The 144,179-nt window shown below is 42.6% G+C and overlaps 2 protein-coding genes and 3 pseudogenes across 4 annotated transcripts; 2 read left to right on the top strand and 3 right to left on the bottom strand.

Annotated features, from left to right (window-relative positions):
* Positions 1–18,984: 18,984 nt before the first annotated feature.
* LOC147460751 (uncharacterized) lies at positions 18,985–65,129 on the bottom strand. Of its 3 annotated transcripts, XM_086508449.1 has the most exons (6): positions 64,907–65,129; positions 64,769–64,834; positions 64,649–64,682; positions 19,742–21,441; positions 19,562–19,656; positions 18,985–19,459 (listed from the first exon to the last, which is right to left on the bottom strand). In XM_086508449.1, the coding sequence occupies exons 1-5, from the start codon at positions 65,008–65,010 to the stop codon at positions 19,584–19,586; spliced, it is 1,977 nt and encodes a 658-aa protein (XP_086364575.1). In that variant the 5' UTR covers positions 65,011–65,129; the 3' UTR covers positions 18,985–19,459; positions 19,562–19,583. The 3 variants fall into 3 exon arrangements, with proteins under 3 accessions (XP_086364575.1, XP_086364574.1, XP_086364576.1); XM_086508448.1 differs by having other exon boundaries at positions 18,985–19,656; positions 64,907–65,128; XM_086508450.1 differs by having other exon boundaries at positions 18,985–19,656; positions 64,546–64,682; positions 64,907–64,955.
* Positions 65,130–65,532: 403 nt separating this feature from the next.
* Positions 65,533–66,548, top strand: LOC147460752 (uncharacterized). Its single transcript, XM_086499406.1, has 2 exons — positions 65,533–66,406; positions 66,490–66,548. The coding sequence occupies exons 1-2, from the start codon at positions 65,533–65,535 to the stop codon at positions 66,546–66,548; spliced, it is 933 nt and encodes a 310-aa protein (XP_086355532.1).
* A 3,666-nt stretch (positions 66,549–70,214) lies between these two features.
* On the bottom strand, positions 70,215–72,195 carry LOC147460753 (uncharacterized; annotated as a pseudogene).
* Positions 72,196–81,845: 9,650 nt separating this feature from the next.
* Positions 81,846–83,737, top strand: LOC147460754 (uncharacterized; annotated as a pseudogene).
* Positions 83,738–87,357: 3,620 nt separating this feature from the next.
* LOC147460755 (uncharacterized) lies at positions 87,358–87,847 on the bottom strand (annotated as a pseudogene).
* Between the last annotated feature and the right edge of the window lie 56,332 nt (positions 87,848–144,179).

Consider the following 144,179-nt stretch of genomic DNA (forward strand, 5'->3'; position numbering starts at 1 on the left):
ATCATCAATAGGTCTCAAGCTAGATTCGGTTACAATATGATAGCCAACATTATGGCTTCCATTCAAACAAAGGCTTAAATCCCGTATCTTAGGTCTATCTAAGGGTTTGGGAGATTTTCTACTAGCAAGATGTTTGTTTACATTGCGCAAAAATTCACGCTTGAGAACCTCGGTGGGCTCTGGAATACATGCAAGCAAGTGCCTAAGAATATACGAGAGACTATGTATATCAGATGCCTTGGTGAATGGAGGAGGATTGGTGCTGATATTTTCAGGGGCAGTCCATGGATAATCTCGCTCAAATTGAGCTCTACATTGAGGGGTGAGATTTGGCAGCTTGGGAAATGTTTCCAAAGTGTTTGATGGTGTACTTTGTCCCCAGTCTGCAATGCGAGCATACACTCCTCGCTCGTCAAAATGGAGTAGAATATTTCTAGTGTGTAGATCATTGTGAATAAATTCGTGACTATGCACGAGTTTAATCGTCTACAAAAGAGCATTGCAGATTGGCAAAATGTTGTCTGTGAACTGTTGTACAGTTCCAGACGTGTGTTGGAACTCGTTGGTTGCAGGCTTGCTTCCATCATGATGACATGCCTGAATCCACCCTGCTCAAGATGACCTCCATTCCAAAGCTTGAAGATCAACATAGGTATGTTGCTATACCGAACAAGAGCACGGGACAATATCACACCACAATGTTGAACAGTTGTAGTAGTTGCCTCCTCTAGCACGATCTGCAATGTCGGCTTGCTTCCTATTTGGTCTTTGTATATCTTCGCCGCATAGACAGGATCTTTGAAGAGAGGATGAGCCATTGATAATTGTTTCGCATTTGCAGAACGTCCCTCACCTAATTGGGGTCCTTGCAAGTGAAAGATGGAATGCTCCCCAAGTAAGTGTAGGACAGGAGGACACATCGTATCATCCAGGTTTACAGCGGAGGACTGAGCACCTGATGGAGGAGGTACATCCTCTTCTGTCCTAGGACATTTTGAAGAGCCTTCGATCTTATCTTTGCTCTTCAATTCTGAATGTAGTTGTGCTATAAGCTTCATTCACTCTTTGATTCCAGGTTTGGTTTTGATTTCTGGATGAACCATACTTTCAAAACTTCTAGTGACCTGGCCTAATAATTGCTTTATTGTACGTCACTCCATTAGTGCGCAGAGCTAGGTCAAACGAAACTGGGAATGCACTGCACAGCTTCAGCCAACATCAATTGCGATTAATAACAACAACCATTTATAGCTAGCTTGAGGACGTCCTTTCTTGAGCAAGAAAAGATAAAACTTGTGCTCTAATACCAATGTAACATTTAATGGCCTAGTAACTTGTGTGTAACGGAAAATAGCATAGACATAGTGAGCATTTCATTAGAATAGATTCCTAATGAGCATAGCAAGAGTGCTTGGGTGGAGAGAGCAACAAAGAGCATAACACCTAGTTAGATAGGCATAACCAATGCTTCAAAAGAGAGAGAAATTAAGCTATTGACAAAATTTGAGGACCGGATTTATATGGATCTAGTCCCCACCTCCAAAAGGCTTTGTATTATAGGTTTCCCCCATAAAGAGAGACATTTTACAATACAATTCTTTGTGTTCCTTCAATAACTAGCTAGTGCAATGAAGATGGAAGCTTCAAGCACTAAGCAAAATAATTATAAAACACAACATCAATATCCTCATGGTCTCAGACCCAAGACCTCACACACCTTCGAAGATGATGAGAACTAGCGGGGTATGAGAGTAGATAGAGAGGAAGAAGGAGTATTCTTATGAGAAAGATGTACATCTCCTCACATAATCACTCATATTAGCATAGCATAGCTTAGTAATTAGCATGGTAGAGGAGATGAGCATGCATTGAAGCTTGGCTCTTGGTTGGATTTGCATCATAAAGCCAAGAGTTGTTGGTGTAGGCCTCCCTTCTCACAAGCTTGGAGTAGGTGATAATCTTTCCATTAAAGCTGTAGAAGGAGAGAGAGAGAGAGAGAGAGAGAGATTCTTCTTGCTTCACACATGAGCTAGTGTGAGTGTGTGTGCAATTATGACTTGAGAAATTCAACCCCCTCTCTCTCTTGGTCGACCCATCTTGCTAATTACTCTTGCTAGCACCTCATTGGACCTATCCCAGCTTAGCCAATGAAAGTTAAGTAGCATAAGTGATAGCCTTCTAACATGCTTCCCCCTTTCCCCTTTTGTGAGAGCTTTAGGTAATTAATTAATGCAACTGAACTCTTATTGGACCCCTTTTTCTCTTGGCCAATAGGAATCAGGCAAGCCAATGGGCTGCAATAGTCTTCTAGAGAGCTTAATTCTTATTGGTTCTTTTATCAAGTGTTTTTAAATTAATTAAAATATATTTTCTCTAGCCTAATTCTCATTGGTCCACCTCTATGGTCATCCAATAGGATTTGAGTACACCTTGGGGGGCAACTGGGCTAGGGAGCTGACATGTGTCCACTATGCCCTTTGTGTAAAGGGGCTTGCATGAGTGAGTGTGTGTGTGTGTGTGTGTGTGTGTGTGTGTGTGTGTGTGTGTGTGTGTGTGTGTGTGTGTGTGTGTGTGTGTGTGTACGTGTGTGTTTCTCTCTCATCCCATGTCAAAAGGCTCGCCCCCTCCTATGTAGGATCTTGCATTGACTTTCACACGAAGCATCCAATTTAAATAAGCTTGACCATTGGACACAACCTTTGATTTTTGGAACCTTAGCATTTCGGAAGTCTTAATGGGCTGAACCTTAGGGTCTTTGAAGTTGCACATTCCTCTTTTGCAGATGGCCCCCCCTTTGGATCCCTATTTTTCCTCCTTTGGATCCCTACTGTGGCCGGTCTGCCAGCTTAACCAATATTCTAGCTTTTTCTCCCCTGGAACTTCCCCATATTAAATGATCATTTTAACATGAGAAAATCATTTAGGAGAATTATATATTAGTTATTATGAAAAATTACATATTTCCTTCAAAGTTTGATGAAGAAAATATGGTTGATAATGTTCTCATAGAAGAGTTGCTCCCATACTTGTTGCAACTTGACGAGAGCAAAGACATGCTTGAGTTCATTGACTCTAATCATTATGGACAAGCCCCAATTTCCAATGACAATGAATACAAAGGTCTCATGGACTATTGGAAAGATTGAAACTCAAGATGGTCGCAAAAAGGAGATAACCACAAATAAGCTACCAATGTTTGAGAAGCTAGGAGACCTTTTTTGCAAGCAGGAAGAGTCAACTAATCCAAGCAGGGAAAAGTAGATTAGAAGGAACGAAATACTAGAAAAGAAAAAACCAATATTGATATGATGAAGGGAGCACAATTAATATCCTTAGCAAGGAAGCTGGGTTGTGCCACACCATCATTGAAGACTGTAACAGCTAAGGCTTTTGTGAAGAAGCTATTAAATGAGCACAATCTTTTCAAACACTAAGGTACTAATCACTAGAAATCCTGTTGAATTTTCAATAAATACTTTTGCAAATGATATTTGTATTTTGATTCAAACCACTCACTTCGTCATGGTTTCTTTCAGATTTCATGCAAATTATTCTTTGAAGGAGTGTTTCATAGGGAATTTGGACCATTTCTTTCATACGAAAGAAGAAACCTCTAAGAACATCCATAAGTTACTTTGCAAAATTTTGTGTCTTTGCAACAAAAAAAATTCACACAAAGATTATTCTCCGTGTTTGAGTTTTTTTTGATATTGAACCATTGGTTTGTAGACCAATTGTCACCTAATTGTACTTCACCATTGTTTTTTAGACCAATTGTATCAATTGACTTGGAGAACTTTAAAGTTTACTTATGTATTGACAAATTTCTTTGCTTTTATAATTACATGGTTTTTTAGCATTGTGATACCAATTTAAGATTCTTTTGGATGTCTATATTGATCAAATGTTGAATGCTAAAACCATCAATTTTGTTTTAAGGTTTAAAAATGAATATCACCTAAATTTTTCGTGTTTCTTTTTAGAGCCAAAAGAAAGAAATATGTTGTTTTTAGAGTGAAATAATTGATTTGAAAGAGAAAATTCTTCTATTCAACCTTTTATGAGACCTCATTGAAGCCATCAACCAGCCCCTACTCAGTTACTACTTACCTTGAAGCAACAACGGAGGGTTCTTATCTTAGATATAGAGGGTTTACTACTTCATTCAATTGAAATGCGGCACAGTGATAGTGTACCATCATGGGCCGAGCACATGAGAATTGTCAATGACAACGATGAAGTTTATCATGTGGTGCATTTTCTTAGACATTTTGTTTTGATTATTTTGAACCTTGGATATGGAGTTGCTATAACCTAACCAAAGCTCAACATATACTTGAGATGTGCTTTCTTAGGCATTGTTCAAAGTTCAAGATGCTTATGAGCAATAAGAGTTGTCAAAATCCAAATATTATGATTGGATATAAAAGGATTTATCATAAGAATTTGACTTCGATTTGGGGGATGTTTGAGGTTCTACATGCTAGCAACACATTAATTTTTTATGATACTCCATATAGAGTGATGTGGAATATGCCAGGAACTTATCTCATATTTCCAAAATTTTGGAGACAAACACGTGAACAACTTCAATGTTTCTTAGAAGGCACAATAGTTTCATGGTTAGTGGGATGGTTGTGTGCAAGAAACAAGAGGAATTATACTTCCAATACAATTGTGAACAAGGTAGAGGATCTTGAGACAACTTTATGTCATGAATTTCTACTTGTCAAGAAGACAATGTTGAGAGTCACATGTTGAAGTTGTGTGGTGAGAATGTAGTGACAGAGATATCAATTGTACACAAAACCATACATCAATTAAAACTGGTTCATTGTAAATTTTTATTTAAGATGAATATAAATCGTACATTTATCTTTCATTGAACCATTTATCACTTTATTTTTTGCTACTTGAAGTGTACCCTATTATAAGGGGACTTCTGTTCAATCTAATGTGTTTTACATAGAGTGTACCTTAACATTTTGGGGACTCTTTATTAATGAAGTGCATCCTCCTTATGGGTTCTCTTTTTCTTGTTGCTTTGAGTAGAGAATTGTCTATATTGTGCTCATATCTTGTATAAAATGGATCCACTATAATATTTAGGCCTCGTTGTAACTTGGATTTTTCCACAAAGTTCACCCTAGTGAAAGAGGACTTCTTTATTAATGGAGGGAATTCTAATTTAAGGATACAAATTTTTCTTTTTAGTTTTAATTTGAAATGTGATCACTATTTTTGTTTACAATGTATAAATGGATTTAGTCAAGAGAATGCTTTTTGCTTCAAGACACAAGTACGACATGAACAACATCCTTTTTTCTTCAAAACATGAGTACGAATTCTTATGTTGGATCAATGGGTGGTATATATTATTTTGTATCAATAGAAGCCCTCTTTTTTTATACTCATTCAATTAAAAAAATATTCATTGAGCAATGTTGTTGTCATATGAGCACGGAGACTCATACAAGAATATGCCATGTTGTGATATTGGCGTGGGAATTCATATGCATGTATTCATGCACAAATAAATAATTTCTTATCTAAATCATACAATTTTGAAAAATATGCAGCTATAACCCATTCATTTAGAACATAATGTCAAAATCTCAACTCTTTATCATAAAATCCATTATTGACATTAGTTTAATTCTTCTTCCTTAAGACTTGTGTTTTCCAAATATGTTTAATAATAAGAACATTGTAATAAACACAAGAGCTTGAAATTGCAAATAGATTGAAATATGTTTAATACAATTGCAAATAGATTGAAATTTTCTTTATAACAACTGCTTTTTTCTCGTAAATACACATAGAATAGCATTGACACAAGTAACATGAAATTGATTGAATAGTTTAGAATGGTGAAGTGGTGGATTTAAAAACCCCTTTGTTATAATAAGATGACTTAACATAAGGGTAGCTAAATACCTAAATGTCTTATCCTCATGAACATGTTCAAAAGAATACATCTATGTGCATAAAGTGGCGTATCACATGGTATTCTAGAATGTAATATATGTGATCTTGACAATTCTTGATGTAGCTCAAAAAATATCTAAAACAGCAAAGTTTAAGCGATATCTTAAATAAAATTCAATTTTTTTGTTTGTTAATGGTAAAATCGGCTATATTCATAAAAATTGAAAGTGATCATTAGTCTTGGGAATGGGGTTTTTCTCACTGGAAACCTTATTTATTTCAATAGAGAACAACTTAGAAATATATATAGGTACTCATTTTTAACATATCGCTTTGAGTGTAGCTTGGACAAGAAGTTGACTTTGTATTCCTCCATAGGTTAAAGGAACCTAGCATAGACAAGTGGTGGGATTTATAATCCTCCAAGGGAGCCTAGCTTAGATAAGTGCACCATGAAACCAAATGATGCAACTAATCATATGATACATGTTTTATGTATGCTTCATGTCTCAAATGAAGAAATCCTAGATTAGCAGTGGACTTTTCTCGGATGAGTTTGAATATCATAGAAAGTGGGTTGTTTTCCTCAATTTTGGTCCTAGCTTGGACAAGTGGTGGACCTTGAATAAGTTTAGGTACTCATTTTGAACTTAGCTTGGATAAGTGGTGGGCCTTGAAACTTCACCTTGAGATAAATCATAGGTAGGACAATATGGCATACACAATGATAATAACTGGAATTCACTAGTATCTTAATCGTTCAGTTGACTAAAACCATGAAATTTCATGTCCAATTTTGTTCTCAATGTGTAATCTACGTGCATAGATTGGAAGGAGACCTTAAGCAACTTGACGTCTTTGACAAAAATCTCATTACTTTATACATGATATGTTGAAAGTTGTCCAACCTAGGAATTGGGATTTTCCCACTTTACCTGATATAATCTTTCATCTTTGGTAAGGTTGAAGATCATCTAGTTTCCCCATTGCATGAATGGCAATGCCAAGAGGTATCGCCTTCAATGTTCCACAATTCCTTTGTTCACATCCAAACAACATCCCACATGGTACAATGAGGTTAGCCACAATCACCTCTCTTACATAATGAACATTGCATCAAAAATGCAATCCTCACTTTCAAGACTAAGGCGGGTCAAATCAAACTCCTGGAGCTATTGAGGCTTCTCAAGGACACCAAATTTTGGCTTGCAAAATATCTAACACCCGCCTAACTCAAATAGAAGAAGGAAGAACTCCAAAAGATGTGAGAAGTGCACACAATAGGGAAATGGTCAATTTATCGAGAAGGTAAAGCCATTATCCAGGAGTTTTGAACTCCCAAAATGGCTCCCCCCTCACCTACCCCTTCTTAGGTTTTTTTCATTTAATCTTATCTTCCCTTTATCACACCTCACTAGGTCCTTACTCCTTAATTGAGATATATACAACAACCCCTTTATTTAGAAGGAACTTTGTAATGTTTTTTTTCGGTCCCATAGGTCATATTTGACCTTCGTGGATGATTATAATTCAATCTATTTGTCTATATATATCTACCTATCATACATGTCATAATGAGCAGAATGCATAATCATTGAGAATGCCGAACGGATGCCAGCACGCACAGAGAAAATATCCTAGCGAGGTAGAGAAGTAGGTCCCATATGTGATCCACCAAAGGGAAGATCCAAAAAGATTTAGTACACAACAACAAATAGAGCATTAGAAAAAATATGAACCCCAAAAGGGCCTTGTAAGGATCCTTAATTTTAAGGGATTAAGGCTGAAAATATGTGTGATTTAGGAGACAAGGACATTGAATGAGGGTATTCTCATAGGCTTTTTTTAAGGGATTAAGGCTGAAAATATGTGTGATTTAGGAGACAAGGACATTGAATGAGGTATCCTCATAGGATTTTTTTAAGGTTGTCGTAGGCTTTTTGTAGGTTGAAATAAAGGCTAGGGAGTTAGGATGGGTATAGTCTCTCTCTATCCAAAAGAGTGGTGGTCCTTATGACAATAACTACCCTCCCCCTATCTTTTGTCGCATCATCAAGGGTGTCCATAGCCTCAACCCAAACAATCACTTTTTCCACAAAAAAAAACAAAAAAACCTCACTTTTACTCAAAACTTCTCCCCAACCTAAATGTATACCCCAAAAAAAAAATCTCTCTCAAAATCTCACTGCTAGACCTGCAAAATATCAAACTTTTTGCCTTTTTTTATTTTCCTCCAAAATCACTCCCCTCTCTCTCACTCTTCTCCCTCTCTCTTCTCTCTCCTATTTTTCAGCACACACTCTTCCTCCTTCCTTCTCTCACTCCTCTCCCTCTCTCTTATCTCTCCTACTTTTCAGAACACACTCTTCCTCTTTCCGTCTCCTTGTTGCAATTCCACTCCATAGTCTTGTTGCAAATCCCCCCCCACTCCATAGCTTTGTTGCAACTCCCCCCCCCCCCACTCCATAGCCCTCCTCTCCACTCCGTAGCTCTCTTGCAGCTCTCTATCCCATAGCTCTCCACTCCATAGCTCTCCTTTCCACTCCGTAGCTTGTGTAGGTCACACCAATGTGGACCTTTGGGTGCATGGTTGCCTCTACCCTAATGATCCAACCATCAATGTGTATCCAACTTACAATATGTAGGTAGAGGGGAGCAAGATCGTCTTGGATACTGCAAGCAATTGTCAACTATTGGAGCTAATAGCACACAATGGTCTTTGCATCAATGTCAAATTATTTTCCATACCACTAGTGGATTGCACCAAAGGATCGTTCATGCAAAGGAGGAAGTGGAAACTCTTAAGCTACAGGTGGAAGAGAAGGATGCTAAGGTTGCGAAGCTTGAAGATAAGATCGTGCATCTTAAATAGACGCCCTTAGGTGAAAGGGAAAGTAAGAAGAGATTCAATTCCGTAGAGACTTTAGCCCTCAAAGGTGGCGCTCAAAAAAAGAAGGGTTACAGCTACAAGGTGCATTTTGCTACGCTCCAATCTATGGTTAAAGTTACTTCTGTGGTAATGTTTTTGTCCATTCTTGTAATAATTTTATCCAAGAGTTGTGTGGTGGCCACAACCAGGAGGATCGCATCCATTTGTTAAGTTTGTGCCTCAAGAAATCGGATGTCGTAGCCCTTTTACAAGCAACAAATGCAGAACATTTAAACAATGCTGTCACAAAGGAGGTGATGCAAAAGTTTTCAAATCTTGTGAGTGATGTTGATGTACGGAAGGCTTGTGATGAAGTGGGAATTAGTACTAAGGGCTACATTGCCTTACATGGTCTCCTTAAGAATGCTTTAAGGAAAAGAGGAATTACTGAGAATTCTTTTCCACCAATTAAGGTCAATCTTGCTAAGAAGGCCTCGAACAAAGATGTGTACTTTTGAATAGGAGGCTATTTGCACATAGAGGAGATAATGCCTTCATCCATCTATACCAAGCAGTCAAAAGGTACCAATGCAAGTATAGGTGCAGACAGGGTGGACAAGGGATCTCCTTACTCAATGTCAAATAATATTTGTGTTGATTTGAGAAGGCTTCAAATGGCAATGATACATTTGTATGGTGTACCACCTAATGGTGAGGCTACAATAATGCATATTCTTTTTTTTTTCAAATTATGGTTTTCCTTATGTTATTTTTGACATTTTGTAGTGCTAGATTCAAAGTTCATGTTTGTGCTCAAGCTAAACGAGTGTCAAATTGTGAAGAAACAAAGACTAGAAAGGATGAGTATTACTCTCATGAACGAGGCGTTATTTTATGCAAAACGTACAGCTATGAACGAGGATTGTGCACCATCTTTTAGTGTGCAGTTGGAAAAAAAAAATTTGGTGGCTTGGTGCTATTGAGGTTCCCAAGGAGACCCATGGAGTTCTTGCTTGGATTTTTGAAGGCATTCCTTGGATAACAAATGTCATTAAGGCACAATTAGCTGGGGAAAAACTCAAAGTAGATGGCATAGGGGAGTTTGAAATTTATTGGCTATTAGGTGGCGATTTGAAAACAATCAAGTGCATTCCATTCTGCATTAAGGGCTATAAGGAGAATGCACGCAAAATCGCAATAGTCGACGAAACAAAGGAAGATGACAATTCATAAATTACACATTTGTGGGAGAATTCGGTGCTACAATGTCCTATGCTCAAGGAGCCCAATCGTTACACAAAAGACAGTGAATGGATTAACTTCCCTCTCAAAAATGTGCATTTTTGCACACTTCATGCTTTTTTGTGCATCTTTGATCATTTATTAAAGCTTCATAATGATTATACCTTTACAATGAAGCCTGCAGAGAGGTTGCTTGACGCTATCTCAAAAGTGGAAGGGCTCTTAAATTCAATAGGTTGTCATGGGACCAACACCTCCATTGTTGCACAGAAGAACAATGCAAGCGCTCAGGAAGTGGCCCACTAAAGGCAAGGAACTTTTTGAAGAGGGTTTGGTCCAAGGAAAGTAGTGCTACTGTCGGAACATCAACATCTGAAGGTGGATGGGAGTTGTGGAAGGATCTTTGCAAGTATACAACGGACAATGATAGCAATGCAAATGTTGTGCTTAGCCGACAACATGTTTGGGTGGTATTGGACAAGATGATGAAGATACTACGGCCTGCAAGCACAATCAGTGAGCAACGACAAGAATTCCAAAATTATGTGGTGGAGATCACAAAGGCGGTCGTCACTGCATGGGGTGGAACAAACATTATACACTATATGGTGAGTGGTTTCTATTCCGACTTGGTGTGTACTATGTTTTAGTTTTGATCATCGATGTGTTGTGGCTTTATGGGAAACACATCCTCTATGCCATGGTGCATACTTGATGAACATGTAAGGTTCATTGGGTATTTGGAGCACGTAAGGTATGGAAAAGTCATACTATCATGCCAAGGGTGTCTACTTCAAGAATACAAGACATGGAGGGGGTTTAGTGTGATCATGATATCTTCAAAAAATGTTCGACTGGTTTTACCGTACCACCTTTGAACATAAAGAGTCGATTGAACATGCAAGGTCATCGCGGCTGACAAAAGAAGTCCGTCGACTGGCCCATGTTTGTTCCTCATAGCACTGGAGATCTTCACAAGGTCCAGTACGGCATGCAGCAGTGTGGCAAGCATCAAGGACTAGGGTGGGAAAAGTCTGGGTCAAGGAGACAGTAGATGTACTTAGAATCTCATGATAATGGAAAATCCATTGCACTTGGATGCACATGTTATCCCCGTAATCTGAGCATTACATCATATTTTTTGTGTCACAACTCTCTCTTTTTTCGGATTGAGTGTTTTTATTGTTTGATTGTTTATGCAATTTTACAAATAGACGTTTCACTTTGTGTGTTTAAATAGTTCTTTACTTTCGTGTGGTTTTGTAATTCAAAAGATTATTTTCTCGTGCTTTTAGCGGCTCTTTTCCACCATGTGAACCCACCCTTATATGGCCACCCTATATAAAGAGGGGAAAACCCCCCATCACGAACACAAAACACTCCCTCCCTCATCGAATACCACAAGCTCTAAGAATCCCCCCAAACCCATTTTTTAGATGGCAAGGACAAAACAAACTACAAAGAAGAATCCAAAGACCAATGAGGTGCACAGAAGACAGAAGATGCATGCAAATGGGCAACCAGAAGAGCTAGCTGACCCCGAACGTACAAAGATAGACATGTTCGATGAGCATCCCGTTGTGGGAAGGGGAGGACATCTCAGTGAATCATAGGGTGGGCGGAAAGACGTTGCCAGGGCGGATAGGCGTGATGCCATCCGGTCCAGGTCGCCAAAATGTGGCCGACAAGTCACTGCCCAGGGGAATGGGTGTCATGCCTTTTGATCAACTCAACAATGATGAGCGAAGCACTGATGATAAAGATTATGTTCCGGATGAAGATGCCCCGAGCCACCTCCCATGTGCCGTCGCAAGTCAAAAATCTACAAGAAGCCACAAAGAGCACGGCCACAAGGAGCTCAGAGGCCCCCACAATGCCGGCCTCAAAGAGCACAACGCTTTTGTAAAGCGTTTACTAAAACCTGGCATTACCAGAAGACAGCAGACCTGCTTATCCAGAAAGCACCAGTAGCACAGACATGTAAGGAGGTTCTACAAAGCTACAGCACAAAGCTTCATGTCTACAATTTCCCTCGAATCAATTCAAGAGGCCGCAGAGGCTTATTTGGTCGGTCTCTTTGAGGAACGTTCTTATGTGATGTCCATGCCAAGCGTGTAACAATCATGGCCAAGGACATGCAAGTAGCACGTCGCCTAAGGCATGAGTGATACTTTCTGGCATCATAACCTTTTTTTGTAACTAATTGTTGTATTGGAAACAAGTTTGCTTTGGAACCCTTGTACTGGATTTAAGTTTTCTTGGGAACTCAATCTATTTACACTTTGTGATAAATACAATCACGTCTCTTTTTGTCGCTCTATGTAAACTTAATGTCTCCATTTGCCTACATTTCTTTTGTTAAATGATTGAAGGCGAGATGATAATCAACTGTACAAAGGTCCTCCAAATGGCCTGCATATCTTAGATGATGGCAACTAAGGCTAAAAAAATTTCTTGACTAGCTTGAAATTGTCCATTAGGTACAAATGTTGCCCTGCATTTGCCAGAATATGGCTATTTGGGTGAAATTGGATGTGTCCACAAGGCAGCGAGGATTGGCCAAATAGAAGATCATGGAATTTGAAAAAGATCATGGACAAGAGAGATAAATTTCATTTAAAAAACGTATACATCGGCTTAACTATCTTTTGATAGAAGGTGCGTTGCGATCTCTCTACGACGTTCTACAGCATTGGGTAGGATGGATGTAAGCACAGAGGCAGCTATAGCTTGGGAATTGTCAACCCCTAGGGCTTGACTAAGTGCTATGCGTGTCATGACCTTGCCTCGAAAATCAATGCCAAAAGTGAAAATTGCAAGTGATTTTTTCACCAAAATAATTACATGGGCTGTTTGAGGAATGGTGGCTGGTGGCTAAGCATAGGAGTTTACTTGCGGCCTTAAACACCCACCAAACAAAATGGCCATTGGGAGAGAAATCCTTGTGTATAATTAACACATCTTGCATTGGTAGTTTGCCAATGTAGTGTGCAAGGGCTGCGTGAGTCCCAAACACCATGTGCTCCCTGCCCTTCTGGCTAGCAAACAGGTCCATGTCCACAACATCCTACAAAAATGGAATTAATCAAAAGCAAAGAAGAAAGGTAGAATTATCAACGTACAAGATGCTTAGTATTACCTCTTTTTGCTTATCCTCATCATCCATAGTTGGTGTGGCTTCAAGGTTGATAGAAGATTTGCTCTCATTAACTTTGCGGAGGCTCTGTGTCATAATAATCAATATCTAATTCTCCTAAATGATTTTCTCATATTAAACTGATCATTTAATGTGGGGAAGTGCCAAGGGAGAAAAAGCTAGAATATTGGTTAAGTTAGCAGACCGGCCACAGTAGGGATCCAAAGGAGGGAAAATAGGGATCCAAAGGGGGGGCCATCTGCAAAAGAGCCATGTGAAACAACGGGCTAAAAAGACCCTAAGGTTCAGCCCATTAAGACTTCCAAAATGCTAAGGTTCCAAAATTCAAAGGTTGTGTCCAAAGGTCAACCTTAGGGAAAATTGGATGCTTAGTGTGTGCCCAAAAAGTCTTTCTACATCCCTACATGGGAGGGGGCGAGCCCCAAAGCTAGGGGATGAGAGAGAAATCCACACACACACACACAGGCTCCCTTTACACAAAGGGAATGAGGGACACATGTCAGCTCCCTAGGCCAGATGCCCACAAGGTATGCCCAATTCCTATTGGAAGACCCTTGAAGTGGACCAATGAGAATTAGGCTAGAGTAAATCTAGTTTAATTAATTTAAAAACATTTAATAAAAGAAACCAATAAGAATTAAGTGTCCTAGAAGACTATTGGGCAGTCTCCCAAGGGGTCCAATGAGCATTCAGGAGCCCCATGGCTTGCCTGATTCCTATTGGCCAGGAGGCAAAGGGGTCCAATGAGAGTTTAGTTTAATTATTTAATTATCTAAAGCTCTCACAAAAGGGGAAAGGGGGACACATGTCAGAAGGCTATCACTTATGCTGCTTAATCCCTATTGGCTTGACCTGGGGAGGTCCAATGAGGCAAAAGCCAGACTAACTTAGCAGCTAGGGCTCGCCCAAGAGAGAGAGGGGGCTGATTTTTGCTTGGCATTGACACACACACTCTCCCACTTGACCATGTGTAAAGGGAAAATACTCTATCTCCACCCAAGCACTCTTGTAATTCTCATTAGGAATCAACTCTAATGAAATGCTCACTATGTTCATGCTAATTTCCGCTACACATAAGATTTTAGGCCATTAAATGTTACACTCTGCAAACCACACGAGTCGGGACAGATAGAAGTTTGGTTGGCAACAACCTTAGCCTGTGTTGCAACAAACTCCTCGTCCATGACTTGACTCTACTCTGTAGCAAGAATATCACCTACCACTAGTGCAATTGTGTCAGCAATAGAGTCCCCCAATGGAAGCAGCTTGTCATATGTAGCTTCTTGTCTAGGATGAAGCGGAAACTCCATCTTGGTGCATATGAGGCTGACACTCATCTCGCCGGACACCAAAAGCCTTCTCCAAATCGTGAAAGAATAACTTCATCTTCTATAATTATGTTGTTGAGGCGGCCAATCTCCACTTCGGGAATTAGCAGCGGGGTCACAGCTCTCGGGGTCGGGCACCTCGAAGGTGCCAGCAATCTTCTCTCTCACTGCAATTGCCCCTTCTAAACCGTGGGGATGTTCGGCAGCTTGCAGTCTTAGCTCACTCTGGACATCTATAGGGACAGGCTTTGGATCTTTACGATCTAGTAGCACTCACCCGCTGCCAGATGCAGCATCTCCAGATGCGAGATCTCCTCCAAGGAGGGCTCCTCATTGACAAGGAAGAAGAGAGTGGCAATGTTGGACAGGAAAGATTGCCCAATTTTGCGCTTCTTGAAGGATTCTACAACTTCCTTTGTCACTTGGAGAAAGTGGTTCGCCTCTTTTGCAATCGCCTCAAAGCGGGCTAGTCTCTTTGAGAATGCAGTGTCGCCCTTGTGGATGTAGCAAAGCAGATCACATGGTAACCACAGCATGGCGTTGTCTTCAAAGTTCACAGCACACTTGAGTATATGCATACGCATATACTCTATAATATCGTGAAAATTGTCATTGCGGAGTTGCATGATTTTTTGTAAATCCACTGTGCGGGTGAAGAACTTTGAAGATCATTGCGTCCAGTATATTCGGTGTCCTCTAGGAGAAGAAGGAACCGCAAAAGGAGGGTGTATGGCTCTTCCAATGTTGTTGCTGCGTGGGCGGAGGATACGCTAGCATGTGCTGCCATGGCGATCGCTCTCTCTCTCTCTCTCTCTCTCTCTCTCTCTCTCTCTCTCTCTATGTGTGTGTGTTTTTTTCTCTGTCTCACTCTCAAGCGTTGATAGGAAGTCCCCCTCCACTTTATACCCCCCCCTCCCCTTCCCCCCTCCTGTATACCCCCCCCTCCCCTTCCCCCCTCCTGGTCCGCTGCAGAAAAAGATACCATCCCAAAGCTCTTTGAAATACATACAAACAGACATGGGTGCGCACACAAACACCCAAACAAAATCTAAAAAACTTAATCAATGACGGTGATACTATAATGACAAAGAACTTTTGAATTCCATTAAACAGAATGCTTTACAAGGTGGCACTAAAGCTGGTTACATTGATTTATTAGATCAACTTAAAGACAGTACTCCATTAACCCTCCACTCCTCTTGCACTTTCATGGCTGCCTCCATCCCGCCTACCTATCTGAAACAACAAAAAAGCTTTTAATAAGACTAACATTTGGTACATGTAAACAACATAAAAATTGAACTGACCTTTTGTCGATTGAGACAAAAGTAAGCATCTTTGATATCGTCGTAGTCCAAGATAATCAAGTATCTCGTATGTTGGTGAGATTCCACTGTTCTCTGGCTTGCACAGTCTCAGAAACACCATTTGACAAAGTAATGGGCATGTCAAATGTCACAAAATCACCTACACTGGATTGTAGGGGTATCCACTTTCCACTCTTACACATCCAACGCTCATAGTGGAAGCGTAGGTACAAAGTAGTGCTCACTTTCAGATATCGTATCCTGATACCTGAAGCCCCCTTGCAGTTGTATTTATCTCCTTGGTGCACTCCCTGAACCATTCCCCAATTATCTTCAAATACGAGTTTTAATGCTTCATACATAACATTCTTGCTACAAAACATAGTAGGTGTGACATTGAATGGCAATGTTTTGAACAAGTGTACAACAACACGCATGGGACAGCACCAACTGAGCCCTGCTAGAATGAAAGCCTTCCTTTAATGAAGAGCAAATATCGAAAAACATCTTCTCCTTTACAAAGAGGAGTGACCAAGCATCGAGTTGTGGCCATTCCAGGCTCAGTAATGAAGGTTTGTCAATAGCAACAATGATCTTATCATATCCATCCTTCGAAGCAGACACTACATACATATGTGAGTAGAAGAAGATTCTGCGTTGCAGCATCATCGAAGGTGGCTAGTTGGGAAGCATCATAGCTTCAATGTTGACATGAAGAGCATTGAAGGTTCTTATGAGGCTCTTGATTGGTTGTTCTTCAACAAATCCGTAACCAACAATGTTTTTCGATTTACAATTTATTGGGAAATCTCTTGAGCTTCCATTCCTCAAGCACATGGAACGCCAAAAGTACACGTGTTGAACAATGGCCACTGTGCTATTGACTCTATGGTTCTTGAAACCAAGAAGTCTCCCCTTCCAATGTTCGTCGAAGTTGCCATGGTTTCGAACTCGATGAGGCCCGATAGTTGCAGGTTGCATGAAGACTCAAGATCCTTTAGAAAACACTTACGACACGCATTCCCCATAAAAATCCCTAGTGTTATGCAAGAAAACCACCTCTATCTCATCCTTAGGCTTCCTTGAAGTGGAGAGGGTTGACATGGTAGCACCAAAAGAAGAGTTGTGGTTTAGAGAGAGAAGCATATTGCTTCAAAAATGAAGTGAGGAGGAGAAGTGGTTGAATGGAGAACAAGAGAAGAAGAAGTAGTTCAAATTGATAGTCTGGATAGAAGGGGGAGGCAGGTGGTGCAGCTAGGAAAGCTTTCATTTGTGTTGCAGCTATGGAGAGCTTGGAGGGAGGGGGAGAAGTAGTGGTTCAAAGGGATGGGGTAGATAAAAGGGGGAGACAGGTGGTGCAACTATGGAAATCTTCCATATGTGTTGTAGCTATGGAAAGCTTGGAGGGAAGGGGAGAAGGGAAGAGAGAGGAGAGAAGAGGTAGAATAAAAGGTACTGCCGAGAAATGAAGATGTTGGTCAAAGAAAATAGTTTTTTGACCATGTATTTGGTTAGGAGAGCTATTGGTGAGTGGAAATAAGATTTAAAGATTTGCAAAAAAATTGAAATTTTAGGGTTACTTTATAGACACCCATGAAAATGGAGATCCAGGTAGATCCAAGCGCCCACGACCACAATGGGCCCCACACCATCGACGGAGATGGCAACAGAGGATCCGCACCATCCTAGCTCGACATGCAAGACAACCAATCAGAGAGTTGACCATGGTAGATATTGATGAGATTCGACGACAACCGATGAGGGATCTCATATCATGATTTGTATCTCATTTGATCCATCTTTGTTTCAGCTTTGTATCAACTAACCCATTTTATTGGCCCTCACCCCATCACGCCTCCCCACCTACCTCGTTTCAGTTTCAGTTTCAGTCTCAAATCTTTCAATTTTTTGTACTTTTTGTACTCATACACTATCAGATTCACCAAGTGTAACTTTTGGCCTCTTGAAGACATTAATATAGCATTTCATTTCTCTCTAGTCTGGCTCCAAAGTGGAATGCCATAGCTGCATGAAGCAACAAGAAAACCAAGAAGTTGCCCACCACCTCCACCAATGTAAAGTACACAAGAAAGAGACCCAAACTGAGCATGTCCAGCATAGGTAATTGTGATAGGCAATACAAAAGCAAGCGAGCTCCTAGCCGCCCGCCCGCAACCCCCCCCCCCCCCCCCCCCCCCCCCCCGAAAAAAGATCACCAGGTCCTATGACGCGTGCAATCCATGACAACCATAGATCGCATTGGCACTTACCATCTGCAGCTGCCATGGATGCAATTTTAAACATTAGCACGAGACTTTGTGAACAGGTCGGAAACACAAGCAGGCCAAATAAGCACCAATATCTTTCCATTGTATATGTTATAGATTAAAGATATAAACATATCCATGTAATTTCATACAAAAGCTAACTGCATTTCCTCTCCGAAAGAATATCACTATATGATAAAACATTTCCCTTCGGTGCCTTTAAATTCTTGTCTATTCCGTCTTCACTTTCTACTCTTATGTCTAGATCAAAAACATTAAAAAAGTTGCATCAAACATACAAGATTGTTTGGTCATCTGCCTTTGGAATCAAAAGATTTGCATCATGTTCACATACCTTGCCTTTTATCATATTTATTTCAATACCTATAATGCAACAAATAATGCTCAAATACTCATTTAAACTTTGACAGTATTCTCTCGTGCATTTTCCTTCTACATACCATCTTGCCTATTATGCGAACTGGAGTCAAATCTATCAACATACAATACAGCAGTAGACTTTCACGCATCAATTCAGCTACTTGGTACTCTCTTCTCTTGCCAATACTTCAATAATAGACTAATCTTGTTGTGCTTCGAAAACCGGAACATCCCTTGTTTTATGGAATCATTTTATCCTATTCATTTTTTTCTCTCACAAAGAGTACCTACAGTACCCTACCTATTGACATCAACATTACAGTGGGTCGCCTCTTTTTACCGACGTAGTGGATTTTTAACAACTAGTCCAGATTGTAACGGACTATGGACATCTAACCAAATAGTTGTCAGTCCCAAAGTTGAAACTTATGCTCCGAAGTCGACCATCAATACAACGTGATAAACAAAAATTTAATCAAACAATCTGATTGGTGAGCCTTGGATATTGAGCTTCTCAAAACACACACAAGTGAAAAAACCTTTGAATTGTTTGAAAAGTAAATCTTTTCAATAAGCTTGAGAGTTTAATGGTAACACTCAGAATTTAATGGTAACACCATGCAAGCCACATCCTGTACTTTGATTCATAATCCACAGGTGTAGTCTACCTGTAGCATGGTCTGTCTTCTCAGATCTCTTTTAGAAAGGAAGCAATCCACATGAATGTAAGGCCCTCAGGTAACATGTGTTTAGCTTGCCAGGACAGAAGTATTGGGGGGCCTAAACCACTCTTACTCCCTTTAAGGGTTTCCTTCAATGCTCTAGCTTGATGGAACTACGAACACCTTCACAACCACAGCAGAAGTATTGACCTCGCTCCCGTCTTCCAAACATCACGCAATTGTCATTTTAATCGGCGACAAACGCCTTAGGAATGACGATGGAAGCACCTCCAAATTTGACTCAAAATAGCCACAGGCCTTCAGCACCAGAGAAAGAACAAGAATCCCATTGATATTCATTTGCTGCACGATAGACTTATGATTATGATGCAGATCTACTCATCAATCTCTTCTACTTACAAAGCAAAGCTTTACATGGCTGTTAAAGCCTCACTGGAAGCACCATTCCCTCAATGTGGCCCTTCCCCATCTGTCGTTCTACTTCCAAAATCACTCTGTATGCACATGATCGAGATTCAGAAAAGGGTCAAAAAAACTCAAAATCTTCTTTGTTTTCACAAGGCATTGTCTAAAATATACCTTTCGGGTATTGCTTTCAGCTGCTTAGCTATACATAGCACCAGCTCGTCTGCATTGAGGTTATCCGAACATCCAGGACGAAACTTGCCACCTAGTAAGTTGCTTGCAAGAGCAGTGGAATGCTGTAGTTTGTCGAGCCCTATTTGTAAATAACCTACCTTTGTCTGGCCCATGAAACATGAGCGTTGGATTGCAGTCTCCTTTAATAGACACCCTACTATGACATAGATAATCAATGCAGCTTCATCAGAGAACCTCTCTACATCTCGGCTCTCTACATCTTGGGCATACTCAATATCTTGTTGGAGCTTACTAGGAGCTGTGAACTCAGCAGCAGCCCCATCAGGTCCATCCTCTAGTATCTCCATCTCTACCTTTACTGCATGCTGATTACATGCACTTGGTCTATCGACTTCTGGGGTCAAAGTTGGCAGAAGTGGGTTCGCTTTGGCTTCTGCTGAATAAATCTTCATACTAGAAGGCTCTGTCTCATTGCTTGCTTGTACAAATGTCTGCTCTCCTGCCATTTCCAGTCTATGCCCAGAGGAGGAATCATAGAGTTCCCAGACAACACTTTGCAAAGCAGCACTCACATTCAAGGCACCATCAATCTCTGCATTTACTCTCTCAGCTCTCTTGCCTTTCTTGCTTAAGTTATGAATCTCACTTGCCTCCTGCATTTTGATGCTGCTGATTTGACACTTTATTTTTGCTTTGTCAGTTGTACTATTGATCATTTGAATTGCCTCCTTCACATGCCCTGGGAAATTGTCAAAAACATAGATGCAGTGCATTGAGTCGATTAAAAGTCGTTTAAGCTCATCAATGCGATGCTGCTTCCTGAAGGATGGCAATGCAGCTCCTTTACCTAGGAGAGTGCATACCTTTAATAAGTCCGCAACATCCAGTTTCTCTATCTGAATGTATGCTGCTGAGAATTCTCTCTCAAGAGCCAATTTCTCTGCAGGCAGAGATTTGAGTAGTTGAGCAAGACCACCATCATTTCCAAGCAAAAGTCTGGCTGACAAACTGATAACATGCAAGGCTCCTTCAAGAGATGTAGGTAAAGGATCATCTTCCCTTAACTGACTCATAAGTTTCTCGAACTCCTTCTCGATGGCATCCACTGTCTTTGAATGTGTTTTATATCTAAAAGATAAAGGAGGAATTTCATTGCTTTCCATTATCAACAGCTTGCCCACCTCCACAACAATACAAGTGGGAAAATTCCTGACACAAGCAAAAGCTTTATGAGCAGCTGCCATAGCACATGAAGGCATTGTCGGAATAAAGGTGACATTAGGGTTAGCAGATCCAAGAGTATGACGATATGAACTCGGACTTCGAACAACTGATGCCATCTTTGACAGCACTTCTGGTAGCCCTCCAGAAGAAGAAGGTAACTCGATCTTTGTGAAAGCTTTCTTGATTTCACGTTCAAGAATGTACCTATGCTTGGTTGTTAATTGCCTTTCATTTAATGCGAAGAACAAAGTCTTAAGGGCATGCTTACTCAGACTAGGCAAGATATCAGGGACATGCTTTATGGCTTCTAGGTCAGGCATTCCCTGTACCCTGCTTAAGGGAGGTTCATGCGATCGATCAACAATACCAGAATTCAGGTGACAGTCATTCCTTGAACTATGCGCGTATAATGTCGCAATTGAAGTCTCAATAAGCAAACTAATAGCAGAAAATTCCTGAAAAATGTTGAATAAAATAAACATCAAGATATTGTGTGCCACAGTAGAATCCCAGAAAAACCCAGACAGCTTACATCTGTCTTTTATAACCTCAAATAGTTTCCAGTGAATACAAGCCGAAACCAGCAACAATTGCAGAACCCAAAAAAGAACGCTTTTTTGATGAGTAAAACAGCTAATAAATCAACTTTAGTACTGACCACTTTGCCCACCTTGGACAGACAACTAAAGGCTATTGTGTGAGCACATTCAAGACTGAAAAAAAACAAAAAACACTGTCCATGAGAGAAGTCTGTCCAATTTGCAGTAGTGAAAAAAAATAAAACCATGATGATTGCCAGAAAAATGACAGATTGCTATCTGCTTTTTGGACTGCAATCCTTCACAATCTGGGGCTATTGTGGGAACTGCACTTCTTCAGCTGCATAGAGTCTGCCAAAGTTTCTGTCAAAAGTGGGCAGGGGATTTGGCAGAAAACTAACACTAAATCAGGAGACTGTCGGCAAAACGCTGAGTGAAGAGCAGAGAGAGAGATCGTGCATGGAACTGCTGGCTGTCACTGCTCTCTACAAGAGGGGCTGGGGCCCAGGAGTGTGTATAAATGTGTGCAGCCCCATAGGGCTACTTATCCCTACAAGAGGGGCTGGGGCCAGGGGGGGTATATAAATGTGTGCAGCCCCATAGGGCTACTTACCCCTACAAGAGGGGCTGGGTCCCGGGGGGGTATATAAATGTGTGCAGCCCCAAAGGGCTGCTTACCCCTAGAATCCCATGGCCCAATTAAATCTGACAACCCTCAAACTCTATATCAGTCATGCCCAGAAAAATAAGCCGGCATAACAGCCGGCATCAATACGACTCCAAGCATGACCTCAAATGGGATGAACCACCTCACACAAGGTCCATTGCAGCCTGAATGGGTCTACATTCTGAAAGGGACGAGCATTGGATTGTTTCCAAATGCTAAACCCTACTGCGCTCAATGACTAGGACCCTAACCAAACGCTCTATAGAGGCAAACAGATATGGGAGATGTGCTAAAGGCGAATTAACTCTTAACACTCCCTCTCAGCTCCTGAATGGAGAAATAAGCCCAGGGAGCTATAGTGAGGCACAAGTAAAACTTAGGAAGAGGCTTTGTAAAAAGCGAATAGAATTGGCTCTATGGCTGGGAGGTGAGCCTGATGTCCACTACGTGTGTCTAGATGTGAGTTTGTTGGCTTGTGTCATGTCATGTGTGCACGATGGATGCGGCGAGGGACTAACATTGGTATCAGAGCCTGGTTCCTGCTCATATGCACGACATGGCGACATGCACGAAACCACTAGAGCTCATGGGGCCGTGATGGCCCAACCTGACAGGCTTTCCCAACTCTTGTATAGGGTGGTATGGGACGCTACTAGCGAGAGAGGATGGCAAGGAGGGCAGTGCGTTTTTTTTTTCCACGGATTCTCGTGTGTGGAATGTTGATTGCCAGTCGTAGTCACATGGATGCTTGGTATGTTCTTGTCTTGCCTCTCTGTTGCCAATGATTGCATGAGGGTGTCCCCGAGAGTTGCCACTCTGAGGACATGGCAGCCCCTCCGTATGCAATCTGTGAGAGGTCTTCTCGTACATGGGGCATGTCTTATTGATACTCATGGCAGAGAGGAGATTTCTTTGGAATACAGTGTTGGGAGCAATCCCACTCGTTTGGATGGTATCCGTGGTGGCCATGGTAGGTGAGGCACTCAGCATACAATTTAAATCGTGTGAATTTTGAGAACCCTGCGACACACCATGACTGCCATGAGGGCATCCTGTAGGCTGCCGCATACGCAGGGGGGGGCGCCCCGTCAGCTGGGCGCTTGCCCTATGGTGAGGGCAGGCCGGCCAAAACGCCAGCATGAGACTGTGCGCAGGGTGGTGGGCTAAGGCGATCTGTAGCGGCGGTTAGCTAGGGCGGTGGCCGGAGGACCACACTACATAGGGTAGCAGACAGCGAGTGAGGTTGGCACCCACAGAGGCGGCATAGCCAAGAGGCGCTCGAAACAATCCGTAATGGCCAATGCTCAAAATTTTCTTCGCATTATTGTGGTCTATTTCGGATCACAAAGAAGATAAGTGGGGTTTATTATAAGTTACACCTGCCTCCGAGCATTGCTGTTCATCCCATGTTCCACGTGAGCCGTTTGAAAGAACGGTTGGGGTAGGATGACTTCGTAATCCTCCTAAGTAAGTCCCGAACTTAGAAGACACCACCCGTTATATTCCACTTGAACCTAAATCAGTTCTCGATCAAAGGGTCCGCAAGTCTTGCAAGTCCTCGTACCCCGAATATTTGATCAAGTGGAAGCATCATCCCGAGTCCCAAGCCACTTGGGAGTCAGTTAGATCCCTAAGGAATCGTTTCCCCGGTTTTATAACCGAGGATATTGCCGAGGACAACAAATAAAAATAAGGGGGGAAGTGTTACGTCCCCAGGACGCCTGCAGTTTTGTTCGGCCAGTGAGAGGTATGAAGTCCCATTTGTGAGACATCTTGTGTGATCACCACACTTGGACTCTTGGCCCTTGGCAGCTCTGCCCGCACACCCATATTGGTGTGGGTTTGGTGGTATGGGACACTGGCCCTTGTGGCAGAGGCTAGCCCACTTGACTGCAGGCTCCAAGGATAGGGGGTGAGCCCGTATTGGCTCTATGGTTGGGAGGTGAGCCTGATGTCCGCTCACTACGTGTTGTCTAGGTGTGAGTTTGGCTTGTGTCATGTCAAGTGCGTTGGATGGATGCGCAAGGGACTAGCAGGTGTGGAAGCACTTGCTGCTTCGGATTCCAGAAAGAAGACTGAGAGACGTTATAACTTATTACAATTGTGGAAGCGTGGTCATTTGTCTAGAGATTGCAGATCCAAAGGCAAAGACGAAGGCTCTACAAAGGACAAAGGCAAAGGCAAGCATAATGAGGAAAGATGTGATAGTGACTTAGGGAAGGAAAGTAAGGAATCTGCTGTTGTGATGGAGACTACACTCGCAAGGACCCCCGCCTTCTAGTCAAGTAGAGACCGTTGCCACCAGAAATGAAATGAAATGAAATGTTATATTAACGTCTTCAAAAGGCCAAAATGACCTATGAGACCAATCAGTTACAAAATAGTGAATCTAATACCATGTCTGGGTACAAAAGAACTAGAAAAGAACTAGAAGTGGAACAAAATACTACTACTACTACTACAATCTAAAACTACGTGGGTGTAGCAGCTGATACAATAGGTACCCGGTAAACTGGATGTAACAGTGTGTGAAACAAAGATGGAAGAAATGGTGAGGATCCATCCTCATCTGCACTCTGGATGTCGAGAGAGTATGGCTCGAATCTTCTGTTGTAGTCTCCGTCGATGCTGTGTAGCTCCTCTCCTCAGTCGCGGTCGTCTGTATCTCTGTAGCTCCAATGCTCGGTCGATGAGAGTGCCAGTAGTGGTCGAATGAGTGTGGGACGAGCTCTGCAGTGGTGGCTGCTCCTCTGGCTGTCCCATATCTAGTGAAAAGAAATCTGTAATGTGTCTCTGGGACTGCCTCTCTCTAGCTCTCCCCAGTAAAATGTCTCTATACCTGTGTAACTCAAGTAGATATAGTCCAAGACATCTCTGATCCTCATAACTCATGACCCTAGATAGAGGACCAAAACCCTCTCTGAATAAGCAGTGGAAACGCCCCCGTATCTCATAGAACATTGTGCAATGACATATGTAGTGCAACTCTGTCTCTGGCTCTCTCTGGCATAATCGGCATATCCTGCTGTCTGCTGGTATCCCTCTGAATCTACCGGTCTCAATCTCGAGCTGATGTGAGGATGTGCGTATCTGACCAATGGCACAACGCAAACCATGAGACATATGTGTGTCCATGTAGCTGGGTCGAATCACAAACCCATCTCCTGTGAGGTGGAGAAGATGCTCTCTATAGAAAGCCATCTTTGTGCTCAACTCCTGAGGCGGCTCTATCCATGTCCTCCTGGTGTCGAGCTGGATCAGGTCCTGACGAATGAGTCTAGTGATCTCCACCCGTGTAAGAGACAGCGAGGGTGCCTGAAGAGAATACTGGAAAGGGGGCAACCTGTCCATGGTGAAGCCATGCGTCTGAAACCATGAAGTCATCTGTGCATACCAGCATGAAGTGTCCCCCTGTAGAGCTAACTGTCTGGAAGACTCAAGGGCCAATCTAGCATATCTGTCTCTAGTAGTATCCCATAGGCTGTGCACAAAGGACACTGATATGGTAAGCGCCTCAATCTCCATGGGGGGGGCAGCTAGCTCTGCTCGAATGATCGCGTGAGGTACGGAGGCCTTGGCTCTAATCAATCGGGAGATCATAGATACCAAGGGCCTCTCCATACCTCTCCAACCATCCTGGCCTACAGAAGGTCCCCATACCTGTACCCCATACATCATAGCTGAGGCTACTAAAGTATCAAAGAGCCATAACTTTGTCCGAGGTTCCTGGAACTGAACCTGCGAACACATCCTCTCCAAGCCTCCCAAGGCCGCATAAGCTCTGGTCAGTCTAGTCTTTGCTGCTCTCCCCAAAGAAAACCTCGGCCCAGTGAAGACTATCCCAAGGTAAGTGTATGCATCTGTATACTCCACAATCTCTTGACCATACGTGAAGGTCGGTGCCGATCTCCTGATCCACTGCGGTGTGGTGTTAAACACCATGACCTTGGTTTTACCAAGGTTTACAGACAATCCACTATCCTCTGCAAAACTGTGTAATGCATCCAATTGTCGCTGCATACCCTCTGGTGAGTCAGAGATCAAGACAATATCATCAGCATATAACAACAATGGGATCCACGTCCCTGCCAGCTGGGCACCTCTATCACCCTCTCTGTCAATGTAATCAGACACCTCATCAACATACATACCAAATAGAGTAGGAGACAATGGGCAACCCTGTTTCACCCCGATAGTGGAGTGAACTAAGTCAGATATCCCCTCTGGGGTGCGTACATGTCCCATCACTGATCTGTATAAAGCCATAATCCCCCAAATCAACACTGTGGGCACCCCCATCTCCTGCAGTCTGCGCATCAGTCGAGCTCTCGGTACCATGTCAAATGCTTTGCGGAAATCCACAAAGCTACAATAAATCCGTCTCCCATGTGACCTGCCCTCCTCAATGATAGCTCTGAGTGTCAGAATATGGTCAAGAGTGGAGAAACCCCTCCTGAAACCTGCCTGTCCCTTTGCCCGTACACCCTCACCCTCTGCCCAGTTACTCAACTGCTGCTCAATAATGGATGCATACAATCGTGCCAGTGTGTGTCCAACCATAATAGTGCGGTAATTTCCAGGCTCTGTAGGATCACCTGCCTTGAATATAGGCACAATAGTAGACAACCTCCAAGTCTCAGGTAATCCCTCACACATGGCACGATTGAACAACACTGCAAGAACCTCCATCAGCATATCCCTAGCATGTATAAAGTGCTCCGCTACTAGACCGTCATGATCGTAAGCCCTCCTGGTCCTCATCCTGTCAATGGCTCTCTTTACCATCTCAGTGGTAAAGAAGGTGCTCGTAGGTGGACATGGCTCTGTAGGATCTGGAAGGGGATCCTGCCCAGGAACCGTATATAACGATGTCGCATACTGGCCCCACACATCAGGAGAAGTAATCACTGGGGGAGGGGAGTGCTCATGGAAGAGTCGCCATGCCTCGCCTGAGTCTCTACTCAAGAACAACTGATACAAGTCTCGCTCCATCTGGGCCAGGTAAGCTCGTTTCTTCTTTCGCACAAGGCGCCGGAAAGCAATCCGCGACTGTCTGTAGGTGATGACTCCTAAATGAAGATCCCTCTGAAGCTGGGCTCTCATCTCTCTGCACTCCTCATCATACCAACTATTCTGGGGCATGCTCCCAGAATGTCGCCTCCGATCCGGTTGAGTGTGTGGGTATGCCTCTGATGCAGAGAGGGGCAAGCAGTGCTCCCTATAAATAATTTGGACCCTTGTGTTGGAATTCAAGTTACCGGTGTTTGAATCCGTGGGTCGGAGTTCAAGGCACTTGCATCTAGCAGGGAACCAATCAGACGCATCTAAATTTTAAAACACTATGGATGAGTGCACCAATCCATTGTTGTTGGCCGGATTATGGACAAGATGTCACGATTGTGACTATGTTAACAATATTACATCTATTAAATCTTGATCATGAGTTTAAGTAATTAATGAAGGATTAGCAACTAGAATCCTTACAGTGGTATCATAGCAAATTTTTTTCCCCGGACCCAAAGGTTGTGAGCCTCTCACCCTCGCCGCTACCCTCGCCGCTACCCTCTCCCCCCCCTCTCCCGGAGTTGCATGGAAGCAGAAGAAAGATGGTACATACGACCATATGAGGCAGCTTGAATTTTATCACTCCAATTCTATATAGAAGACAAAAGAGAGATGTGTATGTGTGCGGCGTACCCGGAGAACCCTGCGTATCCCTTCATCGGATTGCACTCCTTCGCACCCGTGTGCTCGCACCCTTTCCTGCGAGCAGCCATGCCTCTTCTTCCGTGAGCACCCCTTCCCAGGCACCCCTTCCTCTTGGTGGTACCCCTTGGTCACAGCCTCGCCGCCTCGCGTGCCCTTCATGTGAACGGACACCATCCCTTGCTCCTGGCTGCACTCAATCGCTGGCACCCTTTCGCCCCAAGGGTCGCATCCTTCTGGCCCTTCATGCGCAATCTCCCAAGCGGCAACGTTCAGAAAACCCTTTACGCTGGCTGAATTGCATGCTGGCTGGCTGAATTTCCACGTGCTGGCTGCTGCCCCTTTCTAAAAACCTGTTTTGACGTTTCAGCCTGTTTTGACATTTCAGCCCATCAGCGCTAACTTATTGAAACATTAAAAAAAAAACAGCCCAAAGTTTGTATGCTTAAGTGGCCGCCCAAATTGGCTGGCCTACCCCAAAATTTACCCAATTTTTTAAAAGCCCATGTGAACTCACTCACTTGATCATATAAACCCCCAAATAAACTAACTTTAAAGAAACCCACCCGATCAAAATGAACTCCAGCATTCGTTTACAGCCGGCGTCACCCTCTCTTCCACTCTCCCGCGCTGGCCTTGTGTGCACTTTGCGCACGCGAGCCTTTTTTCATAGCCGGTGACAAATTCCAAGCACTATTCTCTTGTCAAAAAAAAACACTTTCCACCCGAAGTGGTAGTTCATTCGAGATTATTACCCGACCCCAGAGCCGTAAGCCATTTGGAATAGAGTTTTCGCTCGGAGCACCCGTCCCAAAACCTATTCCTGAACCAGAACCTACATCTATTCAAGAGTTCCCTTTGAGACGTAACCATGCCGAATTCTCAAGACGGAGGTGGTCAATCTGACGATGCCCTTACTCTTATCAAGGAGCAGATGACCACCCTTTCCACAAGCCTCACATCACTACACACTCGCTTGGATCAGATGCAGACGCAAAACACTTCTCGAAGTCGTCCTGTTGCTTCTCGGACTACATATGCAGCATCTTCCACACCTTCTTCCGAAGCTTCAGTGGACGAGCCAAACGAACCAAATCCATCTAAAGAGGTAGACAATCGCAAACTTCGATTGCTTTATAAAATATTTAATGTTGCACAAAAGAAGCGTTATGTTAAACTGCCCAAGCCTTATAATGGTAGCCGCCACAAGCGTGTGCTGGACCGATGGCTATTCAAAATGAAGGTCTACTTGTCCAACACGGACTTAGTCGAGAGTAAAAAAGTTGCACTTGCTAGTTCTCTGCTCAAGGATACAGCATTTCTTTGGTGGCAACGACGGGTTGCTGATGGTAAACACACACCTTGGGATAAATTCCGACATGCTATTTGCAAGGCGTTCGAACCTGCCAATGCGGATTTTCATGCCCGGTCCTCTCTTCGCCGCACAAGTTCCTACATCACAGAGTTCCAAAGGCTAACTCTGGAGATAGAAATCCTTGGTCCGTCTACTCAAACCCAACCTGAAGGACGATGTGCACAAATACAACCCTACCACCTTGGATGCTGCAATTACCTATGTGGAGTGTTTTCACGCTAATCTACGCCCTACACGGAATTTTCTCTCTAGTGACAGATCTTCAAATAGCGCTCGCTTTTCACAGCGCGATCGCAGAGAAATCTTTAGCCAAAGTCAACAGCATCAATCTCAGTTCAGACAGCAAGTCACACCACCTTATTCAACTTCAAGGTTCTACTTTCAAGATCGACAGTCTCAAAGCACATCTTCCTCAATGTTCCTCCACTGGATCGTGGTAAAGGACGTGATTTTTCTCATGATCGGCATTCCAATACTCAACAAGGCTCTTCATCAAATGCACCTTTGACTTCAAAGAAGGAAGGATTATGTACAATTTGCAGTGGTGACCATAGATGGTATCAATGTCCAAAGAGACCAAATCTGTCTAATTTGAAAAGAAATTCCAACGCGGAAACATCATCGAATTCTGGACAACCATATTCTACCAAGGATAAAGGAAAATTAGTGGTCAATCCGATTCGTGTCTCAGAAGATACGACTATTCTAATGAAGCATGCTCACTGCAATTCTTCAGTTTTGGAGCCTCTCTCGAAGCAAGTTTTGAGTCTTCTTGGAACTCTCAATGGTCGTTCATCAACATTTTGGTGGACACCGGATGCTCTAATAATTTCGTCAACACTCAGATAGTTCAATAGCTTGGTTTGCTAACTCAGAAGACATCTCACTTATATGATGTGGAATTAGCAGATGGATCAATTTTGACTTGTGATGAGACAGTTCGACAGTCAGTTTGAGATTCAAAATTATGCAAATCAACTAGATTTCGAGGTCATGCCTTAAGGTGGACAGTGGCATTCAGTCATAACCTTTTCCCTCAACGGCTGTGTAACGCACAACATGGTTTTTCTCATCAAGTAGCCTTCCCGAATAGAGTATCCTGCTACTGTCTCCCAATCCCGTATCCGTGTGAAAATATCTGTAAAATCTGTATATGTGGCATATTGGTCGACCATATCCTCGAAGCTCCTATGATGTATCGCGGAAATAGCCAGAACCAACGGCTTCCGAGACAAAGCATCCACCACCACATTCTTTTGTCCCTGTACATGGACAATCTGGAAGTGGAACTGTGACAAGATGTTCGCCCACCTCATCTGCTTTTCCGAAAGCTGCTTCTGTGACAAGAAGTAGCGCAAACTCTGATGGTCTGTAAAGACAGTAAAATCCGCTCCGAGTAGATAATGCCGCCACTGAGTAAGAGCATGGATAACCGCCAAAAGCTCTTTCTCATATATCTGTGATGTCATCTCCGGCCTAGAGAACAATCGGCTCTCGCAAGCAATGACATGGCCTTCTTGCATCAAGACCACACCCAGACTACGACCACAAGCATCACAATATACTTCAAATGACTTCTCCAAATCCGGCAAAGTCAAAACTAGTCCCGTAGTCAATTTCTCTTTCAATGTCTGAAAGGCATTCACCTCTGTGGATCCCCACGAGAAAGGGACTCCTTTTTATATCAAGATATGCAAAGGGGAAGCAACCTCTGCAAACTTTCGAATGAACCGTCTGTAGTACGAACACGGTCCCAAGAAGCTTCCAACTTCATGGACATTCTTCAAATCGGGCCAATCACGGATAGTGTCTATCTTGGCCGGATCCAGTTGCACTCCTGCTGCTGAGACAAAGTATCCCAAAAAAGTGTATCTCTAAAGCAGATGATCTCTGAGTTCTGCCTCATTCTTGGAGAAAACAATGATATCATCAAAGAAAGTGCCAACAAATAGCCTGTACTCTCGAAAAATCATGTCCATCATCCGGTTAAATGTCACAGGAGCATTGGTTAAGCCAAAAGGCATCACCAAAAACTCAAATAACCCAAAGGTCGTCCAAAAGACTATCTTGTAGACGTCTCCCAGCGCGATTAGGATCTGATGATATCCACTCTTCAAGTCAATCGTGCTGAAGCACAAGGATCCCTGTAACTTGTCGAGTATATCATCGATCCTAGGAATCGAAAATATGTTCTTGATGGTGACTTTGTTGAGAGCTCTATAATCGATGCACATTCTCCAAGATCCATCTTTCTTCAAATCCAACAATAGTGGAGAGCAATACGGTGAAGTACTAGGCTGGACAGGACCCTTTTCCAAGAGATCTTTCACTGAGTTCATAATCTTTTCATTCTGTACTTGGCTCACACGGTAAGGTGGCCGGTTCGGTGACGTGCTTCCAGGTATTAGGTCAATGGTCTGATCTTCAGGCCCTCTAAAAAGCAATCGGCATGAGTGTGGAGAAAAATCTTGGCGTTCTTTTGTTCAGGTCAAAACATATTCAACCTTTATCCATCGTTCAGTTCTCTCCCAAAACAATGAGTAAAGAAACTGGAGTTCATCAAGTACAATCTCTGAGCCCTTCATGTAACATATAACCGGCCTATACAACATAGAGGGCGGTACTATTTCAATTACCTGTTAACTTTACACAGAGCACTGAGAAGGGAAGAGAACACAGTTACGTCCACGGCTAGAATGTCACTGCGCACACGAGACCGACACCTTGTAGGCCCCAAAGACTGGCGCCCCTTTCGGTATTTCTTTATTCAAATTAAGGTAGACAATCCGACCACTTAGCACAAGCTTTCACAAAGCTGTCCAAACCTAGCAAGGGCTGAAAACGCAGGTTTTCGACCTGATTTTGGCAACATAACGGTGAAAAACCCTTGTAGGTCAAAAGCACCTGTCTAGGACGGATTCCCTCGCTATCTGGAAGCTTTCTGGTGAGCTGTCACAGAAATTCAGCGGGCTGTAATTCCCTGTTTTTCACTGCCAAGTGCCCAAAAGCCTGTACACGCATCCCAAGGCTCTCATGATGCTCCCCCGGGGTTCCCTTGTAGTTTAGGTGCGAAACCCTAAACCTGCAGAAAAAACACAGCAGGCTGTAATTCGCTGTTTCGGATTGTTTTTAGCGGAGCGAACACGCCTACGCGTGTCCCAAGGGCTCCCGCACACAATGGGACAATTCCCCTCTGAATTGGACGAGTTTTCACACGAGAAAACTCTCCGAAGTCGCAATCTTTCGCGATGGAACTGTGCATACCTGTGGGGGATTAGCAATTAGCTAATCCGGTTCCTGTTCAGAAGGCTCTTGCCTTGGCAAACGCGCATAAACCCCCAGAATTGTACATGTTCATCTAAGTAGCCCAACTAATGGGGCATTACCATATGTGCCAAAGGGGGGAGAGAGATGCACGAGAGCAAATCATCGCGCTACATGAGACAGAGAAGGCGGCAAGCTTTCCATTAAAGCTGTAGACCTGCACCCACTACTCACACACACACTGTAGGTCACTTATTGAGCAAAAAACAGCCCCCAGCCTCAAATGGGCGCCTCCTCTTGCTGAGGTGTCCTGCAGGCTGCTCTCCTCCTGCCAAGTGTCCAGTTTGCCCCTTTGAGTTAATTCCCTAGTTCCCACTGACTTATAAAGTTGTAAGTGACTTTCCGAGTGGCCCAGACTTCATTTGGCGCACACAGGCTTCCATACTCATCAGAATTCAGTGCTAATTGGCCCGACCAGTCCCAGACTGACCGACTCAAACTCCAGATGTGAGAAACCTATTCGGCCAAAGCCGTTTCAAACTGGCCATGCAATGTCCACTTGCACCTTTTCAAGGGTTCCGGGGAAAACAAGTAGAAATAAAAATAAATAAAAATGTCTAGTACTTATTTACGAAAGGCAACAGGAAAAATACACCTCCTGGTGACATAAGAAAGTAGCTTTCTCGGTCCGGTAGTTAACCACGGCGTAGTTCTTGTGGTACCAAGGGATTCCAAGTAGAGCGTCACTCGCGTGCCCTGAACACCCCTGTCATTGCAAATGAAGTTTGCCAATGCTCGATGTAATGGCAACATCCTGTCCCGGTGCCAGTCGAACTACCTCTGCCTGTGGCGTCAGTCTGTCGGGCGTAATTCCAAATCGAGCCGCCAATTCCAAGTGAAAAGAAGTTGGCCTTGGCTCCTTCAAAAGAGCTTCCCGATCCTTCACTTTGCCCCAAAAGCGGCAAAGTTTGTGCTTTCATTTATTAGATTCGGTGCAGGTCCCACGCCATGTGGTACTAGTTCTGCTTTTCTATCTTCCTTTTCTGCCACGTTCCTCAGCTGCTCTCGAACTCTCAGGCCTACCGTCGTCTTTATCATTCTGTTCTTTCTGTGCCTTTTTAGGGCACTTCGCGAAGATATGTCCATGTTCCCCGCATCCAAAGCACCTCCCCTCTTTGATGAAACGAGCTCTCTCCTCGGGAGTAAGATTGGGTCGTGCATCCTTTTTCTCTGGATTGCCCTTTTTCTTTCTACTTTCATTCCCAAAAGTCTGTTCAGCTCGTGTCATGGCCTCATCTGTGGGGTAGGTTAGACTGCTAGAGTGAATGGCAAAGCCCCGCTTCGCATGACTCATCAACTCCTAAATAGAAGCCGACTTCTGTTCCAAGCAGTAATCTCGGATCTCTGTAGGTAGACCCAAGGTGAACCGCTCGATCTGTTCTCTGAACGAGATCTTCTTGAATGAAGAGGCGGGTAGAAAAGAGCTCCAGAATCTTTCATAGTAAGCAATGATTGTATCTTTCTTGGTCATCCGAAGATGGTTCCAAGCAGCTCGTACATCTCGTTCATATTATTGCATCAACCAAGAAGAAATAAAAAGCTTCTTAAATTTAAACCATTTAACTAGCGCAGTCTTGTTTAAAAGAAGCGTAGTCCACCAAGTACAAGCATTCCCCTTAAAATAAGAGGTAGCTCTCCGAATCTTCGAGTGCTCTCAATAGCGTCCTCCCATGAAAGCGATGTCAAACTGCTGTATGAAAGACAAAGCCTTCGAAGCATCTGAGTATCCTGAAAAAGTATCAAACTTGATCGAGTGGCCACCTTCCTTAAACTCCGGACTTTGTTGCTTTTATCTTCGAGAAAGTCATACTGGTTGGCTTTGTAAAAATTCTTCTTGTTCGCATAAAAGTTTCCGTCATCGGAATCTGAGCTGTCTGTAGACGAGTCCTCAGTAGAACTGTCACTCTCTGGGCGAGATTTAGCCTTCTTTGCCTTCTTCTTGCCCTTTCCGAAGCTTTGTTTCTTGCTTCGCTTTTTACCTTTTCTGTCTTCTTCGCTCGAATCTGAAGAGCTAGAAGAACTGTCAGAAGAAGAAGAAGAAGAGGAACTGGGTACTCCTTCAAATCGAACACGCTTCTTCTGTTTCTTTGCCTTGTCAAAAGTCGACTGACGACCCAAATATCCCGGGAAGTCAATGCTTTTCTTCTGCTTTTTGCCGTGCTTTTTGGCTTTCTTTTGCGCGTCAAAAAGCTGAGAAATCCGTGCATCAACCCCTCTTGTAATTCCTTCTCTGAATACTGTTTGTGATCAGAAGGTTTCTTGAGAGCGGGTTTCAGGGGTAGTGTAGTGGTTTTCTGCCACTGCGCATGCACTTCCTGAAAAGAAGTCTCGCTCATATATTTTGCCAATTTCGAATCCTTCGCAAAAACTGAGCATCATCTTTGTTGCATCGCCGATCAATTGACAACGCTTCATCTCTCTTTGCTCCGCCTGAGTAGGCAGAGGCAGGCCATACTCTGCCGGAATCTTCGTTGTGATCCCTGCCCGCATCTCCAGATGCAGAGGGAGTCGACTGATCCTTGCGTGAAGCCATAGGTGCCGCGGAAAAAAATTTGGGGATCGGATTTCTCGTAGAAGAGAAATCGGTCGTGCTCTGATACCACTGTAACAGACTTGGACAATCCAAGTCAAGAATCAATCACCACAGCACCAAATAACCACTTCAAAACAATTCACAGATCACAATAGATTTGCACTGGCCTGGCGGAGTTTCGTGCCTAGAGATATTGGCACCAAAGACTGGCGCCCCTTTCGGTATTTCTTTATGTATTAAATCAATGTCAAAGTACAAAGAGCAGTTAGGGTTTCACTCTCAGACTCTGCGTCCAAATGCCCTGCAGAGTGAGCCCTAAACCACGTATATAAAAGATTACAAGGGATGCCCAAAAAGCAGAGCCCCAAAAGCTTTCAGTTCAAAAGCAGTTTCTCTCTCTCAATGAGAGAAAAATAAAGCAATTATGCCTTTCTCTCTCTCTATCTTCCAAATCGTAGCCAAAAGCTGGGATTTGCGTCACTCATAAAAAAAAATTCCACCTCCGTGATTTCCAAAAATATCCGTACACTGCTGCCACGTGGCATGGCCGCCTGCTTTTAGGGTTTCCAGCCATTTTAGGGTTTCAGCCAGCAGTTAGGATTAGGGTTTCCAGCAATTAGGGTTTTTGCAAAATTAGGGTTTCTGGCAAAAATTAGGGCTTGCAAGAATTTTAGGGCTTCTGGCAGAAATTAGGGTTTCTGTTGTCGGTAGCCACATCATCACTTTGTGACAGGAGTGATGCCCTGCACGCTACACACTGCTCTCTCTTCCCTACGTGCAGTTATGTGATGCCCCACAAGAGGGCTTTTCATTTGACTGATGTACAGTTGTGTGGGTTCATGCGCGATTGCCGAGGCAATAGCCTCTTGCACAGGTATTGGGTTAGCTAGTGGCTAATCCCCCGCCGGTACAGGTGAATTCGAAGAGGTTTCACGTGAGAAATCTCGTCCGATTCGAAGGGCAAGTAACCCTACAGGTGCGGGAGCTCGAGGACTTGCACCAGATGCGATCGGCAAGCAAAACGGAGCCCAAAACAGGGAATTACAGCCTGCTGTGTATTTTTGCAGGTTTAGGGTTTCGGACCTAAACGGACCCTAATACCCCTAGGAGGTTCGGGGACGCGAGGGGACCGCTGTAGAGGTGATCTGGCGCATTTTCGGGGCAGAAAACAGAGAATTCAGCGTGCTGCAGATTCTCACCAGGTCTTGCAAAGTGTCCGTATGCGTCGAGAAAGTCATCTATTGCGTGGGGATACTGACTGTGAAGCGTCCTAGTATAGTTATGCTGCCGAAATCGGGCCAGAACAGGTGTTTCTCAGCCTGAATTGTGCGGGGCAGCTCGTAGGAGATCACAGGTTTTATTCCCTCTGTTAAAGAATAAAGAAATACCGAAAGGGGCGCAAATTTTGGGGCCTACAGGTTGTCGGCGTCTACTCGGAGCATTCTAGCTTCCGAGCCGTGTGTGCGCTTAAGTGTTAATTCCCGTCACAGGTTTCCTTTGCACGTTCTCTCTATGTGTGTCTAAAGTAAAGAATTTCGGGCGAAAGCCAACGCCTACCGCCCCACACGGGCCGGTTTCAGTTTGACAACATTCTAGTGTCGTATTCTTCTGTCTCTATCTCTCAGTCTCAGCACCTTCATTCACAGTGTTCACCACTTTGTTTGTGTCCATTGCACTCTCTCACTAAAAGAACGGAAGGCTCTCCCTTCCGTAAGTAAAAGGAACCCTTGAGCACAGTTCGGAGCACTCATCTTGAGCAAAGTTCAACATTCACTTTCGCTGCACCTTACATTGGTATCAGAGTTTTGGTAGTGTTCTGTATCACTCAAGGAAAGAACCACAAGAACCACATAATTTTTTTTGCTTGTTGCGATCACACGTAATCCAAGTCTTCTTGGGCGTGTCGATTCCTAATCGTGTTTTTGAAGAGTGACAGGAAACCCACAAAAGAAGGGCTTGTCCAGCCTCCCCTTGGCCTCTTCTCAACATAGAAAATCAAAACTGAATTTGGATATCATGAAAGCCACCAAAAAAATCATAGAAGAGCTAAAACTGGCTAAAAAACAAGATTTGACAATTTTTGTAATTTGGTCATAACTTACAACTTTAACATTTATTTCTCCCTAGAAGCATCAGGACATGTTGAGGACTACTAAAGATAGTTCTCTAGCATTATAGACCTCACAAACATGAATTCTAGAGTGGTATAGTTGCAAAAAGTTGAAAAAAAACCAAAAACAGGACCCGTTTTTTCACACAGTTTAGGTTGTGAAATGTTGTGCAAGGACAAGGTTAAAGATGGAATTGATATTCCAAAAAAATGTCGAGTTTTTTTCAGCTCATGAGAAAACTTTCTAGACAGATAGCACCTCAAAATCCATTTTGAAACTCTTGACATAATTCAAGTAAAATGGTCCGGACCGTGCACTTAGCGGCCGGCCAATCAACGTGAGGTGGGAAAAAGCAACCTTGGTGTGAGCACAAGGCTGCCAAGGGGTGCGACCGCAGAGAAAGAGTATAGCTCCGGTAAGAGAAGATCCTTCTCTAACACAGATTGCAAGCTAAAGAAGACCCTCACGAACCTCAAGAACCAAGACCCACAAGCACCCAAGTTCCTCGCGAACTTAAGAACCCAAGACCCACACGAACCCACAAGAACCCAAGACTTCAGTGGATGGTCATCAACTGAACCGGAATGGATACTTCGCATGAAGGTGGTGAGCATGGGAGTGGCGAAGAAGAGTTTTCCCCACCAGGAGGTTTTTCTGACCCTCCACCTTCCTCATCTACGTCAAGGATTGCACTAACTCCTATGGAGGCTTTCGACAAGATGATGATGGACATGAAGTTAGAACGCGGAGCAAGAAAAGCAAAAAGAATGGCCGAATTGGATCGTGAACACAAAGAACGAAGAGCCGAATTGGAACGTGAGCGCGAGCAAGCGCGCTTGGCGGCCGAACATCGAGTCCAATAGATGCAAGAGTTGTTCCGACTCTTTTCTAGTGTGCAGGCACAGATTGCAAAGGATCAGGAGAAGAAGACTCTCTCAGTCCCTTCTTTTCCAAAGCGTGACACACATGATTTGCATAATAATGACAAGCATAATGATAAGCATGATCAAGATGTGATTTCTCACAAGCATGATGATTTGCAGGAAGATGATGTGATTGTTCACAAGGATGATGGTTTAGTTGATGCTTTTTCTAGCGAAGCTAACCTCGTTGTAGATTCGATCAATCACGACGAACCGATCTTTGCTTTCGAGTCGAATTCCATAGCACCCTCACAGGCAGATTCGATCGATCACGAAGAACCAATCTTGGCTCTCGAGTCAACATCCAAAGAACCCCCACAGGAAGTATTGTGTGTTTGAGTGATTAGTCAGCACGCATTGTTGGAGTGTTTCATTCGTGATGCTTTCTTGTATTTTAGTCAGCGTCCTTATGTGATCCCTTTTCAAAGGCATGCCATATTGTACGTTGAGCACGATTCACTCATGAATGAGCACGGATGTATACGAACGATTCATGAAAAGATGAAATGTTTGCATTCAAGGAATTCACATTCCATGTCTCTTCCTTGGCATGACACAGTCGTAGAAAGAGCACAAGAAAGATTGAGCACCAAGCATAGGCATTCTCATTGTGATTTGCCACAGTTGATAGATTTAGATCAGAAAGACAAGTTTGAATTTCATGTTTTGCATGTGTTTGATGAACGGTTTGGCACTCCATCACTATGTTCATCTACATTGCATGCACAGTCTTTAACGAAGACTAGAATTTTCTAGTCACTTTACATGGAATGGGTATATTCATGTTTTTGTGTTGGAAGTGGTTTCAGGAATTTTCATCCTCGGAAATTCTTGAAGAAGGTAGACGCATGACTAAAGACGAAATTGAAGCATTGAAGCAGCCGCACATGACTTAGTGTCGCTTTCGGTGCAGCCCAAAGAAGAAGACTTTGCAGACCTTTATGAAGTTCAAGTATCGCATGACCCACGCATCGAAGTGGGCGATATCCCTCGACGCCATACAGTTCGGTACCAATACCTCACTTTGAAAAAGAGGGGATGTCACGTGACACATCTAACCCTATGTGCACGTGGACAAGCTACAGCATGACTAAGGTTCAGTTCAATCAAGTCAGTCTAGAATATGAAGTGATCTGGCACTTTTGTGAGTCTGTTCGCAGACCCTGCATGTCCAGACACTTAGATTAGATGCATATCCTCTGGTTGCACACAGCATGACCATCAGATTTCAGTCAGAACCCATCAGGAGCATTTTTACAATGCATAGACCTATTTTCCCTATTTTTGACATTTTTCACTTATTATTTTAAAGTGACTTTTGTTGGGAACTGGGTAGGGCAATTTGACTAAGTGAGTATATAAGCAAACCTAGCACTAGCATTCCACAGCAGAAGAGGCAGCAGGGACTTCGGTTCAACAAGCACCTTCTCCACAAGACCCCAGCAGGCCTAGCGTTTTTGCAACACAGCAGCAAGGACCTAGCGTTTTGCAACCACAGATCAGCCTTGGCATTTTTGCATGGCAGATCAGCCTCGGCGACCACAAGACACAGCAAATCAGCCCTAGCGATAGCAGATTCCCCAGCGACAGCCGATCAGCCCTAGCGTTAGCAGTTTCCTCAACAAAGACAAATTTCAGCCCTCAACGTTTTTGGTTTGCAGATCAACCTCAGCATTTTTGCAGGTCTTCGCGACGGAATCAGCCCTGGACTCGGCGTTTTCAGTTTTCAACAGTCAGTTTTCGTAGTAGAACCCCCAAACCTTGCAAATCTCACCTTCCTGCAGAGCAAATCCTCGCTGCACGGTCAGATCGAGCGTAGTTTGCAGATTCAGCCCAAAAAACGCAGATTTCAGCATCTACGTTTTCAGCGCGTCGTCGTTGCATCGTCGTCATCGCCGTCGTCACCAACATAGAGTCATAATTCAGCAGATAAAGATTTGCAGATTTCAGCCCTTAGCATTATCAGATTTCAGCCCGTCTCGTCGTCGTCCTCATCGTCGTCGACATCGTCGGCAAGTCCAAGCATTGTAGAGATTTGTGCAATCATAAGTAGACCGCTCTCGCCATAGAGAGTAGGGCCTTTGGAGGAGGGTTTGACAACATTCTGGTGTCGTATTCTTCTCTCTTATCTCTCAGTCTCAGCACCTTTATTCACAGTGTTCACCACTTTTTTTGTGTCCATTACACTCTCTCACTAAAGGAACGGAAGGCTCTCCCTTCCGTAAGTAAAAGGAACCCTTGAGCATAGTTCGGAGCACTCATCTTGAGCAAAGTTCAACATTCACTTCCGCTGCACCTTACAAGCGACCAGGCGTGGACTTTGACGAGACCTTTGCTCCCACCGCTCGCATGACTACCATACGCACAGTGTTTGCTCTCGTAGCCAACTTTGGTTGGTCTATCTTCTAGACGGATGTCAAAAGTGAGCTGAATGGAGATTTGGATAAAGAAGTTTACCTCCTGGGTTTTGTATACCAGGCAAGGAGGATTGGATTTATCAATTGTGGAAAGCATTGTATGGACTGAAGCAAGCTGGACGACAGTGGTACCTCACACTTGACCAATTTCTCGTGAAGCTGAGGTTACAGCATACCTCATCAGACTCCAGTTGTTATGTTGTTTCTGATGGCTCTTTGGTTGCGATAGTGATTGTCTATGTGGACGATCTCATTTTCACAGGCTCTTGGACCAACAGGATCAAGTTGATCATGAAAGCTATAGAGACACGTTTCGAGACGACTAATCTTGGGCTTCTTCACTATTTTCTTGGATTCCAGATTTTTCAGACACCAAATGGCATCTTCTTTTCTCAGCGGAAGTATGCAAATGCTATCCTAGAGAAATTCCAGATGACAGGCTGCAGACCGATTGGCACTTCTCTTGAGCCCCGAGGGAACGTATCGCTTCATGATCCTTCCCCACGGATTGACTCGAAGCAGTACAGGAATGTTGTTGGCTACCTCGTATGGCTTACTTATTCCCAACCAGACATCTGCTACACAGTTTCAGTCCTCAGTTCCTTCAATACCCGACCTCGTCAGCAACATTGACAGTGTACCCAACGTATTTTGCGGTACATCAACGGCACCTTGGACCATGGTGTGTTCTATGGTCGCTCCAAGGGTTGCACCTTACTTGGCTGGTGCGATTCAGATTGGGCAAGAGATCCAGATACTCGACGTTGTAAGGTGCAGCGGAAGTGAATGTTTAACTTTGCTCCAAGATGAGTGCTCCAAACTGTGCTCAAGGTTCCTTTTACTTATGGAAGGGAGAGCCTTCCGTTCCTTTAGTGAGAGAGTGCAAATGATCACAAACAAAGTGGTAAAACACTGTGAATGAAAGTGCCGAGACTGAGAGATAGAGAGAGAAGAATACAACACCAGAATGTTGTCAAACCCTCCTCTGAAGGCCCCACTCTCTATGGCGAGAACGGTCTACTATTGATTGCACAAATCTCTACAATGCTTTGGTCTTGCCGACGATGTCGACGATGATGAGGACGATGACGAGACGGGCTGAAATCTGCTGAATTCTGACTCTATGTCGGTGACAACAGCGATGACAACGATGCAACGACGACGCGCTGAAAACGCAGATGCTGAAATCTGTGTTTTCCGGGCTGAAAGTAGCCTAAAACTGCAAACTTTGGTGGATCTGACTGTGCGGCGAGGATCGACTGCGGGAAGGTGAGATCTGCGAGGTTTAGGGTCTCTACTGCGATGTCTGTGTGCTGAAGACTGAAAACGCTGAGGTTATGGCTGAATCTGACGTGGATCTGCAAAACACAGTGGCTGATCTGCAAACCAAAAACGCTGGGCTGAACTGAAGCTTGATGCAAAAATGCTAGGCTAGTTCTGCTGTTCTGCTAGGCTAGTTCTGCTAACACTAGGGCTGACTGTGATCTACTGTCGCCATGGCTGAATCTTGATGAAAACGCTAGGATGCTGCAGCAGAAAACGCTAGGTATCTGCTCTAAAATTGCTAGGTGGTCATTGTTGGGGAGTCTTGCTGAGAAGGTGCATGTTGAACACTCGGTTCCTGCTGCCTTTTCTGCCAGAAAGTGCTAGCGCTAGGGTTTCTTATATACTTGGCTTGCTAAATTGCCCTACCCAGTTTCCCAACAAAAGTCACTTAAAAATAATAAGTGAAAATTGGCTAAAATAGGAAAAATAGGTCTATGCATTGTAAAAATGCTCTTGATGGGTTCTGATGGAAATCTGATGATCATGTTGTGTGCAACCAGAGGATCTACATCTACTAAGTGTCTGGACGTGCACAGTGTGCGAACAGACTCACAAAAGTGCCAGAACACTTCCTAGGCTAACTGAATTGAACTGAACTGAACTGAACCCAACCCATGTCATGAAGTAGCTTGTCAACGTACACATAGGGTTAAATGTGCACGTGACATCCCCTCCTTTTCAAAGTGAGGTATTGGTACCGAACTGTATGGCGTCGAGGGAGATCACCAACAACGTCTGGAATCTTGGAAAGGACTCTTCGCCGGCCCACTCTGATGTGTGGGTCGTGCAATACTTGAACTTCATAAAGGTATGCAACGCTTGCTTCTTTGGGCCGTGCCGAAAGCGACAGTCATTTGTGGCTCCTTCAATGCTTCAACTTCGTCTATAGTCATGCGTCTACCTTCTTCAAGAATCTCCGAGGATGAAAATACTTGAAACTAAAAAATTGTGCATGCAATGTAGATAAACATGTAGACGGAGTGTCAAACCGTTCATCAAACACACGCAAACAATGGGGTCGAATCTTGACTTTCTGATCTAAATCAATCAACTGTGGCAAATCACAATGGAAATGCCGATGCTTGATGCTCAATCCTTCTTGTGCTCTTTTTGAGACTGTGTCATGCCAAGGAAGAGACAAAGAATGTGAATTCCTTGGGTGCAAACATTTTATCTTTTCATGAGTAATCCGCATACATGCGTGCTCATTCATAAGTGAAACGTGTTCATCGTGCAATATGGCATGCCTGTGAAAAGGGATCACATAGGGACGGTGACTAATTTAGGAAAGTATCACGAATGAAACACTCGAACAATGCGTGTTGACTAATCATTCAAACACCGAATACTTCCTGTGGGGGTTCTTGGGACCTCGACTCGAGATCCAAGATCGGTTATTCGTGATCGATCGAATCTGCAATGAGGTTAGCTTCACTAGACAAAGTATCAACTAAACCATCATCCTTGTGAACAATCACATCATTATCATGCAAATCATCATGCTCGTGAATAATCACATCTTGATCATGCAAATCATCACGCTCGTGAATAATCACTTCTTGATCATGCAAATCATCATGCTTATCAAATTGCTTATCATTATCATGCAAATCATGTGTGTCGTGCTTTGGAAAAGAAGAGACTGAGAGAGTCTCCTTCTCCTGATTCTTTTCAATCTTTGCCTGTACATTAGAAATGAGAGATGAAGAGTGAAAACTTGCTCTCCACGAATGACAATGGGAGTCACTTTTGGCGTTGAAAGTGAACGTATTTTCCTCCCAATCAATGAGAGGGTTATGCTCACAAAACCATCGAATGCCCAAAAGCATATCACATCCTGAAAGAGGAGAGACTACAAATTTTCTACGGAAGGACGCTTGTTGAACAGTGAACAAAACATCAAGACACTCTTGCATGATGAGAGAGTCCATACCGGGAGAGAAACCTGACACCTCGAAAGGAGATGTCTTGCTAACCTCCAAGCGGGCTCTTTCGACAAGAGAGTCACTAATCAAATCATGCATATTCCTTGGGTCAAACAATATGACAAAACGCTGACCCTTCACATGACCATAACATTTAGTGAGAGACTCATCAATGGGAGGATTATGAGAAACTTGGGTCACACTTGTGTTCTCATTTATTGCATTGACAGAGGAAGTGGGTTCTATGGGTTCTTTCGATTCACTAGATTCAAGCTTGGGACATGTTCTTTTTATGTGACCCTTGATGTGACAATGATAACAACGACCTTCCTTAGAATAAATGCTTTGTTCTTCCGACGCGATGTATCCTCCTAAAATTCCTTTTTCTGCCTTTTCATCTGGAGTGAGCTTAGGTTTAGCAATTGTGTTTGCTTTACCCTTAGGTTCATTTTGAGTGTTCTTTTCCAAAAGACTATTGGAAGATTGGTTAGAAGAATTATCGTTCTTACCGTTCTGAGGATTCTGAGTGGTACTTGGAGAAGTCTTGTTTTCCTTGGGCTTTCCCTTGTTGTGCTTCATCTCTTGGGAGAGAGCAATCGCTACCGCCTTGTTGAGATCTGTGGGGTCGAAGACTTCTACATCAAACTTGATATATTTGTCCAACCCAAAAAGGAAAGCCTCTTTGCGCTCATCATCCGATATGTGCAATTGGGTACCGAGCTGCATAACACGGTTAGAAAAATACATGACTGGCATACCATTCTGCTTGAGGTTGAGCCAATCCTCTTTCAACCGCGCTAGGTATTGTGGTGGCATAAACCGCGCCTTGAGCTTGTCTTGGAAGTTGGCCCAATTGAAAGAAAGGGACGCGCCTTCCTCGACTCCCACTAGGTGCGTGGTCAACTGTGCCTCTTGTCATGCGTGGTACCAATTAATGGCATCACCGGCAAGGTACATAGCTACCGTCAAAACCTTGCTATTTCTTGTCTTCTTAGTTGTCGCAAAATAAGCATTAAATTGATGCAATTAAGAATGAATAACACTAGCATCCATCTTACCGTCATACTTACTGAAAGTCAACTTCTCGGTGACGGGGTTGTTGGAGTCCGACTCTCGGCTTGCGCCGCCACTTGATGAACCACCAACTTCTTTGGCCGGCTCGGGTTTCGAGGTGAGAACCTGGCGGACCAACTCTTGCATGCGTAGGTCTCTCTGCGCCTCACGCTCTGCCTCCAAGGCCGCTCAGCTTTCTTCAGCCGCCTCCTTTCTTTCTTCGGCCGCCAAGCGCGCTTACTCACGCTCACGCTCACGATCAATAATTGCCTTTCTTTCTGCTTTTCTTTGTTTTTGTTCCTTGGCCGCCAACGCGCTTCGCGATCCAAGGATGCTTGTCTGTCTTGGCGTTCACGCTCCACGGCAACGTGATTCGCTTCTTGTTGTGCCATCATGTCCATCATCGACTTGTGGTTCTTTCCTTGAGTGATACAGAACGTTGCCAAAGCTCTGATACCAATGTAAGGTGCAGTGGAATTGAATGTTGAACTTTGCTCAAGATGAGTGTCCCGAACTTTGCTCAAGGTTCCTTTTACTTACGGAAGGGAGAGCCTTCCGTTCCTTTAGTAAGAGAGTGCAAATGATCACTAACAAAGTGGTAAAACACTGTGAATGAAAGTGCTGAGACTAAGAGATAGAGAGAGAAGAATACGACACCAGAATGTTGTCAAACCCTCCTCCGAAGGCCCCACTCTCTATGGGGAGACTGGTCTACTATTGATTGCACAAATCTCTACAATGTTTGGTCTTGCCGATGATGTCGACGACGATGAGGACGACGACGCGACGGGCTGAAATCTGAAAACGCTAATGGCTGAAATCTGCAAATCTTTATCTGCTGAATTCAGACTCTATGTCGGTGATGACGGCGATGACGACAATGCGCTGAAAACGCACATGTTGAAATCTGCGTTTTCCGGGCTGAAACTGCAAACTTCGGTGGATCTAACCGTGCGGCGAGGATCTGCTGCGGGAAGGTGAGATCTGCGAGGTTTAGGGTCTCTACTACGATGTCTGTGTGCTCAAAACTGAAAACGCTGAGGTTATGGTTGAATATGACGCCATGGATTTGCAAACGCCGAGGCTGATCTGCAAACCAAAAACGCTGGGCTGAACTGAAGCTTGATGCAAAAACGCTAGTCTAGTTTTGTTGTTCTGCTACGCTAGGGCTGATCTGTGATCTACTGTCGCCATGGCTGAATCTTGATGAAAACGCTAGGATGCTGCAGCAGAAAACGCTAGGTATCTGCTCTAAAATTGCTAGGTGGTCATTGTTGGGGAGTCTTGCTGAGAAGGTGCCTGTTGAACACTCGGTTCCTGCTGCCTTTTCTGCAAGAAAGTGCTAGCGCTAGGGTTTCTTATATACTTGGCTTGCTAAATTGCCCTACCCAGTTTCCCAACAAAAGTCACTTAAAAATAATAAGTGAAAATTGACTAAAATAGGGAAATAGGTCTATACATTGTAAAAATGCTCCTAATGGGTTCTGATGGAAATCTGATGATCATGATGTGTGTGCAACCAGAGGATATACATCTACTCTAAGTGTCTGGACATGCATGGTCTGCGAACAGACTCACAAAAGTGCCAGAACACTTCCTAGGCTAGCTGAACTGAACTGAACCGAACCCATGTCATGAAGTAGCTTGTCCAAGTACACATAGGGTTAGATGTGCACGTGAGAGGTGCTCTACTACAAGAGTAGTTTTCACACTCGGCTAGGGACCCATTTCATGGAGCAGCAAGCGGCAACCCACCGTTGCGCTATCTTCTACAGAGGCGGAGTACAGAGCAGCTTGCTATGCTGCTTGTAAGGCCATATGGCTACGGAGATTACTCGGACAGTTGTGTTTTCCCCAAACTGCTACTACTCGTCTGGTTGTCGCAGAGTTGCATTGCTATTGCCAAGAACCCTATCTTTCACGCTCGGACAAAGCACATTGAGGTGCAGTACCACTATGTTCGGGAGCGGGTTTTGGCTGGAGACCTTCATTTAGAGTATGTTCCTATAGCGGACAATGCAGCAGACATCTTCACGAAGGTTGTACCTCAACGGACTTTGGCTTCTCACCTTCGACTCCTCTGTGTTGTCTCAGCATCCGATGTTGAGAGGGGGTGTTAGGGTAAAGGGGCCAACTTTAGGCCACCTAAGCGAGCAAGCAATTTGCGAACAACACCATGGACAGAATCGCATGTGCAAGGGTGCAAAATGAAGCCCGTGCTAAACCCTACCAGCATCGAAAATCTTAGCGCGAGCAGCGAAACAGGGCTCATGATCCATGCCGCAACATTTTCTTTGTGTATCGAAAAACGGCATGAATAGGGATCCAATGCAGCGGGTAAAGTCAACCATCACGCCAGCAAGGATCGAACCTTTGATCCAACGGACTACAGTCGCTTTCAGATGCGTTGTCCAACTCGACACTCAAGAGTTGGTGCCCCACATCCAGTTCAAGGGTGTGTTATAGTGGGGGGGACACCAGTCCTCCTTTCGGGGGCCGGCTTTTTATTGGCCTCTTTACCCTAGAGTTACACCACCGTTGCTTCGCCATTTTGTACGACTAGTGATTGTCCCGGGTTGGCCACCCATCGCACATGATGTAGATTTCACGGGCGGACACTTTTAGCACGTATCCGGCCGGTCATTTTTTTAGCCTCCCTTGGTACACACATTTTTAGCCATTTTTGGGCTTTTATGTTTTTTGCACCAGTTACACATTTTTGCCTTACCTCAACCTAAGATTCTATAAATAGAATGCTTAGGGTCTTGTAGTCATTTAGGTTGTGTATTGAGAGCATCATTTGCAGAGCACTTGTGTTTTCTTTCTCTCTCTCTCTCCCTCCAACGTTTTCCGCGCGTGGATCACACTCTTTCCGCTGCTCACTCTCACAGCACTTTCTCGCAAAAGAGGCAGAAGAAGTTCTGGCAACTTGCAGTGCAAGACCAGCAAGAGGCCCTAGAGTTTCCAGCCTACAGAAGCAGATAGCGTTTTTGCTGCAGATCAGCCTAGCGTTTTCATCAATAGCAGATTCAGCCTCGCGTTTTCAGTTTGCAGCACTTAGCCTAGCGTTTGCAGATTCCGGCGTCAGATCAGCCCAAGCACTTTAGTGTTTTCAGTTTTCACAACTCAGACACCACAGATTCAGCCCTTAGCCTCGCAGATCTCACCTACCTGCAGCGGATCCTCGCCGTACCGTCGAGCAAGCCAGCGTTTTCCGATTCTCCGCAGATTTCAGCATCTGGGTTTTCAGCGCATCGTCGTTGTGTCTTCGCCATCGCCGTCCTCGCCGACACAGTGTCAGAGATCAGCAGAAAGTTAGCGTTTTGCAGATTTCAGCAGTTCAGCCCTAGCGTTTTCAGATTTCAGCTCGTCCTCGTCGTTGTCATCATTGTCATCGACATCGTCGGCAAGTCCATTGCATCTAGACCATTGTACCAGATTTGTGCAATCAATAGCATAGACCTCTCTCGCCATAGAGAAGGGGGGCCCTTGGAGGAGGGTTTGAGAACCGTCTGGTGTTGTATTCTTCTCTCTCTCTCTCTGAACAGAGATTGATGCACAGGCTACTGAAGTTGGGAGTACCCACAGAGATCATATGGGGGATCATGGCTTTATACGGCTCAGTGACTGGCCAGGTACGCACTCCTGAGGGGATTTCTAACATTGTTCATTCCACTATTGTAGATGAGGTCTCTGACTACATTGACAGAGAGGGTGAGAGAGGCGCTCAGCTGGCAGGGACATGGATCCCTTTATTATTATATGCTGATGATATTGTGTTAATGTTAGAGTCGCAAGAGGGCATGCAAAGACATTTGGATGCATTGCACAACTTTGCAGAGGATAGTGGACTGTCTGTGAACCTTGGTAAAACCAAGGTTATGGTGTTTTAACACCACACCACAATGGGTCAAGAGATCGGCACCTACACTCGTATATGGCCAGGACACTGTGGAGTACACAGATGAATATACATATCGGTATTCACGGGACCGAGGTTTACCCTGAGGAGAGCAGCAAAGACTAGACTATCCAGAGCCTATGCGGCATTAGGAGGGCTAGAGAGGATGTGTTCGCAGGTTCAGTTTCAAGAACCACGAACAAAACTATGGCTCTTTGATACTTTGGTTGCTTCAGCTATGCTTTATGGGGTCCAAGTTTGGGGACCATCTGTGAATCATGACAGTTGGAGGAACATGGAGAGACCCTTGGTATTTATGATATCCCGGATGATTAGAGCCAAGGTCTCGGTACCACATGCGATTATTCAAGCGGAGGTAGCCGCCCCTCCTATAGAGATTGAAGCTCTTACCAGATCAGTGTCCTTTATGCACAGTCTATGGGATACACATAGAGGCAGATATACTAGACTGGCTCTTGAGTCCTCTAGACAGTTAGCAATGCAGGGAGATGCATCATGTTGGTATGCACAGATGACCTCATAGTTTCAGAGGCATGGTCTCAGCATGGATAGATTGCCTCCCTTTCAGTATTCCCTGGATGCACCCTCCCTGCCAGTCACACGGACGGAGATCACTAGACTCATTCGTCAGGATCTTATACAATTGGACACCAGGAGGACATGGGTAGAGCCGATACAGGAGTTGGGCACGAAGATGGCTTTCTACAAAGAGCACCTTCTCCAACTTTCAGGGGATGGGTTTGTGACTCGTCCGAACTACATGGACACTCATTTATCTCATGGTCTGTGATGTGCTATTGGTCAGATTCGCACATCCTCACACCAGCTGGAGATTGAGACGGGTAGATTCAAAGGGATACCACCAGAGGCTAGGATATGTCAACTATGCGGTAGAGAGCCAGAGATAGAGCTACACTACATATGCCACTGCACTGTGTATTATGAGATACGAGGGCGCTTCCATTGCTTATTCAGGGAGGGTTTTGGACCCCTAGATAGAGTCATGAGGTATCAGGACCAGAGATGCCTTGGCTTATATCTACTTGAGCTACACCGACATAGAGACAGTCTGTTGGGGAGACATGGAGTACGACAGTCGCAGAGACAGATCACAGATTTCTTTGGATCGAGGGAGCCAAGAGACCAACCACCAGCACAGGGTTGTACCCACATTCATACCAGAGGCACCCTCATTGACAAGGCGATTGAGCTCGGGAGATCGAGACGACCACGACCGAGACACAGGAGCACACTACATCGACGGAGACTCCAGCAGAGGATCAGAGGCATTCTAGCACGACACCCAGATTGTCATTGAGGGCCTATTCTACATTTTCACATCTCACATTTCACACTTCATTTCAGTTTTCATTTTTACTTTCAGTACTTTTTGTACTTGTACTTCAGACATTGTATTAGATTCACCACTTTGTATCTGATAGTCTCATAGGTCATTTTGGCCTTTTGAAGACGTTAATATATCATCTCTCTCTCTCTCTCTCTCTCTCTCTCTCTCTCTCTCTCTCTCTCTCTCTCTCTCTCTCTCTCTCTCTCTCTCTCTCTCTCTCTCTCTCAGTTTTTAGTTGTGTTTGAAGTGCTAAAGTTGTTGTAGTTATGTCCTTTTCAAACAGGCAAGGGGTTCATGTCGATGGCATTTCTTGATTCAACGGGTACTAATAGTTCCTCCTCGATGAACTTCATGACATCCTATCAAAGCAACTTGGACAAAATGACAAAATGTACCTATATTACAGCGCTTCCCAACATTTCTTGATTTACATGTTGCTACCACTGATGCCTCAGGGTTTCCCTCCTCCGATGCCAGACAATGCAAAGCTTCTTCTCGACGGTCCACATAAGCTTCTATTCCTCTTGGGGGAGTTTCTCACAGATGGTTGCAACACCTTATTTTGCGCCACCTGTGCCACCGGTTCCCCCATTGCCTCATGTATTTCACAATTGGAACCCATATGCCTATCCCTATTATCCACAGTGTCTGAGCCTAAAGACTTCAAGGATGATGGATCCACTAACAAAGTTTCACACTTTTTCAAGAGAGAAAGATCAAAAGAAAGCATTGCAGTTCCTTCGACAGTTCGACAATATATATTCACTCAAGAACTAAGCAGAAAAATCCAAAAGTTCTCGAGCAATAGCTTTCCTCAAAGACAATGCTGTACAGTGGTGGAGCTCGCTAGCCACAAAGCCTCATGCTCCGAGGACTTGGCAAACTTTCAAGAATATCTTTGCTTGAAGTTACCTGACCTTCTTATTTGTAAGGTGAAGCGGAATGAATGTTGTATTTTCTCAAGATTAGTGATCTTTATTACTCAAGGTTCCTTTTTGTTCTCAGGGAAAGAGAGAGCTTTCCGTCTTATGGAGAGTTGTGATCACGAACAAAGTGAGTGGATATTGTGTGTGCAAGTGAATGAGACTGAGAGAAGGAGAGAGAAGAGATACGACACCGAGAGGTTGTAAAACCCTCTTCCGAAGGCCCCACTCTCGTTGGCGAGAGTGGTCTACTTTGATTGCACAAAGGTGTACAATGCGAATGCAATGGACAGATGCAAGTTGGCTATGCCGATGACGACGACGGTGATGACGACGACGACTTGATGGCTGAAATCTGGGATCTTCTAATCGCTGAATTTCGGGACTATGTCGGTGGCTGAAAATGACTGTTTTGGCTGCATTTTCTTGGCTAAACTTGGGGGAACTGCTGCAACCAACTTGGGGGCTGATTTGCTATTGTGTATCTGCTGAAAACTGTGTGTATCTAACTGCTGAATTCTGTGTTTTTGCTGCTGCTGAGTTGCGTTTTTACCTGGCTGAAAAACGCTGGTTGTTGTAGGTCTATTCCATGCTGAAAATGGCTAATCTGATGCAGGTGCCTAGCGTTAGTAAAAACGCTGCATTGGCCAGGCTGTTGGTGAGCAAAATCGCTACAAGGCTGATGGGGCTGGCAATGATGCAACAATCTGCTAACGCTAGGGTATTGAGGTTGATGGCGATGACTGCAAGAGAGGAAACGCCAATGATGGGGACTGGCCCGGCGAGGATGGAATCCAAGAACGCTGGGGGTGCTGGTGGGTACTGCTGAGAAGTTGCCTATTGAGCGGGAAGCTCCTGCTGCCTCTTCTGCCAGAAAGTGCTAACTTAGGTTTGCTTATATATTAACTTAGCAAAATTGCCCTACCTACTTTTGTTGTAAAGTCACTTAAAAATAATAAGTGAAAATAACCAATAAATAGGAAAATAGGCTAAATGCACTGGAAAATTCCCCTAACTGATGCTAATGGATTCTGATGGGAATTCCCATGATCATGCTGTGTGCAACCGGAGGATACGCATCTATGCTAAGTGACTGGGCATGCACGGTCTACGAATAGACTCACAAAAGTGCCAGATCACTGCTAATCTAAACTGACTGGACTGACTGAACCCTGATATGGTGTAGCTTGTCCACGGACACATAGGGTTGGGATGTGTCAAGTGACATCCCCTCCTTTTCAAAGTGAAGTACTGGTACCGAATTGTATGGCGTCGAGGGAGATCGCCAACAGAATCCGGAATCCTGGAAGAGACTCTTCGCCGGCCCACTCTGATGTGTGGGTCGAGCAGTACTTGAACTTCATAAAGGTCTGCAACGCTTGCTTCTTTGGGCCGCGCTGAAAGCAACTCAAAGTCTTTCGTGGCTCCTTTGATGCTTCAACTTCGTCTAGAGTCCTGCTTCTTTCTTCTTCAAGAATCTCCATGGCTGAAAATTCTTGAAACCATCTCCAACACAAAACCATGAACATACCCATTCCATGTAAAGTGAAGGAAAAAAATCTTGTCTTTGCTAAAGACTGTGTATGCAATGTAGATGAACATAGACATGGAGAGACAATCCGTTCATCAAACACATGCAAACAATAAGATCGCATCTTTTCTGTCTGATCGAAATCAATCAACTGTGGCAAATCACAATGGAAATGCCCATGCTTGGTGCTCTGTGCTCTCTCGGAAACTGTGTCATGCCAAGGAAGAGACATAGAATGTGACTTCCTGACGTAGAAACTTTTCAGCTTTTCATGAACAATCCGCATACATTCGTGCTCATCCATGAGAGAAACGTGCTCAACATGCAATATGTCATGCCTAAGAAAAGGGATCGCATAACGATGTTAACTAAAATACAGGAAACCGTCACGAATGAAACACTAGAACAATGCATGCGTATCAATCATGCGAACACATAATACTTCCTGTGATGGCTCTTTGGACCAAGGCTCGAGAGCCAAGATCGCTTCTTCGGGATCTATCGGATCTTCTTGTGGGGGATCTGTGGACCTCGACTCGAAAGCCAAGATCGATTCTTGGTGATTGATCGAATCTACAACGAGGTTAACTTCGCTAGAAAAAGCATCAACTAACACATCATCCTTGTGAACAATCACATCATCTTCATGCAATTCATCATGCTTGTCTTTTTCATCCAAATCATCATGCTTAGCAATATCATTCAAATCATCATGCGTATCTTTGTTATCCAAATCATCATGCTTGTCATACAAATCATCCTGCTTATCATCATCATTCAAATCATTGTCAATCAAATCATCATCATGCTTCACACAATCATGCAAATCCTGTGTATCATGCGTTGGAGAAGAAGAGACTGAGAGAATCTCCTTTTCCCGAATCTCTTGCATCGGTGCCTGAACTTGAGAAAAGAGTCGCAACATCTCTTGCATTCGTGCTTTGTTCTCGCGATAAAATTTTGTTTGTCTTGCTTGGTTCTCTGCTTGTCTGCGTTCCATTTCTGCTTTCCTTTCTTTGAATTCACGATCCAATGTGGCTTGTCGTTCTTTGAATTCACGATCCAATGTGGCTTGTCGTTCTTTGGCTTCTAAGCGTGCTTGCTCACGCTCACGCGCTATGGCTGCTATTCTTGCGGCATTTCTTGCTTTGCGTTGTAAATTCTGTTCCATAAACAACAGTTCCAACTCCTCCATTGGAGTTAGTGCAATCAGTGTCGTAGATGGGGAAGGGTCAAAAAAACCTCCTGGTGGGGAAAATTCTTCTTCGCCTCTCTCATTCTCATCACCTCCAAGCGAAGTATCCATTCCGCTTTGAGTGATGATCATTTTGAAGTCGTGGGTTCTTGTGGGTTCTTAAGTTCACGAGGAACTTGGGTTCTTGGGTTCTTGAGGTTCTTGAGGTCCTTGATTCGTGAGAATCTAGGGTTCATGAGGTTCTTGAGGTTCTTGAGTCTTGAGGGTCTTGGGTTCTTGGGGTTCTTGAGGTTTTCTTTCGCTTGCAAATCGCGTTGGAGAAGGATCTTCTCTTCACCCGAGTTCTACTCCTTTCTGCGGGCGCACCCCTTGGTGGCCTTGCGTTCACACCAAGGTTGATTTTTCCCACCTCACGTCGATTGGCCGGCCGCTAAGTGCACGGTCCGCTCTCAATGAGTGAAAAGAGACACAAGGGCAGGTTGGACAAGCCCTTCTTTCTTGGGATTCCTATCACTCTTCAACAAAACACGATTAGGAATCGACACGCCCAAGCGAACTTGGGTTCGTGCGACCACAACAAGCAAAAAATATTCTTGTGGTTCTTGTGGTTCTTTCCTTGAGTAATGCAGAACACTTCCAAAGCTCTGATACCAATGTAAGGTGCAGCGGAATGAATGTTGTATTTTCTCAAGATTACTGATCTTTATTGCTCAAGGTTCCTTTTTGTTATTAGGGAAAGAGAGAGCTTTCCGTCTTATGGAGTGCTGTGATCACGAACAAAGTGAGTGGATATTGTGCGTGCAAGTGAATGAGACTGAGAGAAGGAGAGAGAAGAGATACGACACCGAGAGGTTGTAAAACCCTCCTCCGAAGGCCCCACTCTCGTCGGCGAGAGTGGTCTACTTTGATTGCACAAAGGTGTACAATACGAATGCCAAGGACAGATGCACGTTGGACTATGCCGATGACGACCACGACTTGATGGCTGAAATCTGGGATCTTCTAATCGCTGAATTTTGGGACTGTTTCGGTGGCTGAAAATGACTGTTTTGGCTGCGTTTTCTTGGCTAAACTTGGGGGAGCTGCTGCAACCAACTTGGGGGCTGATTTGCTACTGTGTATCTGCTGAAAACTGTGTGTATCTAACTGCTGAATTCTGCGTTTTTGCTGCTGCTGAGTTGCGTTTTTACCTAGCTGAAAAACGCTGGTTGTTGTAGGTCTATTCCATGCTGAAAATGGCTAATCTGATGCAAGTGCCTAGCGTTAGTAAAAACGCTGCATTGGCCAGGCTGTTGGTGAGTAAAATCGCTACAAGGCTTATGGGGCCGGCAATGATGCAACAATCTGCTAACGCTAGGGTATTGAGGTTGATGGCGATGACTGCAAGAGAGGAAACGCCAATGATGGGGATTGGCCCGGCGAGGATGGAATCCAAGAACGCTGGGGGTGCTCGGGGGTACTGCTGAGAAGTTACCAGTTGAGCAAGAAGCTCCTGCTGCCTCTTCTGCCAGAAAGTGCTAACTTGGGTTTGCTTATATATTAACTTAGCAAAATTGCCCTACCTACTTTTGTTGGAAAGTGTTGCGAAATTGGCTTTATATGACAGAAAAATAATTCTAAATGAATTATTGGATTTATAAGTGAGAGGGTTTTCTCGCTTGGAACACCAAGGAAAACTAATTCTAAATGAATTATTGGAATTTTAAGTGAGAGGGTTTTTCTCACTGGAGACATCCGAGTACAGAATATTCCTAGTGCGTCATTCAGAGTAATGACGGGAGCACTGTGAAAGGGAATATCTGTAAGGCCACCAGGAACGGGTACTTCTGATGTGTCACATCGGATGGGTGACAGGGAGCATCGGGAAGAAGTATCCGACCATTCGGGAACGGACATCTCTGATGCGTCATAGGATGGGTGACATAGAGCATCGTGAAGGAGATTGTACCGTAAGTTCCGTAGGAAAGGACTAGGTGATGGGTATTCCTGATGAGTCACAAGGTGGGTGACGGGTGCATCTAAAAGGGAATATCTATAGTCGGGAGGAAATTCCGAACTGTGTTGGAATTGTGCACAAGGAAAAGCAAGCACTTGAATGAAGATGGGTTCAGAGGAAACTTTGAGGAAAAACAGATGCTTTCTGAGAAAGCGGGATTGCTTTTCGGGAAAGCAGATGCTTTCCCGCGAGGAAGTCTATGTCTGCATTGCAACTGTGCATGTGATTGTATCCAGGGACGCCTGGGAAGTACTGTGAAAGCATTGTTTTTAACTTATAAGGTTTTATTGAGTTTTTGGGCAGGTTCATACTATTTTTAAAATACGCCGGCCGCCCACTTAATAAGTGGGCAGCCATCTGATAAATAAGGCAACAGATCAACCAGCGTTTTCTCTCTCTCTTTTTCTGGCAAAACAGCGGGGAAAAAAAAAAAAAAAAACGGCCGCGATCTCTACGCGAGCAGCTATTCGTGCCCGTGGCTAGGAGCTATAAAAGCATCACATGCCCTCACTCAGAGGGGAAGACCAATCTTTGCAAGGAGGAGATGCTGCTGCAGATTTCAACCGTAAAGAAGACGTTGCCGGTGATGCCCATGGCTGCCCCAAGTGTACCAGATGTCGCCAAGACACAGTGCGCGAGTTCCCTCGCAAAGAAGTGCCTACGGAGCATGTTTCCATCGCGAGAAGTTGCTGTTTTTCTCTGTTTTCAGCCCATAAACGTCATAGACGAGGCTGATTTACGAGAAGGAACCCGAGAACACACCTCTCACGTGTGTAAGATTGGAAGAGAGGATTTTCTATGTAGAGATCTCTTCCGGGGAATTGTTTTTCGAGAACCGAGTTGCATTTCGAGCATCGAGACTTGAAGGTAACGATTTTCATGTTATGATCTCTGAGTATTTGATTGCAGGTGTACTTCCTCTTCGTGAGGGAGTAGGAGCAGAGGAAGGCATGAGCCTCTACACGAGAAAAGCGCTCTGAGGAACTAGAGCCAAATCAGCCCAAGGGTTTCGTACCCAAGTTTGGGAAGCAGATCCACGGATCGAAGAGAGGTAGACTCTCCAGATGTAATCCAGAAGTTGAAATTCCCAAGGGAAGGACTTCGTGTCCAGGAAAGCAAAGTTAATCTGCAGGAAGAGGACTCTCGAAACAGAGTTAGAAAAGAGTTGTAGGGATGTCATGCCCTGAGTCTCGAAGGTGAGATCCAAAGGCGAGAACCTTGAGAACAAGGATTTGGAATAAGGAACGGAAGTTCCTTGGAATAGGGTTTTGCCCTAGGAATCGGAAGCTAAGGCTTCCAGGAACCATCAAGTCTTATTCTAGAACGAACGTGGTAATACGTTCGGTTCAAGTGCTTGTATAGACTTCTCCTCAGTAATAAAGATACTATTACGGGGGGGGGGACAAGCCCATCTTCTGGTCCCCAGTACTGTGTCGATCTTCTCACTCTCTATCTATTTCTCTTTATATTCTCTGGCTTCAATATTAAGTGATAAATTTTATTTATCCGAGTATATTTTATATTGTTATGCGCTCCCGTTTGTGACAGTGGTATCAGAGCATGGTCTCCTCTCTTTCTCTGTAAAGGAGGACGACTCTGGGAAGATACGGGAAGAAGCCATGACAAGCCAAGAGAGAAGTAAGCGGGCGGAACCGTAAGTCCTGCAAGGAAAAGCTCGCAGAGTTGGCATTTTTTTATTTTTATTTTTCTCTGCAAGAAGTCGACACAAGACTTGGGATTCTCTGAGAAGGCGACAAGAGCATGATGCTCAAGAACCTAGAGAATTCAAGGAGCGGAATGCTCGAGATCCTTCAGAATCCAGAAAATATCCATGAACGTCAATCCAGAACTATAGCCATGAAATCCTGCCATTTCGGGAAGGATATGAAGAAGGTCTCTAGACCTAGGAACACTTCCAGTCAAGTTTGATACTTTTGACGAAAGGGAAGATTCCCCGAAAGCTACCGCTTTGATTCTACAAGTTTGAAGTTGCCTTGTAAACGGCAATTTTTGAAAAAAAAAAGCGTCGAAGATGAGGCATGTGACCAAACACCACAAGGGGATTGCAAGTACTTGGTGGTATACCAAAGCTCTGCAAGGAACTTACAACAAGACTTGGATTCAATTCAAGGCTGAATTTTCCGACAAATTTTTTTCCTCGACACTTTGAGGAAGGCATCCAAGAAGACTGGGATCGGTTTGCCCAATAGAAATACGAGCGAGTCCAAGCAAGTAGTGGTTCACTTTTGCCAAGGTAGCTCCACTCTTGACTCTCTCTGAGGAAGGAAAGATGAAGAAATTCAACGAAGGACTTTTGTCCGAATTTTGTAAACCCATCTGCAAGATACTTTGCAACAGATGGTGGACTCAGCAATAAAAGCTGAAAGTGTACACCTTAGTGTACATAGAATACAATCCCCGCAGTGGGACGAGAACCATTGAACACAGAAACAACGAATTTTTGTTACCTCTTCTCGAAGGATACGTTGCTATCCGGAGAAAGTTTGGAGTAAGGGAATTCAATCTAACTCCTGAGTTTTTGAATAAAGACCCTCAAACTTCAACTGAGAGGGCAGGTCTTTGATCAAAGTTAAATTTTTGAGGAACTCATCAACTGCGTATTGCTTTTATGCACGAGATATGCACGTGTCTAACCAGGACAATCACTCTCGAGTGTTTATGAGAGTAGGATTGAGTTGAAACATTGCTTTATGCAATGAATTGGTTTGCTCAACCATCTGGAAGGTCAACTATTGATCTCGTATCCCGTGGTTCACCAACAAATTACCTGCTATTGCAGGTAGGACAGCAGAAAGGAAGGAACCATTCCGAGATTTCAACCAAGAAAAGCTTTCACTAAGCTTGAGTGTCTTATGAACCAACACCCCCTACCCGGTAAGGGAAGATATGGTAGTGCTTTTCGCACAAGTGAATGAACACTCTCTTTACGAGGGTAGGAACAAGTGACGACTACGGCTTGTGCTCGAGGACTCCAAGGATTGAAATCCTAGTTTATTTGATGAGCGGGTTTTGCTCTGAGATTGAGCCAAGGGATCGTCAGGTTGAGCGTCTTCGCTCTTAAGGATCTTACGAATGGAAGGTAATTTCCCAGGCTGATTGAAACTTATGTACACCTTTGGGTACATGGATAACACACGAAGATGCAAACCTATGCTAAGGTGGGTCATCTACCAATCAAATTTTTTCTGCTAAATGGAATGAAATGAACCAACTTCCTTTTTAGGAACTGGACATGAGTTTGTTTTACTCTCTTGAGCGCCTTTTTGCACGCAAGGATGTTCCGACACGAGAATCTCTATTTGAGATATGTTCGGTAGAAGGAATTTGAGCTTCTCTACGGAGAAGAGGTTTGCTGATGGTCGTTGATCATTGAGTACGCTATGTGCTTAAACCATTACAGTAGCAACTTTTGGTTGCGGTATATGTTTCTCCACGAGCAGGTCAAGTAGCATTTACACGCTCCTAGAATAAATTCGAACTATTATGTTCGTAAGAATATAGTTCGCCAACCGTTTCAAAATGGTAAGAATTACATATGGGAGAACATCCCTGAGAATCAAAGAGGGTTCGCTCTATTGTGAGCCGGGTTTGAACGTACGTTCAGAAAATGCTATGGCTAGAATCCTATCTGCCTGAGATTTTGCAAGGCGTCATTGATGCTCGCAAGGTGAATCATTTTTTATGATTCTGTAAGGAAGAGACTCTAATGGGCGTCTGGAAAACACTGCTGGTGGTAATAACTCGCAGGAGGAAAAGATTGAGAGGAAGTGCCACCGTGCACAAGGAATCTTCGGATTGGAACCGTCCGCCTACGTTGAGCGACGACCCGGAACAAGAACCTTCTTTAAGGTGATCGCAAATTGTGAAAGAAAGACATCAAGCTTAATGCTCTATGACTTGCGCATTCCCTATGTGGGAGGACACGAGGTTTAATACCCTCTGGGCTAACAACGCAGGATAATGCGCAAGGACAGATACCTAGATTGATTTCTAGGAAGATTATTCTTCTCGAATTTGAGAAGACGGAATCAAGTTAACAGATTCTCGGATGAGGAAACTTCAAATCTGTTGGAAAGACGCGAATGAGGAGTTCTTACTTGGCTCGTAAGTTTGATGATTGGTGAAGGATATCCTCGAGGTATTAGAGCAAGGACATGAACCGATAAGGTAAGTATTGAATTTTTGAATTTCTGTTTAGTTTAATTTTTAAGTTCTCTTTTGAGAAAGGACCAGCTCAACTCACCATTGAGCAAGATTTGGAATCTATCCGGTTTCTCCAAGGCAGTTCAGTTGGACCTCTACAGTTGAGGACAACTGTTTATAAGTGAGAGGGATGTTGCGAAATTGGCTTTATCTGACAGAAAAATAATTCTAAATGAATTATTGGATTTATAAGTGAGAGGGTTTTCTCGCTTGGAACACCAAGGAAAACTAATTCTAAATGAATTATTGGAATTTTAAGTGAGAGGGTTTTTCTCACTGGAGACATCCGAGTACAGAATATTCCTAGTGCGTCATTCAGAGTAATGACGGGAGCACTGTGAAAGGGAATATCTGTAAGGCCACCAGGATCGGGTACTGATGCGTCACATCGGATGGGTGACAGGGAGCATCGGGAAGAAGTATCAAACCATCCGGGAACGGACATCTCTGATGCGTCATAGGATGGGTGACATAGAGCATCGTGAAGGAGATTGTACCGTAAGTTCGGTAGGAAAGGACTAGGTGATGGGTATTCCTGATGCGTCACAAGGTGGGTGACGGGTGCATCTAATAGGGAATATCTATAGTCGGGAGGAAATTCCGAACTGTGTTGGAATTGTGCACAAGGAAAAGCAAGCACTTGAATGAAGATGGGTTCAGAGGAAACTTTGAGGAAAAACAGATGCTTTCTGAGAAAGCGGGATTGCTTTTCGGGAAAGCAGATGCTTTCCCGCGAGGAAGTCTATGTCTGCATTGCAACTGTGCATGTGATTGCATCCAGGGACGCCTGGGAAGTACTGTGAAAGCATTGTTTTTAACTTATAAGGTTTTATTGAGTTTTTGGGCAGGTTCATACTATTTTTAAAATACGCCGGCCGCCCACTTAATAAGTGGGCAGCCATCTGATAAATAAGGCAACAGATCAGCCAGCGTTTTCTCTCTCTCTTTTTCTGGCAAAACAGCGGGGAAAAAAAAAAAAAAAAAAAACGGCCGCGATCTCTACGCGAGCAGCTATTCGTGCCCGTGGCTAGGAGCTATAAAAGCATCACATGCCCTCACTCAGAGGGGAAGACCAATCTTTGCAAGGAGGAGATGCTGCTAAAGATTTCAGCCGTAAAGAAGACGTTGCCGGTGATGCCCATGGCTGCCCCAAGTGTACCAGATGTCGCCAAGACACAGTGCGCGAGTTCCCTCGCAAAGAAGTGCCTACGGAGCATGTTTCCATCGCGAGAAGTTGCTGTTTTTCTCTGTTTTCAGCCCATAAACGTCGTAGACGAGGCTGATTTACGAGAAGGAACCCGAGAACACACCTCTCACGTGTGTAAGATTGGAAGAGAGGATTTTCTATGTAGAGATCTCTTCCGGGGAATTGTTTTTCGAGAACCGAGTTGCATTTCGAGCATCGAGACTTGAAGGTAACGATTTTCATGTTATGATCTCTGAGTATTTGATTGCAGGTGTACTTCCTCTTCGTGAGGGAGTAGGAGCAGAGGAAGGCATGAGCCTCTACACGAGAAAAGCGCTCTGAGGAACTAGAGCCAGATCAGCCCAAGGGTTTCGTACCCAAGTTTGGGAAGCAGATCCACGGATCGAAGAGAGGTAGACTCTCCAGATGTAATCCGGAAGTTGAAATTCCCAAGGGAAGGACTTCGTGTCCAGGAAAGCAGAGTTAATCTGCAAGAAGAGGACTCTGGAAACAGAGTTAGAAAAGAGTTGTAGGGATGTCATGCCCTGAGTCTCGAAGGTGAGATCCAGAGGCGAGAACCTTGAGAACAAGGATTTGGAATAAGGAACGGAAGTTCCTTGGAATAGGGTTTTGCCCTAGGAATCGGAAGCTAAGGCTTCCAGGAACCATCAAGTCTTATTCTAGAATGAACGTGGTAACACGTTCGGTTCAAGTGCTTGTATAGACTTCTCCTCAGTAATAAAGATACTATTACGGGGGGGGGACGAGCCCATCTTCTGGTCCCCAGTACTGGGTCGATCTTCTCACTCTCTATCTCTCTCTCTATCTATTTCTCTCTATATCCTCTGGCTTCAATATTAAGTGATAAATTTTATTTATCCGAGTATATTTTAGATTGTTATGCGCTCCCGTTTGTGACAGAAAGTCGCTTAAAAATAATAAGTGAAAATAACCAATAAATAGGAAAATAGGCTAAATGCACTGGAAAATTCCCCTGATGATGCTAATGGATTCTGATGGAAATTCTGATGATCATGCTGTGTGCAACCGGAGGATATGCATCTATGCTAAGTGACTAGGCATGCACGGTCTACGAATAGACTCACAAAAGTGCCAGATCACTGCTAATCTAAACTGACTAGACTGACTGAACCCTGCTGTGGTGTAGCTTGTCCACGGACACATAGGGTTTGGATGTGTCACGTGACATTATTTGAAGTACAACTTCTTGCAGAATCGGATAACTTGAAAATGTTGGCCACTGAGACCATGGACGATTACAACTTTGGACATCGATTACTCTTACTCTTCTTTTAAGGGGGGGTTTACGTCACAAAGTGATGATTTGGCCAATAGAAAGTGACACATGGTTGAATTTTCTGAAATCGCGCCGCAAATTGCACCATGACTTGCGGATGCCGTCATGGCAAGCCGTTCAATGCTTGACATGGCAACATTAAGCACTTGACAACCCGTTTTCAGTGTTGTTAAATACGAAGCCTTGGGAGCCACTCAGCAGATCAATGCACGGTTGCATATTTGAATGTCGTTCCCGACTGTTGTACTCTGTGACTTGTCAATATAAAAAGAAGTACCAAAAGGCACGCCTGACTCTTGGGGCCAATGCATTTGGAAGTGGAAGTCTTCCACTTCGTATCTCGACTACAGATTGTTTTCAAGTTCAAGTGTTAACTATTTTCAGTTATGTTCGTGTGTCTGTTGTGGAATTACTGCCTCGCCAATGGCTTGCCGATTACATGAAGCTACAATTAAAGAACTTTCACAAATTGAGCGGCGATTGGAGATATGTAGGTCGCAAGTGACCAATCCAGTGCACAAGCTACTTGGTAAGCTTCCTTCATCTTTCGAGCAATTTTGTGGCCACCATTACTCTTTCAAGTTCCCTTTCCCTCTTATGAATAATTCATTTCTCTTCTCAAATCTACAGTGTACGCGCACATGGAGAATCGCCTAGCACAAGAGAGGGCACAATAAAAACGTAAAGGAATCTGTAAAAACACAAAGGCACATACAAGTCTTTGCAAAAGCTTTCTACACCTAACGAAAAGTTCCAAAGAATCTCATTAGTGCATATTTTACGGAAAGCATAGTCATCTTGAAAAAAATGATTTTGTGAAACGTGATCTCTCCAAGATATTGATTGTTGACAATAAAGGCAAAAATAAAGAACTAACAATAACAAAGGCAAAGAAAAACCAAGGAAGAAAAAATTGCAAAGGTTGCTCATCTTGCCCATGCTTCTCCCACTTCAAAAATAAAGGCAAAAATAAGGAACTAACAATAACAAAGGCAAACAAAAGACCAAGGAAAAAGAAATTGCTCATCTTGCCTATGCTTCTCCCTCGTCACTTTTCCCATGTGACTCCTCTCTCGCCAAAAGAGCTTGAGACCATGGCCAAGAGTGAGTTGATAAGTGATAGTGGGGCATCCTCTCCCATGTCTTTCATCTCTCACAATAAGAGAACTATTGGCCTATCTCTTTATTAGTGAATATTAGTAATGATTCTACTTTATCTATATTTGGTGTTGGCAACCTCTCTCTTGCTGATGAAATTATAACCAAGTTATCAATCAAACTCTTCTCCAATTCTGCAGCAAATTCTAAAAGTCTTCGGAGTTTATTTTGATAATGAAGTCAATGAAGTGATTGATATGAAGAACCGTTAAGAGTTTGTCACCTCTCTCACCAGTCTTGGCGGATCTGCTAGTTCCCCAATATCTCCTAGAGGCAGATCATAAAAATTGAAGGCTGTTTCGAGGCTTTGGCCGTCCTTGCGAGGTAGTTTTGTCCACCCTATACTGTTTGCGGTGTCATAGAAGTACCCATAATATTTTTCCCATTTGTCCCACGTTGGGAGTGGCCACTTTTGTGGCCACTTTCATATTTTATAGTAATTTATCCCTATATTTTGGAATTGGGGGGTGTTCAACAAGATTGAGGCAGCCACGCTTTCTACCTATACAGGGGAGGGTGGGCACCCCATTTTGCATCATCATCTTATCACCAATAGAGCCAGTTTTCTATCATCTCCCTGAATACCAGTAGAGTGTGTTTTGTTTTGCTCCATTTCTCAGTCTGTTTTATGTTTTGTGCATCTTTCTCTATCTACCATTTGCGTTTTTGCACGATAGCGCTCAAAATTGAGGCCTCATTAACAATGGTTCTGTCTAAAATCCAACCGTATTAAATGGAAAGGCCATGTTGAATTCAACACTTAAGAACGTTTTTTCTCCGTCTTTTCATGTATTCCTATATCGAGCAGTTGCTACTTTACAATCAAGGTAAAGTGAAAAACACCCAAAAATGTTCTTACAAAGTATGACATCATTGCAGCCAGGATTCTCCATTGCCATTCCGAACTAGATAGTACATTTGTCGACAAGTAATTTGACAGCAAGAATGGTGAGAAAATGTACCTTCTCATCACGTATAAAACTCTCGGGTACACAACTAGGCATATAAACAAAAGTGGCCAACGTTAGTCTATAGAGAGAGGTTTCCGGCAATCTTCAAAATACACGCAGAGAATGGCATACTTTTCGGTGGGGAGGCCAATCATTTTGTGCTTCTTCAAGTTCTCTGGCCATCTCTCCAGAACATATCTGAGCAGCAGAGCCCTGAATGAGAACCGCAATCGCTGCTTTAAGAAGGAAAAGCCTGAGAGGGTGACCTACCTTCTCTTGAGAGCGATCGTGTCCTGCTGGGAGTCGAGCACCTTCATAAGCCTTGTAGCCATCTGTACAACGTTCTCCTCGTCTCCTTCTCCCTCGGAGTCCATGCTTCTCAGAAATTCCAATAGGAGCTCGGGCTCTGGTAAATAAAAACGAGGCGTCTGAAGACTGACGTTGGCATGCCTTTCACTCCGATGAGGGGGAGAGTGAGAGCCTCAGGACTATATACACATGCACATTTAAGAAGCTCATTCATGGGATCGACGGCGCGGAATTGGGGTGTGATCGACAAGACGATCTGAATCGTCCGCGTGGCGGGGTCGGCCTTGGGGTAGGAGGTAAACCCGGGCAATGAATGGCGGGACGACGTGGCGCCGGGCGGGTGACGTGGTCTCAGGCGACGAGGTGCCATGTGGATAAAGGGGCAGGTGGGTGGTCGGGGTGGCTTTCCGTGCGCTGACAATGATTGTCAGTTAGGGCGCCGAAAGGGATTGCTTCATGCAAGGCGGGGTGGCAAGCCAATTTCATATTTGAATTGGGGAAGGTCATGCAACAGAGCACGTGTAGGGGTGGGGGTAAACCCGGGCTTCTGAACAGGGGGCACAGGCGGGTGTTTTGTGTTGACGAAGATGCACACCTCCGCCAGTGGAGGGGCAGCGGTTGGGGGGCCTTGGGGGTGGGATCTGAATGGGTTGCTCTTGCGGTTACAAGGCAATGAGAGCTTTGGGGAGCTTGATGGTGCTTGGAACGAGTCCGAGGGGGGGGCGGTTGGCGCTTCGGATGGAAACTCAAGTGATATGGATAAGGTGGAAGAGTTCTTTGAAGAGCATCAAAGTGGGTGTTTGGATCCATTTGCTTTTGCATCAACTAGGTACTTTGCTTTTGATAGACAAACATACGGGCTTATGATAGCTTCTATTGAAAGTGGCCAAACGATTACCATAAGTGCTCTCAAAGCCCATGACAAGCGAGGTGTGCTAGGCTTGAAAAAATGGACAAGAATGAGGGATTCACTCCACGTAATGGTTGACCAAGGTGGATCTTCGCATCTTGTTATTGGGAATGGAAAGTTGATTGCATGTATAGAAGATTGGGAAAGCATTGTTTCCACATGCCACTCAAACAACCATTTATGCTTGCCCGCAACGATGGCATCCATTGCATGTACATGGTGCACAAGTATTAGACAGCATGGAATCCCACTTGCTTATGTGAAGGAGTTTTTGGACTTGTGTGTTTGTGCATCGTTGCCCGGGTTGGGGGAATTGGAGAGCCATGACACCACTTCCACAGAAAATTGCCTGGGTTTACAAGACAGACAAAAGAGTCCCGGCAAGGATGAAGGTGGTGTTGAGGAACATACAGCGCTGATGGATGATATAATAAAGGTGATCAACGCTATTGCCATCAAGCACAAGGCTAGATTGGTAGAGCGGCAATCATCATCGTTGAGGGGCTTCATTCAACTTGTGTGTCATCGCAATGGGGAGGCACGAAGAAAGGGCCACGATCATCGAAGACTGCGCACATCAAAGAAGTGTGGATACCCGTTTACTATCGTCATTCAACGCATCTATGATATAAAGGAAAGTGTAAGGATAAGGGTTCATGTTGGGCACAAAGGTCATGTGCCGGGATCACGTGAGGATCTTTATCACTTGTCGGTGCATCCTACTGTGAGGAAACAATGCATGGAAGATTTGTTTGACGTTGGAACATGTCGCCATGTCGCAAAGATGAGTGTCTCCAAGGAGCTATTTCACTTCAATATGGCATTGCCGATAGAGCAAGTGTCACATAGATTCTTCATGATACCAAAGGAAATTCAAATGATGGCATATCAGCTCCGATCCGAAGGTAAATAAAGCCCTGAATGTCTCCTTACTGGGATAATCATAGGTTTGTATGGGCTTATCTGTCATGGTACCTGGGTTTATTTTGGGGTAGTGCCTGGGTTTATTTATTATTTTGCCTGGGTTTATCTATCAGATTCATTTAAGACTTGAGTTTAATTGACTGCTTTTGTTTAGGGAGGCTAGGAAGCGATGACTGGTCTTCAATTTACCAGGAGGCTCTAAAATTAAAAGAGCAAAACAAAGTTCTCTATTGTCAACCCTACAACCCGGATGCCTTCGATGAGATGGAAAGGCCATTCATACTCATTATTCAGGATGATTGGATGCTCGGCATGTGCTTGCGTTTCTCAACAAACAATGCTTGGGCAATAGACTCCACATTCAAAACAAATGTTTTTGGGATGCCACTCTATGCAGCCGTATTGCCAAATCAAAATGGAATTGGTTTACCCTTGTGGTTTATGTTGTGCACACATGATGTAGGAACATCTCAAGAAAGCATTGCTTTGCAAGTGACACTAAGGCTTGTGTTCCACAGAATCAACAACATTCGCCCTCGAGCATTGGTGATTGACAAGTGTATGACTTCATTATTGGCCATCAATAAAGTTGTTCATGCTGATCAATCTTGTTGGGAGGTGGACAAAGATGGGACAACTCAACAAGTTGCATGTATTGTCTTGCTATGTTGGTTCCATACCAAGAAAGCATGGGTGGAGCACTTGCTTCCACAGGTTTGTAATATGGTTTTATCTGTGTGTCATAGGTTTATCTGTTAGTGTTTGGTTTTATCTGTTAGTGCCTAGGTTTATTTGTCAGTGCCTGGGTTTATTTGTCTATGCTTGGATTTATTTGTTTGTGTCTGGGTTTATCTGTCAATGCCTGGATTTATTTGATGGTGCCTGGGTTTATCTGTCAGTGCCTTGGTTTTTTTTGTGTGAGAGCTTATCTGTGTGGACCTGGGCTAATATGGGTGAACTATAGATTATCTCGTATATGTTTCTTGATATGCCTGCCCACTTTTTTTGCAGGCTCCTAACGAGATGCGTGAAACCCTATATGCATCAATGGAAAATCTAATGCAATGTGGTACAGAGGACAACTTCGAGGCTCGGTATGCCCAGTTGTTGATAGAATGTGAAGGCCACCCTAATATTGTAAGGTATATCTGCAATGGTTGGGCCGCAAAGACATGCATCTGGCGACGAATGTGGCCAAAATACGGTCGTTTATTTCCACATGGGCATGTGGACACTACCAATTTGGTCGAGCGACTATGGCAGTATGTGAAATACACGCTTCTAGATGCAAGGATCAATCGATCAGCCTTGGATTTATTGCATGCCCTGGTGGGTGACTCCAACACCGGGACACGAATGGGTGGCACTGCTATCAAGTTCTTTCGTCAGAAGCAAGAGATTGGTATAATATTTTCTTTTCATATTAATCAAAGCAAAGGCAATGGGTTTTTCTATGACTGCCTAGTAGGATTATTCGTTTGCATGAAGACTTGCATTTGTGCCTAGGTTTATAGTATGGTATAGGTTTATATAGTTGCCCGGATTTATCTGTGTCTAGATTCTTCTGAAGCTGATCGCTGTATATTTTGTGTAGTTGACTCTGGAAAGCACAACATTTATGGAAATGATCGGATGCAGACCACAAGACTTGCAAGAGGTGAAGAAATCTTAAGGAGATATGCAAATGACCCATCGACGATTCAAGTTATCGATGAAGCTGCACTCTTATTTAAGGTCTTGAGCATGTCATCCACAGGGACATGGTATCAAGTTAGTATACAGTCGGATTGGTTTAGCAACTGCAAGCATCTGTATGGAATGCGACTCGTCTTAAGGGACTTCTTTTCTCATATTAGCCATATTCTACCCATCATTGACACAGCCCGAGAGCTAGTCATGGAGCACGATCCTGAACAGTTTGAGGATACTACCATCGATGTAGAGCCTTCTCCAACACAAGTTTTGACCCAATGCATTGACGAGCTAAAAAGCACTCTTGCACAACATTGAAGAGGGCATTCCATGATATAGTGACTCAAAGATCTTGTCATTGGTGGGGCAAGTGCGAGCAACATATGTTGGCCTCTTTGCTCAAAGAGCACCCATGGAGATCGATTTGCCAAAGAAGGGAAGTGTAACACAAGCACAGGCACATGTAACTGCCACTCGACTTGGGCATGGCCAACCTAGGCCAGAAGGAGTAAATATGCAAATCACGGTGCCCACACGGCCTGCTAGACAAACGGGTGCCTTGCGACATAAGCATCAAAGGGGCCGTAAGCGAGTTCGGTTTGCTTCGCAAAGGCGGGTTTACTGTCATCATTGTTGCACAAAGACTTTCTTGGTGGACGAGGGGGTCGATACATGCCACAATTGCAATGCATTGTTGCCTATGACTCCACGGCTAAGAGCTCAAGAAAAGCTAGGAGCATTGATAGGCCGACAAGCCTTGTTGTTTCATGGTCTGATGCTTATGAATGCCTTGTTACATTCGTGGTATGCGGACCAAACAATGACGATGAGCGTTTGTTTGATCTGAAGTTCAATGATGGGGAAACCATGCATGGAGTATTGGCATCAGCTCATCGAATTGTACTTTTGTAAAACCCTGCAGTAAACATCTTCCTCTTGCCTTGCTGTTTTGCCCGGGTTTATCTGTATCCCATGTTTGGTTATTTGTACTATTTTTGGACCTCTCAATCACCGGCCTACCATATCTTTTCACCTGAAACTGAGCAGTAAACATCTGCCTCTTGTCTTGCTATTTTGCTCGGGTTTATCTGTATCCCATGTTTGGTTATTTGTACTATTCTTGGACCTCTCAATCACCTACCATATCTTTTCAACTGAAACTGAGCAGTAAACATTTGCCTCTTGTCTTGCTGTTTTGCCCGGGTTTATTATCTGTATCCCATGTTTGGTTATTTGTACTATTCTTGGACCTCTCAATCACCTACCATCTCTTTTCACTTGAATAAGGCAAGTTTTAAACTTATTATTATGGTGGTAAAGGAGTGGACTATTTTTACTTTGTACAACTTGATAGGCTTTTTGTTTTTCTTTCAATCAACCTTATACATGTTTTGGGTTTTGCTCAACCTATCGACACTACTTCTTGTCTTGTGATGGAGAATTTTGACTCATTACCTTCCCTAAAATAATTTTCAATACCTTGGCTTTATACACTTAATTCCATACCTATTTTAATTGACCATGGGCTACCTCTTTATGTGGCAGCTCATTCTCGATGCCCTCTTAGGATTGTATTTCTTGTGCAACTATTAGGTGTATAGTTTTTCTCAACTTTGATAGAGATTGCAGTGTCTATATAGTTAGATTTAAGTTATACAATAATAATTTTTTATGTTAATATTAGACTAATTAGGTTCAAACACACACACACACACACACACACACACAGACTATCAACATAGTTTAGTTGTAGAAATGTACGTGATGCAAGTGGAGAACATGCTTTTTAGCCTTATTCTTCACACCATCCCTCTTTACAACAATCTTAACCTCCGGCACCTTCTCCAACTGCCCCTTGCCCGTGTGCCCTTTCACCTTGACCTAACCATTTTATCAAAGAAGAGGAAAACCATAAGATAAAAAAAGACAATTCATTGGCTTCTTGCACAACAATTGAGGGGCTTACCTCATCAACATCAAGTTTCCGCTCGACGGGATCATGGGCTTCCACCTCTTTCATCCTCTTCAACCTCTTCACATTTTGTTGCTCGGGGACCGCCGTACCTTCTTTCTCTTTCACGTCGGCCTTGGCCTTTCTCTTGTTCACCTATGACAATGCACTCAGACCTAAACCCGGGTGCAAGGACCAAAAACACTTGCAAGGCACACTTTCATTGCAATAGTCTGCCTAGGGCCGTTTGTTGCATACATGTGTCTTGGGTGGCTCAGAGCATGCTGTGCCACTCAACTTCTTTGCTTGACCACTCTTTTGAACCTCAAGGGACTTGATCCTTCAAGCACAATTATATCCTGCACACATTGCCACCCGTGAACACCTTACAGCTGACACAATTTTCAAAAAATTGCACAATACCCAGGCACTGACAGGTAAACCCGGGCACTGAACCCGGACATATAAACCTGGGCACAGTCCTACCATTTTAGTTTGTTGGTCCTCCTTTGCAGCCTTAGGAGCCTTTGGAGCCCCTGGTCGGGTGCCCGCTGTGCCGCTCACCTCCTTTGACTAGCCGCTTTTTTGAGCCTTCAACGCGCCTGATCCTTTAACCAGATTCAAACCCTGCACATCTTAAACACCTAGGAGCACTTAAGAGCTAGCGAAACTCGGGCACTGACAGATAAACCCAGGCATTTCTCCTACCTGTTTTGTTGGTTGGATCTCCTTTGGGGCCAGGGCCTTCTTCATACTAGCATCTTGGCATGGCTCTTGAGGTACATCTGATGACAGAGGAGCATCTTGACCCTGCACAAATCTTACATGTTTTGTTGGTTGGGCCTCCTTTGGGACCTTTTGGGGCCTTCTTCAAAACAGAGCCTTGGCCTTGCTCTCGAGGTACATCCGCCGACAAAGGAGCATCTTGGCCCGGTGGCATTGCAATCTTCAAAGGCGTTGCAATCTTTGGGGCCTTTGGAACCTTCTTTGAAGCAACACCTTGGCACGGATCTCGATGTACATCCGTCGACAGAGGAGCATCAATCTTCAAAGGCGTTGCCCTCTTCAAACCCTGCACATGTGAACACTTAACAGCAGGCACAAATTTCCCTTAAACCACACAAATCTTCGAGCAATGACAGATAAACCCAGGCATCTACAGGAAGAGTCCTACCTGTTTTGTGCGTTGGATCTCCTTTGGGGCCTTTGGAGCTTTCTTTGAAGCAGCACCTTGGCACGCCTCTCGAGGTACATCCGCCGACAGAGGAGCATCTTGGCCGTGAGGCGTTGCAATCTTCAAACCCTGCACACGTTGGAACAAATAAACCCAAACGTCCACAGATAAACCCGGACATTCACAGGTAAACCCGGGAATTGTCTTACTTGTTCTGGATGTTGGGCCTTTAAAGCCCCCTTCTTTCCTTCCTTGGTCACAACAGCAGCAGGCTTGCATGGCTCCGGTTCTACAACCGCCAATGGAGGAACATCGTCATTGTTTGGTCCTTTCCCCGCTTTCTTCTTCCTTTCCCCGGTCACAGCAGCAGTCTTGACCGGCAAAGGCTCCGAAACAACTTCGGGTTGAGACACTGCAAGAAGGAGCTCCCCCCCCACCTCTTTGACCTCCTCAACCGGTGTTGGCCCCGACCGCGTGGCTCTCATCGCAGGCGGATTTTTGGCTCCCTCCCCAGCCCTTCCAGTAGGCTTCTTTGGCGGAGGCGTAGAGTAGGCGCCCCTCATTCCCGTCCTCCCTCCCTTCTTAGCCTTGCCCGCCATCTCTGCGCAATCTTGGACAGAGCTCCCCCCTTGCCCGCGATGCCCTTGAAACCCCCTAGACAGACCTGCGCGCCGCCCTGAAACACCCCCTCAAACCCCAAAACAGAGGTGGCAATGTTGAACGCCCATCTTGCAAGCTGTACTACAAGGCGCAAAGTGAAAGCAACTCAGGGTGACATGGCGGGACGACCTGCAGGCTCCCCTCACTGCCTGAGGTGAGATGAGGTGACACACCCCACTTCAAAATCATGGCGGGTGATCCTGTCGGATTTCTCCCCTGTCATAATTCGTGCCGACGTGGATCGTCCGTCGCCATCTCACCCACATCCCGAGGCCACGTCACCTGCCCGGCGCCACGTCGTCCCGCCATTCGTCGCCTGGGTTTACCTCCTACCCCGAGCCCGGCCCCGCCACGCGGACGATCCAGATCGTCTCGCCGATCGCGCCCCAGTTCCGCGCCGTCGATCCCATGAACGAGCTTCTTAAATGTGCATGTGTATATAGTCCTGAGGGAGTGAGAGAGAGATAAGAAGAGCTACTATCTATCTACTAGTATAGCCTTCGCCGCCTCTCTCTCTCTCTCTCTCTCTCTCTCTCTCTCTCTCTCTCTCTCTCTCTCTCTCTCTCTCTCTCTCTCTCTCTCTCTCTCCCCCCCCCCCCCCCCCCCGCGTCACTGTGTTTCCCGGACGCTGCAGGCGACACCTGTCGGATGAAGCAGCTTCTGACGCGTGGCGGGGGGGGGGGGGGGGGAGGGAGCCAAAATTCCCTCCCCTTAGATTTACTCCCGATGTGTGGGAGTTCAGGCATTGCCATGTGGCACGAAATACAAAATTGAGGAGCCCGAATTCAACAATAAAAGCAAAGTGCCGTGATCCGAAAGCGATGCAGACGAGAGAAGGTGAAGAGGCGGGAGATGAAACGGCTTCTCTCACATCTACGAACTCTCTCTCTCTCTCTCTCTCTCTCTCTCTTAACAAGTCTTGAGTTCAACTCCTTGTCGGCTAGATCTTTAAGGTCTCTTGGGATAGTTTCCTACGACGTTAAAACTCTCTTCTTCTTCTCTCCCCCTCCCCCACAAGACACCCACACACACACGCAGTTCAACTTGCAGTGTTCAAGAAAATTGCGTCTCAGCCATTCCGGCACACCCATATCCGTGTCTAACGTGCCATTTTTGGCTTTCTAAAAGAAACCTTAGTGTTGTGTTGGGCTAGGGAGACTTTCATTGTTTTCAGTGCCACGATGGAGACTTACCTTAAATGTTATTTTGGTTTTAAAACACATGGCTTGACTTCTCTTGCATTCTATTCTTTTAAAATACTAAAGTGCAGCTTCACCTTGCATGATTCTAATAAATTCTACACACACACACTTATATATATATACACACACATCACACACATACATACAAATATATATAGCCATGATAAAGGGAAGAAAAACCGATCAATCGCTCATAAAAGAGACATTTCTGAAGAATGTTTCACCTTACATAATTCTAGTTAAACTCAACGTAATGATTTTATCACTTATTGTTTTAGAAAGCCATCGTGACCCTTTCACTTGCTTATTTCAAAAACATCGATTGACTGCAAGGGGAAAAGTAGAAATTCTGCTCCCAAACAGAATTTGAGTAAAAATCCAAAAAAACAATTTAGCTTCTTAAATTTTCTCTTGGCAAATTCAAGAAAAGGAATTTTGTATGTTTGGAAAAATGATTTTTCCCGAACATTGCGCAGTTGCCAAGCTCAACTCATTCTCTCTCTACACCTCCTGAGTCCTTGACTCTAGTATTTCCTCACTTATTGTTTTAGAAAGCCATCGTGACCCTTTCACTTGCTTATTTCAAAAATGTTGATTGACTGCAAGGGGAAAAGGAGAAATTTTGCTCCCAAACAGAATTTGAGTAAATTCGAAAAAAGAAACTAACTTTCTTAAATTTTCTCTTGGCAAATTCAAGAAAAGGAATTTTGTATGATTGAAAAAATGATTTTTCCTGAACATTGCGCAGTTGCCAAGCTCAACTCATTCTCTCTCTACACCTCATGAGTCCTTGACTCTTCGCTTTCCCTACTCTATTTACAACACACTACGGTGTACACTCTCTTTCTTACATACACAATTACACACACACCCTTTCATACACACACATACACCAAAGTACACACTGTCAGAGTCTGTATATAGACACACAAACGATGTTAGTGTGATGCAGAGAGATTCGCCAGTCTCTATTTTCGTCGATAGCCGGCTGGCTACACACCCACCTATATTGTTCCCTAGATTTTTGACCGGTCTATCGCCACAACACCAGTGCTAGAAAAAAACCAAGGTTCGATGTATTTTAACTGGTTGAAATTATAAATCTTGGTTAGATTTTGAGCTTGCCTTTAAGAAAACCGGAAAATTTAGATAAGTTTTAGTGTAATTACAGACAAAAGCTTCCTAAAAACGAGGAGAATTTCAACTTTGCCGTTATTCAATGGTTAGGGAAAACATATTTTTCTAGCCTTGCACAGCACATCATGTGTGTGTGTGTGTGTGTGTGTGTGTGTGTGTGTGTGTGTGTGTGTGTGTACACTTTACAATGGATTAGATATGTGTGTGCTTTTGGGAGAGGGGGCGATTAAAATGGAAAAAGTGCAAGTTAGTGAGAAAGTGGGAGGCCAACATGCGGGTGACGTGAAGTTGAAGAGCCTCCGGCGCCTCTAAGAGGACATGATGAATTAACTGGTTACATCACGTTACTATCGACATCCTTCTCCCTCTTCTAGTTCTACACGAAAGATATTCAACACCACAAAGGGCAACTCCCAACTTCCTTGTCCTCTGTGAACCTCATGGTTGCTGCAGTTCCGTGCCCGACTGCGAGCTCCATGACTGGCTCCTTGCCAGCTCGATGACCCGTTGTTGTACATAGCCTTGAATTCTGTAGGGGGACAACTCCTTGCCACCACCTTGGCTATTGGAGCTCCTCACTCTCTATACTTGGCCTCTTAGTTGGTAGCTCCTTTCTTCGGCCTTTGCAAGCAGTAGCGGCATACCTAGCGGCAACTCAGTCATATGTAGCTGACCAGTTTTCCCGTGGTAACTTGGCACCTCCGGTCTTTTTGTTGGGCTTCATCTCTAAGTCTTCCCTCATCGACGACTTCTCAAGGGCACTTAGTTGCCCTTACTCTCTACGTTGCATCGAATGGTGAGACTACATTTGGTTGAGGTTTGCAGACGACAAAAATGCCACCTTTCCTATCCACCTATGGGTTGTGCTTAGCCTGCCACTCTGCTGGCAGCCTCCTCTACCCCCCATCCAAGGCGTAGTTCCTCCATTGCAATCCATATTGCCATCAATCATATCTTCTGCAAGCATTGCTTGTTGCATTGCAATATTCACCTCTTTAGGCTTTGGGCATGCATCGTTGGGTGCACAGTGCTAGCATCTCTTGATTGGTCACACAAGATTGCATTTTAGCGGGCATTTTACCCATTTTGTGGCATTTTTTATTAGTAACAATGTGAAATATCCTTTAAAAAATACACTTGAATGCTAAACAATTTCATAAAATCTTGGAAATTTAAATGAAGAAGGAGCCCAAAGAAGATAAACCCATTATGGGTGTACCTTGATGGTAGCAATCGCCTTATACAAGCTTATGGTTGACATCAATGTCATTTTGCCACATGTAGCGTTGTAGTGCATCTGCTACCCACATCCAACTCTATGATAGCGAATGCTTTTCCTACTTTTCTTACGATCATGGCTATATTTAATAAGAAATAGTCTTAATATGATAAGTTTGATTGAAAGGTAATATCACTTACTAAAAAATGGACTAAAAATATTTGAGTGCCGTTGAAGAGATGATTGTGGTCAAACACTGAATGGAAATATCATTCTCCAATAGTGATCTCTTCTGTGGTAAGCGAGATTTCTCTTTGATGATTGTCTTTGGAGTTGTTTGTGGATTTTTATTTATTTTTGTTAAATCACTATGATGCACTCTTTAAAAAATCCAATCCACTGACAAATCCACTAAGCAAGTCAACCATAGACAGGAAGAGCATAATGAAGGGGACTCAAAAGTGATGAGTTTTTGTGTTTCCAACTGGACTAAAAGCCTACGCTCACAAGAGATTGTACCAAGCCAATAGGTTGATACATAGAGCTGTCTGCATGTTTTCCACTTGCAACCTTGCTCCCTTGCATATGTGCCTCTAGACAAATCCACTAAGCAAGTCAAGCATAGATAGGAAGATCATAACGAGGGGGACTCAAAAGTGATGAGTTTTTCCGTTTTCGATTGGACTAAAAGCCTGTGCTCAAAGAAGATATTGTACCATCCAAGAAGAGGCCCATAAGAGGGGACCAATGAGGAGTAGGTTAAGCATCTCTCCGATAAGTGGGTCGTGGATCTTGCAGACGTGGGTTTGAGGTCACAAGGTCACAGATGTGCTCAACTTCAGAAAATTGGGTGCACTCATTTGTTTTTGTTTGCCTGCTTCGTGGAGACGTCTCGAAACAGGGCCTTTTTATCTACGTGTATGTGATCTTAACCCAGGTAAATTAGTTTTTGGTCTTGCCACTCTCTACATAGATGAGACAAGATTTTTAGCTCTTAATCGCTTTTTCGCAGGACAAAGCGTACTACAAATCAGGGATGCTATTGTGCGTCTCGATCTACAAGGTAAGACCAGCTATTAATAAAGGTAAGACCGGCTATTAATAAAGGCCCGAAGGTTTGGATTTCCCTTTGGCTTACTGAGTAATCCCTTGAACTTTGCTTTCCTAGCAAGAGCCTTTCAATGCGAGTTCCAAAACATGGAGAATGTTGTCACACTTCGTAATGTACTCTCATCCATATGTGCCCCACATGAGTCTTATGCACAAGCAGCATGCATTTTCAGTAAAATGGATGGAAGAAGAGCAAGATTGTGTGTGAGTTGTGGTGACTTACTAATATGGCAAAAAAATTCACGATGATATTGTTAGTGGGTGGTTGTTGAAAGAAAACGTCGTGTTTGGCATTGCCTTGGTCGACATGTATGCGAAATGTGGTGCACTTCATAAAGCACAAAACGTACTTGAGGAGCTTCCTCTCTAGGATGTAGTCTCTTGGAATGCAGTGAGGGTGGGATATGCCCAAATTGAGTAGGGCCAAGAGCTCCAAGTTGTTAAGACTTAGCCAGACCCCTTGGTAAGAGCGAGCGAGACCCACAGGGCGCGGGTCGTGTGAGCTCGTAGATTGAAGAGGGAGAAAAATAAAACATACCTTTTAAAATTTGAAAGGTCCTCCCTTTCTGCCTAAAGGTAGTGCCAACAAATGAAGGGGCTAGGTAGGGAGGGCCCAATCATTTTTAATCTCTTATTAGCAAGAATCGGGGAAGATCCCCTTATTGAGTGGACGAGGAAGCATTGAGAACGAAGTAGGCGGGTGATGCGCAAGCGAGGGCGGCAGGTATCCAAGGCAGAGGTGGGCGATGCGCAAGGAAAAAGAGGAGAAAGGGGGGGGGGGGGGGGCAGCAGGAGACTGAGGCGGAGACGAAGCAGGCAGAGGGTTTGCAAGTTTTTTTTTTTAATTTACGAATGGCTAGCAATTGCAACACCAGTTGCTGGTGCTTTGTGGTTAGGCCTAGTAGCAGTATTCTCCGCATGCTTTTGAGGGTTTGAGATCGATTCCTGGCTTAGCCCTTTTAAAGGGTGAAGTCCTTGGGAGATTTAGAATGAGATTCACAGAGGAATCTGCACAGGATGAATAAATTAAAGATCGAGCCAGTAGTTCACTATTTAGCATAAGAGTTTTGAAGGGGCTAGTAGGAAATACATTTTTGAATGAAAGCTTGGGAGATTCTCAAAGCACTTTTAAAGAAACTAACTCGCATGATCCGCGTTCGACGGGTCTCATTCATTCTTACGATGACATACGTGGTATTCACAAGGTGTGAAAAAAACTTTCTTGATTAAGTTGTGCCTATATGACCTTAATTAGTTTTTTTTTAAAGCTAGCACAAATGACGAAGAGCTTGTTGAGAAAGTTGGCCCCCTCTCTCTCTCTCTCTCTCTCTCTCTCTCTCTCTCTCTCTCTCTCTCTCTCTCTCTCTCTCTCTCTCTCTCTTTCCAATGCCAAGGGCATATTTTGGCAACACAAAGCACGACATGATGAATAAGGCATGGTGAAAAATCTAATGTAGGAGGGTTGAACCATGATGGCATGGAAGTAACTCTCCACGATGAAGATGAAGTGAGAGGGGGTCCCATTTCACCACACATGTCATCCAAGAGAGGAACTGGGGTGAAAACACATGCGTGTTTTCATCCAATGCCTCATAGATAGCACGCTTGTTAAAAAATATTCTTTGTGTGTGTGTGTGTGTGTGTGTGTGTGAGAGAGAGAGAGAGAGAGAGAGAGAGAGAGAGAGAGAGAGAGAGAGAGAGAGAGAGAGAGAGAGAGAGAGAGAGTGTTAAAGCCTCCTGCAATGTGTTCATTGAAGCCGAGGAGAGAGCACTTGCTAACGAGTTGCAACACTTGGAAATTGTCTCATCCTTCAAATCCATGTTGTATACATACCATACCTGCTAACATACTTTGGTGGCCTTTTTATAGTACCAAAAGAGAATTGCAACCCCTTCTCTTTTCATGTGATAGAGGCCTGCTATTCTAGACTTATAAATTTCACAAATGTTTACTCCCTCTTCTACTTACTGAGATCCCACACTTGAAGAAATGCTAATGATCATCACAGGTACACACTACATAGCTATGCTAGAAAGAGATGAGCACGCCCCCATATTCCCAAAAGGTAAGTCACCCGATTGGCACACACCATCCTTTTGGACTTCAGATTTTAAATTTCCTTGATTTTTAGCCCGAAGCTTGTATTTTTTGACACATGTAAAGCAACATCACTTTGCCATTATAGAATAAATATAGATAGAGATGATCTCAACCTATTTCGACTCCCTTGTTCTTGTCCCTCTCCCCAACAATATTGAGCCCTTCTCCCAAGCTCTTTTTATTTTGCACCTCCCTCTGCACTTTTCAAGGACTTACTCTAGTCCTCATTTGCCATCGCGCGCATGGGAGCACTCTGCTTGCAAGCTTAATTCATTGGGCTCTTCATCTCCAAGCCTTTGTGGAGAGAGAGAGAGAGAGAGAGAGAGAGAGAGAGAGAGAGAGAGAGAGAGAGAGAGAGAGAGAGAGAGAGAGAGAGAGAGAGAGAGAGAGAGAGAGAGAGAGAGAGAGAGAGGAGATATGAAGGCATCAGGGCCAAAAACGACTCAAATTGGGTTGTGTAAGAAATTGGTTAACTTGCTAATTAGCAGAGCCATTGATGGTCAAAACAGCTCCAAAGTTGGACGCTTTGAGCATTTAAAGCGTATTTATGGGATTAAAGTATATCTAGGTACATAAGCTATTAAAAAAGATATCCTTTTCACACTATTCCTTTGTGGTACGCCTCAAAGTTTGTTCTCATTCAAGTGACTTGCCGGCAAACAGCTGTTTCTTCACTTTTGAATTACTTCATTCCCTCCTCTCTCTCTCTCTCTCTCTCTCTCTCTCTCTCTCTCTCTCTCTCTCTCTCTCTCTCTCTCTCTCTCTCTCTCTCTCTCCCACCCATGACCTTTTGTTTGGCTCTACTCATCTTCATGAGCTTTCCCTCCGCTCTTCTAATGCTAGCTTTGCTAGTGTTGTTAGCTCCATTATACCTTCGATGGTTCTTTTTCCAAAACGACATCCCCTTTGGCTCTGTTATACAAAGCCAAAGTGCAGGTGAACACCTCCATGTAAATGACATGGGTGACTTCACTCTCACTACTTACTCTTTCATGTCGTTGTAACTCTTCTTAATGACTCAAAGTAAAATTCTAGCTTTTACATAGTACATAACTTGGTATTTTTAACATCACCGACGCGTCCTAAATGCCCAAAAACCTCGGGAACGACCAGCTACATGCCCAGTTTGGACATCCGGAGAGGCCATTAGGCCCAAAAAAGCCTCTGGAGGCCTTGTCCCGCACAACGCGAAAATGAGGGGTAGGGAGATTCGACTGGCTATATGCCCCATTTGGACACCCGGAGACGCCATTAGGCCCAAAAAAAGCCTCTGGAGGCCCTATCCCGCACGATGCAAAAATGGGGTGTAGGGAAAAGCCTCTGGAGGTCTTGTCCTGCACGGTGTGAAAAGGGGGGGTAGCCCTACCTCCCATTTTTGCGTCGTGCAGGACAAGGCCTCCAAAGGTTTTTTTTGGGCCTAACGGCCTCTCCAGGTGTCCAAACGGGGCATGTAGCCAGTCGTTCCCGGAGGTTTTGGGCATTTCAGACGCATCGGTGATGTCAAAACATTGTACATACACTTTAGTGTTTTTAGGTCTATCCCTCGAGACGATTTGCCTCGGATGGTGACAAGCTGGTTTGATGGTATCGAGGGTGCGCAAGTGGGGCACTGGGAGCGAGGAAATCTGGACCGGATGCGTGGCGAGCCGCATGGTGGGGGGGATGGGGTTGCCCGCTGCGGGATGTAAACCCGGGCACAACGGGGGGCTGCGAAGTGCCGACATGGAGGTGTGACGAGGCAGGCCATGGTGGACGAGGTTGGGCGGTCCGCATCCACGTGTCTGGACATCATTAGGGGATGTAAGGGATGACTACTTGCTCCTCGAGGTTGGTACCTTAGTTAGTACCTCGTACCCTCGGGGGTGGGGCCGGCATTTAGTCTCTCTCTTTCTGCCTCTCTTTCTGACGCTCTCTAAGGCACTCGGCAGCACTTCTCCTCATCTCCTCTTCTCGGGGCTCCCCTGCTCAAAGTGGGCCTGCAAGCAGGGCACAAGGCAGGGCCAGGGGGTGGGAGGTTGTCGCCGAAGGCCGAGTGCGGCTGCGCATGGCAGGTGGAAAGACGACAAGGAAGGGGAAGGGTGGTGGCATGCGGGGTGCTTATTCCACGCCCCCCCCCCCCCCCCCCCCCCCCCCCCCAGGCTGCAAAAGGAGGAACCTGCAGTGGGAGAAGCAAAGCCCAACCATAGGTAATGGGAGGGGGTTCACGGGCATGGGGTTGCTATTAAGGCTTGGCCTTTGACATGGGCTCCCTTTTTGCAGGTGACGATCCAGGAGGAGGAGGACCTTTCCTCACAAGGAGGGGAGGCAGGCATGCCAAATAGTGAACAGGTAAGGGTTTAGGGTGCTGCTCCATTAGCCTGGGTTTAGGGCATGAGGCGGGCATGGGATTCTCACCCTTGCACAAACTATATTGCAGGTCACAACGTAGGTGGTGGTGTCTGAGGAAAGGAAGGAGGATGATCCCCCTCCCACTCCTCCTATGAAAAAGAACCCAGGTAGTAAGCTCCCTGTCAAGGGGGTAAGGGTGAGAAGCAACCTCTTGCACAAACAAAGAAACATGTGAGCTCAAAGCTTGGTGCAATCCAAAAAAAGATCTAAGTTTTGTGAGGACAGGCTTTAAAACCAGGTATGTCTGGGTTTACACTTGCGCAGAGGCATGTCCATGGGAGTGCTCGTTGAAATCTATTTCTGATTACTGTAGGGTGTTGAGAAGGAGACAGAGGTCCAAGTATTGCACAATGCCACTTCCAAGAAAATGTAGGTATGTCCAAGTTTACGCCTAATCATGGCCATTCGGGTGGGCTCATACTGTTGCTCTTTATGCAGTGTGTTGAGAAGGGCAAGAAGACAACCATACCTTCGGAGGGGGGTAGGTCTCAAATGCCACATGAGGATCCCGCTGTTGTGGAGTTGGCGACAAAGGGAGGGATGCACGTATTTTCACCTTCTCCAACTCGGGTTTGCATGGGTTTACATGTTGGGCCATGTTTGCACATCGGGCTTGCCCAGGTTTTCATGCCATGCCGGGATTGGCTGGGTTTATCAGTCAAGTCCGTGGTGCTAAAAGGGTGAATTTCATGGCTTCTCTTTATAAGGTGGGTTGATCCCAAGGTTTTGTTTGTGGGCAGAGGTTAAACCTGAAGGTTGATGAAGGCCGGGATGGGAAGAGGCTGACAATGAAGCCCAAAGAGAAGGTCCAAACAAAGGGTTCCGATGTGAAGAGGCCCCTTGTGAAGCCCAAGGAGAAGGTCCCAATGAAGGGTTCCGAAGCAAAGAAGGCTCTTGTGAAGCCCAAGGAGAAAGGTTCAGATGTGGTTCAAAAGCCCTCAATTGTCCACTTGAAGGGTCGTGAGGTAGAGAAACAATCCAAGGTGGCGAGTGAAAAGGGGAAGGGAAAGCTTCAATTGCAAGAGAAGCCCAAGCGAAATGTTGTAATTGCCACCGCAAAAGAAGCCAAAGGCAATAAGAGAAAGCTTCTTGAAGTAGAAGGAGCCGTTTCAGGGTCTACATCCAAGCGAACAAAGGCCGCAACCTCTCAAACATTGAGCGTCAGTCCTGTGAGTCCCTCTCTGACCTGGGTCTACATTTAGTCTTGGGCATGCCCGGGTTTATATTTGGGTTAACAAGGGTTGCCTACCATTTCTAAAGTTATGCAGGTATGTTCTTTTATACAGGTGTAGAGAACCGAGTCATTGAAGTCATCCCAGCCATATGCAGAGCTTTATGTTGATGGGAAGCTCGTTTGAATGTGTCGAGCAGATACGGCTTGCCCAAGTAGAAACATGCGGATGGACAAGCAGCAACATATGGTGGACCACCTTCAAAAGAAACATGGGCTGAGGGTAGAGATTCCACATAGAGTGGGAGGGAGGGTGACAGGTGCTTCTTTAAACCCCATTCCAAAGTCTACACAAAGAGATAGGTCACGTGTGATAGAGCGATTTGAAGATGTGGACCGCAAGTACGAGTTGAGTCGCAAGGCTATTCAACCAAGGGCCCTCATTAGGGGCTTGGAAGCCTGGGATTGTATCAACAAGACGAAAGTACGATGCACCAAAGATGACTTTCTCCTTGACTTCATGGTGGCTCGTATGCGAAAGGTTGATGTTGTGCAAGAGATGAAGAAAAATGCTATAACGAAGAAGATACGACAAGGCTACGAACGCCATGTGAGTCTGTGTGTGTGTGTGTGTGTGTGTTTACCATTAATGTCGGGGTCTACATTGTCTAACATTGCCCGGGTTTACATGACCTGTCTGTGCAGCAGCGTGTTCGGAGCTTGAGTCCTATAAGTGAGGATGAAGAGATAGGGGAGGAAGATGATACCAATGATGGTGATGGTGATGGCAGGGATGATGAAGAAGTTGATGATGACCAAGGGAGTGAGCAAGGGAGTGAGGGCAGTGGGGATGATGACCAAGGGAGTGAGAGCAGTGGGGATGATGGAGATAGTGGCGGGAGAGTGGTAAAGGTGAGAGTGGTAAAAGCAATGATGATGGTGGGATGATGGGGAGGATAGCAAGGATGATGGAGACAATGCGGATGGAAGTGATGAAGGGGATGCTACCGGTGCTCAAGGCAAGGATGCATCAACGGATGGGGATGGGGAAGGCGAGGCACGCGAGAAGGTGTCAATGGATGAGGACTCCACATCACACCTGAGTGGAGATGGTGGCACCCCTGGGGCAGCACAGCTGTCCTTGCGTTGTTGATGTCGGTTTAGGCCCGATGCATTGATAGAGCTTTTTTGTATTACATCTCTCAACTTATTGCTATGTAAATTTTGGATGACATGAGTTTTGCCATGTTTTGAATGATAATGTCTTTGCCCCAATGTTGTACCTAACTATGTTGAAACTTCTAACCAGCAAGGAGTTTTTGTTAATGGCTTTGTGTAAAAGCTCTCTCTCTCTCTCTCTCTCTCTCTCTCTCTCTCTCTCTCTCTCTCTCTCTCTCTCTCGCTTGGGTTAACACATGCCCTGCAATGCCTAAGTTTATATTTGCATATGGCATGCAACCCCCCCCCCCCCCCTCTCACTCCCTCCGCCGTTGACGCCAAAAGATAGTCTTGCTCTGAATTGCTTTGGTTTACGCTATACTAAACAATGCCTTGGAGCACACTTGCACGTGGTATACAAGGTCTCTCTCTCCCCCCCCGCCCCTCTCTCTCTCTCTCTCTCTCTCTCTCTCTCTCTCTCTCTCTCTCTCAATTAATGCCAGAAGATACTCTTGCCCTAACTTTCCTGGGTTTACACTAGGCTAACAATGCTTTGGTTTACTTTTGTACATGGTATATAAACTCTCTCTCTCTCTCTCTCTCTCAATTAATGCCAGAAGATACTCTTGTCCTAACTTGCATGTGTCTACACTAGACTAACAATGCTTTGGTTTACTTTTGCACATGGTATACAAAGTCTCTCTCTCTCTCTCTCTCTCTCTCTCTCTCTCTCTCTCTCTCTCTCTCTCTTCCTTGAATAACATGTCTTCAGTTGAACACTCCTCATAGGATAGATCCTTAAGGTCGGTTGGGATAGTGTCCGTGTACGTCAAACCCTCTTCTTCTTCTTCTTCTACTAGTTCTTTTTCTTCTTCTCCTCTCTCTCTCTCTCTAAGATTGATAGGCAATATTCTATTAATTTCAAGCCTAAATACTTCTTAGTTGTGCTTGACAAGAGTGACAAGATGTGTATTGCCCACCTTTGTTTTATTTGTGCCCCCTTCACAAGACGGCATATAGCTAGCTTTTATATGAAAACTCGACAATGTTTGTGGCAATGTCATTCTTCCCTATGTCCCAATGTTACCAAACATATCTACTAGCTCTCCACCTTGCATCTCCCTTTTCTTGCCCATCTATGAACACTCAAGATGAACTTTTTTCTAAGAACCTGGTAATATACACATGGGCGGTAAATGAGAGGTAAATTGACCATGTTTGAATTCTTTGGCACTAAATTTCTCTCTCTCTCTCTCTCTCTCTCTCTCTCTCTCTCTCTCTCTCTCTCTCTCCCCCCTTGTCAACTAGATCTTTAAGGTCTCTTGGGATAGTTTCCTACGACGTTAGAACTCTCTTCTTCTTCTTCTTCTTCTGTCTCTCTCTCTCTCTCTCTCTCTCTCTCTCTCTCTCTCTCTCTCTCCACCACCACTAATGCTTGGGTTTAATATTGCCCTTAACCGCATGGGTTTACATTACTCTATTTATGCCTTGGCTTACACTTGCATATGGTATAAAATCTCTCTCTCTCTCTCTCTCTCTCTCTCTCTCTCTCTCTCTCTCTCTCTCTCTCTCTCTCTCTCTCTCTCTGTGCACATGTAGAAATGCCTTCACGAAAGGGAATGTTCTAGCAGAAACATTGGTGCATGTAAACTTGAAGAAACTTTACATCTCTCAATTTTAAAAAATTGGAGGTGTCCGATGGAACAAAACACCTAAACACAAGAAACCTAATTTTTAGAGAGAAGCACAGAGTAAAACTTGGGCTGATTTACATAGGTTGTGCTCCTTGTCATGAAGCTAGTTTCAATAGTGCTTGACACGTTTGGCACGACTCCGCACTCTTGGTCCACCAACAATATATTGCCCCTTTGATGCTTCTTCCTAAGCATGCCCATTTTTGTCGAGGGTATAAACCTAGGCCTAGGAAGGCTAGACATAAACCTGGGTAGGAGCAAACAAGGTCACATTTCAATACAAAAAATATAAACCCAAGGACACAATGCATATGTACAATTGTCCACACAAAAGGGAAAGTTAAGGCAAAAAAACAAGTTTTTTGTCTATACACACACACACACACACACACACACACGTATAACATTGCATCTTTTGGTTTCAAAACTTTACAATGTTTGTTTAAAACTTTACAAAAACCCTAAATCCCAATATTTAGATAAAAGCACAGAGTGAGACTCTAGAAAGAGTTTTTCACAAAAGTACAATGTGATGCTTTGATGCCCACACATTCCCAATGCTATGTCCAGTGGCCAAGGTCAGTGTAAAAGCACGCTCTTCGTCCTCGTGTGAGCCACACGACACTGATGCAACGAGGCATTCATGAGAGTTGGAGTCCTCGTACAAGACTACTCTCCGACTAATTAAAGCATCACGTGTAACTCGTGCCCCATGTCGTGAAGGGAGTGGCAATATCGCTTGGCATGACTCCACACTTTGATCCACCAAGAAGGTCTTGGTGCAACAATGATGGCAATACACTAGATTTCTCTTTGCAAAGCGCACTCGCTTTCGGCCCCTTTGATGTTTCTTCCTAAGCTTTCCCGTTACTCTCGAGGGTTGAATGGGCACCGTTGTGATTGGCTCATCATTTACAACTCTCCGTTGTACATGCTTGAGTCGGGTGGTTGTCACATGTCGCTGAATTTGTGAAATGCTTCCCTTTTGTGGCAATTTGATCTCCTTGGGAGCCCTTTCATCTGAAAGACATGAATAAGCCGATCGTACCTACCCTATCAATGATTATACCTGCACCTCACAAGATGAATCTTCAATGCATTGGTTGAGGATATGCGACGAAAGGGACCGTTGGATGACCATGTCATTGGGAGGCACATTGGTCCCTTCAGTTATGGAGCCAATGTCCTCTTGTGTATTCTCCATCGCCATTTCTCTAGCCGTGTCAACGTTTGGGAGAATATGGCCAAGATGAGGAAAGAAGTCTCTTACTACTAGTCGCATGCCATATAGGTGCTTGCACATGCTTGCCCAATCTGCAGAATCATAATAAGAGGATTGCAAGCTGACATGATACCAGATCTCGTGGCATGACATACTCAACACCTTGAAAAGGAGGGCCGCTTCCTCAATCACTTCAACTATTGATGGGTCACTTACATATCTACAAAGCATTTGTTCTCCACCCGGCAAGCGTTTCGTTTGCCCCTTGTCATTCCCATACATGTTGTGTTTACCTGAGTCAACCGCAAAAGGAAAGGTAGTATAAAGATTCAGTTACTCATATTGTAAAACCCAAGCAAGGACATAAACCAAAGCCACAATTACCTAAAATGCAAAATACAGTCACTCAGAGTGTAAACCCAGTCAAGGAACTAAACCAGGGACACAGTTACTCGGCATGCAGTATAAAGATACAGTTACTCAGAATGTAAACCCAAGCTACTGACCTAAACCAAAGACACAATTACCCAGAATGCAGGATAAAAAGACAGTCACTCACAGTGTGAACCCAATCAAGGAACTAAACCAAGGACACAATTGCTTAGAATGCAATATAAAGATACAGCTACTCAGAGTGTAAACCCACGTAAGGACGTAAACCAAAGACATAGATACTCAAAATGAAATATAAAGACCCAATTACTCAGAATGTAAACTCAGATTGCAGTATAAAGACACTAATACTCCAAATGTAAACCCAGGCAATTGCAAAAGGTAGACCGTGGCATACAAAAAACATAGAGGCATTACCGATCTCATGTTTCTGTCTGAAGAACTCCATGGCAGTACCACCCATCCGCATCCCTGTGATTGAATCGCCAATAAGGGCATGCAACAAGTCCAAGGCTGATCGATTGATCCGTGCATCCAACAAGGTGTACTTTATGTACTGCCAAAGTCTCTCCACAAAGTTTATGGTGTCAATGTGCCCATGAGGGAAGAGCCGGCCAAACTTTGGCCACAATCGACGCTAAGTGCATGTCTTTGCAGTCCATCCATTGCTAATGTATCTTAGAATGTTATCATGCTCCGAGCATTCCCTAAGGAGTTGTTTGTACTTCGAGTTGAACTCTTCCTCCGTCGGGCATTACATCATACTCTCCATTGCACCATGCACATGGTCCTTCATTTCTTTGGGGACCTGCAAGAACACGTCAGGAGGGGGAGGCAATCATAAGCATGGAAAATGGAGAGGCAAAGAAACATAAGCAAGCCTTTGGTCGCACCTGTTGTAGTAAATGCTCCACCCAAGCCTTCTTTGTGTGGAACCAACATATTAGCACAATGCATGCAACTTGGGTGATACTCCCATTTTCACCCACTTCCTAGCAAAATGGCTTCGACATCAACCACTTTCTTAATGGCTTGTAGTAAAGTGATGCACTTATCAATTACCAACACCTTGGGCGGATGTTGTTCATTCTTTGAAGGACTAGTTTCAAAGTAACCTTCAAGGTGACTTTTTCTTGGCGAGTTCCTGCATCACATGTGCATAGCATAAACCAGACATCACTATGCTGATTTGGTACCACTGCTGCATACAGTGGCATGCCAAATACATTTGTCTTGAAGGTTGAGTCTATTGCCCAGGAACTATTTCTTGAGAAACGCATACACATGCGAAGCATCTAATCATCTTGGATAACTAGAGTGAAGGGCTGGTCTGTCTCCTCAAGTGCATCAGGGTTGTAGGGCTGACAGTGTAGCACCTTGTTCTGCTCTTTCAACTTAAGAGCCTCCCTGTACATTGATGACCAGTCGTCACTTCCAAGCCTTCCTACAATAACGAATATGGTTAACATAGGTAAGTATAAACCCAGACAGGCAACATATAAACTAAACCCGATCAACTGTAAACCCAACTGCATTTCAGTTCACAAAAAGAAAAACCACAGAAAGGTCACTACCTTCGACGCGCAATTTGTAGGACATCATCTAAATTTCCTTTGGAATCATGAAGAATCTATAGGATACTTGTTCTACAAGAGATGCCATGTTGATGTGGACGGCTTCTTTAGATACACTCATCCTTGCAACATGGCGACATGTACCGACATCAAACAAATCCTCCATGCATCACTTATTCACCATAGGATGCACAGGAAGGTGATATAGGTCACTCTGTGACCCTGGAACATGTCCTTTGTGACCTCAAATACCCGTATGGTGACCTTCTCTGTGTCATGTCTTGGAAAAACCACAGAAACAATGAAGGGACATCCACACTTCTTGGATGTGCGGAGTCGCCGATGCTCCTCTACCATTTCTTCGTGCGTCGCCCCATTGATGGCACACAAATTTCCATTCTGTTTGTACTGCCCAATTTAGTCTAACCAATCTAGCTTTGTGGTTGACAACTACATTATCTAATGTTTTTTGAACATCAACAAAGCCCACTGTGTGCTGCTCAATACACATGTCACTCTTGCTAGCACTCTCACCCCTGTGATGTAAAGCCAGGCACTGTGTCACATCTCGTGTCTGCCTATGTCCATCCTCCAAAGCTGAAACTGTACCACAATAGCAAAGGTCAAGGACCTCCTTTCCAAATTCAAGTGAAATACCATGCATCCTAATGTTGGTGCACCATGTTTTTGAGATTGTTGTGTTGGTTGCGGTCCAATCAAGATGTTCACTTGTGTGGCGTGAAAACATAGTCCTTTCCCAATCTTCTATGCATAGAATCCTCTTTCTAGTGGTATTGACAATATACATATCACCTTCTTCATTAGTGACCATGTGTAATGATGCTTGGATTCTTCCCCATTTTCTCAAGTCCAAGAGGCCCCGTTTGTCCACTACTTTGAGAGAATCTATGGTTGGTCCTTGCCCTTTTTGTATGGAAGCAATTATCAAGCTGTATGCTTGTCTATCAAAGGCAAAATAACGACTCGATGTAAATGCAAAAGCATCTAGGTATGGTTGTTGATCCATTTTTGAAATAAAATCTTGCATTTCGTGGCTATCACTAGAGTCTCACCCATCCATCTCCTTATCAGAGGTGCTATAAATTTGATACATATCAAGAGGACCTTGTCGCCCAAGCATCTGGTTTGAAGAGTCTATCCACTGCCGACTGTTGCTCAACGGTTGGGAGTTCATTCAAATCCCAATGACAAGAGATCCCTTCCATTGTCGTCCTTATTCCCTGTATTGTGTTAAGCATGGAGCCTGATTTACCCCTTGTAATTTTCTGTGGTAAAAACGCACATTTGTAAGGCCCCCATTATGAGGAGAAGCCATCGTGCGTGAAGGAAAATCAGTCTCGCCGGAAATAAAAATCACTCATCGGAAGCCAAAAGTTTCACGACCAAGATTGAAGGGCAACTTTAGGGGCCTCGGGGCCGGAATATTATGGCCCGATGGCGGCCGGAAAGTGGTCGGAAAACGACAGGTCGGTTGGCCGCTGGCCGATAGTCAATGGCCCATGGCCGGTGGTTGGAAGTCATTGGCCAGTGGGCCGGTGGCCGAATTCAAAAGCAGATTTGTCTACACAAGGGCGGCCACACATGGGCGGATTGGAGGGTCCGATTTGGACTTATTCACACAAGGGCGGCTACACATGACTGCCTCTCATGAGAGAGGGCAGCCCTTTTGGCCTATAAAAGGAGGCATTTCTACACACATTTCAGTGTGTGAAGTTGATGCAACAAGGTGAGTGTGAGGTGGTGAGAGTGAAGCAAGGCGGGAGCTCTATTAAGGGTATAATCCCTTTGTAAACTACTTCTTGTTTTGAAGTACTAAAGCCATTGAGTGGCTGCTTTCCCGTGGACGTAGCCCACATTGGGTGAACCACGTATATCGTGTGTACTCTCTCTCTCTCTCTACTCTATAATCTCTTGTGTGTGAAATCTATCTCTCTCCATCAAGTAATCTACTCAAATATCTATTTAGCTACGTCTTATTTCCTAACAATTGGTATTAGAGCAAGGTTCGCTCGTAGCTAAATTATCTCAAGGAAAGGATTCCTTGAATTGAGTGGGAGTTATGGCGGAAGAAGGGAAGCTCAAGATTGAGAATTTCAACGACAAAAACTACCAACATTGGAAGATGTAGATTGAAGACTATCTCTACCAGAAGGACCTCTATCTGCCACTAGGCGGTCTTGCAAAGAAGCCCGCAACGATGGCAGATGAAGCATGGATTGTCCTTGATCGAAAGGCACTTGGAACAATCCGGTTAAGCTTGGCGTCAATGGTGGCCTTCAATGTTTCGGAGATGAAGACCACGGAGGACTTGATGAAGTCACTTGACGACTTCTACGAGAAACCATCGGCATCCAATAAGGTCTTTCTTATGAAGCGCTTGTTCAATCTAAAGATGGCAGAGAATGGTTCAGTTGCAGAACACCTAAATGACTTTAACACAAACATAAGTCAACTTCGATCAGTGAAAATCAATTTCGATGACGAAGTGCAAGCTCACCTTATACTATCATCTCTACCGGATAGTTGGGACAGCCTTGTGATGGCTGTAAGTAATTCTATCTCTGGCACAAATACTCTTAAGTTTGATGATGTTGTGGGTGTTCTCCTAAGCGAGGAAATACGAAGGAGAAGCACAGGAGAATCATCAAGTGCTGCACTCTCAGTGGAAACAAGAGGAAGGCCTAAGGAGAGGTTCAAAAACCAAAAGGGTCGTGATTGCTCAAGACAGAGCAAGTCACGCACAAAGTTAGTTCTTGAATGTTGGAACTGCGGCAAGAAGGGCCACGTCAAGAAGGATTGTTGGTCCAAGAAGAAGAAGGAGACTGAGTCTCAAGACAACAAGCCAACATCGGAGGCCAATGTGGCAGGTAAAGTAGAGCAAGATGCTCTAATTCTCTCATTAGACAATGTGTCTAATTCTTGGATAGTAGATTCCGGGGCTTCATTCCATGCGACACCACACAAGCAACATTTCCAAGATTACACCAAAGGTAATTTTGCGTATGTATACTTGGGAGATGATGAAGCTTGTGAGATTGTCGGCAAAGGTACAGTTTCTGTCAAAACTGCTAATGGAAATGAATGGAAGCTTAAAGATGTTAGGCATGTTCCTTCTCTTCGGAAAAATTTGATCTCTACAGGACAATTGGACGATGAAGGTCACAACATTGCATTCGTAAACAAACGGTGGAAGATCTCAAAGGGATCTTTGGTGGTTTCCAAGGGAGAAAAGGTCGGTACACTCTACTTGTGTACTATGAGCACGCAGCCTTCAGCTTGTGTAGCAACTACAGAAGTGGATAGTGCGATGTGGCACTACCGGCTTGGACATATGAGTGCCAAAGGAATGAAAATCCTTCAAACAAAGAAGATTCTACCAGGTTTGAAAGAAGTGGACTTAGAGTTCTGTGAAGATTGTGTTTATGGTAAACAAAAGAGGGTAAAATTTCAAAAATCAACAAATGAAAGAAAAAATAAAAAACTTAAGTTGGTTCATTCTGATGTTTGGGGTCCTGCAAGTACACCGTCACTTGGTGGCTCATTGTAGTATGTAACATTCATAGACGATGCGACTAGAAAAACATGGATTTATGTCATGAAGAATAAGTCTGATGTATTTTCCATATTTCAAAGGTGGAAAGCCTTTGTGGAGAATGAAACAGGTACCAAGGTTAGATGCCTCAGATCCGACAATGGAAGCGAATATTGCAGCCAAGCTTTTGAAATCTTTTGTGCTAGCAATGGAATTTGGAGGCAAAAGACAACCCCAAGGACACCTCAACAAAATGGGATTTTGAAAAGAATGAACAGGACAATCATGGAGCGAGCACGAAGCATGCGGCTACATGCAGGCCTACCGCTTGAGCTTTGGGCGGAAGCTGTAAGTACGTCTGTGTACTTGATCAACCGGTCACCCTCAACGGCATTGGATGGGGGAGTTCCAGAAGAGGCATGGACAGGTAAACCTGTAAATTATGCATTTCTCAAAGTGTTTGGGTATGAGGCTTTCATGCACATAGATAGAAGCCTAAGATCAAAGCTAGATGCAAAGCTCAAAAAGTGTTTCTTCATTGTCTATGGAGAAGGTGACTTTGGGTATCGCCTATGGAATCCTGAAGATGGTAAATCTTAAGGAGTAGGAATGTAATTTTTAACGAACAAAATATGTACAAAGATTACTTGGAAAGAAAACAAACAAAAGAAACAGGTGATGAGTACATGGAACTTGAGGACGGTAAAGACTCAAGGACTGCAAACGGTGACAATGTGCAACAACGTCAACCAAATGAGGAGCCTCAACCTATTCCCCGAAGATCTACAAGAGCACGTAGACCTCCAGAAAGGTTTGTTCCTTCCTTCAACCATCTCTTGATCTCAGATTCTGGAGAGCCGGAATTATACGAAGAAGCTATGCAACACGAATATAAAAAAGAATGGACAAAAAGCATGCAAATGGAGATGGACTCACTACATCACAACCACACATGGGAGTTGGTTGAGTTACCTAAAGATAAACGGGCACTTCAAAACAAATGGGTATACAAGTTGAAGGAAGAAGAAGGTGGGAAGAAAAGGTACAAGTCTAAGCTTGTGTAAAAGGGTTTTCTCAAAAGAAAGGTATTGACTTCAATGAAATATTTTCTCCTATTGTAAAAATGAATTCAATTAGGCTTGTCTTAAGCCTTGTGGCTGCTCATGATTTAAATCTCGAGCAAATGGATGTAAATACGGCATTCCGTCACGGTGACTTAGAAGAGGAAATCACCATGCTTTAACCAAAGGGGTATGAAGTAAAAGGTAAGGAGAAAATAGTTTGTAGATTAAAGAAGAGCTTGTATGGTTTAAAGCAAGCATCAAGACAATGGTACTTGAAGTTTGATCGATGGATGCTGGATCATGGATTCACAAGATGCAACTCGGATCACTGCGTCTACATGAAGAGTTTGGGAGATGGGAAGTTCATCATCCTAATGTTGTATGTTGATGACATGTTGATTGCAAGTGCTAACATGCAGGACATCAAAGACCTAAAAGAGGAGCTGTCTAAATCTTTTCAATGAAAGATTTAGGTGCTCCAAAGAGGATACTTGGTATGAAAATATCAAGGGACAGGACGAAGAAGACAATAAAGCTATCTCAAGAAGATTACATCAAGAAGGTACTAGAAAGGTTTGCAATGCAAAATGCAAAACCAATTTCTACACCTTTGGCTAGTCACTTTAAACTAACGAAGGATATGTGTCCAAAGACACAAGAGAAGATAGCCTATATGTCTAAAGTTCCATATGTTGCAGCGGTAGGTTCTCTAATGTATGCTATGGTCTGGACAAGGCCAGAAATTGCACATGCAGTGGGAGTTGTGAGTAGGTTCATGGACAACCAGGTAAAGAGCATTGGCAAGCTGTGAAGTGGATACTTAGGTATCTAAAAGGGACAACAACAAATGCTTTGTATTTTGGAGGAACTGATATTTTTCTAGAAGGGTATGCTGATGCAGATATGGCAGGTGACAAAGATACTCGAAGGAGCACTACTGGCTATGTGTTCACGGTTGGAGGCACAACAATAAGCTGGGCTTTAAAGTTGCAGAAAGTGGTCTCACTTTCTACCACGGAAGCAGAGTATGTAGCAATGACGGAGGCAAGCAAAGAAATTTTGTGGCTTCACAGATTCTTAGAAGAGCTTGGATTCAAACAAGACAATTGTGTCTTGTACAGTGATAACCAAAGCGCTATCCATCTTGCAAAGAACTCAGCCTTTCATTCAAGGACAAAGCACATTGAGGTGAGATATCACTTCATACGCACTCTTTTGGAAGAGGGACAGCTAAAGCTAGGAAAGGAGCATACAAGTGAAAATCCTGTAGACATGTTTACAAAGGTGGCCAACAAGGAGAAGTTGAGCTTTCGCTCATCTTCAATCGGCATACAAGGATAAGAAGCCAGGATGGAAAGCAGTCACAGGTTTGGTTTGGAGATCAGTCTCCAAGTGGGAGATTGTTAAGTATGGAGCCTGATTTACCCCTTGTAATTTTCTGTGGTAAAAACGCACATCTGTGAGGCCCCCATTATAGGGAGAAGCCATGGTGCATGAAGAAAAATCAGTCACCGGAAATAAAAATCACTCGTCGAAAACCAAAATTTTCACGACCAGATTCAGGGGCAACTTTAGGGGCCTCTTGGCCGGAACATTATGGCCGGACGGTGGTCATAAAGTGGTGGAAAAACGACAGGTCGGTTGTCCGGTGGCCGGTAGTCAATGGCTGATGGCCGGTGGTCGGAAGTCAATGGCCGATGGCCGGTGGCCGAATTCAAAAGCGGATTTGTCTACACAAGGGCTGCCACACATGGGCGGATTGGAGGGTCTGATTTGGACTTATTCACACAAGGGCGACTACACATGACTGCCTCTCATGAGAGAGGGTAGCCCTTTTGGCCTATAAAAGGAGGCCATTTCTACACACATTTCAGTGTATGGAGTTGATGCAACAAGGTGAGTGTGAGGTGGTGAGAGTGAAGCAAGGTGGGAGTTCTATTAAGGGTATAATCCCTTGGTAAACTACTTCTTGTTTTGAAGTACTAAAGCCATTGAGTGGCTGCTTTCCCGTGGACGTAGCCCACATTGGGTGAACCACGTATATCGTGTGTACTCTCTCTCTCTCTCTCTCTCTCTCTCTCTCTCTCTCTACTCTATAATCTCTTGTGTGTGAAATCTATCTCTCTCCATCAAGTAATCTACTCAAATATCTATTTAGCTACGTCTTATTTCCTAACATATTGCCCGGTTTTACAAAGACTTTTCCACCTCTCCCCAAATATCCAATCATGAGGCCCTGGCAAGAAAGATCCTCTGCCCTACTAATAGCATCAGATTTCTCCATTTTTTTCTTTGCAATACCCTAACTTTCCCGTGTTTACAATTGAAGAGCTCAACTGTGGGTGGATGTTGAGAGATGTCGATTCTCCACGATGAATGTAGCTTGGCAATCCACAACAGGGACCTTGGCAATTGCAAGCAGGGACAGAGGCTCATAAGTGGCGAGCTCTTTTAGAAGAGGAGAGCGAGAGGGGAGCTGCATTGACACAAGGCCATGGCAAGCTGCAACATCACCCGATCTCCTACTTGCGCTCACGCCATTCGGAAAGAGGGGGAGAGAAGGCTTGCAATGCCTCTCCCTTGACTCCCTTCCCGTGCGCCCCTGCGGAGCATGCATGGAGAACCTTCGTAGTACCACGGTGTAACTACCTCCGTAGCCCCCAATCATGTGATTTTTGAAATCGCATGACGTGGCATCCAACCCCGTCATCATCCCCCGCCCTGTCACCTTGTCCACCGTGGCCTCCCTCGTCACACCTCCATGTCGGCACTTCGCAACCCCCCCTTGTGCCCGGGTTTACGTCCCGTAGCGGAGACCCAGCCACCATGAGGCTCGCCACACGTCCGACCTAGATTCCCTCACTCCCCGTGCCCCACTTGCGCACCCTCGATGCCATCAGACCAACTTGTCACCATCCAAGGCAAATAGTCCCGAGGCTCACCCCATGTGTCATTGCACCTTATACCTACCAAAACTCTCATCAAATTTTGGTGTATTTGAACGTTATAGCTTTATATATTGTGAGGTAATCGAGATTTCATGTTTATGAACTAGACAATCATGATTTTTGGGATAAAATTTTTATCTTGTTTTGTTAGCAAATGAAAAACTCTACATGTGCTCATTTTCCACGACTAGAAAACTCTCACCCTCAATTTTCAAGCATTGCTTCATTCTATCACTGTAATCCGACACAAAGCGATCGGGCCATCTCATAATTTTTTACATGTTTCTCATTTAGGTTTCTCCCCCCTCCCCCCATGACATGATAATGAGTGTTTCTGAATCCAAGAAGCTCCCCCTTATGTTGTTCGGCTACTAACTCTTCTTGATGACACGGACCATCCATTACACTAACATTAAAATTCAAAGTTCAGAAGCATCAGTCATCTAAGACAGTAAGGGGGCCAAGCTTCCCCTTTCAATCTTCCATTCATGTTTGCCAAGATGGTTGTCAAGTCTCCCAAGCCAACTCCTCAAAAACCCAACTCACCACCCCCCAGGGAACTTTGAATCAACTTTGAATCTATACTTAGGGAATGTTTCTGGATGTTTCATCCAGAAACTTCAGAGATTATTTGACATATTGTAATCTCTAGTTTGATGTTACTATAAGGTTTCTAGGATTAGTGAATAGATGGACTATGCTTTTCAATTCAAACTGTGGATAATTCTCCTTGGAGTCTAGAGGGACCCAACTACCTAGCTTGCTTCTCCATCTCGTGTAGTCATTGCCCAAAAGTAATGACTGACCGCATAGCTCGTATGAGATAGACGTAGAGTTTGGGTTTACTCTACAACTAATATTATCGCCAATATGGAAAGTCTCCTTGGTACCCAAGCCTTCTCCAAGTACAGTGTCTAGTTCAATTATATACAGTCTTCTATTGAGCCACATCATTCTTGTCCTCTACAAATCCATTGTTTTGAAACATGCCACAAAGACATGTATAGGCAAGAACCATTGAATCTTCATCCTTCTTGAAATCATGCTTGGAGACCTAGCTTTGAGGATATCTTCTTTAATTTTGGATTTAAGGGTACTTGGATCAGGGGCTTACCATTCTAGTGATTGTATGGTGGGAATAAGAAACTCTTGTAGATCTTCATGTGCACCTTCTCTTGATGAAACCCTGTACTCTGCAAAATACACAAACATACTAATTGTTTGGTAAAGAGAGGATGGCTTGTCAAAATCCATAACATCTACAATCCCTTTGTGAATAGCTCTGAATGCACCACTTAAGCTCTCAATAGGTTGCTACTCCATAGCTGTTGATAGAAAGATAACTGAAAGCAAAAATAAAATAAAATGAGAGAGCAATGAGATAAAGATTGATTGTATCAAATATATAAACCTTTTGTTCCTTATAGTGACCAATGTGAGGTGGAGTTTTTAAAATACCTGATTAATTCCCTCCATTCTAGAGCCCTTCATATCTTAGTTAATGGACCAAGACCATGACCATGACCAAATTTATCTAGAAAATAAGAAGCTACTTAAAACTCAAAAAGGCCTTTCGTTTTCATTACTTATTGGAAATACAAATATAGAGAGAAAGAGAGAATTGTAATATAAAGCCCGTCGTTTGCCTCAATCGAGCCTTTGGAAACTTAAGTAGGACCCAATCATTTTCTTTACATGTTAAGGCCCTTCTATGCTTGTCAGCAACAGCTTTTTGCCTTTGTTGAGAGATGGATATAGCCTCCTTAACCTTTTGAAAAGATTCTTGTAGGTCACGGCTGTACTCATCATCACCAGCAAAGATCTTCCCATGTACTTTAAGTAGCAAGAGACTGTTAGGTCTTCCCTTCATGATCTCAAAAGGCACTTTTCCTGTAGTAGTATGGACATTATTATTGTACGCATACTCTATAAGGTGTAAGTACTTCTCCCATTCTGATCGTTAATCTACTTTTGTAACATAAGTCTTTAGTAGATCGAGTATCGTAAGATTGACTATCTCACTTTGGCCATCCGTTTGTGGGTGGTAGGCCCAAGAGAAATTCAATCTTGTACCTAGATTTTCAAAGAGACCTTTACAAAAATTACTGGTCATTCTAGGATCTCTATTTGACACGATGGATGTTGGTAATCCATGGTGTTTGAAAATATGAGATATGAAGATCGTTGCCATTTGGTGTGCCGTAATAGTCTTTTGACAGGAATAAAGTGTGCTTACTAGCAAAACCTGTTGACTATTGTCCATATTCTCGTATTCCCATTGATTGACTCGGGTAATCCAAAGATAAAATCCATGGATATACTCTCCCATGGTGAATTAGGGACGGGCAATGGCTGGAGTAATCCAGGTTTCTTCCCTCTATCATATTTATTATTTTGGTATACCACACACTTTGAAACATACTCTTGTATGTCCACTTTCATGGTAGGCCAATAGAAATACGTCTCTACTCCTCGAAGAGTAGGTTGAATGCCTCTATGCCCCACATAGGGAGGAGCATAGGATTCATACATGACTTTCTCACGAAGAGAGTGGGTAACACATAGCCTATTGCCATGGAGAAGATAAACATCATGCAAGGTGAATGGCTCCTCTTTCTTTCCCAAAGAAAGGGCTGACATTATGTCTTTAAAGTCAGGGTTAATAGCATAGTACCCTATCATAGAAGATAGATAATTGTGAGTTGCTATAGACACAGCATTAACTTTTGGTCGTCGTGATAGTGCATCGGCCACTTGATTGTGCTTACCAGCAATGTGAGCAATATGAAAATTGAATTGCGAAATAAAATTTGCCCACTTCATTTGTTTGTCGGAAAGCTTTGTTTGTGTCATGAAGTACTTGAGACTTTGATGGTCTCTTCGTAAAATGAATGGAGTCCCCAATAAATAGTGCTTCCATGTGTCTGGGACATGTAGAATAGTTAAAAACTCTTTCTCGTAAATGTCAAAGACTTGTTCATCCGTATTGAGCCTTCGACACTCATATGCTCTAGCATGCCCTTTTTGAAGCAAGACCGCTCCAAGGCAATCACCACAAGCATCACATTGGACCTCAAATGGCTTTGAGAGATCCGGAAGCATGAGGACTGGCTCAGAGGTAAGCTTCTCTTTGAGATTGTGAAAAGCTTTTTGCTCCTTAGCAGTCCATGAATACTTAACGTTCTTCTTTGTTAAGTCATGTAATGGTCCTGCTATTTGAGAAAATTTTGCTATGAAGCGTATATAGTATGCACACATACCAATAAAGCTTCTTAGCTCATGTAGATTCCTTCGATTAGGCCATGCTTTTATTAGCTTTAACTTTGATGGATCCATACAGATACCATCTTGAGAGATAATATGACCTAAGTATTTAATCTCTTGAAGGAAAAATTCCCTTTTCTTTTGGTTGAGAAAAAGCTTGTTCTCCCTCAATTCTTGAAAAATCACTTGGAGATGTTGCTTGTGTTCCTCCAAGGACTTGGAGTAGATGATGATATCATCAAAGAACACTCCAGTGAACTTGCGGTAGGGTCTAAATATTTTCTCCATCAAATAATTGAATGTGGTAGGTGCATTGGTCAAGCCAAAAGGCATGACTAGATATTCATAAAGACCAAACGTTGTACGAAACACGGTCTTTAGGATATCTTCCTCCACTATCCTTATTTGATGATAGCCACTTTTAAGGTCAATCCTACTGAAGTAGGTAGAGAATTGTAGCTTATCAAATAGATCTTCTACCCGAGGTATGGGAAATCTATTTTTGATAGTGATATGGTTTAGTGCACGATAGTTCACACACATGCGGTATGTACCATCTTTCTTTTGCACTAAAAGGACTCGAGAGCAAAAGGGAGAGGAGCTAGCCCTCACCATCCTTTGTCTACCAATTCTTGTACTTGCCTCAATATCTCCTCTTGTTGAGCTTGGGAAACTCAACAAGGAGGCTTGATTCCTACCATTCTCATTAAATAAACCATTAGCGTCATTAGTGGATTCTTTCACAAAAATCATGTACGCAAAGATCAAGCTTTTCATTGACTTATCAAAAGCTAGTGAATTTACAAGTGGTATAGTACGACCAAACTCATTAGCATCTATATACATGTTCTTTCCCCTGTAGGTGAAGTAGATTCTCCTTTCAAGGAACTTCATGTTGGCAGCCATGCGATCAAACCATGGCGCTAGGATAGCATCCTCATGTTGGAGAGGAGAGATGAAAAAGTATTCTTTGTCGACATAGCTTTGGACATGAAGCCTCAACTTCCCAATCAAGGGAGTAATGGAGGCTTGTTGTCCCTTGAAAGCTGTGTCAGCCGTTATAATATCTCCCATCTCGAAAGCTTGAATGCCCAACTTGGTGGCCAACTCCATTGATATGAAGTTGTGAGTAGAGCCAGGGTCAAACAAGATGAAGGCATCATGCTCCCTTACCTTTCCCCAGGCATAGGAGAGAGATGATCCTTTGCAATGAGCATCCTCTTTTGGAGCTTCGATTGTCGAAGCCCTAGGAGTCTCATTTGGAGCATTTTCCTCGGGGCAAGAACGATAGCCATGTCCTTGCTTCCCACACTTAAAACACTTATTGTCCTTGCGAAAAGCTTCAAGCTCTTCATGAGAGAGTTTGTTTTTACCTTTGTAAACTCCCTTCTCCTTGGACCTATTGTTTTTGTTGTAGGAAGTGCCTTGGGAAGAATTTTGGACATTGGTTTCCCCTTTGTATCATTTTTGTCTTTGTTTTCCATGGGTTTGACATTCCGTCTAGCCCCTTGTTGGAAATTGATGCAAGAAGCAACCATGGTGTGGTGGATTACTTCGGTGATAGAACCAGGCTGTTGGGAGTTGACAAACTCGGCCATTTCTTCAGGTAATCCCGCACAAAATTGTTGCTTTTGCTCGGCAAAGTCTATCTTTTGGAAGACAGTAGCCTTGAGATGTAAATCCCAAAACTTGTCCATGCACATATTTGTGAATAGACTCATGTGAGAGAAGCTTCAAACTACACCATTCGGTAAGTACTTTGTCCTTTGTATCGCTTGCAAGGAATTGCTTCATGATGGAAACTTGTAGAGTTTTCCATGTCTTTAGGGATTCATCATTGCCATGAAGGCTAGCCCACCATTGATGAGTTGGTTTTTGGAAGTGCATAGCTGCATGGCATAGCTTGGAGGAGTCCGTGAAGCCCTCGTCTCCAAAGCCGCATGAAATTGTTGGATGAAGGCCAATACTTTGTTGGTGGCACCAAAGGTGCCATCATAGGTGAGAAAAGAGATACTCTTTCCTCCCTCTTTGAAATTCTTGAGCTTTTGTGATCTTCGCCATGCAGGGTATGATTTGCGATGTCCTCCCCTCTTGTATTCTCTAGGAGAATAGCCATAGATTTCGTCGGGAGAGGAGGAAGGTCAAGAAGAAGGAGAAGAGGGTGACCTCTTTCTTGACCTTTTCTTCCTTTGTTTTCTCTCTTCCCTTTTGGACTGATGAGGAGAAGGAGTGTGTGTTGACCGTTTCCTCATGGGAGGAGTTGGTGATCGTCTAGACCGCCGTCTTTGTGGAGCCACATCTTCAGAGGAACTTAGGGATTCATTACTTTCTTGTTCTTTGGATTCCTCCTATCGTATGGAAGAGAGCCTTCTTTTGGGGGTCTCGTCAAGAGGCCTCCTAAGCTCTCTCTCCTCTTGGAGAGGAAGAAAAATCCCAGAAGCATGAAGTTGTTGAGTAACTTCGGCTTGCAAAGTAGGGCTGCCCATAGCTTGATGCAACCTAGTAACAAGATAATTGATAAACATGGGGGCATCATCATTAGCACCTTCATGTCCAAAATCAAAGTTATCAATGTTCATTCTACTCTCTTGGTTATTGTCAGCCATGCTAATTATATTTATGTGTTAACTTAATTATTCTTTGGCAACTCAAAACCTTAGTTGCTACTCCTCTTAGCCTTTGAAAATAAGCATTTAAGTATCTACACCCACGGCTCAAATTGGTTAAATACAGAGAATAGTGGGGTGGGTCTAACATAGCAAAAATGCCAAGGGATAGCTCCTTTCGGACTTCTTATGGCTAAATAATGGTAAAGCCGTAGGCAAGTCTAAAAAGACCCCATTATTAAGACCAAAGCTCCCGAGGTGTGCACCATATCCCACATAGTGGGCTCAACAAAATCGATAATAGATCTCAGTCCAACCACTTACCCTAATATAATTAACAGAATCAACCATTAATAGGCTACTTAAGGACATCTCTTCTTAAGCAAGAAAAGAGAAACCAAATGCTCTGATACTAATGTAATGGAAATGGCCTATGAACTTTGAGAAGAGCATAATTAAGAGAATTAGAGTGAGCATTTTTGTGAGCTTACTTTGAAAACTTAGAGGGTGAACTTAATTGATGGTAGAAACATAAACATAATACTTAATTAACTTGGCATGAACAATACTTTTGCAAGAGAGAGAGTATTAGAGAACATGACAATAGTTGAGGACCGGATTTACTTGGAGCCGGTTCCCCCTCCAAAAGGCGTTTGTATTATAGATTGTCCTATCAAGAGAGACTTGTTACAATACAATCTTTGTGTTCCTTGTGACCTTGGTGATGCTATGAAGATGGAAAGCTTCATGCATCACGAGCTTAACATAAACTTTGCAAAAAGCTGTGAGATCCCCAACCCGCCAATACCAAGATTGGGATGGGATCCTTGAAATGTCTCTAGGTCTGATAAAAATCAGAGTCTCTAAACAAGAAAAATCCAAGGAATAGACCTTTACCATTGAAAATGGTTTGGGTCTATAGCCTTAGAAGAAGACCTAGTCCTGTCTCGCAGCGGAAACGGGACAACGTATTAAAAGTCCAAAAAACTATTTCGGCCCTATAACTACTACAAATTGGGCTAAGGTATCCTCAACCAACACTTTCCCCCCCCTAATAGATGTGAGGGCACAGCCGCTGGTGGACTCCTCTTCCAAGTGAAGAAGTTTTCTAAAAGTTTTTAGTGTGTAGGGATGGATAGTTACCTGACTAATCAGGTCCACTTGTCCATGATTGAGAACCTTAGTCAATCCCCACTTACCACCCCACACTCACACATGATTCATTTATTTTCTAATTACTATCACATTGTTTTAACATTTAAAATAATGGTTTCTTTTAACGTTCGGTCACAGTAATTCCTTAAAGACAACATTGAAAGCATTCTTTTAGAAAACAGACATCTTTAAACCTAAGACAGGGTACTGTCAATCAAAACATTTTCCATAATAACCATGACCAGTACTCTTCTTGTCTTAAGACCACCTAAGGGTGAAAAAACGGCACCCATTCCTTATTCACAATCCGGAGTGGATAAACCCCCACCCAAGGTTCCGGGTGCCCATACACCAAACCAGTCACCCATACAACTGGGCGGCTCCCCTAGGATAAAAAACGGTATCCTAGCTTATGTAGAAACATCAAGACATGACACGGAGTAGAAACTCAACGTTCATGGGGGTAACCGACTTATCCGTGGCTGGAAAGCCATCATTATCATCAATTTATACCAAGGAGTCGGAGGTGTCTTGAGACAAGCTGTCTTAAGGATGATCAATCATATCTTTCCTAATTCAACGAGTTTTAACCCAAACAATTCTTTCCTACACTATAAACAAATGCATGTTGGAAGTTACCTTCCGTTTTTGGTCAATTATTCATTTTCTGATTCTTACTCACTCCTTACGTATGCAATGCTAACTTATAAAAGAACTTAAACTATTTAAAGACTTAATTGAATAATGTGAAACCCACCCAGGACTGATCGGCCATCTGCTGCTGCGCTGGCGCCTGAAGACTCTCCTTTGTAGGCCTACTACTAGGCCCCTCTTCATTGTCGTGCGTCGCTCTAGTTTTTTTTAGAGCTCTGTCCTCATCATCACATGTAGGATTGGCTCGGGTCTTTTTAGATGCCATAACTTATTATCCTCATAAAAAGGACATCTAATCATTAGGTAAATTATCCAAAAGCTAAACTTAACCTTTGTATCCAATTTTACCCAAATTTAGGTTAAATTTATAGTTTTAATTCGTAAATTCTTGACTTAGTAATTTCTTATTTTCTTATATAGGCATGATAACTTTTTTAATAGCTTCCCTAAAGGTTTTCTAAGCTATCTTAATTTTCTTATAATTTTGTATATCTTTTTCCTAGTTTTTCCATCGAATTTTAAGTTTGGAATTTGCTTATTTTGAGCTTAATATTTATTCTATTTATTTTCTCTCAAAGATTTCAATTCCTCAACTTTATATCATAGGTTTACACTTACTATAATTTTCCCAAAATGTTTTGATCGCAAAGTCTATTTAATTTAATTAATCTTTTGCTAAAAATAGAACTTTTGGTCAATTATAATTTCTTGAACTCACTAATTAACTATAGTATAATTATCACAAGTAAACAAGGGTATTTTTGACCTCTGGTAATTATCTTTTAATTTTTCAACTCAATTATCTAATTTCCATCTTTAATTTTCAGCTAAAATTAGTATAATTTGACTGAGATAATATCTATACTAATTTTCTAACCTTGAAATAATTATCACAGCCTTTTCATCATGTAATCTAACTTTGATAATTAGCATGTGATCATATAAGATGATTTACTAATTTCCCCCTTTAGTTTTTAGTTAGAATTAGTGTAATTTGACTAAACTAGATATCTATACTAAGTTTCTAACCTTGACATAATTAACACAGCTCCTTAATGATATAATAGAGCTCTAGAAAATAGCATGTAATCATCTAACATGATTTATTAATTTTTCCCTTTACTTTTTAGCTAGATTTAATATAATTGGACTTAGTTAAATATCTATACTAAGCTTCTAGGATTTACATAATTATCATGGATTTTTCATGATATAATATAGCTATGAAAAATAGCATGTAATCATCTAGCATGATGTACTAATTTCTCCCTTTACTTTTTATCTAAAATTAGTATAATTTGACTCAAATAAATATCTATACTAATTTTCTAATCTTAAAATAATTATCACAGCCTTTTTATCAAGTATTCTAACGTTGACAAATAGCATGTAATCATATAACATGATTTGCTATTTTTTCCCTTTAATTTTTCCTTAAAAATAACATTTTTCTACTAAGATAATTAGTTAAGCTAACTATCTGTGGTTAAGATAATTATCACGGGTTCCTTATGTTACCATATACATGTGGTAGTGATGTGTGTGAACACATGAGGACCGTCAGGGCATTTTTTCCCTCTTTAGGAGGTTTTTTTCCCCGAGCATTGTAAATACGCCCATCACTCTAGGGCTATCTATCTTTCCATTGCATACTAAATAATACACTCTCGATTGTGTGCCTTGAGCTTCCTTCATCTTCTCCAAGCTGTGTGCGTTTCTCTGCAACCCTAATTCCAACAATTGGTATCAGAGTAGGTTGCGTCCTTCCGGGCTTAGTCGTCAGCTGCTCCAGCACACGCCTGCTCACTTTCTCCGATTTCAGTGAGCTTTGGCGAGCGTTTGTAGGTCGACAAATATTTTGGGACTGCTCGTAGAGCATAGTCTGCTTAGATTTTTGATTCGGGCTCATTTCGGTTTCCGTCTCCACTATAGGCAATATTGCACAGGATATTTCGTCATTTTGTGCAGAATTTCTGTCAGTGCCGTTTTCTGCATAACAGGTGTTTTATAGTATTCTACGGTTTGTGCTATATAGCACGTGTTGTTCCCGCTCCGTTTCTCCTATTTTCGGGCAGTTTTCACATCAGGTGCAACATTTACCATGGCTGACAACAACAACATAGATGTGTTCAAGATGTTTGCTGCTGAGGACAGGTTGGATGGGGACAATTACCCTATGTGGCCTTATATGATGCAACACATTCTTGTGTCAAAGGGCGTCTGGAATATTGTGCAGGGCACTGATGTACGTCTTGGTTCCGAGGATGTAGGCGAGGTTGAGGATGTTGCAAGTCTTGCTCCAAGGATTGTAGCTATTAGAGTTGTTTTGCTTACGGCTGAACAAGCTCGTTGGGATGTAAAGGATGCATAGGCTCATGCATTGATTGCGTTGTCTGTGAAGCGCACCATTGTTCCTCACATCCATTCAACAAAATCTGCAAAACAGGCTTGGGATATTTTGACTGGTCTTTATGCAAGTCGCAATGAAGCTAAAATTGCTTTGCTGCGTAAAGAGTTGGAGTCAAAGATTATGCATGAGGAAGATGATATGGACACTTTCCTTGCTAGTGTTAAGGATATCAATGAGCAACTTATTTCTGCAGGTGAAGTCATTTCAGACAGTTCCCTTGTGCAGACTGTTCTTTATGCCTTACCAGATTCTTACCAGACTTTTGCTAGTACTTGGAGACTTATGACCCAAGGAAATCCAGAAGTTGTCAAGTTTGATGCATTATGCACATTGCTGTTGCAAGAGTCACTTTCCAGAAAAAACAGGACTAGGCAGCGTGTAGTTGAACATGCTTTTATTGCTTCTCAAAGAAAGGGTGGTAGCAGCAATGCAGCCACTTTTTATGGTTCTGCTGTGAGTGGCAGAACTTCTGTTCCCAATGCTTCTGCTAGCAGCACTTTGTCTGGCAATTCTGGTGATAAGGGCAAAAAGAAGATGTGTTGCCATTATTGTAAAGCTAACGATCACTTGATCAAGTCGTGTCCTAAGTTGAAGGCCAAAGAGGCTAAGAAGAAAGAGGGTGGTTCCACTGTAAATGCTGGTTCCACTACAAATGCAGCCATTGTTGAGTCTTCTGTGAAAGGAGATTGTGTTGCTGATGTTGATGCAGAATGGGCTTTTAGCGCAGAGTGCACTTAAAATCCTGCTGTCCATGATGCATGCTTGTCAGTTGCTGCAGATTCACATGTGTGGTATTTCGACAGTGGTGCTACAAAGCACATTACCTCACATCGTGAATTGTTTACCTCTCTTGAGCCTGTCCCTCATGGGAATTTAGTCACTTGTGCCAACAATGCCTCTTATCCAGTTCAGGGAGTTGGAAAGATTGTGCTTACGCTGCTAATGGCAGTGCCTTTACACTTGTTGATGCACTTTATGTACCTGGGATCAAGAAGAATCTCTTGTTTGTATCCGTACTTGCTAGACTTGGACTTGTAGTCAAATTTGTGGATGACAGATGTACAGTTCAGGATCTCAGTTTTGGTGATGAAATTGTTGCATCTGGCCTTTTGTGCCGTGGGTTGTATAAGCTCGCTTTGTATGACAAGTGTGGACAAAATTTTGCAAATGCTGTTGCAGATTCAAGGGCTATTTCAGATGCAAAACTTTGGCATGCACGTTTTGGTCATCTGAATTTTGCCAGTTTGCTGTGTTTGCAGAAATATGATATGGTTGCTTCTTTGCCACCTCTTGAAGCACCTGTCAAACATGTTTGTGAAGGCTGTATTTTGGGTAAGATGCAGCGTTCTAAGTTTCCAAAGGATGGTTCAGTTCGGGCCACATGCAGGTTGCAGCTTGTGCATAGTGATGTTTGTGGGCCCATGCAAACTCCGTCCTTGGGCAATTACCTTTACTTCGTGACTTTCATTGATGATTTCTCTAGGCATGCATGGGTATTTCCGCTTAAAACGAAGTCTGAAGTTTTTATGTGCTTCAAACAATTTCTGGCTATGGCTGAAAATGTCTCGAAATGTACTATGGGCACCCTCCGTTCCGATCGAGGGGGGAAGTATATGTCTCATGAATTTAATGCATTCTTGCTAGTTGTGGGATAAAATACCAATGTACAGTGCCTTATACACCTCAGCAAAATGGTGTTGCTGAGAGGAAAAACAGGTCATTGACGAAAATGGCACGATGTATGGTCAAAAGTCAAGCTTTGCCGCATTCCTTTTGGCTTGAGGCCATCATGTGTGCCACTTATGTACTTAACAGGTGTCCTACGAAAGCTTTTCAGTCTATTACTCCATATGAAGCATGGCATGATAGAAATCCTTCTATTGAGCACATGCGTGTTTTTGGCTGTTTGGCATATGCTTTGGTGCCACAGACACAGCGCAGAAAATTGGATGATAAGGCTGTCAAATGTATTTTTGTTGGTTATAGTGCTGAAAGCAAAGATTACAGGTTATATCATCCGGAAACAAAGCGTATTCTGGTTTCACGGGATATAGTGTTTGTGGAAGATTCTGTTCAGCCCTTGCTGTCATGTACTAGAGACAGTAATGTAAGCTCACAGGACATTTATGACACTTTGTTGCCTCTTTTCAGTGGGTGGTTAAACTAATTATCTGAGGTTAAGATAATTATCACGGGTTTCATAAGATGTGTTTTTCCTCTGATAATTATCTCAATGCATTTTGAATTATTTTGCTATTTTGCCCCTTTTTTTCCCCTTAAAACAGTGTAAATCTACCGAGATAATTAATTAAACTAATTATCTGAGATAAATATAATTATCATAGATTTTTTAGAATGTGTTTTTTCTCTAATAATGATCTCAAAGCATTTTGTATTAGTTTGCTATTTTTCCCCTTTTATTTTTCCTTTAAAACAGTGTAATTCTTCTGAGATAATTAGTTAAACTAATTATTTGAGATCAAGATAATTATCACGAGTTTATTAAGATGTATTTTTCCTTTGATAATTATCTCAAAGTTTTTTGGATTGATTTGATGATTTCTTTCTTTACTTTTCTCTTAAAAATAATATAATTCTACTTAAATAATTATAAATAATACTCAAAAAATTAAAAGATAATTTTTTTTAGCATAATGATAGTCATTCTGCTAATTATCTCATCTTAATCTAAATCTAATAAGTATATTATCATTAATTTATGATTAAAACGAGTAATTTCAGCCCTAATATAATATAATAGTTAATTAGCTTAGTGTCCTTAAGCTTAATCTCAATAATCAACAGAGAATTTTGAATTAGGAGAGAATTTTAGAGTATACATCGGTTTAATCTTCAATTAATTAAGAAAAATGTAAATAGGTTAACATAGTTTTACTAATTAAAAAAAGTTAGTGCTAATTACCGTTGATTAACCAACTAGAGCTTTTCTCTAGTGATTTCTGTGTAGAGGTCCCTTTAGATGAGAGAGAATGTACCAAGGCTCCGAGTCTATCTGAAATTGTGAAGCAAGGGGTCCTATTTATAGGTTTCTGGCACTCACAAGCTCTCATAGACTGAAAAAGGCAGTTGCTTGCAGCTCAAGTAGTCCCCAGGCTCAAGATGGCGCCGCGCATGCTACTAATTCTGTCTTGGACAGGTTCAATACTGCCCCACATAGCCCCCCCAGCTTCCAGAATCGATTTTTGCTATTTTTCCTGACTTTTAATGATTAAACTTGGAAATATCTGCAATTTCTAGAACCTTAGGATAAAAAGTCTTTAGCAGTAATAATTACTGAAACCATTCAATTTTACTTAACTAATTAAATTCATAGTGTAACCTTTCAGAGCCCGTAACTTTTCCAGATTTTTATCGGAATTCGGTTCTGAAAAATTCTAACCCTAGTAAAGCTCTGGTTACGGTTTCAAAAATATCAATATTTGCCATAGTTGGATCATTCTACAGTGTTTTCTTAACAACCAGGTTAATTTGATCAGGCTATACAATTTCTAAGGTTTCAAAAATTGGAAACCTTACAAAAGCATTAACTATCCCGAGACTCAGTCCCAAGGCTTCAAACACCTTCGAAGGTGGAGAGAGCTAGCGGGGAATGAGGGTAGGAAAGAGGAAGAAGAATCATCCATAGGAGAAAGAAATAGTTCCTCACTTATCATCAATCTTCTTGGTTAGCATAGCATAATAGCATAGTAGTGAAGATGAAGAAGATAGCAAGATTAAGCATTGAAGCATGGCTCTTGGTTGGATTTGCATTCCATAGCCAAGAGTGTTTGTGTAGGCTCTTGACTTCTCAACAAGCTTGGAGAAGGCGATGGAGCTCTTGCATTTTGCACCCACACAATGAGAGAATATGTGTGTGTGTGGAAGAGTATACCCCCCCTCTCATGCTTGGTCCACACCTCTATCTCTCTCTCTCTCTCTCTCTCTCTCTCTCTCGTATTATTTAATTATTCAGCTGGACATGTCTCCTCTCGTTCCACTTTGAGAGAAAGAGCTTAATTATTTATTTTGATGTATCTAAATTCTCATTGGACTCCTTTAAAACCTATCCAATAGCATTCAAGCACATCATGAGGACCACAAGTGGAGGATCATTTGAACATGTGTCTTTTATGCTTATTAAGTCATTTGGTTTGAATTGAATACTTCAAGGACTTAGTCAATCAAGCATGGAAACTTTCATGTCTCTTGTGAGTTATCTTTGAATTGAATACTTCAAGAACTTTAGTCATTTAAGCATGTGAGAAACACCTCAAGCTTTTGGGTAAGGTTCCCACTAACACTTTTAGCAAGCCAACAAGCACCTCATGCTTGGGTAGGATTCCCACCTCAAGGTCAACCCTAGCTTGCCTAAGGTCAAAGAACTTTTGAACACTAACTTTTGGAGGTCTTTAATGAAGCTAACCCCGCGGTCTTTAAACTCAATTAGGTACCATTGCTCTTTAACATACCATCCCTCATTTGGACCCCTTTTAACCTTGGCCCCGTGTTGAGAACAGATCCATAAACACATGTCTATATTCTAATCCTTGTTCCCGGTTATTCTCCCACATTACATGATCAGTTAAATATGAGAAAATCATTTGGGTTAGTTAGATATTAGATTTTATGGCATTACCTCTCTGTTGAGATCATAGTCATTATCGACTGTGAGTTAGATATTAAAATTTATGGCATTACCTCTCTCTTGAAATCATAGTCGTTATCGACCATGAAATAGAAGAGATAAAGTCTTAGTCATTAGTCTACGTTTCTTAGCGGGTAGAGGATCCCTTTTTACCTTGCAACATCATTCAAGAATGGATGACTAGTCCATTTGGTGCTTGGGAGATGTAGCTGCCGCAAGCATGTCTGCTCTTTAGTCCATATCATACTCCCAAAGTAGAGTGATAAATTCTACTTGGTGTTTGAGTGACGTCATCATCGCAAACATGATTCTAAGCATGCATACTATTTAAATTTGTGCACAAAAGAGGATTAGTCTTATAAGACAAAAACATTGTTCATTAAGAAAGCATTTACATTTGCTTACTCTAGTGCAACATTATAAGCATTGACAAGGTTCATACTATCCTTTAGCTGTATTCCTTGCATCCATCTAGCATCTTCAAATGGATAATTTTTGAACTTAATAAGATGTTGTCGGATAATCTTACCATGCCGTAGTACCTTGTCTTCATTCCGAAGGATAGCTTCGGGTTGTAGCACCTCTTCTTGGTCTTTGATTTTTGGAGGGTCTTCAATAATTGGTTCTATTGGTGGCTCTTCTTTGTAGGGCTTAAGTAGTCTCACATGAATATGAGCCATAGTTGGGCAACTTGAGTTCATAAGCCATGTCATTGATTGGCTTCAAGATTTGAAAAGGACCATACTATCTTTTTGCTAATTTAACATAATACTTTTGATGGCCCATAGGATTTTTGCCCGTCGTTTGCCTCAATCGAGCCTTTGGAAACTTAAGTAAGACCCAATCATTTTCTCTAAATGTTAAGGCCCTTCTATGCTTGGCAGCAATAACTTTTTGCCTTTGTTGAGAGATGGATATAGCCTCCTTAACCTTTTGAAAAGATTCTTGTAGGTCACGGCTATACTCATCAGCAACGAAGATCTTCCCATGTACTTTAAGTAGCAAGGGACTTTTAGGTCTTTTCTCTATGATCTCAAAAGGTGATTTTCCTGTAGTAGTATGGACAATATTATTGTACGCATACTCTATAAGGGGTAAGTACTTCTCCCATTGTGATCGTTGATCTACTTCTATAACATAAGTTTTTAGTAGATTGAGTATCGTAAGATTGGCTATCTCACTTTGGCCATCTGTTTGTGGGTGGTAGACCGAAGATAAATTCAATCTAGTACCTAGATTTTCAAAGAGACCTTTGTAGAAATTACTGGTCATTCTAGGATCTCTATCTGACACGATGGATGTTGGTAATCCATGGTGTTTGAAAACATGAGATATGAAGATGGTTGCCATTTGGTGTGCCTTAATAGTCTTTTTGACAAGAATAAGGTGTGCTTGCTTGCTAAACCTGTTGACTATTGTCCATATTCCCGTATTCCCATGGATAGACTTGGGTAATCCAAAGATAAAATCCATGGATATACTCTCCCATGGTGAATTAGGGACGGGCAATGGCTGGAGTAATCCAACTTTCTTCCCTCTATCATATTTAGTCTTTTGACATACCACACATTTTGAAACATACTCTTGTATGTCCACTTTCATGCTAGGCCAATATAAATACGTCTCTACTCCTCTAAGAGTAGGTTGAAGGCCTCTATGCCCCGCATAGGGAGGAGCATAGGATTCATACATGAATTTCTCATGAAGAGAGTGGGTAACACATAGCCTATTTCCATGGAGAAGATAACCATCCTGCAACGTGAATGGTTCCTCTTTCTTTCCCAAAGCAAGGGCTGAAATTTTGTCTTTAAAGTCAAGGTCAATAGCATACTCATCTATCATATAAGATAGATAATTGTGAGTTGCTATAGACACAACGTTAACTTTTGGTTGTCGTGATAGTGCATCGGCCACTTGATTGTGCTTACCAGCAATGTGAGCAATATGAAAATTAAATTGCGAAAGAAAATTTTCCTACCTCATTTGTTTGTCGAAAAGCTTTGTTTGCGTCATGAAGTACTTGAGACTTTGATGGTCTGTTCGTAAAATGAATGGAGTCCCCCATATATAGTGCTTCCATGTGTCTAGGACATGTAGAACAGCTAAAAGCTCTTTCTCATAAATGTCCAAGACTTGTTTATCCGTATTGAGCCTTTCGCTCTCATATGCTATGGCATGCCCTTCTTGAAGCAGGACCGCTCCAAGGCAATCACCACAAGCATCACATTGGACCTCAAATGGATTTGAGAGATCCGGAAGCATGAGGACTGGTTGGGGGGTAAGCTTCTCTTTGAGCTTGTCAAAAGCTTTTTGCTCCTTAGCAGTCCATGAATACTTAACGTTCTTCTTTGTTAAGTCATGTAATGGTCCTGCTATTTGAAAATTTTGCTATGAAGCGTATATAGTATGCACACATACCAAGAAAGCTTGTTAGCTCATGTAGATTCCTTCGATTAGGCTATGCTTTTATTACCTTTAACTTTGATGGATTCATACGGATATCATCTTGAGAGATAATATGGCCTAAGTATTGAATCTCTTGAAGGAAAAGTTTTCTTTTCTTTTGGTTGAGAAAAAGCTTGTTCTCCCTCAATGCTTGAAAAATCACTTGGAGATGTTGCTTGTGTTCCTCCAAGGACTTGGAGTAGATGATGATATCGTAAAAGAACTTTCTAGTGAAGTTGCGGTAGGGTCTAAATATTTTCTCCATCAAACGATTAAATGTGGCAGGTGCATTGGTCAAGCCAAAAGGCATGACTAGATATTCATAAAGACCAAACGTTGTACGAAACACGATCTTTATGATATCTTCCTCCACTATCCTTATTTGATGATAGCCACTTTTAAGGTCAATCCTACTAAAGTAGGTAAAACATTGTAGCTTACCAAACAAATCTTCTACCCAAGGTATGGGAAATCTGTTTTTGATAGTGATATGGTTTAGTGCACGATAGTCCACACACATGCAATATGTACCATCTTTCTTTTGCACTAAAAGGACTGGAGAACAAAAGGAAGAACAGCTAGGCTTCACCATCCCTTTGGCTACCAATTCTTGTACTTGCCTCATAGTCTCCTCTTGTTGAGCTTGGAAAACTTGATAAGGAGGCTTGTTAGGCGGTGAGCTTCCTGATAGGAGCTCAATTCGATGGTCATCATCTCCTCGTTTTGGAGGTAAGTCCATAGGGATATCGTCGATGAACACATCTTGGAATCCTTTTAGAAAGTTAGACAAGTCTAACTCTTCTTGATTCCTACCATTTTCATTTCATAAACCATTAGCGTCATTAGTGAATTCTTTGACAAAAATCATGTACGCAGAAATCGAGTTTTTCATTGACTTATCAAAAGCTGGCGAGTTTACAAGTGGTATAGTACGACCAAACTCATTAGCATCTATATACATGTTCTTTCCCTTGTAGGTGAAGTAGATTCTCCTTTCAAAGAGATGAAAAAGTCTTCTTTGTCGACATAGCTTTGGATATGAAGCCTCAACTTCCCAATCAAGGGAGTAACGGAGGCTTGCTGTCCCTTGAAAGCTGTGTTACCTGTTACAATATCTCCAATATCAAAAGCTTGAATGCGCAACTTGGTGGCCAAATCCATTGATATGAAATTGTGAGTAGAGCTAGGGTCAAACAAGACGAAGGCATCATGCTCCCTTACCTTTCCCCAAGCATAGGAGAGAGATGATACTTTGCAATGAGCATCCTCTTTTGGAGCTTCGATTGTGGAAGCCCTAGGAGTCTCATTGTGAGCATTTTTCTTGGGGCAAGAACGATAGCCATGTCCTTGCTCCCCACACTTAAAACACTTCTGGTCCTTGCGAAAAGCTTCAAGCTCTTCATGAGAGAGTTTGTTTTTACCTTTGTAAACTCCCTTCTCCTTGGACCTATCGTTGTTGTTGTTGTTGTAGGAAGTGCCTTAGGAAGAATTTTGGGCATTGGTTTTCCCCTTTGCAGTATTTTTGTCTTTGTTTTCCGTCCGTCTAGCCCCTTGTTGGAAATTGATGCGGGAAGCAACCATGGTGTGGTGGATTACTTCGGTGATAGAACCAGGCCGTTGGGAGTTGATATACTCGGCCATTTCTTCAGGTAACCCCGCACAAAATTGTTGCTTTTGCTCAGCAAAGTCTATCTTTTGGAAGACAGTAGCCTTGAGATGTAAATCCCAAAACTTGTCTACATATTCGTGAAGGGGAATCCCCATCCCCGAGTAAGTACTTCTGAGCAAACAAAACACCGTGCCAGATAGGTTAGATAAGCGAACTTGTTCTATCTTAGTTTGTTTATAACAAAAGATCCATAATGTTAATTTGTTCGCAAACGTATATGGAAAATTTAAGAGAGGCACTTGAACTAACCTAGCCACCAAAAAAACTGACAAAAGAAATTGAATGAAGAACATAACCCCAATCTTCAATAAAGATTATGTAGCAAACCCGTTGCATCTTACATTGTTTAAAACAAAATAGTGTTCATTTTTTTACAAACACATATGAAAATTTACAAGAAACTATTAATAGAATGCACTCTCAAAACTTGTGCTGATCTCTCACAAACTAGGGCTTATCATAAGTAGACAAAATACCGCTAGGGCTTATCATAGGGCTGATCTCTCACAAACCAGGGCTTATCATAAGTAGACAAAATACCGCTGCATTTCAAACTACATACCACACAAAGCCTTTACATCTAGAGGCACTTTAACTATTGCTTCACATTTGGCCGCAGTCCTCCCAAAGCTTGAAACAGCTCCACCTTCGTTAGGGCTGCTTGGTGCATGAACTCATGGGCATGAGAGTCCAAACCCAAAATTTGGAGAAACACATAGTAAATATGCTTGCATGGCACATATGTCAACCTCATGGACTCTCTCTTTTGGAAGTCCTCACATGTACATCTTGGAAAATCAGACAATGTCACAGAGTATGAAACTCCCTTTGCCCTTGATCCCTTTGTGCTAATGTAGAAAACATGTGTTTCATTGCACACAACAATAACCTCTTTAACTAATGTTGCTGCATGCATTTTTCAATATCAATTCTGCTTTGGAATTCTTTTGTGAGCTTTGAGCGCCATTTAATAACCTTGCCATCCCTATATTTGGGCCGAAAGGCACTTGGAACCTATTTGCTGCTCGAATGCCCCCATTCACAGTTGCACAAATAGGTTGTTGTTGAAGTACAAATCCATTTCGTCCATTGAGCAGTGTGTAAGATCGACCAACTTCGTTGCAGCCGAGGCAGTGGATGAATGATTTAAAAATCTTTGTGCAAGGTCTTGTATTCCGGGACCACTACATGTCTTTGCACCTTTAAGGTATGCATTGTACTTAACACTTTGTAGTATATCCATTGCCATATCTGCCCTTGCGGCTTCATATAAACTAATTTTCTCTTTGAAACCAAAGCATGCTCGCATGCTAGCATGTTTACTCTCAGACAAGTTAGTGTTTGGCACAAAAATGCCATACTCATCTTGCATAACAAATCTTCCTTCCCAATGTGAAACTCTGATATCCCACCAAGCCAACCATGTCTCCAAACATGAAACTTCACCATCAACAGCATGCCCTGCTCTCCAAAAGCAACGAAGCTCTCCTTTGCAAATATCTGCTTGATTCTTTGATGGTGCATTTTGCCATTTTCGGCATTTAATTTTGTGTTCCTCTTGTGAGGAAGGTTTGATACACTTAGTAGTATGCCGGATCATGGATTGCTCCCAATGAAATACGCAAGACCTTTCCTTAGATGGTACAACCTTGTTGGGACCCCCAAAGTAAACTGTTTTGATTGCTATCCAATTTGCATTAGCCTCATTAGACATGAAACCTCTAAACCAGGCTTATCAAATCCTTGATCTTGAACCACCTTATTGAGCATCTTCCAAAACTCTATCTGTGCAAACTTATTCTCCACAGTAAACTCACATGTTGCGATTGTAATAAGTTCACGCACAAACGGATCATAAACATGTGCAGACATTGTGGGCCATCCTTGCACACGATGCACATGATCAAAGTGTATCCACATCTGCTCAAGATTTCCACCCGGACGCATTCGATTAACCAGGTCAACTCCACTTCCTGGCCCAATTATTGAGATCTTGAACACATGTGGTTGCTGGGCATTTCCAAGTTGACCAGGGAAGAGAACATCATGTATATATGAATACCTACTCTTACTCTTCAAGTCAAGCATTGCTTCTAAGCCTTTTGCACTTATATTTTTTGATCTTTTGGCGCATTCCAAGCTTCGTTCAATCCTTCGTCTACTTGACAAAGGTGTGATTGTGTCCAGAAATTCAACAAACTCACAATCTTCAATATATTCGGTGTTGTCTGCATTTTCCATTACAAGCTTTCCCATGATCATATCCTGAGCAGTCATGTGCTCAAGCTATTTGGATGTAGTGAATGGTTCTTGAGTAGCACGAGCTTGAAGCACTAATGATTTTTTTTTCTCATTTACTCTTGACCTCCCTTTCGCACAAGGATGTTGATGCTTACCTAGATGTAGCACACAACGGGTCCACTTTTGTTTCTCCCTTGGCATACAATAATAAATAAATGCAGGACAGGTTGCCACACACTCTGGAATTTCAGAGAAATGATTGCATGTCAAGGTGCCATATTCAGGTGTCAGCATGTCTTTTGGAGATGACTTTGAAAGCCGACCTCGCCAATGAACCTCATTGTAGAGTCCTGTCCTCGAGTAATATGGACAATCAATGTTGACACAACATAAGTGACACGAGAATCGACTGAACCTAACGATCCTTGGAAAGGTATCACTGCTACATGTGACATATTCAGTCCACATGTGGCTATCATGTCTCTGTTCCATCCTAATCATTCCATTAGCGTGACCTAGAGAGGGCAACTCAAATGCAACATATCCATCATAAAACATAGGAAGCTCTTGAACTTGAATGATATCTTTAGCTTGTTTCAGGGCAAAGTACAAGTTGCTCTGCAAAGGCATTGAGCGTATAATATCAAGTACGCTAGAGCAGCCACGTGACTCGACATCTGATTCTAAATTGACAATTACTGGAGGAGCCTTAATTCCATTGTCATGTTCAGGAATGGTCAAGCGAACCTTGAAGAACTGATAGACATCATGATTCAGAAGGAAGACCTCTTCACCACTAATAGACTTAGTAACTTCCATTTTTACCTGTCCTCCACTTAGTGTAAGTGGATGTAAAGTAAACGCATTAGTTAGCTCAAAATGTTGTTTCACAGAAGAGACAGAAAGCGCATATGTGCTACCTTCAAAAATAAGGACAAGCTTTTGACCAACCTGTGGCCCGAATACTGTAATGTGCCTAGACATTGGAAGCAATCGTCTTAGAGAAGTTAAGGTTACTAATTAAGTTTCAAATGAAAGTGAGTGCAGAGTCGAGACTAAAAAATAACATCAGCTTCAGATGGTAGTCGTTATTTTGGGCGTCATTCTCCAAAAAGCGGTGCAGACGGCTTGCATTCATAAAACATGATCACCGAAACGTTAAGTAAATCCGGTTCAAAATCTAGTAAATTCTTAAAAATCTTATCAATGAGTAAAAATCTGTAAAATCTGTAAAATTGGTCCTCTAAGTAGCTTGACTTATGCCAAAATCTTTTAAATTTTTTACAATTGGGCCTCTGTGAAACACGCTCTCTCTGCATTTTCTCTGAGGTTCCTCTGTTGCACGCGTGTGTGAAGGTTTTCTCTGTTGCATGCGTGCATGCTACCATACTACCCGTAGGAGCGTGCGGCGGAGCGCGGTAGTTCAGGCAGGTCAGAGTTCAGTGTAGGCAGGCTGGTTCAGGCGCAGACGGGTTCAGGCAGGTCAGAGTTCAGGCAGGTTCAGGTGCAGGCAGGTCAGAGTTCAGGCAGGATGGTTCAGGTGCAGGCTCGTTCAGCGTAGGCGAGTTCAAGCAGGTCAGGTTCAGCGCAGGTTCAACAAGTCCTCGATCGGGCTCTGCACGCTCAGCAAGTCGAGGGCTCTACAAGTCGAGCAGCCCTACCATACTAGCCGTAGGAGCGCACGCCTGTGTGTGGTGGTTCAGGTAGCTCACGTTCAGCGACAAGCTTCAGATACGTCTAGTTAATGAAGCTCTGGTTCAAGTAGATCAGGTATGACAAAGTTCGCAAATCGGGTACATCAGAACAGGTTCAACAAACTGGGGTCTGCAAGCTCAACAAATCTGGCTCTACAAGTTCAGGGATTTAGCAGGTCCGTGGATTCCGGTTTCAAAAGAGTGTGGTTTCCGGCTTTATCAAGTGCTTTGAGAGGTGTGATTGAGAACACGGATTGACAATGCTGGTCGAAACTCCACGTTGACTCGAAGGGGTCGTCCACCTACAAGGTACTCAATGATGCTCAATGCAAACTATTCAGGTGTTTTATTACAGAATGTCTATGGATATCTTCAATAAATTATCATGTATATGCCAAAGTTTACAAAGTTGTCACAACAATACTTGGCTTGATTGCTTAATAGTTTTTCTGGAGAATAATATTGGTCTTAATTTTTCAAGTGACAAGCCATTATGGGCTATAGTATTTTTTGAAATAATGCTCTATGTACAAAGGTAGCTTTGTCCAAAATTTTTTAAGATTTCTATTTTGTTTTATTTCAATATGGTGCTATATATAATTTGACTCTTTTGTAAAATTATTGTCTCCATGTTTCTTGTTGATGTTGGAACAGCCCAAAACCGTGTGGAAGATCACGAAGGGGAAGGAGTAACAATGCTTCTCTTTATGGCCAGGTAGATGCTAGTGATCAAGTATCTTCAGTCTCAGCTACCGACATGATAGAGGAAATTGACACACAAGGTGAGGAGGTTCTTTCCATGGAAATGGGACAGAGCTCTCTACACGAAGTTGATGATACTTTAGCCCTCGAGGAGAATGGTTTACAGATTGTCCCATGGGAGATAATGGATGAGGTTACCGCAGCGTCTGAGATGGAAGATGAGCAAAATATCTTTATGCATAGAGGTGCAAACATTCTTGAAATCAAATGTGTTTTTAATTGCTTCGATTGTCCCTCCATTCCTTTATGTAGATTGATTCCATATGCAAGAGTGAGAGGTTTGAGAGATGATCTCAGTGGATTGAAGGTGGCCTTTGCAAAATAAGGTTATATCCTAGAGAAAGGAGCATTCATTGTCTCTTTGGTAACATGCAAAAGAGAGGAGATTTTTGTGAATGGTATGTGTTCACACTTTTCCTTTTTGTATTGATGTCCACATGCTGTGAATGTTGTTTGAAGTTTGACTTTGTGAATGTTCTAGATGACATAAAGGCTACATGGGATCTTCTTTGGAATCAAATCAATGAAGAATTTGAAGCCGAGTTAAAAAAGCAAAGAAAGTTCCAAGATCTCACAAATCACATGTTCTATGTTTGGGAAGGGAATCATCGCACCGTGGCTTGGAGGGAAGCGATAAAAGAGAAGTTCTCCACTTCAAAGGAGAAACACTGTCGAGTCCTATGCACCATTATAGATCCCACTAAGGTGCCAGAGATTGCCTTATTAAGCAGTTTACAATGAATGAACTTGTAAGTGTTGATGTTTCTTCTATCTTTGCTAACACTTGAATGTGAGTATCAAATGGTTTTTTGGTCTTTCAATGCAGCATGAACACTCATGCTCTTGTTGTCACTCATCTTTGTGATGAGATTGTCAATACGACACATATTTGTACAGCGGACCATGAAATGTATCTAAAGGGTTTGCCAGATAGAGATCAAAAACTTATTGCCGTTGTACGGAAGAAGAATGCCAAAGGTACAGAGCCTTGGTATCCACTTACGCGACGGTACCTTGGCAGATTGGTCTATGACGTATGTGCCAACCTAAATGATTTTTACTGTCATTTAAATGCATGATTTCAAAGCTTGTTAACATATATTTAATTTTAGATTCAAATGACAAAAGGAAAAGAAAAGCGAGTTGCTCTTATCAAACAAAGCTTGTCTGCGGAAGAGCATCAGAAAGAAGAAGAGAGAATTTGTGAGGAGATTACTCACAAATATCAGGATTGAATTGGAAAGGTATGTAGATAACATGAATTCACGGCATTCTCTTGAGAAAAACGTGCAAAAAGTTACTTAAGTACTTGTCATATGCAATATTAAATTTTTCAGTTGCTTAACATTGTTGATCCCAATCTTGGGACGGATTGGCTAGCAAGAGTTTTGTCTTTGAAATGGGGTCTTGATAGTTGGGCTACGTTGGAGAAGCTGAACTTAATAGCACTTCAAGACGCCCCTGTGCAAAACAAGATTCATTGGGTTTCATTATTGGAAGCAGACAAGATTACAAGGAGTGCATATGGTCTGAAAAAGGGAGATCACGTCTTTTGCATGTAAGTATAGCTAAGATTAAAAGTACTAAATATATCATGCCTTTATATATAAGTCTAACTTTGTCTCCTCTTTTTATTTGGGATTGTAGCTGGCTTCGTAGAGAGGGTTTTTTGGCTCGGGTTTTTCAGAGGGCATTTCAGATTGTGTCAAATCTTTTGGATGTGCCAGGCGGGGTGCCTTTGTAGCATGATTGCACTCTTGCATTCCACTTTGAAGAAATTAAATTTGAGGCGAGGCCCAATCTATTTCCAATAGAGGTGTCTCTTGGAGTGAAGACTAAGGATATCAATAAGCAGGCATTAAAGAAGGTGGATACATTGAGAATGGCAGCATAACGTTTCGCTTTCAGGTGAATTACTAACTGACTTAGATATATAATATTCGTTGTTATTGTTTCGTAACATTCGTGTCACCTAATTGACCTTTGTAATTTCTTCATGTTCTTGGTTACCAAGAGTGTCTTGCCTACCATGCCCTTTCTGGCTAGACAGTGGACTCAGCTAGCGATCCAAGACAGAAGAATGTATCCCTCTAGTATGCACACATTGACTCCTTGGGAGATAGATAATTGTCCATGGTGGATAGATATGGAGAAGGGCCATGTTCTTGGATGTGAAAGAGAGCTACAAGGAGATGATATCGAAGGATGCTGCGATGAAGGTTCCTCCAGTAGACATAGTAGAAGAGAGTCGTGCAGGTATGTTTGATCATGCTCATATTTACCTATCTAAAAGTTACAGTGCTCTGATTTGAAGCTATCTATTTTAGCAATGCGCAACTTACCAAAGGAAAAGGAGAGGGTTGTGGATCAGATCATTGACGAGGAGGTGGAGCCACTTCCAGGTAAACTACAAAAACATTTGTTAATTCTTTCCTTCCACGTGGTTGATACATGGCTTATTAAACCTCACTGTAATGTCTCAGTTTCTCCTGGCATGATCGTGGCTTGAAGGAGTATCTCTTTTGTTTATATTATGGAGTCTCCATCTCATTGTCTCTCTAGTTCTATGGATATTCGATGCATGGATATTGTTGGGGACTACATTGCCATTGCTGCAGACTATAGGGCGGGGATCCGTAATCTTGCATGGGTCCCTGTACACGAGCATCTCGTGCGGGCACGCTCTGACTCTATCTTGTATATCCGCGTCACGAAATCAATTTCATGGGCTGCAGATTTGATTTTCTTAGATCTTCCAATTGGTGGGTCCCTTTTAGGCTCCTCTACTTCACCTCGTTGGGACATTTGCACTGAGGATCATGTGCGTGCTGGCGTTCATTTGGCATTCTCGACATTGGCGGATTTTGGATGGCTGTTGATCATGGTTTCTTTGGCAGGTCTATCTTGTTTATAGTCATGCAAATAAATTGTAATATTTGTGGTATTTATGATATTTAGTTAAAATAACAGGAGAGGCCGTTGGCTGGGTGGAGAGATTTTCTCTTGCTTCGGCGATGGTGGTTCATCGACACATTGTAGTGCTCCATCATGGAGCATATGGTTATGTGGAGAGTTTTGGTGGTCGTGTGGAGGTGATACATTTGTTTTTAGATCAATATTTCAGCACTTTGTCTTGTTGTTTGCTCTAATCGTGTCTCTTGTTTTGCAGTGTAATTGCTCTATGCTATTTATGATTCACAGAGTGGGTATGCGTCCACCTTGCTTTGTATAAAAAATCACTGCCTTGTTCTCCCATCTTGGTATGCACTCTTCGGATTCTTTTATGGTGCATCCCCTTCCGTAGCTCTCTCAGGCTAGATCATTATCACGCGAGCCATTGCGAGGAGGAGTGCAACGAAGCCATTCTTTCATTGCATGTTTTGTGGAGCTGCTTTGCCGACGAGGAGGTATTTCTTTGGAGCTTGGATGTGGCACAACCCCTGTACTAGTAGCTTGCTTGGCTTCGGGATGAGCATGTGTTGCAGTCGACATTGATGAGCCCCACTGATTTCAGGATATGTGTTACCGTTGCTTCACCCTAGAAAGCGAGGCAGAGAGGAGGTGTCCACCTCTTTAGATATTGATGATGAGAGTGACACGCCATCGCGTGTCAATCCCTTTGACGACTAGTGAGGGCCACCTCTTACTTTTGACATTGACATTGCTCTCATCTTTTTTGTCACTATTTTGTATTAGTGTTGGTATTTATTGATCATCGATACTGCCTATATTACTTGTTTGGTGTTTAGCTTCACAATCTTTTTTTTTATTGGAAGTGCATTGCCGGTCTACGCAGAGCAGATGGCTAGAACCATGGCAGCAGATACGCGGTACAATTCTTGCATCCCTGAGAGGTATCAGAGACATAACGTATTCATCGATGATGAGTGCGAGTCATCATAAGAACAATGGATTTATAACATTGGTGGATGTTAAAATTCAAATTCATGTCTTCTTGTGTTCATAAGAATCTCGTTATATCACGATGGAAACTTTTAACAGTTGATGTTCTAATATTTTGGATTGTGGATAAGTAGTATGTACTATTTTGATGGATTTGGTTAAGGTTTGAAATCCTCATGTGAGGTGCCGTGAAGGCTTATGATTATTTTTGAAATATTGCTTCATGTACAAGGGAAACTATGTTCAATTTTTTTTTAAAAGTACTTTGTTTGTTTTGCTTTGTTTTTCGTGAGAGAAGGCATAATGGTTATGGCCATTTTTATTATTTTTTCAAGCGGTGATAATACCACAACTACTGATGTTCTAATATTTTGGATTGTGGATAAGTAGTATGTACTGTTTTGATGGATTTGGTTAAGATTTAAAATCCTCATGTGAGGTGCCGTGAAGGTTTATGGTTATTTTTGAGATAGTGCTTCATATACAAGGGAAACTATGTCCAATTTTTTTAAAAGTACTATGTTTGTTTTGCTTTGTTTTTCGTGAGAGGAGGCATAATGGTTACCCAATGGTTATGGCCATTTTTATTATTTTTTCGAGCGGTGATAATACCACAACTACAGATGTTCTAATATGTTGGATTGTGGATAAGTAGTATGTACTGTTTTGATGGATTTGGTTAAGATTTAAAATCCTCATGTGAGGTGCCGTGAAGGTTTATGGTTATTTTTGAAATAGTGCTTCATATACAAGGGAAACTATGTCCAATTTTTTTTTAAAGTATTATGTTTGTTTTGCTTTGTTTTTCGTGAGAGGAGGTATAATGGTTATGGCCATTTTTATTATTTTTTCGAGCGGTGATAATACCACAACTACAGATGTTCTAATATTTTGGATTGTGGATAAGTAGTATGTACTGTTTTGATGGATTTGGTTAAGATTTAAAATCCTCATGTGAGGTGCCGTAAAGGTTTATGGTTATTTTTGAAATAGTGCTTCATATACAAGGGAAACTATGTCCAATTTTTTAAAAAAGTACTACGTTTGTTTTGCTTTGTTTTTCGTGAGAGGAAGCATAATGGTTATGGCCATTTTTATTATTTTTTCGAGCGGTGATAATACCACAACTACATATGTTCTAATATTTTGGATTGTGGATAAGTAGTATGTACTGTTTTGATGGATTTGGTTAAGATTTAAAATCCTCATGTGAGGTGCCGTGAAGGTTTATGGTTATTTTTGAAATAGGGCTTCATATACAAGGGAAACTATGTCCAATTTTTTAAAAAAGTACTATGTTTGTTTTGGTTTGTTTTTCGTGAGAGGAGGCATAATGGTTATGGCCATTTTTATTATTTTTTTGAGCGGTGATAATACCACAACTACAGATGTTCTAATATTTTGGATTGTGGATAAGTAGTCTGTACTGTTTTGATGGATTTGGTTAAGGTTTAAAATCCGCATGTGAGGTGCCGTGAAGGCTTATGATTATTTTTGAAATATTGCTATGTTTGTTTTGCTTTGTTTTTTGTGAGAGGAGGCATAATGGTTATGGCCATTTTTATTATTTTTTCGAGTGGTGATAATACCACAACTATAGATGTTCTAATATTATGGATTATGGACAGATACTACGTACTCTATTGATGGATTTGGTTAACATTTAAAATCCTCATGTCAGGTGCCGTGAAGGTTTATGGTTATTTTTGAAATATTGCTTCATATACAAGGGAAACTATGTCTGTTTTTTTCAAAAGTACTATATATGTCCTGCGTAGTTTTTGGTGAGAACTATCATAATGATCATGGCCATTTTTTCTAGATAGGTGCCAATACCACAACTATAGATCTTTGCTCAAGTTTTGCTTTGCTTGCAAAATCTTGCTCGGGCTATGCTAGGACTCGTTTGTGAATAGACTTATGTGAAGGAAGCTTCAAACTACGCCATTCGGTAAGTAATTTGTCCTTTGCATCGCGCAAGGAATTGCTTCATGATGGAAACTCGTAGAGTTTTCCATGTCTTTGGGGCTTCAGTGTTGCCACGAAGGCTAGCCCACCATTGGCGAGTTGGTTTTTGGAAGTGCATAGCTACATGGCATAGCTTGGAGGACTCCGTGAAGCCCTCGTCTCCAAAGGCCGCATCAAATTGTTGGATGAAGGCCAATACTTTGTCGGTGGCACCAAAGGTGCCATCATAGGTGAGAAAAGAGATACTCTTTCCTCCCTCTTTGAAATTCTTGAGCTTTTGTGATCTTCGCCATGCAGGGTATGATTTGTGATGTCCTCCCCTCTTGTATTCTCTAGGAGAATAGCCATATATTTCGTTGGGAGAGGAGGAAGGTGAAGAAGAAGGAGAAGAGGGTGACCTCTTTCTTGACCTTTTCTTCCTTTGTTTCCTCTCTTCCCTTTTGGAGTGACAAGAAGAAGGACTGTGTGTTGACCGTTTCCTCATGGGAGGAGTTGGCGATCGTCTAGACCGCTGTCTTCGTGGAGCCACATCTTTAGAGGAACTTAGGGATTCATTACTTTCTGTTCTTTGGATTGCTCCTCTCGTATGGGAGAGAGCCTTATTTTGGGGTCCTCATCAAGAGGCCTCCTAAGCTCTCTCTCCTCTTGGAGAGGAAGGAAAATCCCATAAGCACGAAGTTGTCGAGTAACTTCGGCTTGCAAAGTAGGGTTGCCCATAGCTTGATGCAACCTAGTAACAAGATAATTGATAAACATGGGGGCATTATCATTAGCACCTTCATGCACAAAATCAAAGTTATCAATGTTCATTCTACTCTCTTGGTTATTGTCAACCATGCTAATTATACTTATGTTTTTACTTAGTGTATTCTTTGGCAACTCAAAACCTTAGTTGCTACTCCTGTTAGCCTTTGAAAATAAGCACTTAAGTATCTACACCCACGGTTCAAATTGGTTAATTACAGAGAGTAGTGGGGTAGGTCTAACATAGTAGAATTGCCAAGGGATAGCTTCTTTGGGACTTCTTATGGCTCAATAATGGTAAAGCCGTAGGCAAGTCTAAAAAGACCTCATTATTAAGACCAAAGCTCCCGAGGTGTGCACCATATCCCACATAGTGAGCTCAACAAAACCGATAATAGATATCAGTCCCACTTACCCTAAAATAATTAACAAAATCAATTAATAGGTTACTTAAGGATCTCTCTTCTTAAGCAAGAAAAGAGAAACCAAATGCTCTCATACTAATGTAATGGAAATAAACTTAAGCATTGAAGCATGGCTCTTGGTTGGATTTGCATTGCATAGCCAAGAGTGTTGGTGTAGGCTCTCCACTAATCAACAAGCTTGAAGAAGGAGATGGAGCTCTTGCATTTTGCACTCCACACAATGAGAGAATGTATGTGTGTGTGTGTGTGTGTGTGGGAGTGTATACCCCCCTCTCATGCTTGGTCCACACCTCTCTCTGTCTCTCTCTCTCTTTCTCTCTCGTATTATTTTTATTATTTCATTTGGACATGTGTCCTCTTTTTCCTGTTTGAGAGAAAGAAATTAATTATTTATTTTTATGTATCTAACTTCTCATTGGATCCCTTTCAAACCTATCCAATAGCATTCAAGACATCATGAGGTCCACATGTGGAGGATCATTTGAACATGTGTCTTTTATGCTTATTAAGTCATTTTGTTGAATTGAATACTTCAAGGACTTAGTCAATCAAGCATGTAAACATTCATGTATCTTGAGAGTTATCTTTGAATTGAATACTTCAAGAACTTTAGTCATTTAAACATGTGAGAAACACCTCAAGCTTTTGGGTAAGGTTTCCACTAACACTTAGCAAGCCAACAAACACCTCATGCTTGGGTAGGATTTCCACCTCAAGGTCAGACCTAGCTTTCCTAAGGTCAAAGAACTTTTGAACACTAACTTTTGGAGGTCTTTAATGAAGCTAACCCTATGGTATTTAAGCTCCATTACGTAGCATTGATCTTTAACATACCATCTCTCATTTGGACCCCTTTTAAGCTTGGCCCCGTGTTGAGACAGATCCATAAACACATGTCTATATTCTAACCATTGTTCCCGTTTATTCTCCACATTAAATGATTAGTTTAAAATAAGAAAATCATTTGGGTGAGTTAGATATTAGATTTTATGACACCTTACGAGTTTAAGATGCTCAAAAACTCAACTTGATTTTCACACTTAAAGTGTGTAGTGCTAAAATAATGCCCAAAAAATTGCTAATGACAAGAGTCTTGCTTGTCCATTAGAATGATGGGTACTAAACTGAATAGAATTGTTTGATCTTGAAAGTAATCAATGATGGATTACAAACAAATGGCTCTTAGCGATTCCAAAGTAGGTAGCAATAGATGGATCTTAGCCCTTTCTGTTGGCTCTTAGCCCTTTCTGTTACCGTATTGACATAGAAAGATTTCAATTAAATCTTCCTAGTTTCACCTTTCTCGCATAGAGGAGAGAGAGAGAGAGAGAGAGAGAGAGAGAGAGAGAGAGAGAGAGAGAGAGAGAGAGTGAATGTTGGGTTGAGGAGAACACCTTATTCTAATGTGTTGTATGCCTCTTGCATATGCTCCAGTGCAGACCATGTTCGTGTCATAGCTTATCCTATAAGCGTACAACAATGTGCTTGTACAATGCTCTCGTAGAGAGAGGCATCATAATTCACATATGGACCCACCTATCGTATATGTGGTCATGACTGTACCGAAGTTACTTAGGTATGGCACTTTGCCAGTGAATAAACATAAATAAAAAGTGTTTTAAGATGTCAATAATTGACCTCGTCCTTGACAGAGTAGCTATTGCTATAGCGGAAGCATATACAATGATGGAGTGTCATATGTCCATCGTACTAGTACTCTATGCATAAATATGAAAAAAATAGAATAATAAGCCCTTGGCTTCAATGACAATCTCAACCATGTGAGCCCCTGGTGTACTTGCCTTGCACAATTACACTGGCATGGATACATCACAGTGCAGCGTTGTAAAAACTGTGAGCTTATATCCACGTAGTGCTAAAGATGTGTGCCATTATCGGTGATCTAAAGTCAATTGATAATACCTTTGCACATAAGAGAAGCTTTGATTCACATGAAATTTGGCAAAGCACTTTGCTTTGTACAGTGGCTTTGTATGGAGTCTACCCAAGCTTTTTGCTTTGGAGAGCAGAGAGATGTTACTAACCTTGTCGCCCACTTGTGGCCATGTTTTTGGTAATTTGCTTGAATTTGGCTCATAGCCATATGTACTGCTTGAGTGAGTTAACATATGTATCATATACATCCTCATGCTGCAGACATCTTGCCAAGTTTTCCCAAGTTCGTATGCTAATAGCATATTCCAAATTGTGAAAATTGCAATGCCAAATGCCAGAAGGGAAGCCTTGCTTCACATAAGTACTCATGGAGTTATGGTACGCATAGCTAATAGATACTCTTGTCAATTTACAATGGCATAGCAAAATAAAGCCAACCTTGTCAAGCATTCATAGATAATTGACCTTGTCAAATTGTACAATGTATTGAAAAACAAAAAAATACTTGCAATAGACGTGTCTCGTACCTGCTTGGCTTGATTACTGTTATCGTGAGGATTTGTAGATTGAGACTTGCTCACGTGATGTCTTAGAAAATGCGTCGGATCATGCTTGCTAACAATGGGTAGATCCTATCATTATTTGATTGCATATATGACAGGAAACCTTCCTAGGAGCCATGCAGCCATGCCCTAGAAAACTAAAGCCTTGCTTCTTGCTTCCCCCCTCCTCTTGGTAGGAAGAGGATAAATCAAAGAGATACTTGTTGCTCAAAATCTATGACCAAGTAAGTGTATGGAGCCTTGCTCCTCTTGGAACTCTGAAAGAGGGAGAAAGAAGCCTTGCTTCATAGGACAATCCACATGCCATGCATGAGGAAAATTGTGTCAATAATCAACAAAGAATTAACCTGCGGTGCATCGACATTCATTGCCACCGCTACCTTGATTGGACAAGAGAAATTCTTAAATCAAGAAATCTCTTGAAGAATTCCTGCAGTGTAAAATTATACCTTGCATGATCTGTAGCAGTATAAATCCATCACTGTTGGTGTACTTCGAGCTACTCTTTGTGAGCAACCATCGATGCGCCTACCCTTACAAGACTTTGCTATGAGGCACCTTGCATGCCTTGCAAATTATTATAATTATTATTTTCAAACTCTTGGGTGCTGCTATGATGCTCGCATGCCCTTTCATGCGGCTCGAACCCCTTGGTGCTCATGCTCTCAATGTGTCGAAGCCCACTGCCTTGTTGCATTCAATGATAGGGTGGGAATCACTCTTTGTGTACACAAACCATAAGGTTTTTGAGTGGTGGGCACATACCTTAAGCCATTGAATTGGCCAAGTTAAGTGGCCTTGGACGCCTAAGTTATGAAAATACCTTCAAATTCAGCCATGGTGATGACAAGCTTGTGCAGGATACAAAAAATGATGCAGCTCCCTGCACAGAGGTTGAAAGCGACAACAGCTAAAACATGAATTGCTCCTTGTTGCTGCAAGACCTTAACAAGCCCATATTCTCACAATTTTGATGTAGTTGATTGGATCCTCCTCCTCTTGCTAAGTGGGCCTGCCCGCGCCTGTGTGATCTCCTTCGTCCTCAAGAGAGAGAAAGAGAAGAAAGAAGCTCCACGCTTCATGGAAAGGGAGAGAGAGAGATCGAGAGAGCGACCATCGAGAGAGAGTCCTTCCCCTCCTCCATGGATGATCTCCCCTAAGCTCTGATACCAATATAAGGCCTAGGAGACTGAGATGCCATATCCACCACCCTACCACCCTATATATAGGCTAGCTCCTAGCCCTAGCCATAATAAGGATCCCCAGTTTACATTGGTTCATTCTAAGCCCCTGGCTCAGGTCCCTAAACCCTAGGTCAAGCCTTTCTCTTTAGGATCCTTGTCGTGACATTTTAGGATGTATTTCATGGTGATTTATTGGATGTCTTACCACCCTCTTGGGAGTAGTAGACCATGGCATTGATGTTGTGCCAGGTTCAAAACCTATAAGTGAACCTGCTTATAGATTAAGCCACTCCAAGGCACAAGAAGTGAAAAATCAGTTGATAGAATACTTGAGTAAAAGATTTAGTTCTAGTCCTTGGGTATCAACTATTCTTCTAGTAAAAGAAATGACGGATCTATGCAGAGGTGTATAGATTATAGGGCTCTTGATCAGATAACAATTAAGAAGCAAGTACCCAATGCCGTGTATGGATGAGTTATTTGATCAACTATTTGAGTCAAAGTATTTTTCAAAGATAGACCTAAGATCTAGTTTTCATCAAGTTAGAATTAGACTTGAAGATGGTGCGAAGACACCATTTAGGACCTATTTTGGACATTTTGAGTTCTTGGTTATGACATTAAGGATAACCAATGCACCAACGACATTTATGATGCTTATGAACATTATTTTGCATCCATACTTTGAAAAATTTGTAGTAGTTTTCCTAGATGATATACTAGTCTACAATAAATTTTAAAAAGAGCACCTAGAATATTTACATCGAGTATTAAGGTTGTTGTGAAGACATAATTTTTTTGAAAGGAAGGAAAAATGTGATTCTTTAAGATCGAGATTCATTATCTTGGTCACATTATATCCACAGAGGGAACACGGATGGATGAGCTGGGAAAGTGGAAGCTATTCTCATATGGCCAACACCAAGAAATCTCAAAGACCTACATATTTTTCTTGGTTTGTAGGGGTTCTACCGACAATATGTGAAGGAGTATGCAAAGATCACAGTCCTGTTGGCTGACTAGTTGAGGTAAAAAAGAGAGTATAAGTTGGGGGAAAGCCAAACATAAAAGCTTTGAAAAGCTTAAGGTGGCTATAACAGCGGCACTTGTATTGACTATAGTTGATCCACATGAGCCGTTTGTCTTGGAGAGACAGATGCAAGTAATGAGGCCATTGGGGCTGTACTGATATAAAGGGGATGCTAGATCGCATTTGAGAGTAAAAGGTTAGATCATGCCTAGTGTAGGTACTTGGACTATGAGCGATAGTTACTAGTGATAGTACATGTACTTAAAAAGTGAATACACTATTTATATGGTGCCGCTTTTGAGGTCTCAACAAACCATGTGTAATGGAAATGGCCTATAAACTTTCACAATAGTGGAATCAAGAGAATTAGAGTGAGCATTTTTGTGAGATTACTTTGAGAACATAGAGGGTGAACTTAATCGATAGTAGCAACATGAACATAGTACTTAATTAACTTTGCATGAATAATACTTTTGCAAGAGAGAGAGTATTAGAGAACATGACAATAGTTGAGGACCGGATTTACTTGGAGCCAGTCCCCCCTCCAAATGGTGTTTGTATTATAGATTCTCCCATCAAGAGAGACTTGTAACAATACAAGCTTTGTGTTCCTTGTGACCTTGGTGATGCTATGAAGATGGAAAGCTTCATGCATCATGAGCATAACATAAACTTTACAAAAAGCATTAATTATCCCAAGCCTTAGTCCCAAGGACTCAAACACCTTCAAAGGTGGAGAGGGCTAGCAGGAAATGAGGGTAGTGGGAAAGAGGAAGAATCATCCATAAGAGGGCTAGCAGGGAATGAGGGTAGGAAAGAGGAAGAAGAATCATCCATAAGAGAAAGAAATATTTTCTCACTTATCATCACTCTTCTTGCTTAGCATATCATAATAGCACAATAATGAAGATGAAGAAGATGGAAAGCTTAAGCATTATAGCCAAGAGTGTTGGTGTAGGCTCTCCACTTCTCAACAAGCTTGGAGAAGGAGATAGAGCTCTTGCACTTTGCACGCCACACAATGAGAGAACGTGTGTGTGTGTGTGTGTGTGTGGGAGAATATACCCCCCTCTCATGCTTGGTCCACCTCTCTGTCTCTGTCTCTCTCTCTCTCTTTCTCTCTCTCTTGTATTATTTAATTATTTCATTTGGACATGTATCCTCTTTTTCCTCTTTGAGATAAAGAGCTTAATTATTTATTTTAATGTATCTAAATTCTCATTGGACTCCTTTAAAACCTATCCAATAGCATTCAAGCACATAATGAGGACCACAAGTGGAGGATCATTTGAACATGTGTCTTTTATGCTTATTAAGTCATTTGGTTTGAATTGAATCCTGTAAGCACTTAGTCAATCAAGCATGAAAACGTTGATGCCTCTTGAGAGTTTATCTTTGAATTGAAAACTTCAAGAACCTTCTTCATTTAAGGATATGAGAAGCACCTCAAGCTTTTGGGCAAGGTTCCCACTAACACTTAGCAAGCTGACAAGCACCTCATGTTTGGGTAGGATTCCCACCTCAAGGTCAGCCCTAGCTTACCTAAGATCAAAGGGATTTTTAACACTAACATTTGGAGGTTTTTAATGAAGATAACCCTAAGGTCTTTAAGCTCCATTAGGTAGCATTGCTCTTTAACATACCATTTTTCATTTGGACCCCTTTAACCTTGGCCCCGTGTTGAGACTGATCCATAAGCACATGTCTATATTCATATCCTTGTTCCCATTTATTCTCCCATAATAAATGATCAGTTTAATATGAAAATCATTTGGGTTGGTTAGATATTAGATTTTATGACACCATGAAAGTCTAAATGGCTTTCAAGTAAGACTGAATTGAAGGGAAGAAAAGCTCGGTGGGTGGAGATCTTATAGGAGTTTGATCTGCAAATACATTACTAGAGAGGTAAATATAAAGAAGTGGCACATGTACTTAATCACATATTGAAAATTAATAAATTAAGCTTCACAATCTTCAAAAGCAAGTTTTGAAGCCAATGTGGCTTATCTGAGCATGATCCATCTCTTATAGAGGTCTGGTGCAATGTTCATGATTGCACCATCTCATAGATACGACCACCTTCCTCATTGATATGTAGTGCTATTTTGGAGAGATTTGTCGTAGATGCGATGAGTGGTAGAGTGAGAGTCAGTCAAACGAGATTAACCAAGCCTTTGACATATAGGACAACAACAAATGCATTGTATTTTGAAGGCATTGATATTTTCTTGCAAGGGTATGCTGATGCAGATACAGCAGGTGACAAAGATACTTGAAGGAGCACTACTGGGTATGTATTCGCAGTTGAAGGCACAACAGTAAGCTGGGCTTCAAAGCTGCAAAAAGTGGTCGCACTTTCTTCCACAAAAGCAGAGTATGTAGCAATGACGAGGCAAGCAAAGAAATTATGTGGCTTCACAGATTCTTAGAAGAGCTTGGATTCAAACAACACAATTGTGTCTTGTACAGTGATAGCCAAAGCACTATCCATCTTGCAAAGAACTTAACCTTTCATTCAAGGACAAAGCACATTGAGGTGAGATATCACTTCATACGCATACTTTTGGAAGAGGGAGAGCTAAAGCTAGGAAAGGTGCATACAAGTGAAAATCTTGCAGACATGTTTACAAAGGTGGTGAACAAGAAGAAGTTGAGCTTCTGATCATCTTCAATCGGAATTCAAGGCTAAGAAGTGAGGATGGAAAGCAGTCATAGGTTTGGTTTGAAGACCAATCTCCAAGTGGGAGATTGTTAAGTATGGAGCCTGATTTACCCCTAGTAATTTTTTGTATTAAAAACGCACACTTATAAGGCCCCCATTATGAGGAGTAGCCATCGTGCATGAAGAAAAATCATTCACCAGAATATTCTTTTTTGTCAAACTATTATGGCAGGACGACAGCTGAAAAGTGGTCGAAAAATTGCCGGTGGTTTGGCCGGTAGTCAATGGTCATTGACCGGTGGCCGATTTCAAAGGCGGACTTGTCTTCTAAAGGGAGGCCACACATGGGTGGATTGGAGAGTCCAATTTGGACTTGTCTACACAAGGGTGGCTACACACAATTGCCTCTCATGAGAGAGGGCAACCCTTTTGGCCTATAAAAGGAGGCCATTTCTACACACATTTTGAAGAGTGAAGTTGATGCAACAAGGGGTTTGTGAGGTGGTGAGTGGCTGCTTTCCCGTGGATGTAGCCCACATTGGGTGAACCAAGTATATCGTGTGTGCTCTCTCTCTCTCTCTCTCTCTCTACTTTATAAACTTTCTTTTGGGAAAATTTGTCCCTCCATTAAGTAAGCTACTCACATATGTATTTAGATACATCCTATTTCCTTACATATAGCATGTATGTTTCAAAAGGAATTGGCTACCTGTAGGGTATCGATGTGAGTGAGTCTCACGTCAAATCGGAAAGGGGGGAACAAAGGGAGGGGGGGGGGATACAGCCATTGTCTAATGAATAGGATAGAGGTCGTCTAAACCTTGAGTATAGGTTCAATCCTATTGGATGTGATTTCATGGTAATGACACTAATGCAGGAGGGAGTTTCTAGATGGTGTGTCGAACTGATTTTGTGCTATGCTACATGGGGCTTAACCAATCATACTCATCTCTCTTGCAATAAAAAAGGTTTTGTTGATTTCTTAATTGCTTCTTTCAAAAGGGCTTCTGCTTGCACATAAAACAAGAAAATATAAAAATAGTTTTTTTCTATAGCAAAGCTAACTATAGAATAGCAACACATGCCCAAACAAGGGTAGTGTCAAATAAACCTACAAGGACCGTGGTTGCAGACATGAGCTAGAACCAAATCTTGGACAACACTCGAAAAACATGGACCATAGTACCTTGCACATGTGGACTAGAACCATGTCCCCAAACTAGGACATTGCTAGGTAAACCTGGACAATGGTGAGCACACGTAATTGGAATCATGCTCAAACAAGAATGACACTATGTAAACTTGGGACCATGGTGAGCACAAGTAAACTAGAACCCTAAACCAGGATAGTGCTAGGTATACTTGGTGCACAATGGAAACTTACACTAAAAACATGACCTGGCTAGGATAGTGCTAGGTAAACTTGGACCATGGTGGCACATGTAGACAAAGTAATCGTAAACAAGGACAACATTTCTTGGTGAACATGGTGTCCTAAACTCGTAGAAGAACCTAGAAGGGACAAGTAGACCTAAAAAAGTATAGATCACAAAACTTAAACAATAGATGGACCACCTCTCTATCAAGGACAACAACCAACCCCAAAAACAATGGCAAAAGTGTTTCTTGCACAACACACAAAGATAGAGCACCTCCTCCCTATGAAGGGTAACTCCTGATAGGTAAACATGGACTCTTGCTCTAACAAAGGTCCTAAGCACACCATGTAAATTCTATCTAATCCAAAACTTTGAGCAAACGAGAATCAAAAGAAAATCCAAGTTTAAATTTGGAGCAACAACGACCTCCAACACAATGACCTCTCAGGTAGAAATGGATGTGATAAAGGTTTATACAAAACCTCCCATGGCCTTGGTGACTAGGGACCACCTTTTTTCAAAAAGTAAACCTAGACCATGGCAAACAAGAACAACTCTGATAAACTTGAACAAGTTTGTCTACTTTGCCTATGTGCATGGAAAGAACAAGGACACAAATAACCTCACACACACACACACACACACACACACACACACACACACACACACACACACACACACACACACACACACACACACACACACACACACACACACACACACACACACACACACACACACACACACTTATCTAGCTAACAATTCATTGGCTAACCCTTATTGCTTCCCTCTTTGGTGATCTCGCTCTCGCTATCTGGACGACAGGGACTTTGGTAAACCTTGGCTGGCTATAGATAATGCTTGAATGCATTGGTATACGTTATCCACAATCTGTTCAATTTGAAAAAAATGATTCATGACACACCAATACCGATAAAAATACCTCATTGGACTTTTCCATAATTCTGTGACTCGCCCACTTGAAATATATCTGATGATAATATTAGTGCTTGGATTTATTTCTATCACCCTTGTGTGGTAGATTGGGTATGCCATTTCTCTCTTGAATAACAGGTCTTGAGTTCAACTCTTGTCGGATAGAGCCTTGTGGTCTCTTGGGATATTTTAATACAATGATAAAATCCTATTCTTCTTTTTCTTCTTTAATGGGATTAGCTGAGTTCCCACTTGTTAGCTTGTATCGATAATACTGTTCACACATGGAATCCTTCATGGTGGTCTCCCACTCCAATTGGTTGATTCTAATGTGTGGTTTACAAACACTTACCCTCACATGGACCTACCCACATGATGGGTGCGTGATTCTTTGAAATGCTTGGTGCTCGCCACACCTTATCTCTGCGATAGATAGCATTGCATACATTAGTGCAATCAAACATGCAGCATCGTACACACGGCCCCTGGCAAAGCTTGCTCTTGGCTTGTCACAATCTCCTCTCAGCAGCGAGTGTTCATCCCTTTGCCTCCCTGCGCATCGAGATCATAGGCCTATTTCGAGAGGATTTTTGCCTTTGCGGTGTCGCGAATGTGGCGCGCTGTGAACCAAACCCGGATGTTTTCTTCACTGCAAGCATTGCTCATGGTCATTCATAATAGGCAATCCTGGTTCGTGCTTTTCACCACCTCTATGCATCTGTCACAATTTGATAAGCAACACTCGCGCGCACACACACACACACACACACACACACACACACACACACACACACACACACACACACACACACACACACACACACACACACACACACACAGATTGTAGAATGCTTTTAGAATACACTCACCTTGGTGAGTATCAACGAAGAGAATACAATCATCACAGAGTGTTGATTATAAATCACAGATTTGAGCAGCAAGCAAGGTAGCCCGTGCGGCTACTATGGATCAGGATTTCATGATACACACTAGCCTTTGCCGGATATCGACATTTGCTAACAGCTTCCATTCTTGCAATAATCAAGCCAGTGGAGTCAACGGCATAAGAATCAATCATCGAAGGAATTCTCGCTTTTGTAATCCGTTCGAACACATGACTCAAGCTAGCATTCGACTACACAGGTAGGTGTGCATGCACCTACTTAGAATCTGGTTATATTTTAAGTATCCAAGACAAGCATGCTAAGGAAATCTTTTTTAAAGTTTTTTTAATATATAGATCATTATGCTGGACTGTTTGGTGGCTTTGTATGAAGAAAAAGCATTGAAGTTATAAATGTTTCACACATTACATTGCAGGACAGAAAAAGGTGTGTTGACCTGGCCTAAAAATTTGTCTAAGTGTGTTTTGAGAAAGATAGCAATTTGGCTTTTTGTACAACAGTTCATTTTGCAAAATAAGATGCATAAACTTATATACTTAAATGCATTGAGAAATCTATGGTTTAACGACTTTTGCTTTCAAAAATTAAGAAGTAATTTGGGTATAAGCCATGAATGGCGAGCCGTAAACCTCCCGTGGAGGGTCTCATTGTGAGATGGCAAAAACTGAATTTTTAAAAATTTGTTCGATTTACAAACAAGATGCTGCCCAATTTTTGCCAGACAGGTAATGGTAACCGTACCTATTGAGAACTTGGTCTCTTTGATTCAGTGACATAGTGACTCCTGCTTAGAAAAGCATAGTGACTTTTTCTAAAGTGACAATGATGGGTAAGTTATATAGATGGTGGCAAAGACCACTCGTAGATAGAATCTTTGGTAAATCTGATATTGCTTATGATTTTTTAACCTAATCCTCTTGTTGAATGCATTAAGAGAGGTTGAATTTATAGAGCTTTGAGAAAGCTATTTCAAATGGAAGAAAGTGATGCCCTAAATTGGTTAGATTTGCTTACATAAAACCTTTGGAACAACAAATACACACTTAGTTTTTTAAGCATTAGCATAGTGAACATAAATAGTTTTTGGTTGAACATTTGTATCTCATTGAATTTGCAGTCTTTAAAGAAGATTTCTGGTCTGTAATCATACAAAAAAATGTTTGAAGTTTAAAGTGGAAGTTGAAACTTGAAACTGGTAAAACATGTAGTTTGTTTTGCCATGGTATGAGACAAAGGAATAACATCTATGTTGTTGAATTCCTTAAACCTCTCGTGAGGGTCTCCTTGGAGATGGTGATAGCTGAAATTTTTCAAAATTCGTTAAGAATACAAACGTAATGCTGTCCGATTTTTGATAGAATTGCTTATATTGTTTGTAAGACAAATGCCAAAAGTAAGCTTCTTGAAACTCTGAGACTGACAGGGAATGGAGATAGGTTCGGGGTTTATGTGATTCATAAAATTCCGAATTGGTTTCATAATCATGACGATCACTTGTTGCTATGGGATGCATAACATCTAGCAGGCTGTAAACACACTCTTAAATGATAAACCCCGGGTTTTTGGCATAAAAACACATAGATAGGTACCTACGGAGAATTAGGTCAATTTTTGTATCATGCATGGTCGTAGATACTAGCACTACTTTGAGTCTACTCAGTGAATATTGGGATACACATGACTAGACACTCAGAGGTTACATTACTTATATTCTCAACTTAATAGTCTATCCTAAGGGTAAGCGATAAACTAGGTCTACAGGTGTGACATGGATGACAACTGGATCTAGTGTCGACACCTGCAAAATGCACAAACATAGCCAGTTCTAACTAAGTGTTTTTGTATGGATGCAGGTAACAGCTGGATCCTTCTCCATGTAGAGGTAGTGGAAGCTCATCCCAAAGGGTGGACACAAAGAGATACAACACTAAGATATCAATTTGTAATAATCAAAGATCAATTTTTTGATCTAAATGACTGTATTATCCATTCGAAACGGAATGTTGTATTGGTGTATCTGAAGTGATAATTGAGGTTTATGACACTCTTGTTTTAAAATGTTGTTATTTAATATATTATTTAATACAATTGTCTAAGTATGGTTTAAATATGAGGGGATTTTCATACTTAAACACACACACAGAGTATTACTTGCCTCTAAGAGTCCCTAGCACAAATGACATCCTGGACTCTACTTCTTAAGCTTCACTATGTAGGGTATCCACCATGGGACATGGCCCTTATAAATCATAAGTGATATGTTAAGCTTAATAAGGTGGTATACTGCCCTGTGTAAACCCAACCATGAAGGTGCTATGGTGGTTTTTTTGCTTTGACACACTGCATCATAGGCGGCCTTGTAGTTTTGGAACCCCAGGGTGGGATCGCTCCACTCATGACGCTCTGCTCACTACATAGTAATGGCAGCCTTCCTCCTTCCTCTATTTAAGAGGTGAGGGCACAACTCTGCCCCTCACTTAGCTTTGTGGTTTTTTTTTGCTTGCATAAATTAGGATTGTGTTTTTATTTCTCTACTGCACCGAAGTATGGAGCTCACAACACAAACTACACAGGTTGGCTACTCTGCTTATGAGTTTTTCCCCTACACAACTATTGTTTAGGGCAATATTACTGTAATGATGTTGATGGTATGGCACCTTGTGTGGATTTCTTTCAGTATAACAGAATTCATTTAAGGTTCATTGGTCAATAATTATACGGCGTATGGGTGATGGTGTTTTGGCAAGGCTTTGACCCCACTACCATGTTTTGATTTTTGTCAACTCTGCGTAATTACTGATCTGAGGTTCTTAGGTTTTGTATTATAGGTGGTTTCGGGATATGGCATAACAGATGTTGGCGCTTAAACTCTGTTAAAAATAACTTGTTTTGTGGACTTATTTACGTTAGTTGTTCACTGGTTTTTTAGGATTGCTGCCGCTTGGCTTGGCAAGGTAATACTCTGTCGAGAATTACAGGACATACTAATAGTGCTTACTGTTCATCAAAATGCTTTGGTAATAGCTTGTTAATTGTCGCTTATGCACGGGTTCTTGATCACTGTCATGAGAAGCCTGGATTGGCCCACCATTTTGGTTGAATATGGGAACATAGAAGGGTGGTGTTTTCTAACCTATTGCACACTAATGTTGGATGTTTTCTTTAAAAAAGGTTCATAGGGGAGGTGGGCCTGGTTGCACACCATTGTTGTACTTGTTTATTACTTGATTGTTGGGATGGGATAATGCAATGCATTATCTGCATTTACTTAGGCGGGTGTAGCTCCTTTTTTAGCTTTGGGATTCACTTGGTACTATCACTTAAGCTTGGTATATTGCCTGGTAAAAGCCCACCGTTTCGGTTGGTTATGTGGACAGAAAGGGGTTGACCTGCTGCGCACTGATTTTGGATGTTTTTAGGATATTGTAGGGGAGTTTGCCCCAACTGCATACTATGGCTTTACTAGTTCATTACCTAGTTGTTTGCATAGGATGTGGCAAATCATTATTTACATGGGCAGGTGTAGTTTCTAGTTTTTTTTTCAAAAAACCCATAGTAGTAGTTATTCTTTTTTTGGTTTTGACATTCAAAATTGGCTGGAAACCACTTGGTTTGTTAAAAGACTAGACTCCATATTAACATAAGCGATGTCTATTCGGAGTAAACAAAAACAATTTTGAAACTTCTAAATGGAATTTTGTAAGTCTTCTTTTTATTGCTTCATATGATGATGCCTCACTAATCGGAAAATAACTCAAAAACTTGATTAAATGGGGGATTAAGACACTTGGATTAGAAGGGGTCATGGCCTTTTAATCAAAATAAAACTATATCTATACTAAATATTAACTTTCAGATTATAAAACATTTTTTGGAACACATAAATACTTTGGACTAAGCTTGTAAAGTTTTAAAGAAAATTTGTAAGATGGACATGGATAACAACTGATATAGTCCATTGATACTTGTAAGACACATCCAAGGCTAACATATATGTTGTCTTGTTTGGATGGATGCAGGTAAGGAGTCTATCTTATCTTGGATTTTTTTTTTGGCTTTAGCAAGTTGTCCAACACAGGATTACAAATACACCTACTGCAAGGGAAGTTCTTCTGTTATTTGTATACTGGAATGGGGCTTCATTCTTACAAACATTGTACAAAGAAAATTCTAAGGCTGAGTTGTTTTTGTACTTACCATTTCCTCTATTGTGAAGCCAGCTGTCTTTTGAATGTAAAAAGTTCAATTATGTCTTATTAATTATGATAAAATAGCTACACACACATCCTAAACATAAGGTTTTTTCATTTTATGGAAAAACCGGGATGCTAGCTTTGGAAACTAGTTTTGAAACTTAGTTCCAAGGTGGACCCACAATCTATAATCCCTTGATTGGTGGACTGGTGTTAGGTGGTCCTTCATAGATTTTTTTTCTGGTCTCTTGCTCACAGCTATTATAGTCTTTGACTTTGCCGGTTTAAGGTTTGCCGGCCCAATTTACAGTAATTGATCTTATAAGTAACCTTATGGCACATATTGTTCATCAAAAAGTTTTGCGATGGGGTATACCCTTGGTGTGTACTAATTTTTTGGTGAGAAATGTCACTTAAGCATGGCATCTTGACGACTGTTGCTTTAAGCCTGGTAAAGCCCACCGTTTTGGGTTGGCTAAGTATATGTAAAGGGGTTCTTTTTGTGCACTAATGTATGAGAGAAGTGTATGTTAACTGCCGCTTGGATTGACAATGCAACACTCTGATGGTAAATAACATGTCGTACATAGTGGAGCTTTGGGATGAGGGTATACCCCGAATGTATATTAGGGTATACCCCGAATGTATATTGGTTCTTACACTTGGTACTATTGCTTAAAAATTGTCATTGTGATGACTGTCGCTTTAAAAACCTGGTAAATCCCACCATTTGGGTTGGCTTAGTGAATATTGGGGTCTTTTTTGCCCATCTGCATGCTGATGTTGCATGTTTTTATAAATGTTGGGGACTTTGGGGGAATATGGCCCAGTTACATACCATTGCTGAACCTGTTTGATATTAGTTGTTTGGACGAGATGATGCAATGCACTACTTGCATTCACATGGTTGGGTACAAAAATTCAATATACACATCTAGCTCTTTTTTTGGTTTGACAGTTGAACGGGCTAGGTTACCATAAAGGTTCTCTGCCACTTGGCTTGCTAAGAGATTGTGACTTATAAACTTGGGAAGGATTGGTTTCCATATAAACATAAACGATATCGGTTCTAAATAAACAAAAACAAGTTTGAACTCATAATGATATGTTTTAGGCTTCTTTATGGCTTCATGTGATGGAGCCTCAGTAATTTGGTAGATAAAAACTCAAAAAGGTTGGGTTTTTTAAAAAAGGGGGAGCATGCCACTTGGAGGGTTATGGCTTTTTGATAAGAATAAAATACTAAATACACTGTGGGATAATAAAACATTTTTTAAAAGGAAAACAACATAAATAGATTGGACTAAGCTTGTAAGCTATTTTTTTTTTAATGAGATGGACATGGATAATAACTGATATAGTCCATTGATACTTGTTGTCTTGTTTGGATGGATGCATGTAAGGAGTCTATCTTATCTTGAAAATGTTTTTTTGGCTTAAAGCAATTGTCCACACATGATTACACATACACCTACTGTAGGGGCAGTACTTCTGATATCTGTATACTGAATGAGGCTTCATTTTTATAAGCATTGTACAAAAATAATTCTAAGATTGAGTTGTTTTTGTGCTTATCATTTCCCTTTCTCTGGAGCCAGTTGTCTTTTTGAATGTAAACGTTCAATTTTGTGTTATTATTTATGTTAAAATAGCTACACACACACACACACACACACACACACAAAAGATGGAGGCAAATGGTTGTACACTTTCTTCTTCACTAACTCAAGATAAGAGATTTATAAAACATAAGGGGAAAGTACAACGTAAAAAGAAACTACTACAATGGCCCTGTGTAAACCGCTAGCGAGTGAGGTGAGTAGATAAGTGTGCCATCACTCCGGTAGGTAGACTAGCTCAGTGTAGTACAACTATAGCATGAATAGAAAGATAATGCTATCCACCAAGGCATGCCACTGATGCGATAACTGTCAGTGGTAGTCATCCAAGAGTTGTACATGTTGAGCTTGATATCTCAACACTCCCCCTCAAGCTCAACACAATCTCCTATATGCCAAGCATCACTCGAAATCACCGTAGCTTCTTTGCTCCAAGGGCCTTCATGAAGATGTTTGCAACTTGTTCATCCATCACCACATACTCAAGGTTGATGTTGCTTTGCTAAGATTCTCTCTCTAATGAAGTGGTAGTGCACCTCAATGTGCTTTTCCCTCGCATGAAACACTAGGTTTCATGCGCTTTGTATGCTGTTGAGGTTGTTACAATAGATGAAAATCGGCCTCTATACCTGTAGTCCAAAGTCCTAAAGTAGCAATCCCAACCATGCTACCTCACATGCTGCATTGCAGCACCCTTTTACTCTACCTCTATGCTTGAAAGAGAAACCGTAGGTCGCTTCTTGCTTTTCCATGTGATAGAAACACTCCCAAGTTGCAATGTCTCCAATCCCGTCGACACCAAAAATGGGATGGTACCATTGACAGGTCTCTAGGCCTACTAAAGTCAGAGTCCTTAAACAAGAAAAATTCCAGGGAATTCACCCTTACCATTGGCAATGGTTTAGGTTTATAGCTCTAGAAGAGACCTAGTCCTGTCTTGCAGTGGAAACAGGACCATAAAAAAAAAATTCCGGCCCTATATCTTCATCCTTTAGATTAAGGTTTCTTTAGCCAACGATTTTCCCCCCCTAGCA

Source organism: Adiantum capillus-veneris, chromosome 3, assembly GCF_014529385.1.
Source record: "Adiantum capillus-veneris isolate H3 chromosome 3, ASM1452938v2, whole genome shotgun sequence".
Classification (NCBI taxonomy): Eukaryota; Viridiplantae; Streptophyta; class Polypodiopsida; order Polypodiales; family Pteridaceae; genus Adiantum; species Adiantum capillus-veneris.

What these genes read in the sequence shown, in the direction of transcription:
- LOC147460752 (XM_086499406.1), top strand. Translation starts at nt 65,533, where the DNA reads ATGCACACCTCCGCCAGTGGAGGGGCAGCGGTTGGGGGGCCTTGGGGG. An exon ending in TGGGGAGGCACGAAGAAAGG is followed by an intron (nt 66,407 to 66,489) that starts GCCACGATCATC and finishes TATGATATAAAG; the next exon opens with GAAAGTGTAAGGATAAGGGT.
- LOC147460751 (XM_086508449.1), bottom strand. Translation starts at nt 65,010, where the DNA reads ATGGACTCCGAGGGAGAAGGAGACGAGGAGAACGTTGTACAGATGGCT. An exon ending in GTTTTATACGTGATGAGAAG is followed by an intron (nt 21,442 to 64,648) that starts GTACATTTTCTC and finishes AACATTTTTCAG; the next exon opens with GAATTTTCTGCTATTAGTTT. An exon ending in CTGAAAGCAATACCCGAAAG is followed by an intron (nt 19,657 to 19,741) that starts GTATATTTTAGA and finishes ATGTGCATACAG; the next exon opens with AGTGATTTTGGAAGTAGAAC.